Raw genomic sequence first — 144,179 nt, forward strand, 5'->3', positions numbered from 1 at the left:
CCAACAGTCGAAAAGCAAAGTGATATCAGGGTTCATTAGTCGGAAATCTGAGTAGGAGCTTTGAGTATGTGCTACCCCTATATTTGGACAATAAGGCGATGGTTGTAAGTTAATGATTGGTCGAGCGAAATGCAGTGATTTTTTAAGCTAGAAAGGGGTATAAAAAGGGAGTCCGAAAAGACAGAAGGTGTAGAACACTTCAAGGGATACTGGAGGTCAAGCCAAGCGTTCAGGCCAGGGGGTGCTGGCAAGACAGTCGGAGGAGGAGCCAGGAGGTCAAACCAGCGGGTGCATACCATTGTTACCGCGACATTTACCCAAAGCATAAACGAGCTAATATAACTCCCAATTATACCTTGTAACTACTGCTCAGATATTGTAATGTATCAAATCTTGCTTGTGCTGAATGAAGTTTAATCACTGCCATAAATCTGGGTCAAAGCCGAATTATTGATATTAAGATGTATCAACAATAAAAACTAACAGCAAAGCAGGAATGCCTGCAGCGATATCCTGAGGTTGAGAGGCTTGGTCTCTGACATACAAAGCCATCTTCTTTCGTGCTAAGTATGACTCCAGCCAATGGAAAGATTTCCCCCCTGATTTCCATTGACTCCAATTTTACCGGACTCCTTGATGAAACATTCAGTCTTTACGTCACGGGCAGTCATTCTCACCTTACATCTGGCATTCAGCTATTTTGACCAAATTTGGTCAAATGCTGCAACGAGGTCTGAGCCTAATGGTCCAAGCAGAAAAGGGCATCAGTGCGTATTTTATTGCTCAGTAAGTACCACTTGATAGCACTGTCGCTGACAACTTTCATGGTTTTGCTGATGATTGAGAGTGTACTGATGGGGCAGTAATTGGTTGGAATGGGCTAGTCCTGCTTTTTTGTGGACAGCAGACAACTGGTCAATTTTTCACATGGTCAGATAAATGCCAGTATTGTACCTGTACTGGAACAGCTTGGCTACTTCTAGAGCACATGTCTTCAGCGCGGGATTACGTCGAGACCCATAGCCTTTGCTGTATTCACGGTGTGTAGCGGTTTCTTGATTCTGCACAGAATGAAGGAATTGGCTGAAGACGAGCATCTGTGATGGTGAAATCTTAGGATGAAGCCACAAGGATAGATTATCTGCTTGGGGCATTTGGCTGAAGATGATTGTAAACGCTTCAGCCTTGTTCTTTTCAATCACGTGCTGGCCTCAGTCATCATTAAGGGTGGGGATGTTCATGACAGGACTGCAGAGCTTTGATCTCATCCGTTGGTTATTGGATCACTTAGCTCTGTCTACAGCATGCTAATTGCATGGTTTAGCATGCATGTATTCCTGTGTTGCGTCTTCAGTAGGCTGGCTACTTATCTTTAGGTATGCTTGGTTCTACTCCTGGCATGCTGTTCTAAACTCATAATTGAGCCATGATTGTTCCCCTGGCTTGATGACAATCATAGATTGAGGGATATGCTGGGTCATGAGGTTACATATTGTGTTTGAATACAATTCTGTTATTGCTGATGGCCCAAGCACGGATGCCCAGTTTTGACCTGCCAGATCTGTTCGGAGGCTATCCCATTTAGCACGGTGTTAGTGCCACCCAACAAAAATAGAGGGTGTGCAAAGTGTGAAGATGGACGTTTGTCTCCACAAGGACTCCTATCAATACTGTCATTGACAGATGCCTCTGCGACAGGTAGATTGCAGAGGATGAAGTCAGGGAGGTTTCTCCTTTGTATTGGTTATCTCACAACTTGTTGCAGGCCCATTCTGGCAGCTATGCCCTTCAGGACCTGACCAGCTCGGTCAGTAGTGGTGTTACTGAGCCACCCTTGGTGATGGATACTGAAGGCCCCTCGCCACAGTACATTCTGTGCCAGTGTAACCCACAATATTTTTGTCAAAATGTTGCTCGCCGTGGAGGAGTACTGATTCAGCAGAAAAGGAGGATGATAGGTGGTAATCAGAAAGAGCTTGTTCATGTTTGACCAGATGCCATGAGACTTCATGAGGTCCAGAATCAACTTGAAGGCCTCCCAGGGCCACTTCCAACAGACATCAATGTCCAACGCCAAGAGTGGCTCGGTAACCTCAGCAAGTTCTGAAGGACATATCTACCATACCAGGCCGACAGCAGATGGCGAGAGAACAAACAAGAGGGAACAACCATAGATCGTTGAAAGCAGCATCACAGGTACATAAGGTGATTAGGAAGGCATATGGGATACTCGCCTTTATTAACCGAGGCATAGAATATAAGTGCAGGGAGGTTATGATGGAGCTGTATAAAACGCTAGTTAGGCCACAGCTGAAGGACCGTGTACATTTCTAGGCACCACACTATAGGAAGGATGTGATTGCACTGGAGAGTGTGCAGAGGAGATTCACCAGGATGTTGCCTGGGCTGGAGAATTTCAGCTATGAAGAAAGACTGAAAAGGCTAACATTGTTTTCCTTAGAGCAGAGAAGGCTGAGAGGAGATGTGATTGAGGTATGCAAAATTATGAGGGGCATTGATAGGTTAGATAGGAAGAATTTTTTTCCCTTAGCGGAGGGTTCAATAACCAGTGGGCATAGATTTAAGGTAAGAGGCAGGAGGTTTAGAGGGGATTTGAGGGGGAAAAAAATCACCCAAAAGGTGGCTGGAATCTGGAAAGCACTACCTGAAGAGATGGTAGAGCCAGGAACACTCACAACGATAAAGAAGTATTTTTCTTAACAGCACTGTCGACGTACCTACACCACGTGAACTGCAGCGGTTCAAGAAGGTGATGAGCCACCACCTTTTCAAGGGCAATTAGGGATGGGCAATAAATACTGACCTAGCCAGCGACACCCACATGCCATGAAAGAATAAAACAGAAACGCTGAATGCGCTGACACGCAAAGGCTATGGGCCCTGACAACATCCTGACGGTAGTACTGAAGACTTGTACTCCAGAGCACGCCACGTCTCTAGCCAAGCTGTTCCAATACACTTACAAAACTGGCATCTATCCACCAATGCGGAAAATTGCCCAGATATGTCTTGTCCTTAAAAAGCAGGATAAATCCAATCTGACCACTGTTGCCTTATCAATTCATTTTCAATCATCAGCAAAGTTTTGGAAGGTATCATCGATAGTGTTATCAAGTGACACTAACTCAGCAATGACCTGCTTAAAGATGGTCAGTTTGGGTTCCGTAAGGGACATTCGGCTCCAAACCGCTTTACAACCTAAGTCCAAATGAGCTACATTCAAGAAGTGAGGTCAGAGTGACTGCACTTGAAAGGAAGGCAACAATTGACCAAGTGTGGCATCAAGAAGTCTGAGTAAAATTGAAGTCAATGGGAATCAGGGAGAAAACTGTTGACTGGCTGTATTCATACTTAGAACAAAGTAAGATGGTAGTGGCTATTGGGCGCCAATTATTTCAGCCCAGGACATCGCAGCAGGAGTTTCTCAGTGTAGTGTCCAAGGCCCAATGATCTTCAGCTAGTTTATCAATGACCTTCCCTCCATCATTAGGTCAGAAGAGGCAATGTTTCCTGACGATTGCACAATGCTCAGCATTTCATGAGACTCCTCAGATACTGAAGCAGTCTGTGTCCATATGCAGCAAGACACGGTCAACATTTAGGCTTGGGCTGATAAGTAGCAAGTAACATCCATATCACACAAGTGCCAGGCAATGACCATCTCCAAAAAAAGGGAGTCTAACCATATTCCCTTCACGTTTAACAGCATTACTATTGCTGACTCCCCCTCTATCAACATCCTGGGGTTTACCATTAACCAAAAACTTTAATGGAGCAGACATATAAACACTGTGGCTGCCAAAGCAAGTCAGATGCTTGGAATTTGTGATGATTAACTCACCTCCTGTCTCCCCAAAGTCTGTCCATCACCTATATGGCACAAGTCAGGAGTGTGAAGGAATACTCTCTGCCTGCCTGGATGGGGGCAGCTCAAACAGCACTCAAGAAGCTTGACAACTTTCAGGATAAAGCATCCCTCTTGATCGGCACGCCATCTACCACCTTAAAGATTCACTCCCTCCAACACCACTAGACAGTGGATGCAGCGTGTACAGTGGCTGCAGCGTGTACCATCTACAAGCGACACTGCAGCAACTCACCATGGGTCCTTCAACAGCACCTTCCAAGCCACACGACATTCTATCTTGGAACTATATCGTTGTTCATTCACTGTGCTGGGTCACAATTCTCCCTCGCAGCACTGTGGGTATACCTACACCACATAGACTGCAGCAATTCAAGAAAGCAGCTCACTGCCACCTTCTCAAGGACAATTAAGGATGGGCAACAAATGTTGACTTTGTCAGCAATGCTCAAATCCCATGAACGAATACAAAATAAAAATGCATGTAACTATGCCACCACTTCCGGTTGGTCTGTGCTTTTGGTACAGGACATACAGAGAAATTATGGTGGAGGTGGCAGGGATATTGGCAGAAACGTATGTCTCAGTGTGTCTGACTATGTCAGGCTGTGGAACAGCTGTCCACATTTTAGTATAAGTCCCCACATATTGAGGTTTACAAAGTTATGAGAGGTTTACAAAGTTATGAACAGCATGGATAGAGTGGATAGTCAGAAGCTTTTTCCCAGGGTAGAAGTTACTAGGGGACATAGGTACAAGGTGAGAGGGGCAAAGTTTAGAGGGGATGTGCGAGGCAAGTTCTTTACAAAGAGGCTGGTGAGTGCCTAGAACTTGCTGCCGGGTCAGGTGGTGAAGCAGGTACGATAGCAACGTTTAAGAGGCATCTTGACAAATGCATGAATCGGATGGGAATAGAGGGATACGGTCCCCGGAAGTGCAGAAGGTTTTAGTTTAGGCAGGCATTAAGATCGGCGCAGGCTTGGAGGGCCGAATGGCCTGTTCCTGTGCTGTACTGTTCTTTCTTCTTTATTAGTGAGGAGGAATTTTCAGGGTTCAATTGAGTTTGTTTGTCTTTGTCGTCCACTGCCTAGGTTATTAATGTTATTAGGCTTTTTCTTTGCAGTTAGATATAACTGAGTGATTCGCTAATCAAGTTCAGCAGGCAATTAACAGTCAACTACATTATTGTCCGTCTGCAGCCACATCTCTCCCAGACCGAGTAAGGATGGTAGATTTCCTTCGTGTGTTTTTACAATAATGCACAGTCACCATTACTGAGACTAGCTTTTTATTTCAGATTCATTCAATTAACTGATTTTAAATTCGTTGGCCGCCATGTCTCCTGATCATTGGTCCAGGCCACTGGATTATTAATTATGCAACGCAATCACTGTGATACTGCTTCCATTTGTGTTCCGCTAGATAAATTGTGTCCTCTGTTTGAAAAGCTCCATTATCTCACTATTAAAGCTGTGGTTATTAAAAACATTTACTCGAACTGATCAATAGTATTAATACATTTTAGGGGATGCTGGCCAAATCGCAAATACATCAAGAATCCTCAAGTGATTAAAAAGCTTCCCACAATGGGTAATCTAGTCCTCATCGAGAGCATTTGCCTCACCTCTCTTCATCGAGTTTCAAACGCTATCATCCCCATCCCAGTATGAGTCATTAAGCCAATATCTAACGTCAGGCTTTTATCTAACGTCAGGCTTCGGTTACAATTGCCTTGGAAAAAGGAAAAGGTGAAGGCTGCGAGACACAATGCGTTTTCCCTTTTTGAGGGCCTGGAAAAGGATGTGTTCATGTAAGCAAAGGTGCGAAGAATGTTGGAGACCAATTTAAACTCAGGCACTAGCATGCAATGGGTGAAATCAAATTAGCAGATCAATGCATATCGATCAATCAAATGATAGTGAATAAAGGGCCGTCAATTTCTTATTGACAATTTTATACTGTTAGAAATTAAGCATATGCATAGAATTTATAAAGATAATATTTATCTTGGAATAAGGTAGAGGATTGGGTTGGTATTGTAAGTTGCATTTTATTGGTAATCGTTTAAGTTTCATTCCACTAAAAACAGTTGGGATGAACATTTTGATATATAGCAATTGCCCCAGGTTCAAGGGAAACCAATAACCTCAGGAACGGGGAGCTGCCAGATGATGCCTGTGCGACAGTGGAAAAGTAACTGGACAGATGTCTAAACAAGCAACCATATCATAAAGTTGTTGGGTTGCTTTTTAACCTTGTTTAACAAAGCTGTTTACTAAAATTTCTAAGTTAACCAGAATAGGAGGTATGTTTATAAAAATATTGAATCATTCTGTGGCACAATAATTTGATAAGGGAGTAGAAAATTCAGACTGGTTTGTGTGCTGTTCTGAACATAAACAGCTCACAACCGACAGAAACGACAAATGAAATGTTGACTAAGTTTGAAGACTGGTATCTCTCAAGGGACTTGTGAAATTGATCATGGGGAAACAATTCTTCACATGCTGTAAGGCAATAATACATATGGGCTTCTCGCCATGGTTCAAACAAAGAACTCGACATACAATTGGACATCATTTATTAAAGGGGAACCTCGAAATGACAATGAGGCCTTTCCAATAATGAACTTCAGGTCCAGCCCCGAAAAGGGGTATAAAAGAAAGATTTGGAGGAGCTCCAGGGCAGGCGGTGAGCTGGAAAATTAGATTGATATTCTGCAGATGAGAAATATATTCATCAACTAACGATGGGCAAAATCATGGGCAATTTATTATTCATGTTTCAGTTTCATAGCATGATGCAAACGTATAATGAGACAATAATACTTTTGCAGAATTCATATAAATAATTCTGGATGGATTTAGCAGTGTTATTGCTATTACCATTCATACCATGCCGGATAGATAGACAGACAAATAGAAAGTTTGAATTGCATGCCTCTATAATGTGCAAAACGTATAATTTTGCACGTTAGCATGCTAACTGCTTTGACGATCAATATTTTAACAAACCACACACAAACTTGTCTTTATCTACAGATGATCGGGCTTTTCGCTCTCCTTCATTGAAGTACAGTGCAGAATATTGCACATTATCGACTTAATTTGCCTGTTTGAAGAGAAATAAAGTACCTTACTAAATATAATAATTATAGGAAAATAAAAGTTTGGTTGTTTTGCATTAGAGATGTTTATTGTGTATAGACGCATTTTCTGTCCAATTTCCTTTGTCACTCTTTTTGCTCAGACGTTTCTGTCAGCATTTCGCACTGAACTTTAAAATGACATCCTATAGTTAAGCAGTTTCTGGCAACCATGTAGTTGCCAACACTAGCTACTAAGTGAATTAGATTTCTATCATGTTGTCAGGCAAAACCCCATCTGCCAAGACTGAGGCACACATTAATTTTACCACATGAACATTAAATCTCAAATTGCAAGCCGTGACCAGAAAGATATTTCCATGGTAACAGACAACGTTAAAACAATGGGAATCCAGCAGTTGTTTTTCCAATCCACAGAATTGGTCAAGCAAGTTTTGGCTGGAGCTTTTGGGACTTGCAATTCCAACCAAGGATACTGAAGATAAAAACAGGAAGTGCTGAAAAAGCTCAGCAGGTCTGGCAGCATCTGTGGAGAGAGAAGCAGAGTTAATGTTTCAGGTCAGTGATCCTTCTTCAGAACTGGCAGATATAAGAAATGTAAAAGATTTTAAGCAAGTAAAGTGGGGGTGGGACAAGAGATAATAAAAGAGAAGGTATTTATCGAACAAGGTCACAGAAGTGCTGACCAGAAGTTCATGGAGCAAAGGCAAACAATATGTTAATGGTGTGCAGAAAGCCAAAGCGTTAGTACAGATAGGGTGTTAAATGACTGAAACCTGAACAGCCACAATCACAAACATGAAAAGAATCAGTGGGTAGGCACAGTCGAAACAAACTGAATGTTAAACAGACTGTTCCATATAAGGAGCTAGTCACATGACTCACCTGCTGCGCACTCTGGGAGCTTTTTGAATTTTAAACTAGCCAAGAAAGGATTTGCCAGGCAGAAGACCGTGTGCTCATGAACTGAGAAGATGTCCTCTCTGCATCTTGTCTCTTGTCTGCTGCCTGTTCATGTCTCAGGGAACTGAAACAATTGAATGCATGTAAACCTAGAAAGAGTAAAAGGTTTTCGACAGTGAACACGGTTTTTAGAAGATTATTTGGGCCTCAACGAAACATCAGACCATATCGTCAATGAAGGACTACAGTGAACTCGAGAAACCATAACCAGATTGCCTCAAGCTGTTCTACTTATCTTCTGCTCTGTATTTTCCATCCCAATTTTGTATGTTTATATTGTGTGTGCACGCTAGCATGAACGCGTCTTATATCCGTCTGTGGGAACCATATGAGAGAGTAAGTTTAGGGTTTAATAAATTTCCTTTAAACCAAAGTAAACCCGTTTATGCTCATTATTGCACCTTATAATTTGAAACTGTGAACAAAGATTCACAAAAAAGGGGAGCTCAAAACACAGTGTGTTTAAAATTACAGCCTGTTATAACAAGACCAGGTGAAGACTGAAAGGGACCACTCAACACCTCTCTCACCTGGTTGTAACAACGTATATAAAAATATATTCATTAACTAACTGTGTACAAAGTCAAGGCAACATACAAACATTGCTTCAGGTTTTGCAGTCATTGCAAAATGACAATAATACGGTTAGCATTTCATATGAACAATCCTGGATTGATTTATAATCAGAATTATGGTTATTAATAATATTTTACATTTAAGTATTTTCAGATGTTACACGTGCATTACTTGATGCAGTAGTGACTGATATAGCATGAGGGAATTAACTGCTGTTCAAATGCAAAATAATGAAAACAAACATAAATAATCGTTTTCCATTGATGAAATTGCAATTATATGCAACAAGAGAGAAATTATCGATAAGGTAATGAAAAAGGAGAGTTATCACAACGGAAATAGCTTGTTAGTAAGGAAACCAGTTTATTAATTGAAGCTGTTGAGAAAGTCAATTAGACTCAGCTTATACGGTGTTGCGCTTTTGGCAGAATCATAGTGGTCAAAGTGAAGGGATTATATAAAAAGTGACAATTTGTAATGAGCATTGGGATTTGAAAAGTTTTCATATGCCTAAAGAACAAAGCTCGGGAACTGTATCGCATTTATATCATCAGTTGTGATTGCACCTATTTTCTACTCAGTGGATATTTTGGTACTTTTACAAGGACTGTATGCTTCATAAGACTGCACATTTTAATTCAACGTCTCAAGAACTCTTTTGATTTTTAGGAATATATTAAAAGTGTAATTATAAATATCATCAACTGTCATCGAACAGGTATCACTGTGGGTAAGAAAATAAGCACGCACATGTACAGTTTGAAATGCCATATACCTGATTGTCAACTCGGCAGGAAGATCCTTCAACAAATTTCTCTATATAATGGGTCCGAGAGACAATGCAGATGTTAGAAAGATCAGTGACTGGAAATCGCCACTTAGCATTCCCAAGCTCGCCCACCGTTATGATTTGAACTTATCCAGTTTACTATCCAACTGTAGTATCACAAAATATGAAGTCCGTCCATGATATAAAGATTATTGTATTGATGTAAAAATGACAGGGAAAATGCTTGAATTTATTAATAAGGAGGTTATAGCAGGTCATTTAGAAACTCTTAATGCAATCAGGCAGAGTTAACATGGTTTTGTGAAAGGGAAATCGTGTTTGAATAATTAGAGTTCTTTGAGGAAGTAACAAGCAACGTGGATAAAGGGGAACTTGTAGATGTGGTGCACTTGGATTTCCAGAATACATTTGACAAGGTGCCACATCAAAGGTTACAAAAGAAATTAAGAGCCCGTGGTATATGGAGTGACACATTTGAATGGATAGAGGATTAGTTAGCGAACAGGAAACAGCAAGTAGGCATAAATGGGTCGTTTTCAGGTTGGCAAGTTGCAACTAGTGGATGCCACAGGGATCAGTGCTGGAACCTCAACTATTTACAATCTATATCAATGACTTGGATGAAGGGACAGAATGCATGGCTGCTTAATTTGCTGATGACACAAAATATATCGGAGAGTAAATTGTGAAGAGGACATCGTCTTTGGCCTTCTTGTCTCGAGAGACAATGGGTAAGCGCCTAGAGGTGGTCAGTGGTTTGTGAAGCAGATCCTGAAGTGGCTATAAAGGCCAATTCTAGAGTGGCAGACTCTTCCACAGATGCTGCAGATAAAATTGGTTGTCGGGGCTGTTACACATTTGGCTCTGTCCTTGTGCTTCTGTCTTTTTTCCTGCTAACAGCTAAGTCTCTTCGACTCGCCACTCTTTAGCCCTGCCTTTATGGCTGTCCGCCAGCTCTGGCGATCACTGGCAACTGACTGCCACGATTTGTGGTCAATGTCATAGGACTTCATGTCGCATTTGCAGACATCTTTAAAGTGGAGACGTGGACAGCCAGTGGGTCTGATACCAGTGACGAGCTCACTGTACAATGCATCCTTGGGGATCCTGCCTTATTCCATGCAGCTCACATGGCCAAGGCAACTCAAGCACCGCTGGTTCAGTAGGGTGTATATGCTGGCCGCCTCGAGGACTTCTGCATTGGAGATGCGGTCCTGCCACCTGGTGCCAAGGATTCTCCGGAGGCAGCAAAGATGGAATGAATTGAGACATTGCTCTTGGCTGACATACGTTGTCAAGGCCTCGCTGCCATAAAGCAAGGTACTGAGGACACAGGCTTGATACGCTCTGACTTTTGTGTTCCATGTCAGTGTGCCATTTTCCCACACTCTCCTGGCCAGTCTGGACATAGCAGCGGACGCCTTTCCCATGTGCTTGTTGATTTTTGCATCGAGAGACAGGTTAATGGTGATAGTTGAGCCCAGGTAGGTGAACTCTTGAACCACTTACAGAGCGTGGTCGCCGATATTGATGGGTGGAGCATTTCTGACGTCCTGTCCCATGATGTTAAGTCCCATGAGGACATAAGGAGTCTGCAAAGGGATATAGATAGGTTAAGCGAGTGGGCAAAGATTTGGCAAATGGAGCATAATGTTGGAAAGTGTGAACCTGTCTGCTTTGGCCAGAAAAATAGAAAAGCACCATATTTTTTAAATGGAGAAAGACTGCAGAACTCTGAGATGCAGAGGGATCTGGGTGTCCTAGTACACGAAACACAAAATGTTAGTATGCAGGTAAAGCAAGGTATTTGGAAGGAAAATGCAATGTTGCCGTTTATTGCAAGGGGAATGGAATATAAAAGTAGAGAATTTTTGTTATAGTTTGCGATGGCATTGGTGAGACCCAATCTGGAGTATTGTGTACAGTTTTGGTCTCCTTATTTAAGAAAGGATGTAATTGCATTGGAAGCAGTTCAGAGAAGGTTCACTGATTCCTGGTATAAGAGGGTTATCTTATGAGGAAAAGTTGGACAGGTTGGGTCGAGATTCATTGGAGTTTAGAAGAATGAGAGGTGATGATATTAAAACATATACGATCCTGAGGGGATTTGACAGGAAGGAGCTTCAAAGCATGCTTTCCTTGTGGGAGAGACTAAAACTAGGGGGCATATTTTAAAAATAAGGGCTCTCCCATGTAAGGCACAGTGGAAGCGTGTAACTGAAATGCGACAATAGGTTCAGCTAGTTTCCAATTTAAGTGAGTGGAAATAAAGTTCATAATTAGGAAACGTGACCGAAATTTACGACAAAAACGTGAAAACAGAAATCAGATGTTTAAAAAGGAAAAGAGATGCAGAGGTACGATGTTAATATATGATGGATGAAGTCATATTCCCACGTATATAAAACCAACTGCCAACCTAAACCGATAGTCCTGCAATGCTACCGTCCTGTCAATGGTGGCAATGTCGCTCCTCACTTCTAGACCTCCCAGTTCCTCAGCCTGTATTGAAGGAAAATATATATTCCAAAATCCTATGTCTCTCCATTTATCTCGCCTTTCTAACCCCACTGCATCTGAACAGTAAACTGCTCTTAACTAACCGTTCGTTAGTATAACCGGTCAAAGTATATATAATTAAAATTTCGTAGTTATTATTAAACACAATAATGAGTAATTTCTTCTGTGAAATTACAAACGTAGGCACGTTTTTCTTTTCAAAATAAATAAGTAACAGTCAAACTCACAATGAAAAGGTGAAATGTTTTTCTTCTCTTACTACAATTTCCTTTGGAATTGTGGAGAATTCCGGTCTTTGTATAAAAAGTCTTCAGTGATTTCACGTTCCTACCTAAATAAATGGGGAAATTGGACGAATTAAACTTTGTCATCAACGTCAAAATGACAACACACAACAACACAAGGGAACAGATTTTGTTTTTTACAGTTTCACAATTTGTGGTTGTTGAACTTCCACGTCGGAAGAGTAGGAGGTTCAAAAATGTTCGTACATAGTGGAAGCAATGTTTCATGAAAATGCAGTTGATGTGATTAGCATAGTGAAACATTTGAGATTGTATTTCGAAATGATATCGGCCTTTAGCGTTGTTCCGGCAGGAAATGACAGTGGTTATCACTGAAAACAATGCCAGCACAAATATCATTGCTATTACAAACAGCGCTGTCTGGCCATCCACGGAAATACCTGGCTGTTGCGTTTGATTTCTCGTCGTCACTACTAAACGAAAACAAATGTTATTTTCTTCTTTCTTCACGCTCGCCACCTCCCCCACCATAATTAAGTGCTAAAGTAATACTTAAACCCCGAAAGAGTTAGATACAAAAATACTGCACTGGTGGGAGATAATTTGACCCTGACCCATCTGTCTGGAAACTGACATTATCCGGTGAACGCTGGTCTTATAACTCGCCCCATTTTGCTCTCAATTGAATTCAATGGAGAATAATATTGACGCGGTGTAAACCAGAGTTCCACCTAATCCCGTGGTTTCCAGCCCAGCAAGTTATTTTAAATTACACTGGATATTCCTGGATTTAATTTTACTTCAACGCCAAAGTGCTTCCTTTCAGCTACTTTTTAAACAAAATAATAAAACCAACAGCGGGTAACATGTTCACCTGTCACAACAAGTGTTATTCCTTGCCCATAATATTCACCAGGGGCTTGAAATTCCACTTTGCAATAATAAGTTGTCGAATCGCTTACTGTCACGTTTGTTAATTGAATCGATGCGCAATCTTTCCGTCGAATTCGAATTGGTCAAATTACCCGGCCTCGATATTCTGGTGGACTGTTGAATGTTCAGTTCCACCTTTACTGTTCCTGTACCACTAAATCCTTCGTACATACAGTACAGAACCGCTACCTTCCCCTCGGTTGATTCATGGATGCCGTGCTTTGAAAAAGTGTAACGTTCTCAACACTCACTGCTGTAAAAGAGCAAACAATGTTTCACACAGAAGCCAGAAACTTACGCTGTGTTTTGATGTGTTTGAAATTCTGCTCCAAAATTAAGCAGTGGACTACGGACGGAGCAATGCTAATGTGTACTTGTTTCAAGTCTGGCATTCTACTACGGACATTCATGGACTAAAATAAAGTAATTAACTTTTTCAGTATAATAGCGGGCCAGGAAATATCATACACAACTTCAGTTATTTTCAAGCATAAAAATAAAATTTGTGGTTATTTTGATGAAGGTTCTGAAGGACATTGGTGAAAATGAGCTGATTTATATTTGTAAACATTAAACTTTGTAATCGTCAAATTGCAGTAAACGTTAAATAGTCCCTTTAAAAACACATGATATGTTATTTAATCTTTCCATAGTAAATATTCAGAACACAGCGTTACATATTGCATTCCATATAGTTATATATTTGAAGTTATATCCATTAGTATGCAGTGTAAAAGTGCACAGAGGAAGGACAGGCGATATAAAAAATATTTTCAAACTGATATAAAATGCACTGTTGTTTTACATAACCTTCTCATGAGCACAATGTCATGTACATGCCATTAACAGAAACAAAGCCAAGTGCAGGGCTCCAAGATCTTATTGCAGTTCAACTGCTCGATCCCACAGTTAAATAAGTTATTTAAATATATTACAAATTTCGCCCATTGTAGAATCACAGAAGCATAGAAAGTTTAAGGCACATAAAGAGTCCACTTGACCCATCGTGTCTGTCCCGGCTGAGAAACGATCTATCTATTCTAATCCCACATCCCAGCATTTCCTCCGTTGCCCTGCAGATTACAGCACTTGAGGTGCATTTCCAGACTTCATTTGAATGAGTTGAGGGTCTCTATCTCAACTACCCTTTCAGGCAGTGAGTTCCATGCCCCCATCATCCGCTTGGTGAAAAAGATCTCCCCTCTATTTTTTCTACCAATCACTTTAAATCTATACACCTTCATCATTGACCTCTCTGTTCAGGCGAATAGTCCCTTCACCTCTACTCTATCCAGGCCCCTCAAAATTCTGTGCATTTCAATCAGATCTCCCCTCAGCCTCCTCTGTTCCAAGGAGAACAACCCCGGCCTATCCAATCTTTCCTCATAACTGCATTTTTCCAGTCCTGGCAATATCCTCGTAAATCTCCTCTGCACCCTTTCTAGTGCAATTACAACCTTTCAGTAATGAGGTGACCAGAATTGCACACAGCACTCAAGTTGTGGCCTAACCAATGAGTTACGCAGTTCCAGCATAACCTCCCTGCTCTTAGATTCTGTACCTCCGCTAATAAAGGAAAGGATTCCACATGCCTTATTAACCACTTTATCGATCTGTCCTGCTACCTTCAGGGAATGTGGACATTCACTCCAAGGTCCCTCCCTTCCTCTACACTTCTCTGTATTTTCTCATTAATTTGTATTCCTTTGCCTTGTTTGACCTCCCCAAATGCATCACCACACACTTCCCCAGGTTGAATTCCGTTTGCCACTTTTATGCCCATTTGACCAGGACATCAATATTTTCATGCAGCCTACAGCAATCCTCCTCGCTATCTACCTCACGGCCAATTGTTGTGTCGTCTGCAAACTTCTTGATCGTGCCCCCTTCATTTACGTCCAACTCGTTAATACATACCGCAAAAAAGCAGGACACACAGTCCTGAGCCCTGAGGAACGCGAATGGAAACACACCTCTAGTCGCTAAAACACTCGTCAACAATTACCCTTTGTTTCTTGCCACTGAGCCAATTTTATATCCACCTTGCTGCATTCCCTGGATCCCATGGAATTTAATGTTTTTGTATCAAGTGAGCAAAGAGGGTGGGGATGTATCAGCTGGACAAGATGGGAGCCCTATCTCCAACTGGCACATCTGTCACAATGGCTGCTCTGTGGTGGTCTCCCAGCCTCACCTGCAGAAAAGAGACTATTTAATCACTTTAAATAACCAGTTACTAACTAGGGGTGCGATTAGACATGGATAGGGACACAAAACAGGTGCAATGGCATTTACCGCACGTATGATATTTAGTGCCACCGAAGTCAGTGAACTGAATATTGGTCGATGTATATAATGGGCGACCGAAGTGACACATTTTGTCCAACTGCTGTTTAGGATCATAAGAAGATAAGAAGTAAGAGCAGTAGGCCATTCGGCCCATCGAGTATGCTCCGCCATTCAATAAGGTAATAGCTGATCTGATTGTGGCCTTAACTCGACTTTCCAACCTGCCCGCAACAACCTTTGACGCCTTTGTGGATCAAAAATCTCACTATCTCAGCATTGAATATATTAAATGACCCAGCTTCCACTGCTCTCTGGGGAAGAGAATTCTAAACAATAATGACCCTTTGAGAGAAGAAATTCCTCCTCATCTCCATATTTAAATGGGCGACCCCTCATTTTGAAATTGGCGGAAGAACCTCTAGATTAAAAACAGCACACGTTGGAAAGCAATCCTGTTGGTTAGTTACATATCTCAAAAGATGTGCTGACACAAACAAGTCCACTCTGAAAGTCGACCCTTTAGAAAGCTTCCTGAACGGCTGTCTCAGGATGCCCCAACTCCTAGTCATAAAGTAGCAATTTTAATCTATTTGGTTTCTGGACATAAACGCCGAGTTCAGAGTTATTCAGAAGTAGCTGAGTATTCAGGCGGTGGAAGTGCAGTCAGTGCAAATCCCTTGCACCCACACAGCCAACGTGACTATTGGGAAGGAGAGTTATAACTGGTAGGAGTATGCCAGAAATGGAACAAAAGTTTCTAATGGAGAAGCAGCGTACAGAGGGCGGATCTTTCGGTCCAAAGAAAAGGGTTTTTTGAACGTTTCCATTGAAATGAAGGCGGTGAGAGTGAACGATTCTGGGATGTATTACCGCAAACATGATAATGAGAGGACACGACAAGGAATACGGAGCAGGAACATATCTCACTTTGAGAGGTCAGTCATTCTCCTGTCTGCAGTATCATGTGACTGATGGGTGGGAGATCACGCCACGTAACGTGGCTCTGTCTCCGACTGGCGCCTCTGCCGAGAACGGCTGCCATGTGGTAAATTCCGATTGTGGAATAGTGTCTCCGCTGCTAAATACTAATTACTGACCAGAAGGGGATTTGACTTGGCTGGAATGCAAAACAATGGCCTTTGACAACTGTTATACAACTTGCCTGAAATTCAGCTCGACTAAGTCAACGGAACTGAATATCGGGCCGGCCGGAAAATGGGCGGCTGATGGCACTTGACCTGTTTTACATCGCTGCTGAACAGCAATACCACCGTCACCGTGGATGGGAATGAGGATAAATCACATAGCCCCCGAAAGTAGGATCGTGATGCGCGGTTTCCCCAAGCCCACTCAATGTGATGTAGGAAGCATGCCAACTTCCCATTCCCTGCTTATTACCATGCTTATAGCGTGCAGATAGTGCTAACCATGTTATTGAAAGGCTGCACCTGAGCAGTGGGCCCCAAACCGTGAGGAGCTAGCAGGAGTTAAAGCTTGCCTACACCCTTTAAAGGAGAGGAACATTGAGGCTGGCGCAGGAGGTGGAAGTCCTTGTACATCTCACTATGACATGGAAAAAAAACTTAATAATGCCGCAACATGGGAGAAAGTGTACTCCAACTGTTCTCGGATGCTGTGTTGGAGTCCTTGGTGGAGGAGGTGCAAAGGAGGAGAGAAATTATGTATCCACAGCAGGCAAGGAGGCCTCCAGACAGTTTCTCAAATGGCAGAGTACCCATTAGCTATGGCGATGAATGCCAGGAGTCCAGCCCCGAGGACCTGGATGTAATTCTGCAAATAATACAATGACCTCATATGGGTGGTTGAGGTGAATGCACTCATCTTCAAAGGCAATATCCCACTATCTGCACCATTAAGCTCAAGCACTGTCAAAGCATCACAATCACCTACCAACAATCTCTATCAGTCAGGCCTCTAACCTAACATTCATAGATGCACCTCACCCTCAAGGACGGAACACTGCTGCACGCCTAACATACACATCTCACAGTTTGAGAACACTGCCAGCGATTAAACTATGACAGTTCATCACCCAAACAGATTGCATCACATTCATTGACACAATTCCCTCTCTCTTGCAGGACAAGGTTGCACATAACCAGAGGCAGCAGGAGCTAACTGGAGGAGGGCAGACCTGCCGAAATGACCTTATCCCATTGAGGAGATAGTACTTGCCATCTTTGAGTTGTCATTGTTGACATCGAAGCCAGTTGTGGGGTTAAAGCCATAGGCAATGATGATATAATCATACCAAACCCCCTCCTCACATCCCACTTTTCCTTCATCTCACAACCTCTCCCAATTCATAAGCTTCAGATGATGCAAGCATGCAACTGTTGCTTTCCCACAACCTTACCCTTGTGCCTTTCTCCTTTCAGATACCTGAGAACTGTCACCCAGCCAGAGAGCGATGAATGAGCAAAGCAATACCATCACTCAATTTCACACTCGCAGTCCTCAATTCAGATACTGACACTAAACAAACTTTAGAGGATAGCATAGAGGCGGGGACTGGACTTGGTGAGATACCGGGCATGAGTACCCTGCAGTCAGGACAGGGAACACAGGCTGTGCAAGTGCCAACTCGCTGGAGCGTGAAGTTCCACATGAGTTCTGCAAAGGAAACAGGTGAGCTCTTCGATGGGGCAGATGGCAGAAGAATGTTGATGTGCAGGAGCAATAAAATTCTTATTGCTTTGCCAGGTCTACCAGAAAGCCAACATTCAATGCCAAACATTATGGAGGAATCTGGCACAAACTTAGCACAGAGCTTAGAGCCATCCTCTCCAGAATGAACTGGTGGCCAACTCCATTAGCACACCAGTGCACTTAACCATAATGCAGCATCGGATGGCCAATGTCTCAGCTTCAAGAAGAAGCCACCTGGATACTGAAGTGGAAACTCAAACTTCCACCACGCAATCTCAGACTGCTGCGCTCCTGACTGTGGACATGAGTGTTCAAAGGCCTTTCAGGATATCATAGCGGACCAACAATCTGTCCACTAACAGATTACTAGGATTGCTCGAGATCGGGAAGAGTGGGGGCGCGTGGTGGTGGCGGGGATAGCGATGGCATCTTGGAGCATGAACATCATAACACCCAAAACTTGGTGCAATGAGTCCGGAATTTGCACCCGATGTGGACGAAGGAGAGTAAATAGGACTATTCAGGAATGTGAAAGAGGCAGGTTGTATGTTTTGAAGGCCGGTGAGTATTGTCATAAATCAGGATTTCACTTTGAAGGATGGCCCTTCACAACCATTCCTGCACGATGTTTCTTATTTATTCGTGGGCTGTGGGCATCTCTGGCTAGGCCAGCATTTATTGACCATCCCTAATTGCCCTTGACAAGGTGATAGTGAGCTGCCTTCTTGAACCGCTCCAGTCCTTGTCAGGCAGGTACACTCACAGTGCTGTTCGGAGGGCAGTTCCAGGTGTTTGACCCAGTGACAGTGAAGGAACAACGATATAGTTCCAAGTCAAGATGGTGTGTGGCTTGGAGGAGAATTGCAGCTGGTAGTATTCCCCTGCATCTGCTGCTCTTGTCCTTCTAGGTAGTAGAGTTCGCGGGTTTAGAAGGTGCTCTTGAAGGAGCCTTGGTGCATTGCTGCAGCCCATCTTGTAGATGGTACACATTTCTGCCACTATGCATCGCTGGTGGCGTTTGTGAATGTTGAAGGTGGTGATGGGGTGTCATTCAAGCAGGCCGCTTTGTCCTGGATGGTGTCGAGCTTCTGAGTGTTGTTGAAGCTGCACGCATACAGGCAAGTGGAGATTATTCCATTACACTCCTGACTTGTGCCTTGTAGATGGCGGACAGGGATTGGGAAGACAGGAGGTGAGTTACTCGCCACAGAATTCCCAACCTCTGACCTGCTCTTGTGACCACAGCACTTATGCGGCTGGTTCAGTTCAATTCCTGATCAATGGTAACACCCAGGATTTTGATAGTGGGGAATTCAGTGATGGTAATGCCATTGAAAGTCAAGGGGAGATTGTTAGCTTCTCTCTCGTTTGAGATAGCCATTGCCTGACACTTGTATGGCGTGAATATAACTTGCTACTTATCAGCCCAAGCCTGGATGTTGTCCAAGACTGGCTGCGTATGGACATAGGCTGCTTCCATATCTGAGGAATCTTGAATGGTGCTGAACATTGTGAAATCATGAGCGAACATCTCCACTTCTAACCTTATGATGGAGGGAAGGTCCTTGATGAAGCAGCTGAAGAGGGTTGGGCCCAGAACACTACCATGAGGAACTCCTGCAGTGATGTCCTGAGAATGTGATGATTGACCTCCAACAACCACAAACATCTTCCTTTCTGCTACGTATAACTTCAACCAGTGGAGAGTTTCCCCCCAATTCCCATTGACTCCAGTTTTGCTAGGGCTCCTTGATGGCATATTTGGTCAAATGCTACCTTGATGTCAAAGGCAGTCACTCTCACCTCATCTCTGGATTTCAACTTTTTTGTCCATGTTTGGACCAAGGCTGTAATGTGATCAGATGCTGAGTGACCCTGGTGCAAAGCAAACTAAGCATCAGTGAGAAGGTCATTGCTAAGTAAATGCTGCTTGATAGAGCACTGTCGATGACCCCTTCCATCACTTTACTCATGATTGCGAGTAGACTGATAGGGTGCTAATTGGCTGAGTTGGATCTGTCCTGCGTTTTGTGTACAGGACATTCCTGGGCAATTTTTCACATTGCTGGGCAGATGCCAGTGTTGTAACTGTACTGGAACAGCTTGGCAAGGGGCGTAGCAAGTTCTGGAGGACAAGTCTTCAGTACTAGTGCCGGAATGTTATCAGGGTCCATAGGCTTTGCAGTATCCAGTGCCGTCAGACATTTCTTGCTATCACGTGGAGTGAGTCAGATTGGCTGAAGACTGGCATCTTTGCTGCTGTGCATCTCAGGAGGAGGCCATGATGGATCATCAGTTGTTTCATTGTCCACCACCATTCACGACTGGGTGTGGCAGGACTGCAGAACTTAGATCTGATCCAATGGTTGCGGGATCACTTAGCCCTGTGTGTTGCATGCTGCTTCCGCTCTTTGGCATGCAAGTAGTCCTGTGTTGTAGCTTCACCAGACGGACACCTCACTTTTAGGTAAGCCTGGTGCTGCTGTTGTTGGTGACTATCTTTCAAATTTCTAATTTCCAATCAGAGAGCAGTGATGTTTAGGTTTTTATATCTAATGTTGACAATTGGCTTGGATGCTTATGTCATATTGGTACTAGAATTGGTTAGCATAATTGATCTTCAGTAACGTACGCTGGCTGGGACAATAACCTGTAACACCAAGACAATGGGAGACATTCCCCCCATTCACCTCCTCAGCCCAGGGCTACTGTAGTGACAATCATCCCTCTGCATTGGAGGGGGGGGGGGGGGGGTGGTGAATAAACAAGCATTCCTCCATAAGTAAGATGGAAAGGTGGATGGGCAATTGCATTCAGTGATTCCATTGTGACAGCAGGGAAAGATTCGGAGAATATCAGCCATTTGAAGCCTCTCTATTCTGCTGCGACTGACCTAGGGAAAAAGCAGAAATATAGTTAATTTCATTACTTTGCAAGTAAATGTTAATATTCAGAGAGGATAATACTCATTTCATATGTTGGCCAGTGAGCTATATGGTCCATTTGCAGTTAAACCACTGGTTATCACAGTTTATTTGATTTCTCACAAATGTCTGATTCTGTTGTTAACCTGTAAGCTGGTCAGGTTTTCAGGAGGCCGATCCATGCTGTTGTGTAACTGATTGCTGTCATTGTTTAAGATTCTACACAAGCGTTTCCCTTTTATTAAAAAAAAATTCACACCTCCAGGAAAATGCGTTTTGTTTCATTTATTTCTGGGGTGGTTCCTCGGACTTTCTCGATTATTCAAAGTCAAAAGAGGATATGGAGGTACTGGAGAAGGTGCAGAAGAGATTTATGTGATTACACTGGTTGGGAACAACAAGCAGAAACGATTGAATAGTCTGTGACTCTTTTCTCTAGGAAACAGAAGGCTGAGGGCTGGTCTTTAAAATTATGAAGGGGTTTCATAGGCTCGATGTAGAAAAGATGATTCCACTTGTGAGGATGTTCAAGAGGAAATTCAGAAGAAACCTTTTCACCCACAGAGAGATGCGCTTGTGGAACTCGCAACTACATTGATTCGTGAAGACAACTGACATAGGTGCATTTAAGGGGAAGTTAGGTAAATGAACAGAAGAATATGCCGATGAGATAAGATGAAGAGGGGTAGGATACGGCTCTTGTGGACCATTTTTTATTCGTTAAGTGATGTGGGCATTGCTGGCCAGGCCAGCATTTATTGCCCACCCCTAATTGCCCTTGAGAAGGTAGTGGTGAGCCGCCTTCTTGGACCACTGCAGTCCATGTGGGGTAGGTACACCGACAGTGCTGTTAGGAATGGATTTCCAGGATTTTGTCCCAGTGACAATGAAGGAACAGTAATATAGTTCCAAGTCAGGATGGTATGTGGCTAGGAGGGGATCTCTGCTGCCCATGTACTTCAAGGTGATAGAGGTCGCGAGTTTGGAAGGTATGACACTGGCACAGAGCAGTGGGCCCTATGGTCTGTTTCCATGTTGCAAGATTACCCTACTAAATTCGGCATTATAGAGATGGAAAGGCTCGTTGCCAAATGGTTCCATATATATGTCAGGATCGAGTAAAAGGGGCTAGAACTTACGCACAGAGTATAGGAAATCTGGTATTTAGATTCTTACATTTTAAAAAATGTTTAGTTACAAGGGAAACGGTTTTTACCCAAACATAACGTAAAAGGCAGGAGCTACTCTTGGATGTGCAGAACTATATCCGATTGGCTGAACTAGAAATTCGTCACCCATTGAAAAATATTAAAAATGGACAACGTGTAAGAACCTGCTCTTCAGAATTCAATCATATACTTCGGATAACTTTAACTTGACTCACTGGGCGGGAAATCCAGTAGAGCGGATAGAACGCCGGATTTGAACGCCGCCCAATATTGCACTTCATTGCCCTCAATCAGACAGTAAGATCAGCACTGCATTCGATCCTATCAATTCCCAGATGGGTGGATACGGTTAAACGTGCCCCGTGATCTGTATTGCTAATTCATTATCGACCATTTTGTGTTCCTGACCAAGACGAATTTCTACCCCAGAGTCAGGCAACAGCAGAGAGTAAGAATGATGCCGTTACCGAGTTTTGACTTGTTCTCCATAGGTTCTGTGGCTGAACCGAACACGGGAATGAGTGCAAATGCAGTTCTGTACATTGTACGAGGAGTGGTTGTCATCACAATGATCATCAGTATATTAGTCTGGCGAATGGGAGGTAAGATTATTCAATATCATTTCAGTAAATAGTCGACAGTTCTGAATTGAAAATGTTTTCTCTGAATTTTGCCATCATGGAAGCGACAGGTGTTAACACTGGATAGTACAACAATCTCGTTACACAGTCGGATAACAGCGCATGCATATGTTCACATTTGTCTGAAATTTCTTCGCTCCCACTTTAGAGGAGAATTTATCCAATTGAAAATAAATGGCTTAACAGTTCCAGTAAAAAGCAAAGGAAGAATATGGAAGATGAACACCTAACACATTAAGCAGTCCAGGTGTAGTTTTAGTCTGGAATCTCCCCACCTGTAACGGCACTTTCCCCAAACAATGTACACCAGCAGCAACTTGAACGAACACTGTCCATTGTTTCCAGGTGACTTTTCCATTGCCCAAAGACATGGCAAGCTGGCCGAACGTGTCTACCATGAGGCACAGTGTGGCTTTCGAGCAGAGAGATCGACCATTGACATGCTGTTCTCCGTTTGTCAGCTACAGGAGAAATGCCGTGAACAACAGATGCCCCTCAACATTGCTTTCATTGATCTCACCAAAGCCTTTGACCTCGTCAGCAGACGTGGTCTCTTCAGACTACTAGATAAGATTGGATGTCCACCAAAGCTACTAAGTATCATCACCTCATACCATGACAATATGAAAGGCACAATTCAACATGGCGCACCTCATCAGATCCCTTTCCTATCCTGAGTGGCGTGAAACAGGGCTGTGTTCCCGCACCCACACTTTTTGGGATTTTCTTCTCCTTGCTGCTCTCACATGCGTTCAAGTCTTCAGAAGAAGGAATTTTCCTCCACACAAGATCAGGGGGCAGGTTGTTCAACCTTGCCCGTCCAAGAGCGAAGTCCAAAGAACGGAAAGTCCTCATCAGGGAACTCCTCTTTGCTGATGATGCTGCTTTAACATCTCACACTGAAGAGTGTCTGCAGAGTCTCATCGACAGGTTTGCAGCTGCCTGCAACGAATTTGGCCTAACCATCGGCCTCAAGAAAACGAACATCATGGGACAGGACGTCAGAAATGCTCCATCCATCCATATTGGCGACCACGCTCTGGAAGTGGTTCAAGAGTTCACCTACCTAGGCTCAACTATCACCAGTAACCTATCTCTAGATGCAGAAATCAACAAGCGCATGGGAAAGGCTTCCACTGCTATGTCCAGACTGGCCAAGAGAGTGTGGGAAAATGTCGCACTGGCACAGAACACAAAAGTCTGAGTGTATCAAGCCTGTGTCCTCAGTACCTTGCTCTATGGCAGCGAGGCCTGTACAACGTATGTCAGCCAAGAACGATGTCTCAATTCATTCCATCTTTGCTGCCTCCGGAGAATCCATGGCATCAGGTGGCAGGACCGTATCTCCAACACAAAAGTCCTCGAGGCAGCCAACACCCCCAGCTTATACACAGTACTGAGTCAGCGGCGCTTGAGATGGCTTGGCCATGTGAGCCGCATGGAAGATGGCAGGATCCCCAAAGACATATTGTACAGCGAGCTCGCCACTGGTATCAGATCCACCGGCCATCCATGTCTCCGCTTCAAATACGTCTGCAAACGCGACATGAAATCCTGTGACATTGATCACAAGTCGTGGGAGTCAGTTGCCAGCGTTCACCAGAGCTGGCGGGCAGCCATAAAGGCGGGGCTAAAGTGTGGCGAGTCGAAGAGACTTAGCAGTTGGCAGGAAAAACGACAGATGCGCAAGGGGACAGCCAAATGTGTAACAGCCCCAACAAAGACATTTTTCTGCAGCACCTGTGGAAGAGCCTGTCACTCTAGAATTGGCCTTTATAGCCAAACCAGGCGCTGCTCTACACACCACTGACCACCTCCAGGCGCTTACCCTTACTCGAGATAAGGAGGCCAAAGAAGAGTAATCTCTTAGAGGATAGAGGCTGACAGGGAGATTGAATAGAAGTGTTCAAAATCAGGAAGGGCCTTTAATATGGTCCACTGACAGGCGAGTCGATAACAAGAAGACATGGATTTCAAATAACTGGCAAAAACAGCCAGGGGGAGCTGAGAAGAGTTTTCTGTACTCAGAGTTGTTGAGAACTGGAATGCAATGGCTGAAAGCGGGCAGTGGAAACCGATTCAATAGTAACTTCCAAAAATAATTGCATATATACTAGAACATAAAAATATTGCAGGGCTATGAGGAAACAGCAAGGGAATGCGACACAGCTGGCATAGGCACAACGGAATTTGTGCTGTCCAGTTTGACTCCATGAGCAGCAAGTAAGAGATCGTATTATAAAACTGAAAAATACTGCAAAGATAATGATAAACGCAAACAGAGGCAGAATACAAAGGCACTGACTATTTCACAAAGGGTAAATCACTGCTTTTATAACCTGGGTAATTTTAAATTGGTAGAAGGAAATATAAGGACAGATGTCCCTGTTCTCGTGTCTTGGACTACTGGATCGCCTGAACACAGAGAGTAAAGGAAAACTGAGGGTGGAAGAGCACACCTTCGAAGGAGAACATCATTCCACCGGGCCTCATCCGCCAACCCTCGCCCCCTCTACCCCTCCGCCCCTACAACCCCTCCTCACCGCCCCTCGCCACCTCCATATTGCTGATTGCCCGAGTCCAGGTGCTGGGACAGAAAGATTATGACACTGTTTGAACCCCAGCTCCCTGTCTGACCCCAGTCAGAAGCATGATGGTCCAGATAAGGTAAGAGAGAGCTGTCCATAGAATGATATTCCAGCTAGATGGAGACTGAAAGAATACGAGAGGGAAACAAGGTGGGGGGGGGGGGCGTGGGGGGGGGGGGGAGGGGGGTGAATATCAACTGGATGGCAAGACTATAAAAAACATAATAATAATTATGTTGCGTTAATTATATTTGCAGCAATTCGCAGCATCTGCCCTTCATTTGGAGTAATGAAGGTTCGTACACAGCAGTTTTGATATTTTTAATTTGATATTTTTGTTGTGGAATATTAACGTGAAGCAAAGTATCATGGACGTCAGAGAAATGGATTACCATGTGCGTTAGTCATTGATCCGTGCTGGGTGAATAAAATGCTCCAAAAAACAGTATTGTCCTTACAGGTACAGGCCTCACAGCAGGGCCATTTATAATTTGTATTTGTTGAGTAAAGAAGGGGTGGATGTATTAAAAAATAAAACAGTCTCTGTCAGCTACGTCACTGTCAGGTGCAGAGTAGAGCTCCCTCCCTAAGTATCATGACCATAAGGTAGTTATTCGAGTTCAGCTGGGATCAAAGTTACCAATCATGTTCTTTTTGACTGTGACCGAATACGCTATCTCACATATGCTCTTTGGCCAAAGTGAATCACAGCCAGATCGAGGCCATTCTCTTTGGGAACTGGGCCTACCGATCCTGTGTCCCATTCATCGTCAGATCAGGCTACCTGAAGGTGCTGGGGATATAGTTTGGAAGGGCAGGGGCATGTGACAAAAACTGGAAGCAGTGAATAGCCATGGTGAAACAGAAACTGGGCATATGGGATCAAAGCTCCCTCTCCATTGTGGATAAAAACCTGATCACCAGGTGCGAGGTGCACTTGCTGTTGGTGTACATGGCACAGACTGGACTACACCACACTCCTGCACTGTGGTAGTCACCCGAGCTATTTCTGCTTTATCTGGAGATTGAAAATGGACCATGTCCACAGGTAGGCAACGTTCAATCCTGTAAAAGAGGAAAAAACGTACCCAACGTCACCGTCATCCTTACGGCCGCCTTTGTGCGCAGCTGCATCAAGCTGTTAGTAAACCCTCGGTAGGCAAACACCAAGTACCACTACATGCTGAAGATTATCTGTCCCCAGTGTTGCAAAGGATGTGGGTGGCCACAGTGTTGTATAACGCTCCATTCAGTTGGACCGTGCCTTACCACCTGACCCTCATGGATTTTTTTTTACAGAAATCACCTTTGACCACAAGTTCATCTGGCAGTGGTCTGCACATGATGTCTTCGAGGCCCTGTGGGAAAAGGAGATGTTGGATACTGTCAGAAGGTTCCCCAAACAGACATTCAAAGTCATTTGGCAGAATGCTTCGTCGGCAGAACATTCAAACAAGCCCCAATATGTAGCTTGGCTGGTGGTAAAAAGGGTCCTCCCTGTCAGATCCTTCCTGCACTTCCAGAGCCTCACTGCCTCCACATGCTGCCCTTGAGGAGCCATGGTGGGGAAGATATTGTCATCTATCTCCTTCTGGATTGTGAATTTTTAAAGCAAATGTGGATAAAGATGCAGCAGTTTTTGTCAAGGTTCATTCCGAGTAGCTCTGTAAAGCAGGACTCAGTGCTCTACAGGTTGTTCCAAAGAAGCACATCGAGAGAAACATCAGTTGCTCCTGGAGGACAATCAACTCAGTGAAAGACACTCTTTGGTCTCGCCGAAAACTGCTGGTCTTCCGAAAGAGCTGTCAATGACTGAGTGTTGCAGACTGGCACATTCTAAGGTCCATATTGGGGAATGCACTAAAGATTGGGCAGCTGCCACCAAGGCTGAATGGGGATAGGCCACTTCATAAAGTCCGACCAGTATAATAACCAGTAGAGCGTTACGGAGCGGGAACCGGAGTGAGTAGGACTTGAGGTAGAGAGAAAGCAGGAAGCAAAGGTCGACGAGAGGATGGACATGAGGGAGGGTTTATTCCCATTCAGTGACTGCTTCCAATTTGGCCAAATATTTCTGTCCTCTGTTATTTGGTGGATGTGTGTATTAAAACATAATCTGCAACATTAATATGAAAAAGTGACGTGGACCGAAGAAAACTTAGCGATTTGATAGTAATCCCACTTTCGATGCAACTGGGTTCCATTTCCAAGCACCACTGGCTGAAGGAAAAGTGACAGGCGGTTTTATCCAGTATGATTTGTCAAAAGCCAGGGACAATTTTTTTTAAAATCCACTTAAATCTACATAGTGAATGCCTGTTTTATTTCCGTTTCATTCTTCTCCGTACACCCCTTAAACGTGCATTCCTTTAAATGTTAAGCTTTTTGCAGAATTAGGTCATTTCTCATATTAGGTTTTCGTAGTCGTTTGTGGTGGTTAGGCCAATATAAATTTACATTCTATCTTCTCAGCTTTCCACCCAATTCAGTCAGATTTCTGACAGACCAATTGCATTAGAATCAACCGATTGTGCTGATAGCGACACTCATTACACAGTCACCTGCCCTGCTTCATTCCTCCTCAGGCCCAACTTCTGATTATTATCCTTGAACATTCGACATGCCTTGTGGGGGAAAAGTGGAACTGAGTAACCTGGTTCAGGCTGGTCTCCATACACCAGAACACTATTGAGAGACGGCCGTGAACCTGTCTCATTAACTCAAGCTGGAGATACAGATCTGGCGCTGGGAGTTGGAACTCTACCTACTGTGTCCACGAATCCTGCAAACCATCCTTTCAATGGACAAGTTAGTTCTGCTTGAATGGTGCCAAGATGATTGCCAATGCAATGTGCTTGGATGTGGTTTTAGATGGCTTAGAACACAGCAGCACTCTTGCACACACTTGAATAAAATTAAGTATTGATCTTGCCTAGTTGGATTTGGGCAACCAGGATTGAGACAGAATTTCCACTACTCCCTGGGTAAACAAAACCTGCCGGGATGGATTTCTCTAGTTTGGATTGTAGATTATTCAGTTTAATGATTGACAACTGCCTTACCAAAAGTCAGTCCCAAAAACAGAGGACGCCTCTCCCAACCTTGTTTACTTCCTCCAATCTATAGTCTCGTAGAGCCCAAGTTGTGGATAATCTAATGTGACATATTGATTTTTTTTGGGTGGGGGGAGGATCTCAGTTGTTATTTGAACTTTAAAAGGTTCCCCTGTTAAGGTCCTTGACCTTTAGCCTTGGTTGACTTCAATTTGTTTTTAAATAAAGTATATCATTATAACATGATGCTATATTTGGTGATCTTATTCAACAAAATGGGAGGTAAAACCTGTATGTTCGCAGCTTCCTGAATATTTCTCGCAGACAGGAAAAATAAGACCAGCACTGATGGAATATTGCTAGCCGAGTTGTGATGTATTGAAAGGATTGCTTTTAATTCCACGGGGTAACTGTTAGGTTTTAATGACAGCAGGTCCATATTCTCCGACTCCAGTAACCCCAGGAGAACTGTTTACTTCCAGCAACTAGTTCTGGGTATCCTGGGTGAGGAATTCAGAATTGTCTTTCCAGTAACATAATATGAAACATCCATGTGTATTACACGGTCAAGTCCCTCAAAAATATGCTACAGTATATTAACGGCAACTAGTTGCTTAACAAGCTCTGCCATGTTATAGAGACATGTGGGTGGCAGCACTTTTCAATTGCTTTGCGCCAGATGCGAGGCTTTCGCTTCGATTTCTCAAGGAGTTGATGGAAAATAGTGGGCAGTACACCAATCTGTTTCTGCTAAGCTGCTTTCCCCTGCGTCGAAAGCTCGCCACAACCTCACACGCCATGTGTGCACTGCATTGCCCGTGATTACTTCTTCATTATGTGGACGCTATAAGTTACTTATTCTCCTCCGCACTGTTCTATAGCTATGCATGGAAACATTTCTATGAACTAAGTACGAACATGCGAACATACAAATTAGGAGTAGGCCACTCGACCCCTCGAGCCTGCTCCGCCATTCAATAAGTTCATGTCTGAACTGATTACTCCACATTTCCACCTACTCCCGATAACCTTCCAGCCCCTTGCTTATCAAGAATCTTTCTAACTCTGCCTTAAAAATATTCAAAGACTTTGATTCCACTGCCTTTTGAGGAAGGGAATTCCAAAGACTCACGACCCTCTGAGAAAAAACGTTTTTCCTCATCCCTGTCTTCAATGAGCGACCCCTTATTTTTAAACAGTGACCCCTAGTTCGAGATTCTCCCACAAGGGGAAACATCCTTTCCATATCCACCATGTCAAGACCCCTCAGGATCATTCAAGTCGCCTCTTACTCTTCTAAATTCCAGCGCATATAAGCCTAGCCTGTCCAATCTTTCCTCGTAAGAAACCACAACCATTCCAGGTATTAGTCTGGTAAACCTTCTCTGTACTGCCTCCAACGCATTTACATGCTTCCTTAAATAAGGAGACCAGTACTGTACACAATACTCCAGATGTGGTCTCACCAATGCCCTGTATAGCTGAAGCATAACTTCCCTACTTTTGTATTCAATTCGCCTAGCGATAAACGATAACATTCTATTAGCATTCGTAATTACGTGCTATACCTGCATACTACCATTTTGGGATTCGTACATTAGGATAATATGAAAAGGTCACAAACAGCGGGGCATGAGAAATCCTTCAACCACCTGACCTGTTACTGAAACCAAAATTAATGCCCGTTTTAGTTACCCGACTCTGCTTTAACACCCCTTTAAAAGATTGGAATTATATCAGGCTCCTTCCAATTTAAGAGAACAGTTCCCAACTCCAATAACGTTGTAGGTAAGGAGCTCGCCTAGCAGCCGTCCCCGTGTCTTTAAGGAGCACAGGGAGTATTTCATTTAGGCCTGGAAAACAATCTATTTTAAGTCTTATTATTCTGTCTTTGCTTTCCTCATTTATGCTAATAACAACAATTTCACCGTCAACAACCCAACTTCTTGTTGTTAGTTGAGAGTTGTTTTCAAGTGTAAAGACTGATGCAAAGTACTTGTTTAATACCTCTTCCATACTCCTCGAGTCCCCCCTAATCTATCATAAAGATTATTTTAATGGCCTAATTCGGTCTTGGATGACTATTTAAGTAACTTTAAAAAGCCTTGAATGTTATTGCTACAATTACCAATTAGCCTCTTTTTCATTAAAATTGTAGGTGATCTGATAGCACCCTCAGGTTACGTTAATTGTGCATGGTGCAACCATAGATCTGAAAAAATAAATCCGTTTTTTAATTTCCCAACTTACATTGAATAATTTAAAATTCGTCTCCAATCATATTTAGACAGCAGAGGGAGTTTTTCTATATGATCTCTTAGCTTCAGTGATAACAAGTCCTTTGCTTTATTCAGTGATTGCCTTCTAGAAAAGAAACCTTTGTACCTTTTTTTGTGCTAATGTTACTTTTTAATGTATGTTGTTTTTCTGTCGGCACACTGGCCGCTCTCTGCCCAGTTATGTGCAACTGACTGATGTAATATTCTTAAGTACCGGCACGTCAATCAACTGAGGAGAATGCCGACTACTTGCATTTTTATACATCATTTGTTCTGGTCATTTTAACAGATATGTTTCTATGCTTTTAATTCCATCTTACCACATTATGTCAATTTTTTGAAACGTTTCGTCTGCAAATTAGGCTTTAAAATGACGCGTGTGAGCATTGCGAGTTCTGCAGCTCCTCTATGTTGCTATGTAACTGGCTCCTGAATGAGCCATTATGAAGGAGAATGAAACTTGCTATTGTTATTAATAACGCTGTTATTGAAGCAGCACGTTGAATTTCAGATGAAAATGCATAATAAAATGGAGACATATTATACCGTGAACAGATTGCTAAAATGTTTAACACCTAAGTCACCAACTCGAACTAACTTCTGAAGAGATGTACAGATATAAGCAGCTTGGTTCTTTAGGACTTGCTCACAACCGGTACATAATTCCACGGTTTTGTGCATCGAATTCTGGCATATACGGCAGCTAAAGCGAGCGAGTGGCGTAATGGCACCTTCTCAAACTTAAGAGTTTAAGATGGCCGATTCAAATCCAAATTCAGACAGTTTCGCTAAGTAGAGATCTGAATTCTGGGTTGGCAGTGCATGTTTACAGAATAATCCATTTTCCAAATCTACTGAAAATGTGCTAATTTTATTGGCATATTAAAACAGTGTTTTTAATCATCTACTAAACATTTAATTACATATGTACTTGGTTGTACTGGGTGTTGGTTTCAGAGGTCACCATTTCCAGCGTCGCTAAAAAAAAGGTCTAAACTGTTAACGCCGCCTACATTAATTTCCACCAAACGTTGTTAAGCAACAAAACCTCCGTGTGAAGTTTATCCTTTGGAGCATCAATGATTGGGTGGAATCTCCCCAAGCCCAGCACATAACTTCACACTTTCGGAAAATCATATCTCAAAGAAGCTTGATAATTAAAACATTTTGTTAAAAAAAGGCTGGTTCACATATTTAACTATCCGTTAGGTAACACACAACTGTATTTCAAAGTGTGGTATTGGAGCATGAAACCAGGAAGTTCCCAGTTCGGGCCTCCAGTCCAGTTGAGTTAAATGTTCAGGAGTAGCCGTTGAAATGGAAAGTGGATCATCCCTGGCTCTCTACATTTCTAAACTGGTTAAGTTTAAAAACAACCGAGCTGGGCCTCCTGCGAACTTTGCAGCTACATTCACTATCACGTCGACAACAACTGAGGGTGGGGGGGAGGGAACATGACCTCCTCCAGGGATTTCATTCCAGAGTAAGGTCGGGTCTTGAGTCCTGATTTCCACTCCAGTTTTAGTATAATTGGGAAGAGTTTCCGATGTCCTGACCACATTCACCCTGGGCTGCTCCCAGCTCCGGGCTGCAACGATAACTTTATTATACGTTACAAAGTCAGAGGAGACTCGGTACTGACGCTACGGTTGCAACATAAATATGCCTTCCGCTTGTTGTCTCAGTACCCCATGGGACTTTGGTGCCTCTGGATGTATATCAGACAGATGCACCCAGGGTTTCTGTCACTGATTCCTATTCAGTGACGTCTACTAGACCTGTGGAGACATGAGGAGGTGGTGGGGCAGAACTGTGATGATTTACCCCTACGGTGATATTTCATGGACACAACAGTTTGCGGTCTCCTGTGCAGCCAGCCCTGGCTAAACTCAAAAACTTTAGAAGACGATAGGAAAAAACTGGAAGGAGAAATAACATTGTTGAACATCTATTTCAAACGAATGTTTCTCTAACCGAGAATCCTATGTTTTTCATATTTCCAGAATTCAATCTTATCTCTCTTTATTTGTATCAAAATATCCCAAAAATCCTGCATAGCTGTCATGAGTGAAACTGATGATTTACCAATTCACAATTTGTATGTTTCTCCGACCTGTTGCTTATCCTCTCGAAGATGTTTGCGGTCACAGCTTTAGAAACAGCCTTAGAATTAACTAACGGGGTAAATTAACTGAATCATAATTATATATATATATATATATATATATATATATATATATATATATATATATTTGGTTTTACTATTCATATTGATCTTTGATTATTCCTTGAATATGTGTGAGTCAGGTCGCTTCTCGTCTGAACTTCAGCAGGGCTTTGAGTGTTCAATGGTGGAGGCATAACCGGGAGGTTAGTGATACTTCTCTGCCATGGGTAGGACATGTTATGATCGAATTAAGTTATCATACCCAGCTTCTGCAATCTGAAAGACGTTTGTTCTAATGAAATGTCAATCGTAAGGCATTGCCACCTTCACTGTTACCCTTTCGGCTTAAGTTTGAACTTCAAGTTAATGATTTGGATTAGGCAATAGCTTTCAGCTCACTCGCCCATTGGGAATCTGCCGAGAATGGGTCCAATACTAGTTTTACATCCCATCCGATTTTGCTGTCCACTGAAGACATTGGAGAGCAATATTGGGTGGAGTGTAATACTAGTGTTCCACCCAGTGTCGTGGGCTTTCCGCCCAGCAAGTTAGGTTGACATCATCGAGTTGACAGTGGCTTAAGCACGCTTGACAGTTTCAAGAAATTGGAATATCTGGGGCAATGCGTTCCATTCTGCTTTTTAACAAAATCATGGGCCTCACTGGCTGATGCAATCAATTACTATATTCTCCTATCTGCTTTGGGTGATAGGTCAAAAACCCTAGCACAGTCTTATGAAACACCAACAAAGGAAGAGAACTCACGAAAACATTTATATATTACAAATCACACATTGGTCATTGATTTGCACAGCTCACGTTGAGTGGGTGCGCAAGCGGCTGTTAAAATAATAAGAAAGACGTTTTTATTCATCTGGTGCTTCTCACGACCTCGGGGTTTCCCAAAGTGTCCACTTTTCAGCCGCCTCATTGACTGTGGAGTATTTTGGGACGTCCTGAGGTCCTGACAGCAGCTGTACAACCAAAGGGCATTACAAAAATAAACTGGAACTGCACCACATGGGCTGGCATCACACCGGAGTTGCTGTTGCGTTTATACCCGAAAATTGGCTCCGAGACAGATCTTCATTGCCACATTCGCTCAGCAGCCCAGTGCACTGGTAAGAATCTGCTCCATTTCCCTGCGTAAATTATCCTCAACTCGGTTAAACAGTACAGCTTGAATACTGCTAAAAGTGCTGCTGCTTAAAGCCATCGTATAACATTCAAGGTTAGCACAAAGTATCAAGTAGCACATTTTAATTACAAACTTCAACAACAAGTCGATAATTGTTTCTACATTTTAATGATGGTGGCAGAACCTGGTCTGAAGTACACCAGGAGACTCCACACGAATCTGTGTGTATCTCCTTGGAGCTTATTTTATCCATACTCCAGTATACTCTTTATCAGACATCTGGGTGACCACAAAATGCACATTGATAAATTGTTTGCAACTTTAGCCCATGTCCAATTTGGAGGACGTGGTGACAGTCACGGTGGACAGTTGCTGTCTTGCATATTTACATTTAAAAAAATCATTTTGAGCAGATTGCATAAATGTCACAAGGTCACCAGATCGCTTGGGTGAAAAGGTCTCTTTATTCCATCTGATCTCCTCCATGCATAAATATTCACCTCTACAACCTTCCCGTAACAGTATCCAGTTGTTCTCTAATTGAATACACCAGAACCCTTCCTGGTCATATTTTCCAGCTGCTAATTACTGTCAGTGCAGAAATATCTATTGCTAATTAGACATTAATCTTTAACTTGAACGGGTTCATTAGCTTAAATTCCGACTTAGAATTACATAAATGAAGGGTACAGCCATTGCTTTCTTACCTGATTCATTGACATGCTTTGAGACTGAGGGTCACGTCTCACTGTGAAGTGAATGAGAAAGAAGTGTATGTGAAGAGCATAACATTTCAACCCACAAAGACACAAACTGAGAATATATATTTCAAATGCTGATTTATTTAACCTTGCATCTATACAATGTTGCCATTTCAAAACAAAGGAAAACGTGCCAGAAGTTTGGTTCTGCAGTAAAATTGTTCATGGAAGTTTAGCTGCAGGGTTTCGGGGAAAGAGAAGGGGAGTGGCACTTCTTGGATAGATCTTTCAAAGGGCCAGCACAGGCGCAATGGGATGAATGCCCTCCTTCTGTGCTGGATCATTCTATGATAGTAGCAAGATCATGGCAGCACTGCAGCCTCAGCTCCCCCTTCCGAGGATGTATCATTCTCACTTGGGCATATACCCCGGTTCTTTTATATGTGCTGTGTCAAAATCCTGAAATTATCTATCCAGTGCCATTGTGGTAACATTATCACTACAGATGCACAAGATAAAGATTGATGATTACCTTCTTGGAACAACTAGGGTTGGATCAAAATGTGACCCTATTAACCTTACCAAACCAAATTAAAAATCACACAGTGACATTACATAGAATCTGTTGGATTTTTCAGCGGCAATGTTGGCAAAACTGTTAGTGCTCACCGTCATTACTCCACTGAAGCTGACAACAACTTTGGAGACCGCACACGTGCAGAATAACAGAAATGAAGAAGTTGCTGCTAGTATTCTACACTTCTCCAGAGGGTGTGCTGTTGAGGCTTCTCCAGGCGACAATTAACGGGAATTCACTGAAATGACCAGAGATTCCACTCTTACACTTTTACTCTCCACTGTAAAGACCTTAGAAAAGTTGCACCTTGTTGAATGTGATGTAATTGGGTTTTTGACGGGATTCGAACTGCATAGTTACTGCTAAAATCCGTCACTGATTCAGAAAAACTAATTTTCTATTTGTGGAAGGTCAGATTTCTCCATAATGATAAAAACAACTAAAATTATATATTTCGAAGTTCGTTTATCTTTATTTTAGCTGCTTCGTGGACCAATCATTAATAATTCATTTTGCTAGCTGAAACATTGACCTAAAGGTGAAGGGATTCGATGCTTTTAATTTTCTCGTTCGCTGTCTGCGAGAATACTTCAATGCGATTGCTATTTTGCGTCTTGCTATCTACAGGCGCAAGCCTGGAATTCCTTTTGATTAGGCGCAAGATTCAAACTGACAAAGGGGAATTTAATGCCACAGAGATCGCCAGATAAGGACAACTTCATTTGAAGGTAGCAAAATCTGAACCAAGGAATTATATAGTAATGTCACGCAGCACGATCCAACTCAAAGTGAGCTCTTCAAAGTCAGCATTCTCATTTGAGCCTCCAGCTGTTTTATAATCTCTCTGAGTGAGAATGATAACTAGGAGTCAGTTTCTATCAAATTACAAATCGTTTTGTCCTCCTGAGAAGATGGGGTAAAAACTAGTCTGGGGTGGTGGGGCGTGGTTAGAGGGAAGGGGTGGGTGGGGGGAAGGAGATCACAAAATATTGGGTGTGTTGGATCGACCTGTGGTTTTCTCCACTGACTTCAATAAATTTTAACATAAAGCAGGGCGTATAATTGACGGCTGATGAGGCACCGCCTGTTCCACCCAAGATGAAAGTGTGCACTGATAAAAGGTCTTTGTACTTATAGATTTTAGGACAGGCAAATACATAGTCAATTAATAACTGCTTGACTCAAATTCAGGAGGTTACGGGACAAAGCTGATAATAAAGCACATCGTCCACCCCAAAGGATGTTGTTTTTGTATTATTCACCTGTTGTGTTAAGCTCTTCATATCCATAATCTCGCCTGCAAAATTAAGGGGGAAATTTTACATGGTTTGAGAATAAAAGGCACATAATAAAACAGTTCTGATTTGATAGCTTGTTAACTTCCAGAAAGTTGGATATAAAGAAATAACCTTTAGAATCTCAATGTGGGTTTGTTTTTATTTGTTTGGGGCATGTGGGCATTGCTGGCGATGCCAGCATTTATTGTCCATTTCTAATTGCCCTTCTTGAACCGCCGCCATCCTTAGGGTGTAGGAATAACCACAGTGCTGTTAGGAAGGGAGTTCCAAGATTTTGACCAAGTGACCACGAAGAAAGAGCAATATAGTTACAAGTCAGGATGCTGTGTGGCTTGGAGGGGAACTTGCAGGTGGTGGTGTTCCCATACATCTGCTGCCCTTGTACGTTTAGGTGGTAGAGGTCACGAGTTTGGAAGGTGCCGCCGAAGGAACCTTGGTGAGTTGCTGCAGTGCATCTTGTAAATAGTACACATTGCTGCCACTGTGCATCGGTGGTAAAGGGAGTGAATGTTGAAGATGGTGCATGGGGAAACAATCAAGCGGGCTGCTTTGTCCTGGATGGTGTCAAGCTTCTTGAGTATTGTTGGAGCGGCACCCATCCAGGCAAGTGGAGAGTATTCCATCACAATCCTGACTTGTGACCTGTAGATGGTGGACAAGCATTGGGGAGACAGGATGTGAGTTATTCAGCCTCTGAATTCCGAGCCTCTGACCTGATTTTGTAGCCACAGTATTTAGGTGGCTGGTTCAGTTCAGTTTCAGGTCGATGGTGACACCCAAGATGTTCATAGTGGGAGATTCAGCGATGGTAATGCAATTGAACGTCAAGGAGAGATGGTTAGATTCTCTCTTGTCTGAGATGGTTATTGCCTGGTACTTGTATGGTTTGAATATAACTTTCCACTTATCAGCCCAAGCCCAGATTTTGTTCAAGCTGCATATGAACATGGACTGGGAGTCGCGAATGGTGCTGAACATTGTGCAATCGTCAGTGGACATCCCCACTTCTGATTTTATGATGGAGCGGAGGTCATTGATGAAGCAGCTGAAGCTGGTTGGGCCCACCCTGAGGAGTACTGCAGTGATGTCCTGGGACTGAGATCATTGACTTCCACACCCAGAGCCATCTTCCTTTGTGCAACGTATGGCTCCAACCAGCAAAGATCCCCCACCCCCACCCCCAATTTCCATTGACTCCAGTTTTGCTAGGGCTCCTTGATACCATACTGGGTCAAATGCTGTCTTGATGTCAAGGGAAATCACTTTCATCTCACCTCTGGAGTTCAACTCTTTTTGCCGTGCTTGGAACAAGGCTGTAATTCGGTCAGGAGCTGGTGGAACCCAAACTGAGCATCAGTGAGCAGGTTATTGCTGAGCAAGTGCCGCTTAATAGCACTGTCGACGCCACCTTCCATCACTTTGCTGATGATCGAGAGTCAACAGATGGGACAGTAGTTGGCCAGATTCAATTTGTCCTGCTTTTTGTGGACAGAACATACCTGGGCAATTTTCCACTTTGCTGGGTCTATGTTGTAGCTGAAATGGAACGGCTTGGCTAAATGTTCCACAAGCAAACATCTCCACCCCACACGCACCCGGCCCGCACCACTACCCCCCTCCCCCCCCCCCCCCCCCGCACCCCCACCCCACACCCCGTAGTATTTCAACACAACGTGCTTTCCAACATGCCATTATTTACGAATGCTGGTTTCAGATTGGTACCTAGTTATATTGTCTAAATCTGCATTCATCAACAGTGCCGAGCTTATCGGAATCCCAATACAAGATACACTGGCCCATTACTTTGGCTGATAACATACAAATGGTACTTTCAGTGAATTTTGAAATTTTCCTAGTTGTCCTCTTTATAAGAATTTTATTTGCACGGAACCTATAGTTATACTGCAGTGGGTGTGAAACAGAAGAGGTGTGAAATGAACAGCAAAATTCAGGAATGCCAACACGGTCTGATTCCCAGCTCCTCAGTCCTACCACAGCTCAGCGGTAATAATCCCTATCCCACGTGCGATCCAGGAATCCAACCTGCATCTTCCAAGGTATGGATCAGTAACACGCTGATAGTCTGTTTCATCACAATTGGTGAAGAATCTAGCTCATTGTCAACTTCCCGTAATCGAACAGTCTTTTAACAGTTGACAGACTGTCACATAAATTTGCAGGAATAAAAAGCTTGCAGACACACAGGCTTGGGCTAATATCGTGATTACAGGAAACAAGACATTTGGACAGTAAGCCCATATCTAGTACAGTACTTTTTAATGATATATAGAGGAGCAAATCTGCTTAACTTCTTAATTGCGTTATTTAGCATACTCTGGAACTGGGGAAATAAAGAATTCTTTCTGACCTATTCGTCGCTATGGTGTCAAAAGAAAAAAAAAACCGAAACTGAAATTGAACTCAACAAAATCCAATTTAGAGAAATTCTTGACTCACTCTAAATCATCATATTCCGAAATCGCGTTCAGAGGAGGTTGCTGTTGTAAATAATCTATCTGTATCGTTGCGTATTGTATCCAGTCTCTTGCAGTTTTCTGTTTAAATATAAAGGGTAGATTAGACTGGATTGGTCAGATACGTTGTGCCCTACACAAACCCCTATGCTGACACTCTTTATTTGTTGATATTTGTGCAAGTAATTAGTCTTTCCATCTCTTTAAACTGTGGTAGATTTTGAGAAAAAAAATAGGCTAGGTAATCAAACTGCAAAGTATAGATGAGCTCAAACAAGAACTTGATATGTATTTTTTTATAGCGACAGAGTAGGGATGGAGGGATCTGATGAAAATGTTTGAAAAGTATAAGTTCATTAGAGATAGTCAGCACGGTTTTGTGAAGGGTAGGTCGTGCCTCACAAACCTTATTGAGTTTTTTGAGAAGGTGACCAAACAGGTGGATGAGGGTAAAGCCGTGGATGTGGTGTATATGGATTTCAGTAAGGCGTTTGATAAGATTCCCCACGGTAGGCTATTGCAGAAAATACGGCAGTATGGGATTGAAGGTGATTCAGAGCTTTGGATCAGAAATTGCTTGCTGAAAGAAGACAGAGGGTGGTGGTTGATGGCAAATGTTCATCCTGGAGTTTAGTTACTAGTGGTGTCCCGCAAGGATCTGTTTTGGGGCCACTGCTGTTTGTCATTTTTATAAATGACCTGGATGAGGGTGTAGAAGGGTGGGTTAGTAAATTTGCGGATGACACGAAGGTCGGTGGAGTTGTGGATAGTGCTGAAGGATGTTGTCGGTACAGAGGGACACAGATAGGCTGCAGAGCTGGGCTGAGAGATGGAAAATGGAGTTTAATGCGGAAAAGTGTGAGGTGATTCACTTTGGAAGGAGTAACAGGAATGCAGAGTACTGGGCTAATGGGAAGATTGTTGGTAGTTTAGATGAACAGAGAGACCTCGGTGTCCAGGTACATAAATACCTGAAGGTTGCCACCCAGGTTAATAGGGCTGTTAAGAAGGCATATGGTGTGTTAGCTTTTATTAGTAGGGGGATCGAGTTTCGGAGCCACGAGGTCATGCTGCAGCTGTACAAAACTCTGGTGCGGCCGCACCTGGAGTATTGCGTGCAGTTCTGGTCACCGCATTATAGGAAGGATGAGGAAGCTTTGGAAAGGGTGCAGAGGAGATTTACTAGGATGTTGCCTAGTGTGGAGGGAAGGTCTTCCGAGGAAAGGCTGAGGGACTTAAGGTTGTTTTCGTTCGAGAGAAGGAGGAGGAGAGGTGACTTAATAGAGACATATAAGATAATCAGAGGGTTAGATAGGGTGGATAGTGAGAGTCTTTTTCCTCGGATGGTGATGGCAAACACGAGGGGACATAGCTTTAAGTTGAGGGGTGATAGATATCGGACAGATGTTAGAGGTAGTTTCTTTACTCAGAGAGTAGTAGGGGCGTGGAACGCCCTGCCTGCAACAGTAGTAGACTCGCCAACTTTAAGGGCATTTAAGTGGTCATTGGATAGACATATGGATGAAAATGGAATAGTGTAGGTCAGATGGTTTCACAGGTCGGTGCAACATCGAGGGCCGAAGTGCCTGTACTGCGCTGTAATGTTCTATGTTCTATATCTGATAAAGATTTGGACTTTCTGGCCCTCTTACCCCCTTCCGGTTCTTAACAAGATCGCATAGTCGAAGAACTAGATATTTTGAAATATTTAATTTCTAATTTGTATCAACATAGGTAATTGCCAAATATATTACTCGATTTGATACAGTTGACAGATTATGTTCTGTTGTGACGTGCTTTTGCTACTGCAGAAAAGCTTGAGAGGTGATTTGGACAAAGTGCATCTGATCAGTTGCCTACAACCTATGATTTTAAAAGTGTAGTTTGATCAGGAGAAACATGTGTCAAATCACGTGTGTTAACGGTGAGAGTTCCGCCTCGAAATGTATTGAAATTAAAGATTGTGCTTCACACAGTTTGCGATAAACTGTACACTTAATATTGCTGCTTACCTGATTTTGTGACTTGATTGCAGAAATTTCGGCATCTACAAGTACAAAATATAACGTATAAAAATGCCAATGGAGTTTAATAAAAAAAAGGCATAGCACAACATTCAGATTGATAGATTAAAGTTTGAATGGTAATAGATGGATAGGTAGATAGAGAGAGACCATAGATTTATTTGAGGTACAGCTCAGCCATGATCTAAATGAATGGCAAAACAGGCTCGAGGAGTTGAATGACCTATTCCTGTTGCTATGTTTCTATAACGTCTGACCATGACGCTCAGGGTGTCCAGAGCTCTTCTCAGAGTGTTAATCACTGACAGTCTAATAACTATTTTTACGAAAGTAAAGAAACAGCAAGGTTCCAGAAGCAGCAATTAGATAAATGACCAATTCATAATTTTTCTATGTGTTTGCACGTGTGGGTGTGTTTCATTAAAGAGCTTTAGGTAGGATGCTGAAATCATGACTTGTTTTTTTTTCAAAAATCCACAACGTACACCTGAACAAATAGGCAAGGCTTTGGTCTAATCTTCTCCAAAGTATAGAATATCTGGCAATGTAACACACTCTCACTCCTGCACAAAGACACAATTATCTACTAAACTCCTGAAGTAGAATACTGGAGGCAGAATTCATCTGATTTACCACATCAAAATAGATAATTACTATAATGGTTGATCCATTTTGTGTTCATTATAATGAAGGATACGTCCATTTTGTTGCATTCAGTGTTAGGTAAAGCATGGGTTCAATGTAGATCTCAAGAAAGTACCTCCAGTGTAACATTTCATTTCCCACAACAGCCATTTTCTCTGGGGTGGCGGGGCAGAGGGTGGGGGTAATTGTCCATTTAGTAGCAGGTTTTGAGTAATTTTCTGATGTGGACCAGGCACAGTGGAGATGTAATTGAGGCAATCCAGACTCATTTCATATATCACATTGAGACCCAACAGTAGGGAAGGATTTAATCTTATCTGTCTGGACTGTACTCAATTTTTAAACATTCGTTTTTGGGATATGTTAGGCGCTGCCTAGGGCAGCATTTATTGTCTATCCCTAATCGCCCTTGAACTGAGTGGTTTTCTAGGCCATTTCAGAGGGCATTTATAAGTCAGCCACATTGCTGTGGGTCTGGAGTCACAGGTAGGCCAGATCAGATTTCCTTCCCTGAAGGTCATTAGTGAGCAAGATGAGTTTTAGCGACAATCGACAATGGTTTCATGGTCACCATTCGACTAGCTTTTTTAAAATTCCAGATATATTAACTGAATGCAAATTAGCCTAGGCTCTGGATCATTAGTCCAGTGACATTACCACGACGCCGTGGTCTCTCCTAAATCAAGATAGTAGACCTATGGCACTGCATCACAAGCTCCTTTCTGTACTCAGCTGTAACTCAGTGAATGGAAATGTTTCATCTCTGAAACAGAAATTTGTGGATTCAAGCCCCATTGGAGATACTTTCATACGAAATCCAGCTGACACTCTCGTGAGGTGCTGAGGGATTGTTGTACTGTTGGAGGTATTATCTTTCAGTAAAATTTTAAACCAGGGTGGGCGTAAAATTTCCCATGGCACTATTTTGAAGAATGGGAGATTTCTCTTTGGCGCCCAGACCAATATGTTTCCCTCAAAGAAAATCACTAAACCTTATCATTATCACATTGCTGTTCATGGGACCTTGCTGTGCACAAATTGGTATTCCTTACAGTGCATCAATAACGACACTTAAAAGTATTTTGTAGTATGTAAAGCACATTTACATCTCCTGGGATTGTGAAAGGCTCAATATAAATGCAAGTTTCTTATGACACTGGAGCAGAGTCTTATCATATCACTGGTACTTGCGAACCTACAAAGGATACCTATTTCCAACAAATAATATACTTTAGGGAAAGATGAGGAAGACTGAAGAGGCCCGCGTCAGTATGTAGACGTGTATATTTGTGATAATTCGAATGAACACAATCCTTTTTTAGGCATGCCAGACATCTAAATTCATTCTTATTAAGTTACTTGCCCATTACGTTATTTAACGAATCATTGAATTCCTTTACACTGTTTGGGAAAAAAAGGAAAGAATGTCATGCATTATAAACAGAAAAAGTAAAACGATAGTACTCAATTCTACATTAAATTTTGTACAGCTAGCTTAATATTATAGCGAGCAGTCCAAGTCTGGAAATGCACCAGGCAATGTGAACCTTTTCCTGGAGGATTAAGGGTCAATACTTCCAACATCAGAAGGACCATAGAAAAATCTCAGGGAATGTTGGGCAGGCCAAAATTAAAGGAAACCTGCACACTCCAGGTACTACAAGAGTAGTGGCCAATCTCAAAGACATGTCTGGATAAGCAAGGTAGCATGTCTAGCCTTGCCTACCAAACCCATCTTAAATGGCCAACACTGGCAAAAAACGTTAATCTTGAACAAATCATATTACTATACCATTGGTTGTAATATTGACAACAGGTACGTTTGGAGAAATCTTACTTACTGGTGGGAGACCCACGGGATCAGAGGGAATGCCAGTTTTGCGTCCTACCCAATAGTACTCTCCAGGGAATGAAATGACCAGTAAAATTAGGTGGTATGTAAAAGTTGCTTTGGGTAGCTGATGGATAGGTCAATTGCCCCATTGGTTTTACACAGTACTTAAACTTCCTATTGAAAAGTAATCTAGGGCATGATATAAAGCTGGCAATCCATTGATTCCAATGGGAATTAAACCTGGCAGAGTGTAATAATGGGTGGCTGAACATTTAACACCCATTTTAGGACCCCGAGGGTGTTATGTTTTATGCTCAAGTGGCATAAACAGGACAAAGAGATGCACAGTTACGACTGTTGGAATCATGTTGCACCAGAGAAGTAACTGACATGTTAACCAGCTCCTATGAACATCCTGATCTCTCTGATCTAAAATAGTGAACAAACCTACATATGAATGTGTCAACATGTTCAACACCAACAGCACACAACTCGAGTAGAACTCACTGGGATAGAAATTTGCCTTGCTTCATAGTATTCTATGCATGGTAGCACCTCGCCTGCCTGTTAAAAGTCCACTTGATATTAAAGTCGACTGAAGGCTATCGTATGCCTGTAAATTGTTTGCCCAATTTTTTAACAGAGCCATTAGCCAATTTAAAATAAACCAGTTAATGCTTCACAGTGTTCAGATGAAAGAGTTAAAAGTTGTTCTGTCAATTGTGGAAATAATCATTTCTAGGTTATATGTTTTAAGATAAAATAAAAACGTTGAGGTGGCTCAATATATTTTGGATAATGCTGTGTATAAGTAATGCAAAGTCCTGGTCAATGAAACATCATTTTATATCCCTTCCCCATGATGCAGTGTTGCACTCGGAGGTCAGGGTACAGCAGCAGCCGGAGGTGCAGTAAACACAAGAACACACAAGAAATAGGAGAAGCAGTAGGCCATATGGCGGATCGAGCCTTCTCCACCATTCAATACGATCTTAGGCTTCAACTCCATTTGACCGCCCGCTCGCCATATCCCTTGATTTGCTGAGACACCAAAAATCTTTCTATGCCAGCCTTAAATGTATTCAATAATGGAGCATCCACAACCCCCTGAGGTAGAGAATTCCAAAGATTCACAACAATTTGCGTGAAGTAATTTCTCCTCATCTCAATCCTAAATGATTGGCCCCTTATCCTGTGACTGTGCCCCTCTGTTTTAAATTCCACCACCATCTGAAACAATCTCTCAGTGTCTACCCTATCCAGCCCCCTTGGAATCTTATATGTTTCAATGAGATCAGCTCTCATTCTTCTAAACTCCAGTGAATATATCCCAAATTTACTTATATCTATTCTCTTATCATAGGAGAACCCCCTCATCCCAAGGACCAAACTTCGCTGCACTGCCTCCAATGCAAGTATATCCTGTCTCAAACGTGGAGACCAAAACTGTACACAGCATTCCAGATGTGGTCTCACCAAAACCCCGTACAATTGTCGCAGTAAACGTCCCGTCATTGGAATGCAAATAATTGGCTGTTTCCCCTTGGTGGAGAGTCTCAAAATTGAGCTCATAGTCTCAGGTTAAGGACGGGCACATTTTGGACTGAAATGAGGAGAAAGGTCTTCACTCAGAGGGTTGTGAGTCAGGGACGTTCTCTACACCAGAAAGCTGTGAATGCTCTGTCATTGAACATATTCAAGACAGTGGTCGATAGACTGTTGGACACGAGGGAATCAAGGGATATGAGAATAGCATGGGACAGTGAAGTTGAAGTAGAAGATCAGTCACGATCTTATTGAATGGAGGATCAGCCTCGAGGGCCATATGGCCTACTCCTGCTCCTATGTATTAACTTCTTAGTGACCTCAATACCAAGATGGCGATATTATCACCCAGTGAATCAGTGTCAGAATGTCCTGCATTTCTCTAAGCCATCCATGCTGTCTTTGGGACTGTCATTGCCAATTTAATGCCAGCTTTTGCCAGATTATGACCGGATCCCTGCTGTGGACCCTTTCACACTGAGACCTGGCTGAAGGCTACACCAGGTTTGTTTCACTTAGGATGCCTAGAGCTCACAAACACACGCTGGATGGATTCCAACTGACCCAATTGTTGAAAGAATAGGCTATTACAGCACCGTACCCTCTGTCTCCAGAATCAATTAAGTTTTGTTTTATTTGACAACATTGAACAAGGGTGAGGGGTGAAATGAAACATCTGATGCGCACATATGTGCAGAGCTCTTTTCTCTGGTCATGAGCATGCTGACTCAACCTTATGCTCAGCAAATACTGGTCTCAAATCAAAGTCACTTCTATTTTTAGACCACCCTCCCCTTTACGCTTCTTACCTTACATCATTACACAGCCAATATCAGTTCACAGCCACGCAAAACGTTTCGTGCAACTTTCCCAATGCTAGTGCTGTTACTCCAAAAAAATGCCTGAAATTTTAAACTTTGGCTGGAACTAGCAGAGACACACCAAACATTTGCCATCAAATTAGTATATTTATTGCAACAGTACTTCTTTAAACACAGGATTTCTAGCTATTCGTTCACCAATGACTTTAACAGTATCCAAACCTTAGTCTGGAAAAAGCTACATAAAGAAGTCCATATGTAAAAACAGGCCTAGGAATATAAGTACAAAGTTCGTCAAGAGTCTGGTATGTCACTTGTTTATAGTGATAGGTTATGAAAGTCTAAATAGGAACAAATTTCTCCTGAGTGGAAAAGGCAAGTTTACATTTGATAGGCTCAATATTATTTGAGGAATAAATACTCCTTTTCCTTGAAATATGCCTGTCATAATTTCAGCATCTTTCATCAAAGAAAACAAGTTTCTAACTACAATTCGTGTTCCATGACAAAGTACTTGTTTTGCATTCAAGTTTCAGAACATTATAACTGCTCCTTCCTTGAGTCTAAATTTGTGTGGTGACATATGCATTGGAGTTAGGCTGTGTAGAAACTCTGGAGGGTACAGACTGTTATCATCTTCGTTGTCTATAAAATCAACGCTGATGTATTCTTTTAATTCACTTGACAGCTTTTCATTCAAATCTAGATAATCTTCATTTTGTGCACAAAGAATAGCTTTTGAATAATAAGTGGTATCAAATAATTGTCCCCACCATTTTGCCACACTTAAGCAATTCTATAATCTTATCCAGCCCATGCCATCCCTTCCCTCCCATGTCATCCCAGCCCATGCCATTCCATCCTAACCATGCCATTCTTCTCATGCCACCCTATTCCATTCCTTCCATCCTTTCTATACCGTTTCCATTCCCATCCCTCCCTGAAATCCCATTCAATCCCTCACAGAAACAATCGCTCAAACAGGGTAACTTTGTTGTTGCACTTCCCTCAGATTCAATTGTTTTTGCTCTCCATCAAACCCCACTCCCCGTCACCGCCGTTCACAGCCGCATATGCATCATATGCTCCAGTCTTTACCATGCCCATGTGCCTCCATGTGCGCACCCACCTCCCGACAAAGAAACCCACCAACAGATGTGCCTCCTAAACTGACCAATCAAAAATGGAGCAGACAGCAAAAGAACCGAGTATTATTATCATAGGTGTGGCTTTGATTAGGGCCAACTCTGCCTTTGGAACATGTTGAGGTACATTGGACTTCTCAGAACACCTAATAATGTATAAGTGTATGAGAAGGCTGATAAATGGCTTTTGCATGTGTCAGTAGAGCACCTGTCAGCTCCAGGTTTGAATCCAGAGCGTAAAGCCAAGTGATGTGAGATAACCACCTGCGCGCACTCACAAATTGTCGTAATAGATTGGCATTGTGTGCCAAGCTGTGTTTCGTCATGTCCAGTATACCCATTGGAACCCCAGCAAAACTTAATGTCATGAGACAGTGAACGCCACTGCTCTATCCTAAGTCTAAAGGTCTAATGCTAGTGAAACATGGAAGCACATAAACGTCTTTGTCATTAACCTCAATGCCACCCATAACAACAGGATAAATCATTTCTGCTGACTGCACATGGTATTCCATAGGCACTGGTGACAGACTAATAGCTGCAAACTAACTGTAATCATAGTGGAACTTACCTTTCCATAGGAGTGTAGATTGATTGATCATCTTGACTTATATCCTTTGGAACACAAGTTAAGCTCTGTCAGTCATTACAAAGAACAAACAAAGAACAAAAAATAGTACAGTACAGGAAAAGGCGATTCGGCCCTCCAAGCTTGCGCTGATCTTGATGCCTGCCTAAACTAAAGCCTTCTGCACATCCGGGGTCCATATCCCTCTATTCCCATCCTATTCATGTATTTGTCAAGATGCCTCTTAAACGTCTCTATGGTACCTGCTTCCACCACCTACCCCGGCAGCAAGTTCCAGGCACTCACCACCCTCTGTGTAAAGAACTTGCCTCGCACATCCCCTCTAAACTTTGCACCTCTCACCTTAAACCTATGTTCCATAGTAACTGACTCTTCCACCCTGGGAAAAAGCTTCTAACTATCCACTCTGTCCATGCCGCTCATAACTTTGTAAACCTCTATCATGTCACCCCTCCACCTCCATGGTTCCAGTGAAAACAATCCGAGTTTATCCAACCTCTCCTCATAGCTAATGCCCTCCAGACCAGGCAACATCCTGGTAAACCTTTTCTGTACCCTTTCCAAAGCCTCCACGTCCTTCTGGTAGTGTGGCGACCAGAATTGCACGCAATATTCCAAGTGTGGCCGAACTAAAGCTCTGTACATCTTCAGCATGACTTGCCTATTTTTATACACTATGCCCTGACTGATGAAGGCAAGCATGCCGCATGCCTTCTTGACTACCTTATCCACCTGCGTAGCCACTTTCAGTGACCTGTGGACCTGGATACCCAGATCTCTCTGCCTGTCAATACTCCTAAGGGTTCTGCCATTTACTGTATACTTCCCACCTGCAATAGACCTTCCAAAATGCATTACCTCACATTTGTCCGAATTAAACTCCATCTGCCATTTCTCCGCCCAAGTCTCCAACCGATCAAGATCCTGCTGTATCCTTTGACAATCCTCATCACTGTCCACAACTCCACCAACCTTTGTGTCATCTGCAAACTTACTAATCAGACCAGCTACATTTTACTCCAAATCATTTATATATACTATAAACAGCAAAGATCCCAGCACAGATCCCTGTGGAACATCACTAGTCAAATCCCTCCATTCAGAAAAGCACCCTTCCACTGCTACCCTCTGTCTTTTATGACCGAGCCAGTTCTGTATCCATCTTGCCAGCTGCCCTCTGATCCCATGTGACTTCACCTTTAGCATCGGGCTGCCATGAGAGACCTTGTCAAAGGCTTTACTGAAGTCCATATAGATAACATCCGCTGCCCTTCCTTCATCCATCATCTCTGTCACTTCCTCAAAAACTCAATGAAATTGCTTACATAATTTTTTTTATATAGCGACACAAAATGGAACATAATTCCTTACCATGCACAAAGGATCAGGTTCACTTAGATTCCCATCTTGATTCTGTCATAAAATAAAATAATTATCCACTGAAATAGATATTTATGTAGACCAAGGAATCCTAATTTATTACATGAAGAATTCCTCTACTAGTTACCACTAGCGAACTCATAACTGTCTAATTTTAAAGTTAAAAATTTGTTTTTTTCCAATCAGCATTGTACCAAACTATTCGAAGCTTTATTCTGGTTATTAAGATATAACAACATAGACAATAAAGTTAGATTTGTGAATGTTTCAAGCTCAGACAACCCAAAATAAGTTTACTTAAATTAGACGGCAAAGAAAATCTTCTCACTATCTTAAACATGTCACTAGCTCAGAGGGAATAAAGGAAGTGTTCCCACTTTGTTTAACACATAAGAGTCCCCAGTGTTTGCCATATTACCTGAAACATTGGGACCAAAGAAATCTTCCCATGATGTTTACCTCACATGGAGACCAGATGAAACCGTCTTACTGGTATTATGCTGCTGTCAACATATAACAATAAGAGGAAATCTTGCTTCTTTTAGTCACACTCATGCATATATAAATTGTCACATTTAAATAAACTTTCTGCATATAAATGGAAATACCAGAAATATCCAGCATACAAGCCTTGGTGTGTTGGGCGTAATCAATATGCATCAGTGAAATACAGGCTTTCAAGGTGTTCCTCACCACAGATTGAACATTCATTCAGGAAGGACTGGTAATGCCTGTTTGATCTTGGAGGGTTATGGGAATTCTTGGAAATGTACTAAAGAAAGACTAAGCCTTAACCTCCCCACATATTGTCATTGGGGATGTGTTGTGACCTTTCTTTGGAAAGAAATGGAAACATTATGGTTTATCTGTGACAAAGTAAATGTGAAGGACAGGCATGTTTCTTATGCCTATTTGATATCAGTTGAGTAAATACAAAATATAATGGCTTAGATTTTGCAAGTGAAGGAACAGGGCTTGCTGGTCACCTCACTGACAGCTGCCCGGGCGTCTAATACATTGATGTGCCATCTATAGAGGAGGTGGGGGGTGGGGTTCTAAGGCATCCGTGAGCAAAGCAGGAAACAGTGAGACTCTTCTACCAGTAAGACTGAAGAATCCTTACTGAAAAATGGAGGGTTACAAGTTCATCTTGAGCTGTGACACAGAACGGATGCTATCAAATTGGCTGCCAACTCTAATAGTGCATGATATTTAATCCCATTGACTGCAATGGAACCAAATATCAGGTACTGTATATAACCAGTGGTCAATCATATATCACCTGATTTATACCACCACCTGAGATGAATTTCTACCTCAGAGTCTAAACTAGGAAGTATAAAGCAAGGAGCATAAATTAGTTTTAAATCATGCACAGAAAGCAAAGTACAGATTGGAAAATACAGATGGGATAAACAGAAAGGGATTAATAAAGCCAGGGAGAAAAAGTTAACATATAGGTCTACTGGTAAAAGGCAGAGTAATGGGACTGGCGTGGACACAATTGACTGAATGATCTCCTTCTGTGCTGGAACCATTCTATGATTCTATGATATGTTTTATTTAAATCTCAAATGCTAATTATCTTTCAAGGGAATAAGACGTCACATTTGTAAAATAAATTTTTCGAAGTCAGACAGGTTGTTTGGCTGTAATTATCATAACGTTAAAAGGTTACTTACTTCTGACTGTACCAGTTTTAACTATTTTCCACCATTCTTAGTGGGGAACTAATGGGAGAGTATTGCAAGTTCAAGCAGTTGTGTTGCTATCAGCATTTAGCTGTGCATGCGTGGACACTAAAGTTTGCTGTCATATTTACCCCATTGTGACAATCAGCATTGTTAGCCACGTAGTCATTTGTATCGCAAAATCTGGCCTATTATGCATTCCTTTTCTATTATTTATATATGATATTCATTTCCAGCAGCAGGCCAGTTATTTCTACAAAACAATATATAATATATGAGTTGAATACATGTTGTCCAACCCCTACTCTGGGAATAGCAGCAAAATACTGCGGATGCTGGAAATACACAACAGGTCTGGCAGCAGCTGTGGAGAGAGAAACAGAGTTAGGTTTCATGACTGTGACTTTTCATCAGAACAGGCAAAGACTAGAAATGTAATAGGCTTGTAGCAAGCGAAAGTGGGGGCGGTGGAGAATAAGAATAAAAGGGAAGATCTGTGATAGGGCAGAGGGCAGGAGAGATTAAATGATAAAGATGTCATGGAATAAATGGCAAAGCGAGTAGTAATAGACATAATAAAAGACAAAGCATTTATCCAAAGAGAATGTTAATGGCATAATAATTAACAGCTCGGTCCAAAAACAAAAACATGAAAAACAAGTTTAAGACTGATACATGATTTAAAAAAATGGCGGTCGTAGTCTAAAGTTGTTGAACTCAGTATTGAGTACAGAAGACTATAGAGTGCCTAATTGGAATATAAGGTGCTGTTCCTCGAGCTTGTGCTGAGCTTCACTGCAACACTGCAGCAGGCCAAGGACAGAAATGTGGACATGAGAATAGGATAGTGAATTAAAATGGCAAGAAACCAGAAGCTCGGGGTCATGCTTGCAGACTGAGTGGAGGTGTTCCACAAATCAGTCACCCAAACTACAACTGGTCTCCCCACGTAGAGGCGACCACATTCTGAACAGCGAATACAGTATACTAAATTGAAAGAAGTACAAGTAAATCGCTGCTGCACCTGGAAGGAGCATTTGGGGCCTTGAATGGTGAGGATTGAGGAGTTAAATGGTCAGGTATTACACCTCCTGTAATTACATCGGAAAGTGTCATGGGAAGGGGTTGAGATGTCTGGGATGATGGAGGATTGGACTAGGGTATGACAGAGAGAACGGTCCCTTTGGAATACCGACAAGGGAGGGGAGGGAAGATGTGTTTGGCGGTGCCATGTAGGTTTCAATGTGATGTGATTTTTGATGTGATTTGCCTTCTTGTTGGGTTACTTACCAGATCTTGCACTCCTGCCAAAGGAAACGAAGTTAATCTAGCTGCAAAATAAATTATGGGAATATAAATATAAAACATACTAGCAGGTCTCCCCTGGCATTGTTCATGGTGAATAGAACGGTACAGTGCTTAATAATAATGGTAATCTGTCATCAGAAAATGACAGGTAAAATGTCACAAGTATGGGCATTGTTTGCAGGAAGTGTTTGTTATGTGTAAGATATTTGCTATATTGCAAATATATCCATGAGTCATTTAACCATTCCAGCATGGCTTAGTAGGCAACACTAAATAGTGTAAGTTGCTAGATTCAAGCAACATTCCAGAATCTGAGTGCCTAAACTCTCCCTGGCATTTCTGTCCCATACTGAGGGAGTGCTGCAGTGCCAGAGATTCCTCATTCAGTCAGGTGTTAAACAGATACCCTGTCTGCCTGCTCCAGTGGACAAAAGTCACATTGCACATTTCAAAGAAGAATGGGCTGTTCTCCTGGTGGGCTGGTTAATATTCCTCCTATAAGCAACCCCACCACGAACTAATTTAATGGTTATTACTCTCAGTTGCTGTTTGTGGGGCTTTGCAGTGGACAAATTGGCTGTCACTTAATCTATTGGTTCTTGACTGCTTCGGGAGTCTCCAGTAATAGGTGTGGAATAGAGATGCACCTTCTTTCTTATGTGTGGCAAATAAACTGACAAAATCAATAATACAGTTCAACAAAGTCGATGAAAACAATTTTAACCTAATCTTGTAATCGGGAATCGGACAAGATTTGGTGGAACACTGGGTTTTACACCCTCTGCGATATCACACTTCGTTGAAGACAATGGAGAGTGCTATTGGGCAGGGTGGGTAAAAATCGACGTTGCACCTGATCCCATTTGGATTACTTCCCAGATAGAGTTCAATATTGACTTCCATATTAGTGAATAGCAGGTGTGTTATCACCACCCATCCCTACGCGCATCCAAATGCACTCCCAATGTCTCAGAACATCAGGCAATGGAATGTTTCAGTATTCATACACTAATGTCCACAAATAAATTCAATTCATTGAATAAAACAGTGCAGCACAGAAGGCCACGTGGCCCGATGAGTCTGTGCTGGCCCTTTCGCAGAGCAATGCAGTTAATCCCACTTCCTCACTATTTCCCATTTCCCTGAAATTTTCCACATTCTTCAATAATGTATCTATTTCCCCGGAATTGCATATCTGCTTTCCCTGCACAACTTTGAGCTTCCCCCGTCTGCATTGCTATATAGAGACTCTGTGGATAAGAGGCCTTTTGAGGGATGGAATTGTAAATATCTACAGTGATGACATTTTTGTTAACAGGACAGAAGGAAAGCAGTGGTGCCTTATGATAAATTAGAAATCCGAGACTGAGCATATGCATTCTTGTACAAATGTAACAAACTTTTCTAAAGAGATGACTATGAACACTTTTAAAGAATTCAAAATATTGTAATACTGGCAATCTATGATCTTCTACGTTTTTGTTTAAAACAAAGCCATTAAATGAGCTATGACAGCTGTAATGGTACAGCTTGAAAAGCCTATTTTAAGGCATTTCCCTGAATCATAACTGAGGTATCAAATTGTAAACTCTTAAACTAGTTTTACACTTTTGGATAGTATCTTTGGGGTTCTAATATCCCCATGGAAGCTTATATTGTTGGTCCATGGATTGCAAACCAGCTTTTCTTACCCACTGTGGAAGTGACTTCTGGAATATCTATTTCTTGTCTGTCAAGCAAGATAAAACTAGTCAACTGCATGTTCTCCTACCACAACAACAGCTATTTATATTTATATAGCAACTTTAAAATAATAAAATGCCCCAAGCACATCACATGAGCATTATACAACAAAATATGACACTGAGCCACATAACTGAATATTAGGTCAGCTGACCAAATGTTTAGACAAAGTGGTAGGTTTGAAGGAGTGCGTTAAAAGAAGAAAGTGAGGTATAGAGAGACAGAGAGGTGTAGGGACGGTATTCCACATTTTTGTAAGAAAGAAGGATAGAAAAACGCAAGGCACAGAAGGAGGCTGTTCGGCCTATCATGTCTCTGCTGATCGAAAATAAGTTATCCATCCTAATCCGACCTTCTAGCTCTTGGTCCGTAACCCGATAAATTACAGAACTTAAAATGCTTTTTAACCTTGATGTGTTTCTGCCCCTACCACCCTTTCAGGCAATGCATTCCAGTCCTCCACCACCCTCTGGTTGAAAAGATTACTGCTCAACACCACCCTAATCCTTCGACAAATTATTCCATATATTTCTTATCATATGAATGTATATTTACCAACAATTACTTACGTTTGAGTCTGTTGAACATCTAATGAAACAAGAGATACAAAAGACAAGTGCATTAGAAAAAACACTTCTTATTACTTAACTCTTATTTTTTTTATCACCACCAGTTTTGCACATGGAGCAATACTGACTTCAAAATAATTCATTATGTGAAGTAATTCTATGTGTATGAGAGACATGATAAACCATCGTATGAATGGAAGTTTATTCATTTTAATGTATTTTATCTTAAACGACATCTCTAGAAAAGAACAGACAGGGGGATGGCCGAAGAGAGGCATGTCATTCCCATCCATATCCAACTGCACCCCAATGTCTCTTAGAACCTCAGGCAATGGAATATCTCAGATATTCATACAATAATGTCACCAATAAATTAGAATAATTGAATAGAACAGTCCAGCATAAAAGGAGACCATGCAGAACCATCCAGTTAGTCCTCACTTTTACCCTTTTCGCTACAATGTTCCCCATTCTTTACGAATGTATCCAATGCCCGGGAATTTTTAATTTGTTTTGCTGAAATGACTTTGAACTTCTGAACTCTGCATTACTACCTACAGACTCTGTGGATTAGAAGCCTATTGAGGGATGAAATTGGAAACATCTACAGTGATGGTATTTTTGTTAAATGGGGCAGAAGAAAAGCAGTGGTGCCTTACATAAATCAGATTCCAGAGACTGAGGATGTGCATTCTTGCAGAAATGCAACAAACCTTTCTAACGAGGCGAATATGAACACGTTTAAAAAATATAAAATATTTTCATGCTGGCAATTTGTCATCTTGAAAAGTGTTCGTTTAAAACTAAGGCATTAAATGAGCTACAACAGCTGTAATGGCACAGTGTGAAAAGCCTGATATCAGGCATTTCCCTGAACCATAACTTACATATCAAATTGCAAACTTTTGTACCAGAGTTAAACCTTTTGATAGTAATATTTTGGATTATATTATCCCCATGGAAGCTTATATTGTTTTTCTATGGATTAAAAACCAGATTTCCTTACCCGCCATGTAATTGATTTCTAGTATATCTGTTTTTTGTCTGCAAAGCAAGAAGGTGAAGCAATTGAACTGCATGTTCCCATGCCACAACAACGATCACTTATAATATCTAATAGCCACTTTAACATAATAAAACATTGCAAGCCACTTCACAGGTGCATTATAAAAAATGGCAATGAAACACATAAGGAGATATTAGGTCAGCTGATCAAAAGCTTGGACACAAGCTAAGTTTTAGGGAGTCTCTTAAAAGAAGAAAGTGAGGTAGAGAGGCAGGGAGGTGTAGGGACGATATTCCACAATTTTGTAATTTAGAAGCATAGAAGAATGTAAGGCACAGAAGGAGGCTGTTTGGCCTATCATGTCTGTGCTAGTTGAAAAAATGTTATCCAGCCTAATCTGAACTTCCAGCTCTTGGTCCATAGCCCTGTAAATTACAGCACTTCAAGTGGTTTTAAATGTGATATGTTTCTGCCTCTACCACCCTTTCCGACAGTGGGTTTCAGACCCCCACTACCCTCTGGGTGAAAGAAATTACTGCTCAACTCCCCTCTAATCCTTCTACCAATTGCACTCCGTGTATTTCTTATCATATGAATTTATATTTGCTAACAATTACTCACATTTGTATCTGTTGAACATCTAATGAAAAGGAAAATACAAAAGAAAAGTGCATTAGAAAATACATTTCTTATTACTTAACTTTTATTTCTTATTGTTGCCAGTTTTGCTAATGAAGCAAAATAATTCATTCTGGGAAGTGATTCAATATATATGAGAGACATGATAAAGCCACCGTATGTATGGAAGTTGTTTCATTTCTTTTTAAATCCATTTTATCTTAAAATACATTTTATGAAAAGAACAGATGAAGGGGGCACCTAAGAGAGGTCTCTAAAGTTCTGAGACGTTTTCATGGGGTAGACATAAAGAAAATGTTTCTGCTTGTGGGGGAGTTCAAAATCATAAATATAAATTAGTCACCAATAAATACAGTAAGGAATTATGTAGGACTTCTTTACCAACAACATGGCTAGAATGTGACACTTGCTACCACATGGAGCAGCTGAGGCAAATATCTGATCCAAAGATTTATAGAGTCATAGAGTCATTTACGGCACATAAGGACGACAACTGGCCCATCATGTCCATGCCAGCACTCGGTGGAGCAATCCAGCCAGTCCAATTCCCCTGCTCCTTCACTGTAGTTTATTTCCTTCAAGTGCCCAACCAATTTCCTTTTGAAATCATTGACTGTCCCTTCTTCGACAACCCTCGTAGGCAGTGAGTCTGAGGTCCTTGCCATTCACTGCGTTGAAAAAGTTCTTCCTCACATCCTCCCTGCATCTCTTGCCCAAAAGCTAAAATCCGTGTCCCCTAGTCCTTGTATCATCAACTAATAGGTACAGTTTTGCTTTGCCTATCCTATCCAAACCTGTCATAATCTTGTACACTTCTATCACATCTCCCCTCAATCTCCTTTGCTGCAAGGAGAATGAAGTGGGACCAGAAGGGTAACATTAATAGAATTAATATTAGAACGCATTAATAAGGTTAGAAGAACCACTGTAGTTGTAAGGGATCATGGAATGATGGGATACTTGACCACTATGCTGGAACTGTACAAATCTGTACTTAATTGCCTTCACAGTCTGTGTAAACATGCTGTCCTTGCTTCAATAATCAAAGAGATAGGGAAAAAGATGGAATCAAGACAGTGAACTGGGAGCTGGCAGCTTCAAGGTTTTGGAGGAGATCGCAGATGAATGTTTGTGGGCAAGACAATCCAGGTTATTGATCAAGCTGCAGACCTGGGAAGTGTCAGGGTAGTATGAATAATGAGTGATGGTTATTGTATCCCATAAACATGTGCCACAGACTCTGTTTCATTGAGAAGCTATTGGATGAACAGAGGGCTGCCCCCTTGCATATGCTTGATGAAAAGTCTTTATTTGTTGAATCCCATGGATTCAAGAGTTGTTATTTTCCCCACAGCAGTTTAGCATATTTGTCAGGATCCTTGAGGCTCGGTCCCTGGTGCCTGGTCCAAAGTTGGCATCAGGGAGCACTTGAGTACATTTACTTTACCAACCAATAGATGGTGAGGTTGATGTTCGGGACGGGAAGCTGGCGGGCAAATTTGAGGATGCGAAACGAAGAACGGGTCCACAGGTGGAATAACTAAAGATGGTGCAGCGCCAGGATCATGGTTCCTTGCGTAAAAGAAGAGGTTATATCATTCTCGGGGTTAACCAGGCAAAGTAGTGAACGTTTGTAGAGGAAGCGACAAGTCTGTTTCCACAGAGAGGACGTAAGAATGATCGGAGAGGACATGAGAGTTCCGTTTCCCATAAAGGAATGATCGTAGGGTCGCGAGAGATCCGTACCCACACAAATAGTGACAATAGTAAGGCTATAAAACATCAGCTATGGCAAATAGGATCCGAAGTGGGGACCCAAAGGGTCACTCACCAAACATTTGGCAGTCAAAAACAGGAAGACTTTAGATAAAGTCATCAAGAAGGTTGGGATCCCTCATGGACACATTAAGAATGGTGGAATGAACATAAAAATTGAATAATTATATTATGCAAGTGTTATCTTACCATGTGTCAGTTTAGAAAGTCTGAATTAGCTAGGCTAACTCAGGAAAATAGATAGGTTACAAGTGTTAGAAGACTGAGAGCCAGAGTGGGAAAGTGAGAGATATCAGGCTGAGGTCAGAGGGACAATTTAAACAAGATGCTTTAGTGAAATTTAAAGTGAGTAAAAGCAAGTTACTGTGTCTTTGTTCGAGTCTGTATGAATGTTGGAAGCTTCCATGACTTTATGTCCTTGTCTGTGTAGCTTGTGTGCTGTAGAGCTATCAGTCGCTAACCCTTTGTTGTCTGGCTTTAATGTTGAAAATATGAGTCTGTTACTTGTTCTATTCTTGTACATGAATATTTCTTTGGGAACCTTGAGTCATGTTTTGAGTATGAACTAGTTGAACCTGTGTGTGCTCCTTGGGCTTGGGACTGGGAATTTAATACTGATTTTTAGTACTTTGAATGCATAACTCATTACAGGAATCAACATTTCTAAGTTGTTTGGAATTAAGAAAGTGTGAATGTGATAGCTGAGTGTGTTCATTTAGTCTAAGATTGTGCACCCAGAAATGGGATATAAAAACTGGTTTACATTTTCAATTAAAAATGCTGGTGTAGTGTTTTATATTTATTTTAAAGGTTTGTTTTGAAACTGTGGAAAGGCAATGCACAATTTTGTAAGTGATAAGCTTCAGCCTTGAAGGCTTGGAAATGCCTGGCAGAAATCCAATTTGAAGTTTTCAAAAAAGCTTTGCTTCAATTGGACCAAAGTTTAAAATCAGCTATTGCTTTTGTTTGCAGTTTAAATTAAAGACATGTCTTACTGATTGTTAAAGGATGAATAATGGAAATACTGGAAGGCTTTTAAAGTTAGTTTAAGAGGCTGGTGTTAAATCTTCGTTATAATAATATTAAATAACCTTTTCTTTAGTTTTTGGTTTATTACAATCAACTGAAAATGCGCCAGAAGAAAGAACATGAAAAGTGATGTAATTTACCTTTTCTTTTTAAAAAGTATGTGCTATTCTGTTCTGTGTGTAGTTCATATGCATTGGTTTGAATTAAATTCAAATTTTAAGGTTAACTGACCTGTTAAATTGAGAAAATTGGAATTTCATTAGTGATCACAATGAACTTTGAAGTTATCATTTCATGGTATAACGGAGTATTTAATTCCTAATATAAGGCTTGCTCGTATATAACATTGGCTCTTTTGACTTGTAAATGTTTATTGCTGTGAATTTGAATTGGGAATCATCCTTGTTGTGTCAAAAAAATTATTGGATTAGGAACCTCTAACAAAATGTTAAAAGTTTGGAAACAATTGGGGTTCAATAGAAAATGCTGCCTTCCCTAATGGAGATGTTTTGAAGTTTAAAGGAAGATCAAAATCTTTAAAAAAGCAGTTTAAGTGGTTTCTATGAATACAGTGGATATGGGAAGAAATCAATGGAACATTAACAGAACCCTGTCATCCCAGCAACACTGTTACTTGAATTTTGAATAATTTTGAGCTGCACAAAGTCCAGTGCAATTCAGCAAGTTACGTTTAAAAAACTAAAATGTCATCTAAGATCAAGAACAAACAAATAAACGAAGGATAAAACATAAAATGTAATTGTCACGCTGTGTCATGAGCGCATAAGAGAGTGGGTGCGTGGTGCACAGCAGTCATGAGGAAAGATAAAGGATCTTAGAAAGTTGGCAGTAAATAATTTGGGGTGGTTTTACCATTTTAGGGTATTGTCCTGAACAGACTTAGACAGGAGTCAGGAAGAAAACACATGTGTTCATAAGCTTTGCTTTGGTGTATTAAATCAGTGTCCTGTTATTTCCTTGTCTGTGTTAGCTCCGACTGTGTCACCAGGCTAATGGCTTACTAACCCTCAGTGGTCCTGGTCCTGCATGATGGTCGAAAGTTTTGATAGCTGCATAAACTGCATGAGAAGTTGTTAAAGCACACGTTTTGTTTTGGCAAGGGAAAAGAGAGAAGGGTTGCTTTAAGGGGGACGATAGGTAATGATACTCAGCATTGTCAATTCGATTGTTCCAGTTGGTGAAAAACTCAAGGGTCACATTTCCGTGACGCCCCACGCTTGTGAGAGGCTGCTGTTTGAAGTTTCACAGATTTAAACAAAGGACCAAGACCACTGATGCATTTTATTTCCTTTGTTTTGTTTTTTTTCATCTTAAGTTGTTAAGTTGAATGAGTGTTGCAGAAATTGTGTGGATAATGTATGTGTGTAACGTTTAATGTGCTTTCTTCCCTAAAGGGTGGTCGCACAAAAGATTTGTCAGCGCATTAAAAATAAGAAGGTATTTCACAATGAGGAATATGAATTGGATCAAAAGGAAGGTGTAAACAAGCTAAATGTTTAAGTTATAAGAGATTCGAGTTGCGACTTCTGGTCGACAGTCACAACCCGACTGTATTTTGATGAACGTGGGAATTTTAATCTAAAAACGTTCGCTGCACCCCCTTTTAGACGAGCAGAAAGTTAACCCTTTCCACTAGCAGTTGAAGCTGGCCATACAACTTTCAAAATTTATCGCAACAAGATTGCTCAGAGGTTCAGGAATTTGATCAGACATCTACAATGAATTGAAGCTGATGAATTAAACGAAATTACTTTGTGTTGGTATTCTCACCTGAAATTTAAAGAGATTCAAGTTAAACAATAAAACCACACACACGGACCTGGTGGTTTCTGCTTGGACAACAGTAAATATTGGACTAAATATGCAAACACCATCACTGTCTGTTAGCTCAGAGCTTTAGTGAAGGTATCTATCCTGGATAGATAGATTGAAAAGGGAAAAATCTAAAAGTCAAGAGATTCATACTTTACCTTCCAGGAATGCCACATGGGGTGACGCCACTCCTGATGGTCTCAAGTCAAATGACATGACTCACATTCTGTTTCTGCCAACAGGAGGGCCAGTAACAGATCGCTTAGTTATTTTGTTTCAGCTGAACCACTAGAGCAATGGCAACCTGGTGGGTAGCAGTAACGGTGATCACTCTCCTGGTAACCAGAGCAGCAAGGGAGCCGCCCACTGCAAGTCTAAACAGAGCCACATGCCTCTATCCAAGACAGTACGTGCAACTATCTAAAGGAGGGAGCACCTCAAGGGCGTCTAACACCAGAGTGAACATCATGGTGGGATGTACCAATCAGTCTCAAGTTGTTTGAGAACTCAAAGGGAACGGTCTGTGACATGTTGGATCAGGATTTGGTAGATAAGGTTGTTTCAGATACTGAAGATATAAGATTTGGTATGGCCGCCCGACATATACATCAGGCTGTGAAAAGTTTAAATCTGATTAATTTGGACGAGGAAAGACAGGAACTCGTAGTTACACAACCTATAATGGGCGGAGTGGAGAGTAAAATCAAATCCCTGATGATTGTGCTTCAAGAACAAGCAAATAGTACCTATACAGGGGATATAAATTCGTATCCCTGGGGGTGCTGAGGGATGAGTTGGTGTGTATGTAGGACCCCGGGGATATATTGCTCCCTGTTTAAATAGTACTCTTCGATGAGAACATGAGCATGTTGGACTGAGTTGCAGCATTACATCATCTGCTCTTGTAATACTCGGATACTGACTCTGCCATAGTGGTATCCATTAGCCCTCTTGATGAAGCGTTGAAGACAGTGAAAACATCCACTTCCCAAATGGTGCTTTTTGACGGACGAGACAAGGTTCTTATACTGAGGATTGGATTGTAATACTAATCACACCACTGATTCCTTTTCAGTAAAACTACATGACTCACAGTGGGGGATTTCCATCTTGCGGGCAAGGTCCTCATTCGTATGTGTTCCCAGAAAGAATAGCCTGGAAGTGATGCAAAGGGCCTCAGCCAACACTAGGAGATGTAGGAGCAAATCCGTCAAACAATCGCAAGGGGCAAGGTGCAGGTGAACCTAGCCAAAGGACTGGCTAGAGTATTGGAGGACTTGGCCAGAAATCAAGCCAAGATGGCAGGAATGGGAATAACTGATGGGAAGTGGGAAAGATCGCTACAGCAATTGTGACCATTGCAGCCCTGGTAGTTGGAGCCTGCATTTGTTGCTGGCAGAGGCTGATGTTATCCCAAGCGGTGCAGATGATGATATTGGCCAACAAAGGGTGCACCCTAGTATCCACCGCAGTTGAAGCCCCTCTCCCAGGGAATATTAAACTCTGGAATATTTATGAGGATTTTGCTATCTAAGGGCTAATAGTTCCGGGCCCTGCCTAGGTCAATAGGACTTCAGTGAAGCCGTATGAGAACGGTCGACCATGAGATCTGAAACCCACTGAACTCCAGTAGGATACCTGGAGCAATTGGTGAGTGAGGGATGTTGGGAATGACCCGACTGGGTCTGGTGCTGCGTCTGACCAGAGGTCCAAAAGGAAGGACTGAAGTGGAAGCAGAAGGGTAATATTAATAGAATTAGTATTAGAATGTATTAACGTTTAGAAGAATTACTGTAGTTGTAAGGGACCATGGAATGATGGGATGCTGGAGCACTCTGCTGGAACTGTGCAACTCTGTACTTAATTGCCTTCGCAGTCTGTGTAAACATGCTTTTCTTGTTTCACTGATCAAAGAGATAAGGGGAAAGGCTGGAGACGAGACAAGCAGCAAATTATGGGAGCTGGCAGATTCAAGGTTTGGGAGGAGATAGCAGGAGAATGTTTGTGGGGCAATACAATCCAGGTTATTGATCAAGCTGCAGACCTATAATGTATCAGGGTAGTAACAATAAGTAATGGTTATTGTGTCCTATAAATGCGTGCTCCACTCTCTCTTTCACTCAGAAGCTGTTTGGGTGACCAGAGGGCTTCTCCCTTAAAGTTGTTTGATTGAAAGCCTTTATTTGCTTGAATCCCGTGGTCTCGAGAGTGGTTATGTTCTCCATAACAAGAACAACCCTAGCTTCTCCGACTTCACCTTGTAACTACAATCCTCCATCACTGGAACCATTCTGGGAAATCGCCTCTCCACTCTCTCCAGGACCCTCACATTCTTCCGGAGGTGTTGTGACCAGAACTTGATGCAGTCCTCCAGTTGGAGCCTAACTAGAGCTTTATAAAAGTTCAGCATAACTTCCATGATTTAGTACTCAATGCCTCTATTTATGAATCCCAAGATCCCATATGCTTTACTAACTGGTCTCTCAATATGTCATGCTATCTTCAAAGACCCCCAGGTCCTTTTGTCCCTGCAAATTGTTTAGAACAGTACCATTAAGTATATATTGTCTTACCCTATACCTTCTGCCAAAAAGCATGATCTCACACTTGGTTGTATTAAATTCCACTGGCCACTTTTCTGATTTAAGTGGATGCTGGATCAGTACATGAGAAAGAAAGCAATAGAGGTTATGCTGACAGAGTTAGATGAAGGAGGATGGGAAGAGGCTCAGGTGGAGCAGAAAAACTGGCATAGACAAAGTGGGTTAAAAGGTTTGTTTCTGTGCTATATTTTCTCTGCAATTGTACATACAATAAATCAAAATTAAATTCTTGGGACTTGTCGCTTTGTGAAGATCAGTGTACCAATAGGTTCTAACTAAATTGCTATTTTAAGGGATAAATTTACCTGTTTATTAGACACACTAGCCTGTGTGTTCTAGCAATTGAGAAAAACAACTTTACACAATCCCATTAAACCTCTATGCATCTGTTTCCCACACATAATGTGAAAGCGTAAGACATGTAGCATGAACACCTCGAGCAGAGGGTGTCCTAGCTTTTGTCTTCCTGGGCCACACAGCCTTGGGAAAGGACTCATACGTGAAGTCTACTCCAAATCTTATTGATTTGCAGTTGGCTCAAGTTGCTCTTCGGAACAGATTTGTGTTTTAATTCAGGATTTATCCTGAAACCAGGCACCATTGACGGGAGAACATAGCTCTTTGCAACCTTCCATGAAACCACCAAAGTGAGAAATGTTGTAGAAATAATCTTGGTCAGTAGCACACAATGGGAAATATTGCACCTGCTAAATGTTCAGCCTGATAATCCAATCCTTTCCAGTCAATGGGTGTAGTTGCATAGTATTTATGTTACAGAACCAAATTGCAGAGGCCTGTACTAATGATCCAGAGGCATGAGGACACAAACCCATCCCATCAGCTGGAGAAATTAAATGCAGTAAATTAACTAAATTTGGAATTTAAATATTAAATTAAATAAATAGGGAATGAACAGGTTGTCTTATGAGGGAATGTTGGACAGGCTAGGCTTGTAGCCGCTGGAGTTTAGAAGAGGAAGAGGCGACTTGATTGAAACATCTAAGGTCCTGAGGGGTAGATGTAGTAAGCTGTTTTTCCCATGTGGGAGTATCTGGAACTAGGGGTCACTATTTAGAAATACAGAGTCACCTATTTAAGACATAAGTTAGATATTTTTTTCTCAGATGGTCGTGAGTCCTTGGAATGCTCTTCCACAAAAGTCGGTGCAAGCAGTCTTTGAATATGTTTAAGGCAGAGGCAGATAGATTCTTGCTAAGCAAGGCGGTGAAAGGTTATTGGGGTTAGGCGGGATGTGGAGTTGAGGTTACAATCAGATCAGTCATGATGTTATCGAATGGCGGATCAGGCTCAAGGGCCAAGTGGCCTACTTCTCTTCCTAATTTGTATGTTCATATGTTCGTACTACATCACTGTACCCATTAGCCAATGTACCCCTAGAGCTGCCAATTGGATACCTCGCACTTAATTATTCAAAGTAAATCTTCCCACCACAATATTGCACAACCTTAGCGCTTGTCAAACAGCAAAGAATAGACATCCTTACCTTTCTTTCTGCATAACCGCACACAGCGGAGTGCAACAATTAGAAGGACGCCTCCTGTCACTGGTGCACTGATGAACAGGATTAGTAACAGACCGTTGATAGATCCTGTTTTTTCTATGGAAAAGAGAGAAAGTCAGATAGAGGCGTTGGGACATGTGAGCAGCAAGAGGCCATTCAACCCCTCGCATCTGTTCCATCATTCAATTAGTTCATGATCGATATGAATCTGACTTATCTGCCACCTTCGTTTTATATCCCTTATCACCATTGCCTAAAGAAATCGATAAATTTCAATTTGAACTTTTCAATTTACCTCATCGTCCGTTTTATGGAGGACAGCTCCATATTTCCACCAACTTTTGTGCGAGGAAATGCCTTCTGAATTCGCTGTTGAATCGCCTAGCTCTAATTTTAAGGTTATGCCCCCTAATTCTTGACCGCCCTCACCAGAAGAAATAATTTATCTCCATGTGAATACCAAATCCTTTAATCATCTTAAACACCACACCCTAGCATTATTCTGGTGTGTCATGATCCTCTAAGGTCAACATATCCTTCCTGTGGTGCCGAGAATTGAATGCAATACACCAGATGCAGATCAAATGGAGCTTTAAGTGAATGTACAATAACTTTCCCACTTTTGTATTCAAACCTACCGATGGGATAAAAACTAACATTCCATTTGCTTTTTTGTTTAGTTTTTGTACTTGCCCTCTTGCTGTTAGAATAATCATCTCAGTTGACTTCCAAAGTGACTACCAGACTCTTTTGTAAGTTCCAGGAGCACGATTTGCTTATGATAAGCTCTTACTAACTGAAACATCAGACACTCGGGATGGTGGTGGAATGGTGGTGGAAGCACTGACGGTAAAAGCTACACAGCTATTTTAACATTGCAACTATCCCACTTACAACAGGCAGAACAAATTAAAATCCACTCCGCCCAATCCCAGACGGGGAAAGGACAGTGTCTGATCGACTGCCCCACCTATTCGCAGAGGAGGAAGGGACAGTGTCTGACCCACTGCAACATCCAGTCCTCAAGTATACGGATAATTGTAATTGCAGTTTGATGATATTGCAGACAGGAGAATGACAGACCTCTCACAGTGACAAATGTTCCTGCTCCATACTTCTTGTCGAGTCCTTTCATTTTCACGCTGCAGTAATCAATCCCGGAATCGTTCACTCTCACCGCCTTTATTTTAATGGAAGCGTTTTAAAAATGCTCCGCTTTGGGCCAAAAGATCCGTCCTCTGTATCCTGCTTCTCCATTAGAAACATTTGTTCCATTTCTGGCATTCTTGTACCAGTTATAACAATCCTTCCCAATAGACACATTGGCTGTGTGGATACAGGGGATGAGCACTGACTCCCCTCCACCGCCTGAATACTCGGTAACTTCTGAATAACTCTGAACTCGGCGTTAATGCCTAGAAACCAAATAAATTTAAAATTGCTGCTTTATGATTGGAAGTTGGAGCTTCCTGAGACAGCCGTGCAGGAGCGGATATGAAGGGCCGACTTTCAAAGTGGATTTATTTGTGTCAGCCCATCCCCTTTTTACTTATGCAAACAACCAACTAATAACGTGTGCTGTTTTTAATATGGAAGATCCTCCGTTATTTAAACACAAATTGGACAAAAGGTTGCCCCCTCGGTCGCCCGTTATATACATCGCCCCATATTCAGTTCCACAGACTTCAGTCGCACTGAATATCACATGTGTGGTATAAAGGGTGGTAAAAGCTATCGCGTGCCTGTTCTGTGTCCCTGTCTGTGTCAACATTCACCCCCAGTCAGTAACCGGTTGATTAACATGGTTAAATAGTCTCTCTGCAGCTCAGGCTGAGTCCGTCTTGGAGTCCACCACCACGCAGCCATTGTGACAGATGCTCCAGTTGGAGATAGGGCCCCCATATTGTGCAACTGATCCCCAAACCGCTCCCCCTCCTCCCCCCACCCACCCCACCGCCCCCTCCCCCCCCCCCCCCCCCCCACACCTCCTCCCCCGCCCACATCCATTGCTTATTTAATATTGCAGGCAGGAGAATGACTGACCTCTCACCGTGAGATTTGTTCCCGCTCCATATTCCTCGCCCAGTTGCATCATTCGCACTTTGCAGTAATACACCCCGGCATCGTTCAGTCTCACGTCCTTTATTTGGATGGAAGCATCTGCAGTATGAATGAAATCCTCTTTGTGGCTGTAGATCCGTCCGCTGTACTCTGCTGTCTCATTGGAAACTTCTATGCCTTTCCTGCCATTCTTGTACCAGCTATAAGTCCCTATCAGCTTGGAGACGTTGGCTGTATAGGTACAGGGGAGGGAGACTGTTTGTCCTTCATCTGCCTGAATCCTGGGCACATTTTGAATAACTGTGAGCTTCTCGGTGTTAATTCCTGAAAATCAATAAAAGAAAGACTCTATCAGATTAAAAGTTGTAAGTTTGAGAGACGACATTAAGGCAAACAGCCAAAAGCTTGGTCAAAAAGGTAGGTTTTTAAGGATTGTCTTGAAAGGAGGAAAGCGATCAGGGGAGGTGTATGGAGGAAATTCCAGAGTTTGGGGCCTAGGCAGGGCCACCAGTGGTGGAGCAATTAAAATCGGGATGCTCAAGACGGCGGAATTCCAGGAGCATAGATATATCGGAGGGTTTGTGGGACTGCAGAAGATTACAGAGATTGGGAGGGGTGAGGCAATACAGGGGTTGAAAACAAGGATGAGAATTTTAAAATCGAGGCATTGCTTAACTGGGAGCTAATGTAGGTCAGCGAACACAGGGGTGGTAGGGGAACGGGACTTGATGCGAGTAAGAATACAGGCAGCAGGTTATTGGATGACCTCATGTTTAGGGAGGGTAGAATGTGGAAGGCCAGCCAGGAATGCATTGGAATAGTCAAGTCTAGAGGTGACAAAGGAATGCATGAGGGTTTCAGCAGCAGATGAGCTGACATGGCGCAGAGTTGGGCGATATAAAAGAGGTGAAAATAAGTGATCTTATTAGTACCTGTAAGATATGCAGTCCGAAGCTCATTGCAGGGTCAGATGTGACACCAAGATTATGAGCAATCGGGTTCTGCCTCAAACACTTGCCAGGGAGACGGATGGAGTTGGTAGCTAGGGAACAGAATTTGTAGTGGGGACTGAAGCCAATGGCTTCAACCTTCACAATCTTTAACGAGAGGAAAGTTCAGCTCACCCATTATTGAATGTCAGACTAACAGTCTGATATTTTAGCAACAGTGGAGGAGTCGAGACAGGTGATTTTGAGGTTGAATAAATGACAGCTTGGGCAATACAACAGAAACTCATTGAGCAGTGCCTGTGCAATGTGTCCGCTTTGTTTTTGTATTGCACATTCAGTATTGCCCATTGTTGCACAGTCACCCAAGACAAACCTATACCCCTTAAGAAACAATGGAATGTCCGCTTACCTATGAGGGCAGCCAATATCCATAGGATGGGGCTTGGGCTCATTTTCCTGCAGTGGAACGACGGATAAATCAGACAAAACATAAAGTTAACAGTCGAAGTTCGGAAATGAAAACACCTCATTGCAATTGGGATGGTGAGGACCACTGCAGATAAGAACGCGGAATGGTGGAGAGTGTGGGGGAGTTGTGTTTCCTCCTTGAGTACAACCCCCAGAAATTGCACCCCGATTTGCGCCCAATTATGTACCCATTCTTCAGTTGTTCAAGTTACGCCCAAGTATCCACTCAATCTCATTACAATATGCCCGAATTGATAATGGTTATAAATCAACATAAACCTTTGGTACTAAGGAAGCTCCAGAACCCAAAGCAGGATATATCATCTTTGTGTCTTAAAATTGCAGTTTCAACTTACTGAACCACCATTCATTCACATCAAGCACACACTTTTATTAAGGACCAGCTGATCGGGGAAGCTTTTCAGTGTTTAATGTGACATTTACTTCGCCATAAAAATGTATTAAAAGAAAGGCAAACTACAATGCCAATCTAACTGAGGACACTTTTTTTAAAAAAAAGACTTAAATGCAATAAAAAAAAAAGTAAAACAAAATGATTGCTTTCTGAACTGCCTCAAAATCTGGGCCAGCCAATTCAGTTGGAGGATGTTTGGTCAGATTTGACATTTTGGATGTAACCAGTTTTGCGGGGAGAATCTGTTTGGAAGGGAAGGATTGCAGGAATATCAAGGATAGAGTAGAATTGTGCGTGTTGTAGCTATAGTCGGAACTCGCTTATGCCCAAACTTCCACGATGGTTTGAACCACACAATTGGCGTGTGTCCAGAATACGTGGGCATCTGGGCGCAAATATGGCGGAAATTCTTCCTCTGTGTCCAGACATTTGCTGTCTTTGCTGTGGTTTAGTCATCTGAGCAGACGTGCTGAATGGGACGGATTGAAAAATGATGTTGGGTGCGATGGATAGATCCTAGGGTTCTACTGTTGAATGAAATATTTGTTCACTCGTATCGTCACTGGATGATGAGCTCCCTGTTTCACCAGCTTCTCTATTATAGCTCACTCAGGACCTGCTGTACTCACCCATTTTTGGGACCAGACACAGAGATAAATAAGAAGAGGGTAATTTTAACTTTAATGTTGATTGGAAATAAACCGTGCAGATTTTAAAATAGAAAATGCGGTCAAATTAAAATTTGCAATATGTCAGACACGCAAAATACACAAGAAATTAAGCCACTTTTTAAGTTCTTTCCAACCACTTAATTTTGAACAACACACAAATTATTGTTTGTGACGTTGTTCACCTGATATGTAACGGTGAAACTTTCCTCTTAATTTTAGCAGAAATATCAACTGGATTAGATTAAAGTGGCTGCATTAGGTTTAGGGATAACCGGACAGTTTTCTTCGCTAGATTAAAGACAGAAATAGAAAATAAAATTGAGGCCCAAAAAAAAGATTACCTGTATAACGTAACTTTTAAAATGACTGCCAGCTCTTCTGCCAACACCGGTTGACTTCATGAAAATAAGCACAGGGAATATCTGAAATTAAAACAGAAACTGCTCAAAGTGCCCAGTAGCCCAGTCACTCGAGCTCCTTACCCCGGCTAAAGATAAAATCCATCAGCGTTATGAATATTTCTCTAACCCCAAGTCCTTTGCAATCATCCAGTTCCGCTCATCCCCAAACCAGCTTCCTTCCCTCACAATCGGTTCTATCTTCCCAGTATATCCTGGGGTAAAGACAGTTATTTCTGAACTCTACTTCTGCTGAAGGCTGTTTGATTTTTGCGCACAAATCGTACAATTGTTACCTGAAAACTTTATCCGCAGACTGTCTTCCGGGAAAGTTTCACCGTTACATATCAGGTAAGCTTGCTCGCAGGAGCCCCCGCCTCTCCTGGACGCTGATCAGCGCAGCTCGCTTGCAGGCGTTTAATTTCACACACTTTGCAATGAGCTCGGCTTCTGGACCCGATACTTTACATTCCTGCAACGTCAAGCAGCCCCGTTTCTATGCCTATTTTCGCCGTGTTCACAAATAAACGCGCCTGTTCTGCTTGGAACGCGGTTTGAATGGCTGAGGACAGGCGAATCAATTGTTCTATTTTAATCCATCAAGCATCCGGCTTGACGCAACCACAGAACCCATATCTCCTTCACCATTTTCAGAGACCGGCTCTGTCTCTCGATCATTTTAGCAAAATCTAATTTCCTGAACACAAGTAAAGCGCAGTAAGAAAACCGCCGAGAGCTCGCAATTTGAATGACGAGGATGGAGGAGTCATCAATAGTACAGCATATTCAGAGACACAATCATAGATCGACCGATATTCACTCGCGCACACACACACACACATACAATGTCGCAGATATTCACTCAAATGCCACACACGCACTGTGACAGAGATATTCATTCAGATAGACAAACACTGTGACAGAGATATTGACTCAGATAGACACACACTGTGACAGAAATATTCACACAGATAGACACACACTGTGGGAGAGATTCACACAGAATGACACACACATACTGTGACAGAGATATTTACTCAGATAGACACACACTGTGACAGAAATATTCACACAGATAGACACACACTGTGGGAGAGATTCACACAGAATGACACACACATACTGTGACAGAGATATTTACTCAGATAGGCAAACACAGACTGTGGGAGAGATATTCACACAGATAGACACACATTGTGACAGAGATACTCACTGAGATAGACACACACACTGTGGCAGAATTTCACTCAGATAGACACACACTGTGTCAGAGATAGTCACACAGATAGACACATTCACACTGTGAGTGAGATATTCACACAGATAGACACACACACTGACAGAGATACGCACTGAGATGGGCACACATACACTGAGCCAGAGATATACACACAGACAGACACACACAGACAGTGTGGCAGAGATATACACACATATGGACGTGCACATACTGTGGCAGAGATATTCACACAGATGGACACACACACACACTGTGCCAGAGATATTCACACAGGGAAGACACACACAAACTGTGGCAGAATGTTCACTCAGATGGACACACACGGTGACAGAGATATTTACACAGATAACACGCTCCCACTGTGACAGAGATATTCAGAGAGATAGTCACACACACTGTGACAGAGATATTCCCATATAGACAAACATACACTGTGACAGAATATTCACTCAGATAGACACACATACTGTGACAGAGATATTCCCATATAGACAAACATACACTGTGACAGAATATTCACTCAGATAGACACACACACGGTGACAGAGATATTCACTCAGATGGACACACACACGAAGGGAGAGATATTCATTCAGATAGACACATTCACACTGTGCCAGAGATATTCACACAGATAGACACACACACACACTATAACAGAGATATTCACACTGATAGACACACGCATACCATGGCAGAGATATTCACGCAGATAGACAACTCATACTGTGCCAGAGATATTCACACAGATAGAAACACACGCACACTGTGGCAGAGATATTCACTCAGATATAAATGTATGAATATAGAAAAATTCATATTGGCACAAATAAATATTGTTATACTGATAAAAGGGAAATTCATACACACGGATACACAGCCAAGCACTCAGAGATATGCAAAAACACATTCATAGACAAATGTAACACCTATATTCATGAAGGAGATAGAAAACAGGAAATTATAGGCCAGTTAGTCTAACATCTACGATAGCGTAATTGTTACAATCCATTATGAAGGAGGTAATAGCAGGACATTTAGAAAATCATTATACAATCAGGCCGAGTCAATACGGTTTTGTGAAAGGGAAATTAAGTTGACCAACACATACAACAATTTTTCATTCGTATCTGGTGCAAAAATTGAACTGGAAAGGTGGCTCAACCGTGGCTTACAAAAGAAATTAGGGATAGTATTAGATCCAAAGAAGAGGCATATAAAATTGCCAGAAAAAGCAGCAAGTCTGAGGATTGGGAGCAATTTAGAACTCAGCAAAGGAGGACAAAGCGGATGATTAAGCGTGTGAACATAGAATATGAGAGTAAACTTGCAGGGAACATAAAAACTGACTGTAAAAGCTTCTATAAATCTGTGAAGAAAAAAGATTACTGAAGACAAATATACGTCCCTTACAGTCAGAAACGGGGGAAATTATAATAGGGAAAAAATAAATGGCAGAACAATTCAACACATACTTTAATTAAAGCAAAATACTGCGGATGCTGAAAATCTGAAATAAAAACAAGAAATGCTGGAAATACTCAGCAGGTCTGGCAGCATCTGTGGACAGAGAAGCAGAGTTAACGTTTCGGATCAGTGACCCTTCTTCCGAACTCGAAGAAGCAGTTGCAGATGGTTGCATAGTGGCAATGTCACTGCACTAGTAATCCAGAGGCCCAGGCCAATGCCCTGAGGACATGGGTTCAAATCTCACCATGGCAGCTGATGGAATTTAAATTTAATTAATAAGTTAAATTAATTAATTAAAAACCATCGGGAATTTAAAGCTAGTTCTACAATACTGAGAAGTGTACAGGGAGTAGAGGGACATTGGAGTGAATGTCCACAGATCCCTGAAGGTAGCAGCACAGGTCGATAAGGTGGTTAAGAAGGTATATGGAATCCTTTCTTTTATTAGAATATAAAAAGAGGAAGGTTATGCCGAGGTTAGAAACAGGAGAGGAGAGGTCACCCTGTTGGGAGTTTTCTATAGACCTCCGAATAGTTCCAGAGATGTAGAGGAAAGGATAGCGAAGATGATTCTCGACAGGAGCGAGAGTAACAGGGTAGTGGTTATGGGGGACTTTAACTTTCCAAATATTGACTGGAAATACTATAGTTCGAGTACTTTAGATGGGTCTGTTTTTGTCCAGTGTGTGCAGGAGGGTTTTCGGACACAGTATGTGGACAGGCCAACCAGGGGCGATGCCACATTGGATTTGGTACTGGGTAATGAACCCGGCCAGGTGTTCGATTTAGATGTTGGTGAGCACTTTGGCGATAGTGATCACAATTCGGTTAGGTTTACCTTAGCGATGGGCAGGGACAGGTATATACCACAGGGCAAGAATTATAGCTGGGGGAAAGGAAATTATGACGCGATTAGGCAAGATTTAGGATGTGTAGGATGGGGAAGGAAACTGCAGGGGATGGGCACAAACGAAATGTGGAGCTTATTCAAGGAGCAGCTAATGCGTGTCCTTGATAAGTATGTACCTGTCAGGCAGGGAGGAAGTTGTCGAGCAAGGGAGCCGTGGTTTACTCAAGAAGTTGAAGCGCTTGTCAAGAGGAAGAGGGCGGCTTATGTTAGGATGAGACGTGAAGGCTCAGTTAGGGCGCTTGAGAGTTACAAGCTAGCCAGGAAGGATCTAAAGGGAGGGCTAAGAAGAGCAAGGAGAGGACACGAGAAGTCATTGGCGGATAGGATCAAAGAAAACCCTAAGGCTTTCTATAGGTATATCAGGAATAAACAAATGATAAGAGTTAGAACAGGGCCAATCAAGGATAGTAGTGGGAAGTTGTGTGCGGAATCAGAGGAGATAGGGGAAGCGTTAAATGAATATTTTTCGTCAGTATTTACAGTAGAGAAAGAAAATGTTGCCGAGGAGATTACTGAGATACAGCCTACTAGGCTAGATGGGATTGAGATTCACAAGGAGGAGGTGTTAGCAATTTTGGAAAGAGTGAAAATAGATAAGTCCCCTGGGCCAGATGGGATTTATCCTAGGATTCTCTGGGAAGCCAGGGAGGAGATTGCAGAGCCGTTGTTGTTGATCTTCAAGTCGTCATTGTCGACAGGAGTAGTGCCGGAGGACTGGAGGATAGCAAATGTTGTCCCCTTGTTCAAGAAGGGGAGTAGAGACAGCCCTGGTAATTATAGACCTGTGAGCCTTACTTCGGTTGTGGGTAAAATGTTGGAAAAGGTTATAAGAGACAGGATTTATAATCATCTTGAAAAGAATAAGTTCATTTGCGATAGTCAGCACGGTTTTGTGAAAGGTAGGTCGTGCCTCACAAACCTTATTGAGTTTTTCGAGAAGGTGACCAAACAGGTGGATGAGGGTAAAGCCGTGGATGTGGTGTATATGGATTTCAGTAAGGCGTTTGATAAGGTTCCCCACGGTAGGCTATTGCAGAAAATACGCAAGTATGGGGTTGAAGGTGATTTAGAGCTTTGGATCAGAAATTGGCTAGCTGAAAGAAGACAGAGGGTGGTGGTTGATGGCAAATGTTCATCCTGGAGTTTAGTTACTAGTGGTGTACCGCAAGGTTCTGTTTTGGGGCCACTGCTGTTTGTCATTTTTATAAACGACCTGGATGAGGGTGTAGAAGGGTGGGTGAGTAAATTTGCGGATGACACGAAGGTCGGTGGAGTTGTGGATAGTGTCGAAGGGTGTTGTAGGGTACAGAGGGACATAGATAGGCTGCAGAGCTGGGCTGAGAGATGGCAAATGGAGTTTAATGCGGAGAAGTGTGAGGTGATTCACTTTGGAAGGAGTAACAGCAATGCAGAGTACTGGGCTAATGGGAAGATTCTTGGTAGTGTAGATGAGCAGAGAGATCTTGGTATCCAGGTACATAAATCCCTGAAAGTTGCTACCCAGGTTAATAGGGCTGTTAAGAAGGCATATGGTGTGTTAGCCTTTATTAGTAGGGGGATCGAGTTTCAGAGCCACGGGGTCATGATGCAGCTGTACAAAACTCTGGTGAGGCCGCACCTGGAGTATTGCGTGCAGTTCTGGTCACCGCATTATAGGAAGGATGTCGAAGCTTTGGAAAGGGTGCAGAGGAGATTTACTAGGATGTTGCCTGGTATGGAAGGAAGGTCTTACGAGGAAAGGCTGAGGGACTTGGGGTTGTTTTCGTTAGAGAGAAGGAGGAGGAGAGGTGACTTAATAGAGACATACAAGATAATCAGAGGGTTAGATAGGGTGGATAGTGAGAGTCTTTTTCCTCGGATGAGGATGGCAAACACGAGGGGACATAGCTTTAAGTTGAGGGGTGAAAGATATAGGACAGATGTCAGAGGTAGTTTCTTTACGCAGAGAGTAGTAGGGGCGTGGAACGCCCTGCCTGCAACAGTAGTAGACTCGCCAACTTTAAGGGCATTTAAGTGGTCATTGGATAGACATATGGATGTAAATGGAATAGTGTAGGTCAGATGATCGGCGCAACATCGAGGGCCGAAGGGCCTGTACTGCGCTGTAATATTCTAATAATTCTAATTCTAATAACTGGTTAGATCACAACTTGCGTACTGTGTGCAATTTTGGTCACCTCATTACAGAAAGGATGTAAATGCGCCAGAGAGGGTACAGAGGAGGTTTACAAGGATGTTGACAGGACTGAAAAATGCAGCTATGAGGAAAGATTGGATAGACTGAGGTTGTTCTCCTTGGAACAGGGAAATTTTATTGAATTGTACAAAATTTTGAAGGACATGGATAGAGTGGAGGTGAAGGGTCTATTCACCTTAGCATAGAGATCAGTGACAAGGGGGTGCATTGATTTAAAGTGATTGATGGAAAGGTTAGAAGGGAGATGAGGATTCATTTCACCCAGAGGGTGGTGGGGGTCTGGAACTCACTGCCTGAAAGGATAGTTGAGGCAGAAACCCCCGCTTCATTGTAAAGAAGTCTGGATATGCACCTCAAGTGCCATAATTTGCAGGGCTACGGATTAGAATGGGTGGATCGTTTTCCGTCCCACACAGACATGATGGGCCATGTGGCCTCTTTCTGTGCCTTAAGATTACTATGATTGGAATTATCCCATCCCAATGCTGTAGGCCTAAAACGTTTACTCTGTTTCTCTCTCCACAGATGCTGTCTGGCCTGCCGAGTATTTCCAGCACTTTCTGTTTTTGTTTCAGATTTCTAGCACTTGCAGTATTTTCTTTAATATTAACATGAAGAGATTCTTTTTAACCCAGTGAGTTGCGGTGATCTGGAATAGATTGTTAGAAAGGGTGGTGGAAGCAGGCTTAATGGTAACTTTCAAAGTGATTGGATAAATACCTGAAAAGGGAAAATTTGAAAGTTTCTGGGGAAATAGCAGATACGTGGAACTAATTGGAATGTTTTTACAAAGATCCGACAAAGACATGATGGGTTGAATGGCCTCCTTTTGTGCTACATGTTTTAAAATAACCTACTTTAAACAGATGTATGAACAACCTGTTAAAATACCGTGCGAAGTCATTTCATCATCACCTGAAGAGAGAAAAATAAATTGCAGGAGTGCAGGGAAAAGGCAGGGAGGTGGTGCGAGGTGAGTTGCTCTTGCAGAGAGCCGGCGCGGACATGACGGGCCGAAAGGCCTCCTCCTGCGCGCGAACCACTCGATGATTCTATAGCATTGGGAAGGGATAAATTCAAAGCTCAACTCTTTAAAATAATGGCAACATTATTGAAATGAAAATAGAAATTTCTGCAAATGCATAGCAGGTTTTTCAAGTGGAAAATCTAACCAGACTTTTTTCTATTTCAAATTAGCACCATTCAATGTTTTTTTCCTTCTTTGCATCTCCTGATAATCTGCATCAATTATTAAAGGATAAACGTTTCAGTGCCACCATGTGAAACACAAACGTGCGAACACGTCCCCCGTTTATTGTTAACAGAATATTATACAATGCAGCCAGTTGACTCACCCAACACCGCTCCCACGCCGTACCACCGCCCACCCAGATGGAGATGCTGAGTGAGGCGACTGAGTGCAGTGAGACACGGACACCAGTAGATGGAGATAGAGAGTGGGGTGACTGAGTGCAGTGATACAGAGACACCAGCAGATGGAGATGGTAAACGGGGTGACTGGGTGCAGTGATACAGGGCCACCAGCAGATGGAGATGGCGAGAGGTGGGGTATCTCAAGACAGTGAGACAGGGACAACAGCAGATTGAGATGGTGAGCTGAGTGACTGAATGCAGTGCGACAGGATACCAGCAGATGGAGATGGTGAGAAGCGTAACTCAGTGCAATGAGACAGGGACACCAGCAAATGGAGATGGTGAGAGGGGGTAACTGTGTGCATTGAGACAGGGACACCAGAAAATGGAGATGGTGAGAGGGGGTAACCGAGTACAGCGAGACAGGGACATCAGCAGATGATGATGGAAAGAGGAAGTGACTGCAGTGAGACACGGACACCAGCAAATAGAGATGGTGAGATGGGGTGACTGAGTGCAATGAGGGCGGCACAGTGGCGCAGTGGTTAGCACCGCAGCCTCACAGCTCCAGGGACCCGGGTTCGATTCTGGGTACTGCCTGTGTGGAGTTTGCAAGTTCTTCCTGTGTCTGCGTGGGTTTCCTCTGGGTGCTCCGGTTTCCTCCCACATGCCAAAGACTTGCAGGTTGATAGGTTAATTGGCCATTATAAATTGCCCCTAGTATAGGTAGGTGGTAGGGAAATATATAGGGACAGGTGGGGATGTGATAGGAATATGGGATTAGTGTAGGATTAGTATAAATGGGTGGTTGATGGTCGGCACAGACTCGGTGGGCCGAAGGGCCTGTTTCAGTGCTGTATCTCTAAACTAAACTAAACTAAAGAGACAGGGACACCATCTGATGGAGCTAGACAACGGGGTGACTGAGTGCAGGGAGACAGAGACACCAGCAGATGGAGATGGTGAGAGGGGTAACTGTGTGTATTGAGACAGGGACACCAGAAAATGGAGATGGTGAGAGGGTACCTGAGTACAGTGAGACAGGGACACCAGCAGATGGCGATGGTGAGAGGGGATAAATGAGGCTGTGCAGCCCTGCAAGGTGTACGAGATGCAGAAAAAGAGGGGGTGATTGAGTGCAGTGAGAAACGATAATTTGGGACAAAATTAACCGTCGCTTGGACAAATGTGAATTAACTAAGGAAAGCCAGCATGGATTTTTAAGGGTATCTCTTATTCTTAGGCAGTCCCTCGGCAACGAGGATGACTTTCTTCCACTCGAGGGTTGTGGATCCTTAGGTGACTGAATGGACCAATTCTGGATCCACACACTCTGCCACTGGTGGGGCAGGTGGTGTTTGGTGAGGCGAGTAAATAGGGTGCCCGAATTTCGGAACGCTTCTTCGGTTGTTTGCACCTGATCGCTGCCTGGGCATGTCGACATTGTTTGAACTGGCTGGCACATTCACGGATGCTTATTCTCTATTTTGGGCTGTCTTGGACAAGAGATTCCCATGAATCACTGGAGATGTCCTAATTTTTTCAGCAAGGCATTAAGGACATCCTCGAAAGATATAAATCATGTTTAATTAACCTGCTTGTGTTTCTGATGAGGTAACAGAAAGGATTGATTCGGGTCATGCAGTTGATGTGGTGTACATGGATTTCCAAAAGGCATTTGATAAAGTGCCACATAACAGACTTGTCAGCAAAGTATAAGCCCATGCAATAAAAGAGACAGTGGCGGCATGGATATGAAATTGGCTGAGTGAAACAGACAGTAGTGGTGAATAGTTGTTTTACGGATTGGATGAAGATTATATAGTGATGTTCACTGAGGTTCGATGTTAGGAGTATTGTTGGTTTTCTTGATATTTTTAATGACCCAGACTTTGGCGTACATGACACAGTTTCAAAATTTTCAGGTGGCATAAATCTTGTAAGTGTTGTAAACTGTTAGGAGAATAGTGATAGACTTCAAGAGGACATAGAGAGGTTGGTGGAATGGGCAGACAAGTGGCAGATGAAATTTAATGCAGAGAAGTGTCAAGTGGTTCATTTTCGTAGCAAGAACGAGGAGAGGTTCTCCCACTATAGTATATCGAGGGGCTGGAAATTGTGTAAAACCCCTCGGGCTGCATGCACCTGAGAATGTTTATGGTATGTAATGTAAATGTACATGTACTGGAAGTGGTTAGCAAATTCTGCTACCATGGGTCAACGGTGACAGACAATCTGTCCCTTGATGCAGAGCTTGATACACGGATACGGAAAGCAGCCACCATCTTTGGCCAACTTGTGAAACGTGCATGGGATAACACCAAGCTGACCCTTAAAACCAAACTGGTAGTTTATAAGGCCTGTGTTCTCAGTACTTCGCTGTATGTCTGAGAAACATGGGTGACTTACATTTACCAGGAAAAGAAACCCAATGATTTCCATCTTTCCTGTCTGCAATGCATTATGGGTATATCCTGGCAGGACAAAATCATAAATGTGGCAGTCCGCTCAAAGCAGAGCTCCCAAGTGTGTTGGTACCAATCAAACAGAGGTGGTTTCAATGGATTGGACATGTCCACAAGGTCGAAGATGGTTGCATTCCCAAAGACTTTCTGTATGGTGAGGTATCTGGGGCCAGACGACCAGTGGGACGCACAACGTTCTGCTTCAAGGATGCTTCAAACGTGACATGAAGGCCCTAAATGTCGACTGTCGCACCTGGAAGTCACTAGCTGGTGAAAAAGGGAAATGGCAACACATCCTGCGGGCTGCAGTGCGCTACCATGATGATCCGTTGCTACAGCAGTTTGGCAACAGGGGCCAACAACAAAAACAATAACTCATGGTGTTACTTGGCAGTTTCACGTGCAACACTTGTGGCAGAACCTGCCTCTCCAGGATTGGCATTCACAACAATCAGCAAAGATTCACCAGGAGAAGACACCTCACCTAAATGGATCGTTTGCTGTGTGTCCATCATCTTTCATAGATGGACAGATGCCAACAATTGTAAATATAAACTGAAATGGCAAATGTATGAAGACACCTCATGCACCATTGAAAGAAACTAATCTCTTTGCACTTAATGTAATATCAAATTTGAATTATATAACGTATTTTTAATAAATTTTGTGAATTTTGTTTTTGGAAAAAAAAGTTTGCAGACTCCTTGAGCATCTGACATATTTGATTGTCTCAGAATCTGATCCCTAGTTGGCCTGTCCACTGCTATGTTAATCCCAGGACAGGAATGCTTTCAGCCATTTCTTGGTCAATTTTAAATCTTTACCTCTTGCTCTTTTTGGGAATGTCACTGCAGTTTGAAGACATCAAAGACTGATCCAACACACACCCCCAAAACACTCACACTAAACAGCCAACACGGATCTCGCCAGAGAATGGGGATTGTACTGAGGTTCTGTTTGTGCATTTTTACTGATGTTAGTATGAATTGTACAGTTGTGTGTGTGCGTGTGTGTGTGTGTGTGTGTGTGTATATCTGAGTGTCACTGGTGCAATAACGTAACCCCAGAGTCCCCTCACACCCTGTCTCCCCTTTGACCTGCTTCTAAAGTGACTTAGGGTCTCCTGCACTTCCCGGTGAAGACATTTATTGAACGAGATAAGCATAACCTCATTTTGTCCCCTGCTCCATTTTAAACATAGAGAAGGATGACAAGTCCTCTCTCTTCAGATGTTGTCCTTGTCTTCTGTAAATCTGTAGTCATCACCCCTCTCAAAAAACACCTTTGATTCCACCGACATTTCAAATTACCATTCCATCTCCAACCTCCCTTTCCCCTGCAAAGCTCTTGAACATGTTGTTGCCTCCAAAATCCGTGTCCATCATACGTGTAATTTTATGTTGAATTCCTCCAAATTTCCACCTCTACCCCAAAGTCACAAATGACATATTATATGACTGTGACAAAGGTAAACTTTCCCTCCTCGTCCTTCTCGACCTGTCTGCAGCCTTTGACACGGTTGACCACACCATCCTCCTCCAACGCCTCTGCACTGTCGTCCAGCTGGCTGGGACTGCTCTCACCTGGTTTCATGCTTATCTATCTAAGCGTAGTCAGAGAATCACTTGCCATGGCTTCTCTTCCTGCTCCCACAACGTTACCTCTGGTGTCCCCCAATGATCTATCCTTACCCCCCTCCTACTTCTTATCTACAGGCTGCCTCTCAGCCACATCATCTGTAAACAGCCTGTTAATTTTCACATGTACACTGACAACATCCAGCTCTACCTCACCACCACCTATCTCGACTCCTCCACTGTTGATAAGTTATTAAACTGCTTATCTGACATCCAGCACTGGGAGGGCACAAATTTCCTCCATTTAAATATTGGGAACACTGAAGCCATTGTTTTCGGTCCCTGCTCCAAACTCCATCTTTCTCCCTCTAAAGTGTCTGAAACGCAACCTTGGTGTCACATTTGTTGCTGAGATGAGCTTCCGACCATATATTTGTGCCATCAATTACATCAAGGATTTTCCCACATCCACAACATCGCCCAGACAACAGAAAAGGGAGCCATGGGAATGGAGAAAGAGGTAGAGAGCTAGTCTTACAGAAATGTCTCTTGATTTCTGTCTCCCCCCTCTCATTTCCACATTTCTCTCTTTATCACCATTTTTCCCCAGGGTGGAGTGGATTTTGGGATTGAGACTGGGATCTACGTCGCCAGATACATCCTGAGTGCGCTGATTGCAAACTCCATCACGTAACCAAAGTCCTATACATATGCAGCAAGACTTCCTTACGCATGTTCCAATCCCCTTGCTATATAAGCCAACATACCATTTGCCTTCCTAATTGCTGGCTGCCCCGACATGTTAAGTTTTGGTGATTTGTGTACAAGGACACCCAAATCCCTTTGAACACCAACATTTAATATAAAAGAAAAATACTGCTGATGCTGGAAATCTGAAATAAAAACAGAAAATAGTGGAGAGACTCAACAGATAAGGCAGCAACTGTCGACAGTTAACGTTTTAAGTCTGTTACCTTTCATCAGAACCAAGTTTCCGTTTCTCTCTCCACAGATGTGCCTGACCTATGAAGTATCAACATTTAATAGTTTCACACTACTTAAAAATATTCTTTTTTTTTTCATTCTTCCTGTCAAAGTGAGTAACCTCTCATTTATACACGCTAAGTTCCCAGCTATCACTTTCTTTCCCATTCACTTAAACCGTCCATATCCCTTTCCAGCCTTTCTGTGTCCTCCTCACTTTTCCCACCTAACTTTGTATCATCCCCAAACTTGGATACATGACACTCAATCCTTCATCTGAGTCATTGATATAGATTGTAAATAGTTGCAGCTTTAATACTGATCCATGTAGCAGCAACTAGGACCAGCCTGCCAACTTGAAAATGATTCATGTATTCATACTCTCTATTGTCTATCCTTTCGCCAATGTTCCATTCAAGCTAATATATTAGCTCTGAGCCCAGGAGCCATTATCTTCTTCCATAATATTTCATGAGGCACCTTATTGAATCCCATTCAAAAATCCAAATATCCTTCTGTAACTCGCTGGCCCTCGGTCACCTTCTCGATTATGATCAGATGCTGCAAATATTGTTACAGTCAGTACACGTGGTAGCTTAATGTTACAATAAGATATCATAATCTCTATTCAGATAACTGTCATCCCACAGGGGCAAAATTTCACTCTGTTAACATTCTCACCAAACACTAAAGCATTCCGCAATGCAAGGTTCACAAATGCAACACAAGTTTCCTTTTAACGGTCTCCGTGGTCTGTTTTGATTCTTTGATAGATTATGCAAGGTTCACAAATGCAACACAAGTTTCCTTTTAACGGTCTCCGTGGTCTGTTTTGATTCTTTGATAGATTATTGGTTCTTATCCTCCACCTGAGCAGTCGTCCTAATCTCGTGTGCCTGTCTGGTCCCATACACGGCATCAGGTTACAATAAGACAAGTAACACAGGAGCGTCTCAGTGACTGAGGCAGGTGAGTCTTGAGCTTGACGTCTGAGTGAACCGAGTTAATCCAACACGCCCAAGTGCCGTTTCTAGCCCGAGGTTTCCTTGTCCTACCCAGTGAATTTCCAATGCTCCCAAACCAATAGTGAGAAATGTGAGGGTGAATCCATTTTGCCTGGGAAATGGGGTAGTTCTGTAAGTTTTTTTTCCAAAAATATACTTTATTCATAAAAATGTATTCATGAAAATACACTACATAACAGTTCAAATTTGACATTACAGAAAGTACAATACAGATCAGTTTCTTTCAATGCAGTACATGAGGTGGCTTATTGCACTTTGCCATTACAAGTTATATTTACAATGTGCATTTACTTGATATGTCATACATTCTTTGGTGCATACAGCCGTGGGGTTTTGCACAAGTTCCAACCCCTCAGTTCACTATGGCGGGAGGACCTTACAAAGTGGCCTTTCCCCATTGAGCCTTTGTGGCGGCTACCCCAAGCTTTAGTGTGTCCCTCAGCACGTAGTCCTGGACCTTGCAATGTCCCGGTCTGCAAGTGGGTGGGGTTAAGCAGCTGCAAAGCACCCTTCCTATCCACATTTTAAATTGCAGCCCTGGTAAAGGTAGCAGGAGACATACTACACATTAAACTAGTTTTTTTAAAATTATTTACTTAACCGATTTTGACTGCAAGATTAACAAGTAAGCAACTTAACTGGCACCAAGGTTCCTACATCTATCCGAGCTAATTTCACAGATTATCCAATTCGGAAGATAAGCCTCCTGCTAAGAGCCCTTCTCCCCCTTCACCTACTTTCACTTTCATAATATCGCCTGACTTCATCACTTTCTCAGTTCATCCAGGCAGTTGTTACCTCAAGACTCCACTATTCCAATGCTCTCCTGACCGGCTTCCCACATTCCACCTTCCACAAACCTGAGGTCATAACCTCTGCTGCTTCGACCTTTGCTCACACCAAGTCCCACCTGCTAAGTGGCAAGTAACATTTGCACCACACAAGTGCCAGGCAATGAATATCTCTAACAAGAGAGAATCTAACCATCTCCCCTTGGTATTCAACGGCATTAGCATTGCTCAATCTCCCACTTTCAGCACCCTGGGGTTACCATTGACCAGAAACTGAACTAGAGTAGCCATATAAATACTGTGGCTACAAGAGCAGGTCAGAGGCTAGGAATCCTGCGGCGCGTAGCCCACCTCCTGACCTCCCCAAAGATTCTCCAACATCTACAAGGCATAAATCAGGAGTGTGGGAATACTCTCCACTTGCCTGGATGGGTGCAGCTCCAACAATACTCAAGAAGCTCGACACCATCCTGGACAAAGCAGGTCGCTTGGTTGGCATGCCATGCACAACATTCACTCCCTCCACCACTGACGCACAGTGACAGCAGTGTGTAGCATATACAAGATGCACTGCAGCAACTCACCAAGGCTCCTTCGACAGCACCTTCTAAACCCTCAACCTCTACCACGTAGATGAACAAGGGCAGCAGATGCATGGGAACACCACCACCTGCAAATTCTTTTCCAGGCCACACATGATCATATGACCATAAGAAATAGGAACAGGGTAGGCCATTCCACCCCTCGAGCCTGCTCCGCCATTTAACAAGATCATGGCTGATCTGATTGTGGCCTTAACTCCACTTTCCCACTTACCCGCCCCCGCCCCGGCGCCCTCCCCATAACCTTTGACTCCCTTGCAGATCAAAAATTTGTCTAACTCAGCTTTTAATATGTTCAATGACCCAGCCTCCACTGCTGTCTGGGAAAGAGATGTCTTATTACACTGGGTTTATCAAAGGTAATTTAAAGTGATAGTTCATCTTCCGTTGATCTGGATAACGCCCGGTTAAACTGGATTCATTCAACTTGATTGAAAGAGCCACCACCTCTTCTGGTGACCTAGATTGAATACCATGAAAAAAGTAAAATACTGCAAATACTGGAAATCTGAAATAAAAACAAAAAATGCTGGAAATGCTCAGCAGGTTTGGCAGCTTCAGTGGAGATAGGAGCAGAGTTAATGTTTCAGGTTCATGACCTTTGATAAGAATTTTTTTTTTATTTATATTATGCAACCCACAATATACAGCAACAGTGAAATTACCGGTACAGTCAAACACATGATATTCATTCAGGGAGAGTATAATTCTCATCTTGCCAGTCAAAGCTAGACCAGGTCCGCTGCCACTAAGCATTTTTCTGCTGTATCTTTTATAGTCTTAATAATATTATGTTAATTGTAGAGGATGTTGCAACTAGACACTTAGAAAATAATATGATTGGGCTGAGTCAACATGGATTTGTGAAAGGGAAATCATGTTTGACAAGTCTTTTGGAGTTTTTGAGGATGTTACTTGTAGCATTGATAAAGGAGAACCAGTGGATGTGGTGGATTGGGATTTTCAGAAGTATTTTGACAAGGTCCCACACAGAAGGTTAAGAAACAAAATTAGAGCACATGGGATTTGGGGGAATATAAAGAAATGGATCGAGACTTGGTTAACAGACAGAAAGCAAAGAGTAGGAAAAAACGGGTCATTCTCCGGATGGCAGGCTGTTCCACTAGGGGTACCACAAGGATCAGTGCTTGGGCCACAGCTGTTTACAATCTTTATAAATGATTTGGGTGTGGGGATCAAATTTAATTTCCAAATTTTTTGGTGACACAAACTAGGTGTGAATGTAAGTTATGAGGAGGTTGCAAGGTGGCTTCAAGGGGAATTGGACACCTTGCAGGACAATGCATCCCTCTTGATCGGCACCCATCCACCACCTTAAACATTCATTCCTTCCACCACCAACATACAGTGGCAGCAATGTGTACCATCTACAAGAAACACTGCAGCAACTCACCAAGGGTCCTTCAACAGCATCTTCCAAGCCACACACCATCCTGTCTTGGAACTATATCGTTGTTCCTTCACTGTGTTGGGTCAAAATTCTCCCTCGCAGCACTGTGCTTGTACCGACACCACATGGACTGCACCAGTTTAAGAAGGAAGCTCACTACCACCTTTTCAAGGGCAATTCAGGATGAGCAATAAATGCTGGCCTTGTCAGCAATGCTCACATCCCATGAACGAATACAAAATAAGAATGTATATAACTATGCTACCAGTTCCAGTAGGCATATCCTGTTGGCGGGACAGGGCATACACTGGTATGATGGTGGAGGTGTCAGGGAAATTGGCTGAAACGTATGACTCAGTGAGTGTGACTATGCCAGGCTGTGGGACAGCCATATGAGTTCCTATGAGTAGATCAATTCCCTTTACTGGTAAACTGTGGACAACACCTACAGTTACTATCCCAGATTTTTAAGTCACTTTAGTGGTGTACTTTATACAAAGGTACAGGTATACATACCTCGCCAATTCCATTAACTAAAACTTTAGAGCTCAAGTCGCTCTCTGGTGAAAACCTCATATCTTTCCCCAGCAAGAGAGTTTGGGTTGCTCCTGTGTCCCTGAGTATAATGATCGGTTTTCTTGCCTCACTTACAGGATACGGAGTTACTCTCCCCTTTGACAAAAATTCATTATAACTCTCAGGTATTTTATTCTTAACCTCTACACTACTGTTATTTATGGTATCTGGTTTTGCATTTGCAGCTGTCATTAATGTTATAGCCTGGCCTGCTATACTCTCAGTCAGAGTCTTTTCCTCTGCACTAACTTTGCATACCCTAACAAGTCCTATGGGTTTACTTTGCAGTTTACAGCACTCTGAACGAAGATGACCCGCTTTGTTGCAATGATAACACATTGGCTTGTGAACCTTACTTCTACCCTGAGCACCTTCTTTTCCGATCTGTGTAGGTAATCCTGGGGCATTCCCAGCAGCTCCTTCTTGCCCCTGGCTACTTGCCTTCCTTTCAATCTCCCCCCTTCTATCCTTCTCGGGTTTATAGGGGTGATGGACAAAATAGGTTGGCTCATTCACACACTCAAAATCATCAGCAATCTCTGCTGCATGCCTAGCTGTTAAAACTTTCAGGTTATCTATATGAGTTCTTACTACTGAAGGAATGGAGTTTTTAAACTCTTCTAAGAGAAATAATTTTCAAAGGTTCTCATATGTGGTTTCTATCTTTAATGCCCGTATCCAACAGTCAAAATTCATTTGCCTCACCCTCTCAAATTCTAAATATGTCTGCCCAGCCAATTTCCATAAGTTCCTAAACTTCTGTCGGTAAGCTTCAGGGACTAACTCATATGCAGTGAGAATAGCCTTTTTTGCCATCTCATAATCTGCAGAAGCCTCTTCAGAAAGCATGGCATAAGCTTCATGAGCCCTGCCTACCAACCTGCCCTGCATGAGTAATGTCCAGCCATTTCATCTGTTTGGCTATTGTTTCAAAAGATATGAAAAATGCGTTTACATCCCTTTCCTTAAACATAGGAAGACCCTTTATAAATTGAAACAACTTCTCACTGGGTCCTGATCTAAACTCAGATTCTTCCTGACCCGATGTTTTTCTGGATTCAAGACGACCCTTTTGTCTTAGTTCCATCTCATTTAACATAAATTCCCTCTCTTCTCTTTCACTTTCTCGCCGAAATGCTCTCTCTTTCTCCTTTTCCCCTTTTTCCAATTCAAGTTTTCTTAATTCTTCATCTACCACAATTTTGTTCGCTTCCATCTGAAACCTAGAGAATACCATTACATCACTTTCGGACCAGCTACCTTCATGTCTCTGGTATTCCCTTTCTTGTTTCTCATATTGCCCTTCATCTGTATTATCATCATCATCTTCTACTAATTCCAGATGTTCGGTTATTATGTCAATTATCTCTGCTTTTTTGGCACCTTATTTCAACTCCAATCCCAATTTCGCTGCCATGTCTTTTAATTTGTTCTTAGTTAAAGTTATCAAGTCACTCATGGAAATATTCTGCTTTCCCAAAAACTCTGCTATAGCTAAGAATGCCATTACAATTGTTTAAACTGTACCTTATTATACAAGAGACCTGGTTCTTTTAATTTCTTTGTAATAGTTGTCAGATATAGATCACAACAATCAAGTTTCCAATTTATAAGATCCCAGACTCGAGAGCAATTAATTTGATGCCAAACGCAGGACCCCAATTTAGATATGTTATCCCAGAGACGAGTAATTACTATGATTCCAAATGCGAGCCCTCCAGATTAGTCTGATTCTGATCCCAGATGCGGGCCACCAAATTAAATATGATTTAACTGCAAGTGAGACCCCAATTAAGATATGATTCAAATCCAGAAACCCAAATATATGTGATTCAAATCTTGAGTAAGCCCCCAATTACTATGCTTTTCCAATCCCAGACGAGAAACCCAATAAATATATCACGACTGACCGCTCCAGTCAAAGCCCCCAATCAAAACATACAATTCTGATTGTGGTGGGAGGAACGCACTGTTAATTCAATCCCATTGCTCCAAAGATCGCCTGAAATATCATTTATAACTTTCAAAATTAGAGGAAGACCAGCCAAATTGTACCATCTATTAACCCCCGAATGAGACTAACCATACCAGGTGTCTTTAAATCAACAAATTGACTGTTTAATTAGAAAAACTAAATTCTTAAGCACTATGAAGATGTAAACAATATTTAAAATACAAAAAAATAGAGTCCTTGCAAATTTACAGTCCAATGTTGTTTGAAGTCCTCAAAGACATCCTGCAGAACCAGTAAAACACATACAGTAAAAACACATATACCAAAAACACGTAAGAACTTAATTAAAACAATGGGGCCAGTCACACAACAAAGAACAGTGCATTGAAGCGAGATGAGTAGAAAGGGGCACAGCACACAGATGAATTGCAGATATGATTATAGAAAAGGTATTGAGGAGGATTCCAGAAACTGTCCTTGGACTTAGCAGATATAGGGAGTCGTTATGGACACCAGATATGATTAAACTCTGAATAGACAATGGGAAACTGTGAAGTTTTGAACAGGTTCTCACTGAGCCAAATAAGGAATTATCATTATGTCATTAGACCCGACCTTTCTGAGTAGGTAAGAGGGGCGGGTCTTAGAAACAAGATTTAACCCCTGACTGAAACTGAAGAAGGTACGAGAACCCAGGGGAAGAACACTCGAGAAGATACCCTGAGCCAGGGGCTCAGAGAACAGAAGAGCAGCCGCAAGTCCAAGACTGATCACCTCGTGTCTTGACGGGTAGTATACTGTACAGCTAGTGGGAGATTGTACTTTGATGAGTTTTGACACTGTACAACAAGTGAGAGCTTGTACTTTGATGAGTTTCGATACTGTACAAGTACTGAGAGTTTGTACTTGATGAATTAGTGTGTGAATAAAATATTGATGTACCTTTCACCAATCGGATTCCATGGATTCTTTAAGAGTAAGTGTATATTAGGCACAACAGTTCGATGTGGAAAAAAAGTTCTTCCACAGTAGAACAGTCCGTCGTCTAACTCCAGCAGTAAGTGATTCTTCCTTCTTCTATGATGGATTTCAATAATTAACATCTTGAGAACACTTTCAATAGAATCAATCTGAATTTAGATTTTTTGCGGGATAAAAGATTGTCACTGTCTAACTTCCCTTTCTTCAGTTCAAATTATCAGAGATTTTCCTTAGGCTTGTTTTTTTTTTAGAATTTGTGAGATAATAATAATTAAACAGACCAAAATTCTCTTCCTTCAGTTTAAATGCCTGAGTACTATTTTTCAGGTCCTAACACGACAGCTGTCTGTTTGTTTGTGTTCCCTGTTAGAACAAACTGTCTTCAACTACAAAGCCAGTCCACAATTGAATTGCAACAAATGTATCACTTGATACTCACTCCAAGTGGCCATGTCCATGGTAATGAGAGTGCACCCTTTGAATCGCAGTTTCCAAATGGTTGTATCCAACGGCAACTGAAAATGCATTTTCTCTAACTCCGGAAGCCTGCTGGTTCTTAAAGCAGTACTGATCCTTTGCAAGCCTTAAAGGTACACCACATATTCCCGGGGAAAAAAACTACAGGACCATGACAATATGCATCAAGCTGTTCCACCTACCTCTCTCCAACTCAACGCTTTCATTCTGATGTCTGTAGTCCCAATTATAACACACTGTTGTTTAGGGTAATTAAGGCATAGAATATACCATTATGGTTAGTTACAAATAATCTCTAAATGCAAATAATATGTGACCTAATTTATATACATGCCTCTTTTGACTGCTGCACAGGAACTGCGAACTACATTGTCGGGTATATTGGCAGACTTTAGGCCTAAGATTGTAGAGCTTAATATAAAATGAAATTTGATTATAAATTAAAGTACAAGATGGATTCTCTTACTCTTGATATTGAAGTCGAACACTACTGAGATTGAACTACTCAGTATGACATTTTGCTTTCTGAATTATTTGCGTTAAAGTGGAGCCTGGATTGTCAACGCCTGCTGAAGCTGATTTGGGTATTGAAGTAATATATTACATGTTAGAGTTAGATGAATATCTTGGGAAATGTTTCGATAAAATATAGACATATTGTGCCTGAACACATTGGCAGAAGATGTTTATTAAATAACAGATGACAAGTACAACTAACTTCAGAACAGATGTCTATGCAAGGTAATCAATTATTAGCAACTTTCCGATAAACTTATCAGTTCTGTTTATATGCATCAGCTTAGACTACTTGTGATAGATTATGCTGGTTTTCTTACAAGAGACAGCTGAAGTGTGCATTTATTTTTGCATGATACTGAAAATGATTCATATGTGATGTTAGTTATTGCATATCCAGCTTATGCAGAGTTCAAATAATTTACTGTCCTGTCCAAACATTGCAACACATTATTTGGCCAATTATACAAACTGGGAGAGGATTATACCTTCTGGGCACTATGTAGCGACATCTTAAACGTGTGCGAACATTTCCTTAGATTACAGTTTCCAGGGAAATTGTAGAAATTGCTAGCAAAGAAACATTAAATTCTTCCTCATATGTTTCGAATGACTTTATTATACAACAACCAAAGCGAATGTAAGTAGTCTCAAATAGCTACATACAAGAGAATTTGTTTCACTTAATCACAACAGCACTGGAAACCTTGCAGAGAGGTAAGAATCCCTTTGGGTTCTATGAGAAAATTTCGTTGAAGTAGAAAGCAAGCTATTTTAGAAAAATATGGATAGATAGATAGATAGATAGATAGATAGATGGATGGATGCATTGAGTTACATGTCTTCTAAATGTGCAAAAATGTATAATACTGGAGGCCAGCATGCTAAATGGCTTCAAGATCAAAGCTGTAATTCCGCAAAACCACACTCAATCTTATCTTTATCTATGGATGATCGGGGTTTTCGCTCTCTTTCATTGAAGTTCAGTGCAGAATATTGCACATAATCGACTTCATTTGCCTGTTTGAAGAGAAATAAAGTACCTTACTAAATATAATAATTATAGGCCAATAAACGTTTGCTTCTTTTGTTTTAATCGAACACATAAATATTAATTCATACATTAGAAATGTTTGTTGTGTTTCGACGCATTTCCTGTCCAATTTCCTTTGTCACTCTTTTCCCTCGGCTTTTCTGTCAACATTTAGCACTGAAACTTTAAAATGGCATCCGACAGTTAAGCAGTTGCAGGAAACCATGTAGTTGCCAACACTAGCTACTCAGTGAATTCGATTTCTATCATGTATATAAAAATATATTCATGAACTTACAGTCCGCAAAGTCACTTTTTCTTTCTTTCTTGCATTCATTATCAAACGCCAATAATATGGTTAGAATTTCATCCAAATAATCCTGGATTGATTTATTATCAGAATTATTGTTATTTATAATATTTTACAATTAAGCATTTTCAGATGTTACAAGTGCATTACTTGATGCAGTAGTGAATGATAGAAAATAAAAGGGTCCTGGGCTGATTCTTTTAACTGAGCTGTTGGGCTAGCTGAACGAGCGCTACAAATTACTAAATTACCCCTCGGCTATAGTGGTAAAATTAAGCAGTAAAGCTTTTATTGTTACTGAAGGCCTGTTGGAAAGTGCAATTACAAAGGGCTTCGCTCTGATGTTTATTATAGCTCGAGAAGCCGACGACGCTCTCTCAAGAGGCTCACAGCTAATGGTTTAACGCTCCTGTGCGCTTCAGGACAACAGGCAACACTGGAACCATAACTCAATATCAAAGCAGAGATGAAGACAAATATTCAACAATATCGATTGTTCAGAATTTTGATTGGAACCTCGATTGTAATCAAATTAAGCTGCACTGATTAACACCAGGATGAAATTGATACAACCAGTTTGAAATTGGAAACAATTTCAGGGCAAATTAATGCAGAAATGTTACAAGTGTGGAAAAGATTCATCAGACTGACTTTTAGTCTGCTCGAGTAAGAGTGCTGTTAATTTTCTTTATATTGTAGCAATATTATCTTCTAACTTTTTTGTTAAGCAGAGAAGAAGAAAAAGCAAGTTTTAAAGTAGTAACCATTAAACGTTTGAACTGAGACTGACCAGAAAGCATTGGTTGCATTTAACATAAATTAACTATCGTCATAATGAGGAATCTTAATTATACAGTGGCTCATAATTTTCAAGAAGCTGTAAGTAATAATATGGGGGCAAGGGCAACAGTTCGCACGCCCCCACCCCCCGCCCCGAAAAAAAAAACTGGGCAAATATCATCTTCTCAATTCGGGGTTGTAGAGCGTGAAGGAATTAATTGCTGTTCAAATGCGAAAGAATGAACATAAACATAATTAATCATTTTCCCTTGATGAAATTGCAATTGTATGTAACAAGAGAGACATGAGCGATAAGATAATGATCTAGGAAAATTATCACAATGGAAATATCTTGTTAATAAGGAAACCAGTTGATTAATTGAAGCTGTTTTGAAGGTCAATTAGACTCGCCTTGTATGGAGTTGCATTTTGGGGAGAATCATAGTGGTCAAAGTAAGGGAATTACATGAAAAGTGAACATTTTTAATGAGCATTTTGATTTGAAAGGTTTTCAGAAGCCTAAGGAACAAAGCTCGGTAACTGTATTGCACTTAATCATCAGTTGTGATTGTATTTATTATCTTCTGAGTGGATATTTTGGCACTTTTGCAAGGACTGTATGCTGAATAAGACGACACGTTTTAGTTCAACGGCTCAAGAACCTTTTTGATTTTTAGGATATATATTAAAAAGTCTAATTATAAATATCATCAACCGTCATGGAATAGGTATCACTGTGGTTAAGAAGATAAGCATGGATGAGCTCATTTTGAGGTGCTATATGTACCTGATTGCCAACCCAGCAGGAAGATCCTTCAACAAGTTTCTCTATATAATGTGTCTGAAAGAAAATGTAGAATGTCAGAAAGATCAGATTCCAGAAATCACCACTCAGCATTCCCAAGCGCGCCCACTGTTATGCTTCTAACTCGTCCAGTTTACTATCCAACTGTAGCACCACAAAATATGAAGCACGTCCATAATTACGAGATTATTGTATTGATATAAAAAGGGATAGGGAAAATGGTGGAATCCATCATTAAGGAGGTTATTGCACGTCATTTAGAAAATCTTAATGCAATCAGGCAGAGTTAACATGGTTGTGCGAAAGGGAAATCATGTTCGAATAATTTATTAGAGTTCTTTGAGGAAGTAACAAGCAACGTGGATAAAAAGGGAACCTGTGGAGGTGGTGTACTTGGATCTCCAGAAGACATTTGACAAGGTGCCACATCAAAGATTGCAAAAGAAAATAAGAGCCCATTGTATCGGGGTGACATATTAGAACGGAGAGAGGATTGGTTAACGAACAGGAAACAGCCAGTGGGCATAAATGGGTGGTTTTCAAGTTGGCAAGCTGCAACTAGTGGATTCCACAGGGATCAGTGCTGGAACCACAACTATTTACAATCTATATCAATGGCTTGGATGAAGGGACAGAATGTATGGTTGCTAAATTTGCTGATGACACAAAGATAGGTCGAGAGTAAGTTGTGAAGAGGACATAAGGTGGCTGCAAGGGATATACATAGGTTAAGTGAATGGGCAAAGATTTGGCAGATGGAGTACAAAGTTGGAAAGTGTGAACCTGTCCACTCTGGCCAGAAAAATAGAAAAGCACCATATTCTTTAAATTGAGAGAGATTGCAGAACTCTGAGGTGCAGAGAGATCTGGGTGTCCTAGTCCACGAAACACAAAAAGTTCATATGCAGGTACAGCACGTAATTAGGAAGGAAAGTGCAATGTTGTCGTTTATTGCAAGGGGAATGTAATATTCAAGTAGAGATGTTTTGCTATAGCTTACCAGGGCATTGGTGGGACCACATCAAAAGTATTGTGTAAAAGTATTTTGGTCTTCTTACATCAGAAATGATATAATTGGGGGATGGCCTAAGAGAGGCATGTCATTCCCACCCATATCCAATTGCACCCCAATGTCTCTTAGAACCTCAGGCAATGGAATATCTCAGATATTCATGCAATAATGTCACCAATAAATTAGAATAATTGAATAGAACAGTATAGCATAAAAGGAGACCATGCAGAACAATCCAGTTAGTCCTCACTTTTACCCTTTTCGCTGCAATGTTCCCCATTCTTTACCAATGTATCCAATGCCCTGGAATTTTTAATTTGTTTTCCCGAAATAACTTTGAACTTCTGAACTCTGCATTACTACCTACAGACTCTGTGGATTAGAAGCCTATTGAGGGATGACATTGTAAATATCGACCGTGACGGTATTTTTGTTAAATGGGGCAGAAGAAAAGCAGTGTTGCCTTACATAAATCAGATTCCAGAGACTGAGGATGTGCATTCTTGTAGAAATGTAACAAACCTTTATCAGGAGGCGAATATGAACACGTTTAAAAAATATAAAATATTTTCAGGCTGGCAATTTGTCATCTTGATAAGTTTTTGTTTAAAACTAAGGCATTAAATGAGCTACAACAGCTGTAATGGCACAGTTTGAAAAGCCTGATATCAGGCATTTCCCTGAACCATAACTTACATATCAAATTGTAAATTTTATACCAGAGTTAAACCTTTTGATAGTAATATTTTGGATTATATTATCCCCATGGAAGCTAATATTGTTTGTCTATGGATTAAACACCAGATTTCCTTACCCGCCATGTAATTGATTTCTGGTATATCTGTTTCTTGTCTGCAAAGCAAGAAGGTGAAGCAATTGAACTGCATGTTCCCATGCCACAACAACGATAACTTAGAATATCTAATAGCCACTTTAACATAATAAAACATCGCAAGCCACTTCACAGGTGCATTATAAAAAATGGCAATGAAACACATAAGGAGATATTAGGTCAGATGATCAAAAGCTTGGACACAAGCTAAGTTTTAGGGAGTCTCTTAAAAGAGGAAAGTGAGGTAGAGAGGCAGGAAGGTGTAGGGACGATATTCCACAATTTTGTAATTGAGAAGCATAGAACAACGTAAGGCACAGAAGGAGGCTGTTTGGCCTATCATGTCTGTGCTAGTTGAAAAAATGTTATCCAGCCTAATCTGAACTTCCAGCTCTTGGTCCGTAGCCCTGTAAATTACAGCACATCAAGTGGTTTTAAATGTGATATGTTTCTGCCTCTACCACCCTTTCAGAGAGTGGGTTTCAGACCCCCACTACCCTCTGGGTGAAAGAAATTACTGCTCTACTCCCCTCTAATCCTTCTACCAATTACACTCCGTGTATTTCTTATCATATGAATGTATATTTGCTAACAATTACTCACATTTGTATCTGTTGAACATCTAATGAAAAGGAAAATACAAAAGAAAAGTGCATTAGAAAATACATTTCTTATTCCTTAAATTTTATTTCTTATTGTTGCCAGTTTTGCTAATGAAGCAAAATAATTCATTCTGAGAAGTGATTCAATATATTTGAGATACATGATAAAGCCACCGTATGTATGGAAGTTGTTTCATTTCTTTTTAAATACATTTTATCTTAAAATACATTTTATGAAAAGAACAGACGAAGGGGGCGCCTAAGAGAGGTCTCTAAAGTTCTGAGACATTTTCATGGGGGAGACATAAAGAAAATGTTTCTGCTTGTGGGGGAGTTCAAAATCATAAATATAAATTAGTCACCAATAAATACAGTAAGGAATTATGTAGGACTTCTTTACCAACAACATGGCTAGAATGTGACACTTGCTACCACATGGAGCAGCTGAGGCAAATATCTGATCCAAAGAGTTTTAGAGTCATAGAGTCATTTACAGCACATAAGGAGGACAACTGGCCCATCATGTCCATGCCAGCTCTCGGTGGAGCAATCCAGCCAGTCCAATTCCCCCGCTCCTTCACTGTAGTTTATTTCCTTCAAGTGCCCAACCAATTTCCTTTTGAAATCATTGACTGTCCCTTCTTCGACAACCCTCGTAGGCAGTGAGTCTGAGGTCATTGCCGTTCACTGCATTGAAAAAGTTCTTCCTCACATCCTCCCTGCATCTCTTGCCCAAAAGCTAAATTCTGTGTCCCCTAGTCCTTGTATCATCAACTAATAGGTACAGTTTTTATTTGCCTATCCTATCTAAACCTGTCATAATCTTGTACACTTCTATCACTTCTCCCCTCAATCTCCTTTGCTGCAAGGAGAATGAAGTGGGACCAGAAGGGTAACATTAATAGAATTAATATTAGAACGCATTAATAAGGTTAGAAGAATCACTGTAGTTGTAAGGGATCATGGAATGATGGGATACTTGACCACGATGCTGGAACTGTACAGATCTGTACTTAATTGCCTTCACAGTCTGTGTAAACATGCTGTCCTTGCTTCACTAATCAAAGAGATAGGGGAAAGGCTGGAATCAAGACAAACAGTGAACTGGGAGCTGGCAGCTTCAAGGTTTTGGAGGAGATCGCAGATGAATGTTTGTGGGCAGTGCAATCCAGGTTGTTGATCAAGCTGCAGACCTGGGAAGTGTCAGGGTAGTATGAACAATGAGTGATGGTTATTGTATCCCATAAACATGTGCCGCAGACTCTGTTTCATTGAGAAGCTGTTGGATGACCAGAGGGCTGCTCCCTTGCATATGCTTGATGAAAAGTCTTTATTTGCTTAATCCCATGGATTCAAGAGTTGTTATTTTCCCCACAGCAGTTTAGCTGTCAGGATCCTTGAGGCTCCGTCGCCGGTGCCAGGTCCAAAGTTGGCATCAGGGAGCAGTTGAGTACATTTACTTTACCAACCAATAGATGGGGAGGTTGATGCTCGGGACGGGAAGCTGACTTGCAAATATGAGGATGCGAAACAAAGAAGAGGTCCACAGGTGGAATAACTAAAGATGTTTCAGTGCCAGGATCATGGGTCCTTGAGTAAAAGAAGAGGTAATATCATTCTCGAGGTTAACCAGGCGAAGCAGTGAACTTCTGTAGAGGAAACGACAAGTCTGCTTCCACAGAGAGGAGGTAAGAATGATCGGAGAGGACATGAGAGTTCCGTTTCCCATAAAGGAATGATCGTAGGGTCGTGAGAGATCCGTACCCACACAAATAGTGACAATAGTAAGGCTATAAAACATCAGCCATGGCAAATAGGATCCGGAGTGGGGACCCAAAGGGTCACTCACCAAATTTTTGGCAGCCAAAAACAGGAAGACTTTAGATAAAGTGATCAAGAAGGTTGGGATCCCTCATGGACCCAGATAAGCATTAAGAATGGTGGAATGAACATAAAAATTGAATAATTATATTATGCAAGTGTTATCTTACCATGTGTCAGTTTAGAAAGTCTGAATTAGCTAGGCGAACTCAGGAAAAGAGATAGGTTACAAGTGTTAGAAGACTGAGAGCCAGAGTGGGAAAGTGAGAGATATCAGGCTGAGGTCAGAGGGACAATTTAAACAAGATGCTTTAGTGAAATTTAAAGTGAGTAAAAGCAAGTTACTGTGTCTTTGTTCGAGTCTGTATGAATGTTGGAAGCTTCCATGACTTTCTGTCCTTGTCTGTGTAGCTTGTGTGCTGTAGACCTAACAGTCGCTAACCCTTTGTTGTCTGGCTTTAATGTTGAAAATATGAGTCTGTTACTTGTTCTATTCTTGTTCATGAATATTTCTATGGGAACCTTGAGTCATGTTTTGAGTATGAACTAGTTGAACTTGCGTGTGCTCCTTGGGCTTGGGACTCGGAATTTAATACTGATTTTTAGTACTTTGAATTCATAACCCATTACAGGAATCAACATTTCTAAGTTGTTTGGAATTAAGAAAGTGTGAATGTGAGAGCTGAGTGTGTTCATTTAGTCTAAGATTGTGCACCCAGAAATGGGATATAAAAACTGGTTTACATTTTAAATTAAAAATGCTGGTGTAGTGTTTTATATTTATTTTAAAAGTTTGTTTTGAAACTGTGGAAAGGCAATGCACAATTTTGTAAGTGATAAGCTTCAGCCTTGAAGGCTTGGAAATGCCTGGCAGAAATCCAATTTGAAGTTTTTTTAAAAGCTTTGCTTTAATTGGACCAAAGTTTACAATCGGCTATTGTTCTTTTTTTGCAGTTTAAATTAAAGACATGTCTTACTGATTGTTAAAGGATGAATAATGGAAATATTGGAAGTCTTTTAAAGTTAGTTTAAGAGGCTGGTGTTAAATCTTCGTTATAATAATATTAAATAACCTTTTCTTTAGTTTTTGGTTTATTACAGTCAACTGAAAATGCGCCGGAAGAAAGAACATGAAAAGTGATGCAATTTTCCTTTTCTTTTTAAAAAGTATTTGCTTTTCTGTTCTGTGTGTAGTTCATATGCATTGGTTTGAATTAAATTCAAATTTTAAGGTTAACTGACCTGTTAAATTGAGAAAATTGGAATTTCATTAGTGATCACAATGAACTTTGAAGTTATCATTTCATGGTATAAGGGAGTATTTAATTCCTAATATAAGGCTTGCTCGTATATAACATTGGCACTTTTGACTTGTAAATGTTTATTGCTGTGAATTTGAATTGGGAATCATCCTTGTTGTGTCAAAAAAATTCTTGGATTAGGCACCTCTTACAAAATGTTAAAAGTTTGGAAACAATAGGAGTTCAATCGAAAATGCTGCCTTCCCTCATGGAGATGTTTTGAAGTTTAAAGGAAGATCAAAATCTTAAAAAAAGCAGTTTAAGTGGTTTCTATGAATACAGAGGATATGGGAAGAAATCAATGGAACATTAACAGAACCCTGTCATCCCAGCAACACTGTTACTTGAATTTGGAATAATTTTGAGCTGCACAAAGTCCAGTGCAATTCAGCAAGTTACGTTTAAAAAACTAAAATGTCATCTAAGATAAAGAACAAACAAATAAACGAAGGATAAAACATAAAAGGTAATTGTCGCGCTGTGTCATGAGCGCATAAGAGAGTGGGTGCGTGGTGCACAGCAGTCATGAGGAAAGATAAAGGATCTTAGAAGGTTGGCAGTAAATAATTTGGGGTGGTTTTACCATTTTAGGGTATTGTCCTGAACAGACTGAGACAGGAGTCAGGAAGAAAACACATGTGTTCATAAGCTTCGCTTTGTGTATTAAATCAGTGTCCTGTTATTTCCTTGTCTGTGTTAGCTCCGACTGTGTCACCAGGCTAATGGCTTACTAACCCTCAGTGGTCCTGGTCCTGCATGATGGTCGAAAGTTTTGATAGCTGCATAAAATGGATGAGAAGTTGTTAAAGCACACGTTTTGTTTTGGCAAGGGAAAAGAGAGAAGGGTTCCTTTAAGGGGGACGATAGGTAATGATACTCAGCATTGTCATTTCGATTGTTCAAGTGGGTGAAAAACTCTAAGGTCACCTTTCCTTCACCCCACACTTGTGAGAGGCTGCTGTTTGAAGTTTCACAGATTTAAACAAAGGACAAAGACCACTGATGCATTTTATTTCCTTTGTTTTGTTTTTTTCATCTTATGTTGTTAAGTTGAATGAGCGTTGCAGAAATTGTGTGGATAATGCATGTGTGTAAAGTTTAATGTGCTTTCTTCCCTAAAGGGTGGTCGCACATAAGATTTGTCAGCGCATTAAAAATAAGAAGGTATTTCACAATGAGGAATATGAATTGGATCAAAAGGATGGTGTAAACAAACTAAATGTTTAAGTTATAAGAGATTCGAGTTGCGACTTCTGGTCGACATTCACAACCCGACTGTATTTTGATGAACGTGGGAATTTTAATCCAGATCTGAGTTCGTGCATGTTAGAACACGGCAAATTTTTAATGTTAGATACTGCTAATTGGAATGTGGGAAATAGCTTGGGCCTGAAACAGTCTGTGTGTTTTATGTTTAAATTGTTAAAAGGAAAAGAATTTGACAAAGGGATCTAAAAAGTTTGGAATTTTTAAACATTGCGGGAGGAATGTGTTCTGAAACATAAATTTCCTGTTTCTTTGAAAAGTATTTGTTTAAACTATACATAGCTCGTGGTTTGTTCTGGCTCAGTCGGAAAGGAGTGGTGACATCATCACTAGTCCATCTGAAAACGTTCGCCCCACCCCCTTTCAGACGAGCGGAAAGTTAACCCTTTCCGCTTGCAGTTTAAAGCTGGCCATACAACTTTCAAAATTTATCGCAACAAGATTGCTCAGAGGTTCAGGAATTTGATCAGACATCTACAATGAATTGAAGCTGATGAATTAAACGAAATTACTTTGTGTTGGTATTCTAACCTGAAATTTAAAGAGATTCAAGTTAAACAATAAAACCAGACACACGGACCTGGTGGTTTCTGCTTGGACAACAGTAAATATTGGACTAAATATGCAAACAACATCACTGTGTGTTAGCTCAGAGCTTTAGTGAAGGTATCTATCCTGGATAGATAGATTGAAAAGGGAAAAATCTAAAAGTCAAGGGATTCGTACTTTACCTTCCAGGAATGCCACATGGGGTGACGCCACTCCTGATGGTCTCAAGTCAAATGACATGACTCACATTCTGTTTCTGCCAACAGGAGGGCCAGTAACAGATCGCTTAGTTATTTTGTTTCAGCTGAACCACTAGAGCAATGGCAACCTGGTGGGTAGCAGTAACGGTGATCACTCTCCTGGTAACCAGAGCAGCAAGGAAGCCGCCCACTGCAAGTCTCAACAGAACCACATGCCTATATCCAAGACAGTACGTGCAACTATCTAAAGGAGGGAGCACCTCAAGGGCGTCTAACACCAGAGTGAACATCGCGGTGGGAGGGACCAATCTGTCTCTAGTTGTTTGAGAACTCAAAGGGAAGGGTCTGTGACATGTTGGATCAGGATTTGGTAGATAAGGTTGTTTCAGATACTGAAGATATAAGATTTGGTATGGCCGCCCGACATATACATCAGGCTGTGAAAAGTTTAAATCTGATTAATTTGGACGAGGAAGGACAGGAACTGGTAGTTACACAACCTATAATGGGCGGAGTGGAGAGTAAAATCAAATCCCTGATGATTGTGCTTCAAGAACATGCAAATAGCACCTATACAGGGGGATATAAATTCGTATCCCTGGGGGTGCTGAGGGATGAGTTGGTGTGTATGGAGGACCCTGGGGATATATGGCTCCCTGTTTAAATGGTACTCTTCGATGAGAGTGGGGGATTCAATTACTAGAGGACACGAGTTCAAAGTGAAAGGGGAAAAGTTTAGGGGGGATATGCGTGGAAAGTTCTTTACGCAGAGGGTGGTGGGTGCCTGGAACGCGTTGCCAGCGGAGGTGGTAGATGCGGGCACGATGGCGTCTTTTAAGATGTATCTAGACAGATACATGAATGGGCAGGAAGAAAAGAGATACAGACCCTTAGAAAATAGGCGACATGTTTAGATAGAGGATCTGGATCGGCGCAGGCTTGGAGGGCCGAAGGGCCTGTTCCTGTGCTGTAATTTTCTTTGTTCTTTGTTCTTTGAGAACATGAGAATGTTGGACTGAGTTGCAGCATTACATCATCTGCTCTTGTAATACTCGGATACCCATCAGCAATGACTCTGCCATAGTGGTATCCATTAGCACTCTTGAAGAAGCCTTGAAGACAGTGAAAACCTCCACTTCCCAAATTGTGCTTTTTGACGGACAAGAAAAGGTTCTTATACGGAGGATTGGAGTGTAATACTAATCACACCTTCTGCCTACAATTCACTGATTCCTTTACAGTCAAACTACATGACTCACAGTGGGGGATTTCCATCTTGAGGACAGGGTCCTCATGCTTATGTGTTCAGCCCATGGTGGGATGGTCACTAAACATTGACAATGTCCCAGAAAGAATAGCCTAGAAGTGGTGCAAAGGGCCTCAGCCACCACTAGGAGATTTATGGAGCAAAGCCGTCAAACAATCGCAAGGGGCAAGGTGCCAGTGAACCTAGCCAAAGGACTGGCTAGAGTATTGGAGGACTTGGCCAGAAATCAAGCCAAGATGGCAGGAATGGGAATAACTGATGGGAAGTGGGAAAGATCGCTGCCGCCATTGTGACAATTGCAGCCCTGTTAGTTGGTGCCTGCATTTGTTGCTGGCAGAGGCTGAAGTTATCCCAAGCGGTGCAGATGATGATATTGGCCAACAAACGGTACACCCCAGTATCTACCGCAGTTGAAGCCCCTCTCCAAGGGAATATTAAACTCTGGAATATTTAAGAGGATTTTGCTATCTAAAGGGATAATAGTTTCGGGCCCAGCCTAGGTCAATAGGACTTCAGTGAAGCCGTAAGAGAATGGTCGACCATGATATCTGAAACCCACTGAACTCCAGTAGGATCCCTAGAGCAATTGGTGAGTGGAGGATGTCGGGAATGACCCGACTGGGTCAGTTGCTGCGTCTGACTAGAGGTCCAAAAGGAAGGACTGAAGTGGGACCAAAAGGGTAATATTAATGGAATTAGTATTACAATGTATTAACGTTTAGAAGAATTACAGTAGTTGTAAGGGACCATGGAATGATGGGATGCTGGACCACTATGCTGGAACTGTGCAACTCTGTACTTAATTGCCTTCGTGGTCTGTGTAAACATGCTTTTCTTGTTTCACTGATCAAAGAGATAAGGGGAAAGGCTGGAGACGAGACAATCAGCAAATTATGGGAGCTGGTAGATTCAAGGTTTGGGAGGAGATAGCAGGAGAATGTTTGTGGGGCAATACAATCCAGGTTATTGATCAAGCTGCAGACCTATAATGTATCAGTGTAGTGTGAACAATGAGTAATGGTTATTGTATTCTATAAATGTGTGCTCCAGTCTCTCTTTCACTCAGAAGCTGTTTGGGTGACCAAGGCTTCTCCCTTGCCGTTGCTTGATTGAAAGCCTTTATTTGCTTTAATCCCGTGGTCTCGAGAGTGGTTATGTTCTCCATAACAAGAACAACCCTAGCTTCTCCGACTTCACCTTGTAACTACAATCCTCCATCCCTGGAACCATTCTGGGAAATCGCCTCTCCACTCTCTCAAGGATCCTCACATTCTTCCTGAGGTGTTGTGACCAGAACTTGATGCAGTCCTCCAGTTGGAGCCTAACTAGAGCTTTATAAAAGTTCAGCATAACTTCCATGATTTTGCACTCAATGCCTCTATTTATGAATCCCTAGATCCCATATGCTTTACTAACCGGTCTCTCAACATGTCATGCCACCTTCAAAGACCCCCATGTCCTTTTGTCCCTGCAAATTCTTTAGAACTGTACCATTACGTATATATTGTCTCACCCTATACCTTCTGCCAAAAAGCATGATCTCACACTTGGTTGTATTAAATTCCACTGGCCACTTTTCTGATTTAAGTGGATGCTGGATCAGTACATGAGAAAGAAAGCAAAGCAATAGAGGTTATGCTGACAGAGTTAGATGAAGGAGGATGGGAAGAGGCTCAGGTGGAGCATAAAAACTGGCATAGACCAAGTGGGTTAAAAGGTTTGTTTCTGTGCTATATTTTCTATGGAATTGTACATACCTTAAATCAAAATTAAATTCTTGGGCCTTGTCGCTTTGTGAAGATCAGTGTACCAATAGGTTCTAACTAAATTGCTATTTTAAGGGATAGATTTACCTGTTTATTAGACACACTAGCCTGTGTGTTATAGCAATTGAGAAAACCAACTTTATACAATCCCATTAAACCTCTATGCATCTGTTTCCCACACATAATGTGAAAGCGTAAGACATGTAGCATGAACACCTCGAGCAGAGGGTGTCCAAGCTTTTGTCTTCCTGGGCCACACAGCCTTGGGAAAGGACTCATACGACAAGTCTACTCCAAATCCTATTGATTTGCAATTGGCTCAAGTTGCTCTTCGGAACAGATTTGTGTTTGAATTCAGGATTTATCCAGCAACCGGGCACCAGTGACGGGAGAACATAGCTCTTTGCAACCTTCCATGAAACCACCAAAGTGAGAAATGTTGTAGAAATAATCTTGGTCAATAGCACACAACGGGAAATATTGCATCGGGCACCTGCTAAATGTTCAGCCTGATAATCCAATCCTTTCCAGTCAATGGGTATAGTTGCATAGTATTTATGCTACTGAACCAAATTGCAGAGGCCTGTACTAATGATCCAGAGGCATGAGTACACAAACCCATCCCATCAACTGGAGAAATTAAATTCAGTTAATTAAATAAATTTGGAATTTAAAAAGAAACTAGCACCTGTAGTAGTGACCATAAAACGACTGGGTTTGTCGCAAAAACCATCTGGTTCACTCATGTCCTTTCGAGAAGGAAACTTGCCGTCCTTACCTGTCAGGGCTTATATGTAAATCCAGACCAACACCAATGTGGTTGACTCTTAACTGCCCTCTGAAATTGCCTAGCAAATCATTCGGTTGTCTCAAGGTCAAACTGGAGGTGGGCAATAAAGGCTGGCCCTGCCAGTAGTGTCCACATTCCCATGAATGAGTAAATAAGAGAAATGAATATTGGACGGGCAGGCAGGTGATTGCTTTATTCATTCCTGTAGTGTGAGCATCATTGGTAAGGCCAGCATTTATTGTCCATCCCTAATTTCCCTTGAGAAGGTGGTGGTGAACTGCCTTCTTGTACTGCTGCAGTCCATGTGGTGTAGGTGCACCCACAATGCTTTTTTTCCCCTGTAGCGGTTTGATACAACTGAGTGGTTTGGTGGGCAATTTCAGAGGGGAGTTAAGAGTGAACCAAATTGATGTGGATCTGGAGTCATGTGCAAGCCAGACCGGGCAAGGACAGCATATTTCCTGCCGTGAAAGACATTAGTAAACTAGCCAGGTGTTTACGATAATCTGGTAGTTTAATGATTGTTATTAATGAGAGCAGCATTTTCCTCCAGGTTTTATTAATCAATTGAATTTAAGTTCCCCCCCCCCCCCCCCCCAATCTGGAGTGGTGATTTGAACTTATGTCTCCAGAACATCAGTTCAAGCCTCTGGATTACTAGCCTAGTAATATTACCACTATACTACCGCTACCATTTCCTCTTATAATGTCCCCCATTTTGCATTAACACTCATATTAAATTCCTACCCCACCACACAAAAATAACATCCCTTTTTTATAGGTTCTGCAAGATGGGATTAGAATGGGCAGCTAGTTTTTTTCAGCTGGCGCCGACATGATGGACTGAATGGCCTCTTTCTGTGCCGTACGTTTTCTGTGTCACCCAGATTGCGAAGGACGCATGACTGGGTCTTAGGATGCACATCCTTCTTTATTTTTTCATACAGATAACCTTGCTAACCAATTCTTAATGTCCCTGAAAATGTGTTGGCAGTTTTTTTTTTCTTGAAGCAGCTGCTGTTATAACTAAGTATCTCGGACTTGAGAGAGCATCATGTGTCAACCGAAGTTACTTGCAGGTCAAAGCATGATGATATATTCCCAGCCGATTTTTTCCAAAATTCTGCAACTTTCAAAGCCATTCCCCATTGTCAAATTACCATATTCATTAAATGTAACTTCACCACTAACTAAAGTATCGTTTTAACTGACAAGAACACTGTGGCTGGTCTGGTACCATCTCTACAGTATTGGTCTGATTATTTAAGGAAGGATGTAAATGCGTTGGAAGCAGTTCAGAGAAGGTTAACTAGACTAATATGGAATGAGCGGGTTGTCTTATGAGGGAATGTTGGACAGGCTAGGCTTGCAGCCGCTGGAGTTTAGAAGAGGATGAGGCGACTTGATTGAAACATATCAGGTCCTGAGGGGTAGATGTAGAAAGGTGTTTTTCCCATGTGGGAGTATCTGGAACTAGGGGGTCACTATTTAGAAAAAAAGAGTTACCTATTTAAGACATAAGTTAGATTTTTTTTCTCAGATGGTCGTGAGCCCTTGGAACTCTCTTCCACAAAAGGCGGTGGAAGCAGTCTTTGAATATGTTTAAGGCAGAGGCAGATAGATTCTTGCTAAGCAAGGCGGTGAAAGGTTATTGGGGTTAGGCGGGATGTGGAGTTGAGGTTACAATCAGATCAGTCATGATGTTATCGAATGGCGGATCAGGCTCAAGGGCCAAGTGGCCTACTTCTCTTCCTAATTCGCATGTTCATATGTTCGTACTACATCACTGTACCCATTAGCCAATGTACCCCTAGAGCTGCCAATTGGATACCTCGCACTTAATTATTCAATGTAAATCTTCCCACCACAATATTGCACAACCTTAACGCTTATCAAACAGCAAAAAAATCGACATCATTACCTTTTTTTCTGCGTAACTGCACACAGCGGAGTGCAACAATTAGAAGGACGCCTCCTGTCACTGGTGCACTGATGACCAGGGTTAGTAACAGACCGTTGATAGATTCTGTTTTCTCTATGGAGAAGAGAGAAAGTCAGATAGAGGCGTTGGGACATGTGAGCAGCAAGAGGCCATTCAACCCCTCGCGTCTGTTCCATCATTCAATTAGTTCATGATCGATATGAATCTTACTTATCTGCCATATTCGTTTTATATCCCTTATCACCATTACCTAAAGAAATCTATAAATTTCAATTTTGAACATTTCAATTTTCCTCATCTCCAACAGTTTTCTGGAGGACAGCTCCATATTTCCACCACATTTTGTGCGAGGAACTGCCTTCTGAATTCGCTGTTGAATCGCCTAGCTCTAATTTTAAGGTTATGCCCCCTTGTTCTTGACCGCCCTCACCAGAAGAAATGATTTATCTCCTTGCGAATACCAAATCCTTTAATCATCTTAAACACCACACCCTAGCATTATTCTGGTGTGTCATGATCCTCTAAGGTCAACATATCCTTCCTGTGGTGCCGAGAATTGAATGCAATACACCAGATGCAGATCAAATGGAGCTTTAAGTGAATGTACAATAACTTTCCCACTTTTGTATTCCAACCTACCGATGGGATAAAAACTAACATTCCATTTTCTTTTTTGTTTAGTTTTTGGACTTGTCCTCTTGCTGTTAGAATAATCATCTCAGTTGACTTCCAAAGTGACTACCAGACTCTTTTGTAAGTTCCAGGAGCACGATTTGCTTATGATAAGCTCTTATTACTGAAACAATAGACACTCGGGATGGTGGTGGAATGGTGGTGGAAGCACTGACGGTAAAAGCTACACAGCTATTTTAACATTGCAACTATCCCACTTACAACAGGCAGAACAAATTAAAATCCACTCCGCCCAATCCCAGACGGGGAAAGGACAGTGTCTGATCGACTGCCCCACCTATTCGCAGAGGAGGAAGGGACAGTGTCTGACCCACTGCAACATCCAGTCCTCAGGTATACGGATAATTGTAATTGCAGTTTGATGATATTGCAGACAGGAGAATGACAGACCTCTCACAGTGAGAAATGTTCCTGCTCCATACTTCTTGTCGAGTCCTTTCATTTTCACGCTGCAGTAATCAATCCCGGAATCGTTCACTCTCACCGCCTTTATTTTAATGGAAGCGTTTTAAAAATCCTCCGCTTTGGGCCAAAAGATCCGTCCTCTGTATCCTGCTTCTCCATTAGAAACATTTGTTCCATTTCTGGCATTCTTGTACCAGTTATAACATTCCTTCCCAATAGACACATTGGCTGTGTGGATACAGGGGATGAGCACTGACTCCCCTTCCACCGCCTGAATACTCGGCAACTTCTGAATAACTCTGAACTCGGCGTTAATGCCTAGAAACCAAATAAATTTAAAATTGCTGCTTTATCATTGGAAGTTGGAGCTTCCTGAGACAGCCGTGCAGGAGCGGATATGAAGGGCCGACTTTCAAAGTGGATTTATTTGTGTCAGCCCATCCCCTTTTTACATATGCAAACAACCAACTAATAACGTGTGCTGTTTTTAATATGGAAGATCCTCCGTTATTTAAACACAAATTGGACAAAAGGTTGCCCCCTCGGTCGCCCGTTATATACATCGCCCCATATTCAGTTCCACAGACTTCAGTCGCACTGAATATCACATGTGTGGTATAAAGGGTGGTAAAAGCTATCGCGTGCCTGTTCTGTGTCCCTGTCTGTGTCAACATTCACCCCCAGTCAGTAACCGGTTGATTAACATGGTTAAATAGTCTCTCTGCAGCTAAGGCTGAGTCCGTCTTGGAGTCCACCACAACGCAGCCATTGTGACAGATGCTCCAGTTGGAGATAGGGCCCCCATATTGTGCAGCTGATCCCCAAACCCCTCCCCCTCCTCCCCCACCCACCCCACCGCCCCCCCCCCCCCCCCCCCCCACCCACCTCCTCCCCCGCCCACATCCATTGCTTATTTAATATTGCAGGCAGGAGAATGACTGACCTCTCACCGTGAGATTTGTTCCCGCTCCATATTCCTCGCCCAGTTGCATCATTCGCACTTTGCAGTAATACACCCCGGCATCGTTCAGTCTCACGTCCTTTATTTGGATGGAAGCATCTGCAGTATGAATGAAATCCTCTTTGTGGCTGTAGATCCGTCCTCTGTACTCTGCTGTCTCATTGGAAACTTCTATGCCTTTCCTGCCATTCTTGTACCAGCTATAAGTCCCTATCAGCTTGGAGACGTTGGCTGTATAGGTACAGGGGAGGGAGACTGTTTGTCCTTCATCTGCCTGAATCCTGGGCACATTTTGAATAACTGTGAGCTTCTCGGTGTTAATTCCTGAAAATCAGATTAAAAGTTGTAAGTTTGAGAGACGACATTAAGGCAAACAGCCAAAAGCTTGGTCAAAAAGGTAGGTTTTTAAGGATTGTCTTGAAAGGAGGAAAGCGATCAGGGAAGGTGTATGGAGGAAATTCCAGAGTTTGGGGCCTAGGCAGGGCCACCAGTGGTGGAGCAATTAAAATCGGGATGCTCAAGACGGCGGAATTCCAGGAGCATAGATATATCGGAGGGTTTGTGGGACTGCAGAAGATTACAGAGATTGGGAGGGGTGAGGCAATACAGGGGTTGAAAACAAGGATGAGAATTTTAAAATCGAGGCATTGCTTAACTGGGAGCTAATGTAGGTCAGCGAACACAGGGGTGGTAGGGGAACGGGACTTGATGCGAGTAAGAATACAGGCAGCAGGTTATTGGATGACCTCATGTTTAGGGAGGGTAGAATGTGGAAGGCCAGCCAGGAATGCATTGGAATAGTCAAGTCTAGAGGTGACAAAGGAATGCATGAGGGTTTCAGCAGCAGATGAGCTGACATGGCGCAGAGTTGGGCGATATAACAGAGGTGAAAATAAGTGATCTTATTAGTACCTGTAAGATATGCAGTCCGAAGCTCATTGCAGGGTCAGATGTGACACCAAGATTATGAGCAATCGGGTTCTGCCTCAAACACTTGCCAGGAAGACGGATGGAGTTGGTAGCTAGGGAACAGAATTTGTAGTTGGGACTGAAGCCAATGGCTTCAACCTTCACAATCTTTAACGAGAGGAAAGTTCAGCTCACCCATTATTGAATGTCAGACTAACAGTCTGATATTTTAGCAACAGTGGAGGAGTCGAGACAGGTGATTTTGAGGTTGAATAAATGACAGCTTGGGCAATACAACAGAAACTCATTGAGCAGTGCCTGTGCAATGTGTCCGCTTTGCTTTTGTATTGCACATTCAGTATTGCCCATTTTTGCACAGTCACCCAAGACAAACCTATACCCCTTAAGAAACAATGGAATGTCCGCTTACCTATGAGGGCAGCCAATATCCATAGGATGGGGCTTGGGCTCATTTTCCTGCAGTGGAACGACGGATAAATCAGACAAAACATAAAGTTAACAGTCGAAGTTCGGAAATGAAAACACCTCATTGCAATTGGGATGGTGAGGACCACTGCAGATAAGAACGCGGAATGGTGGAGAGTGTGGGGGAGTTGTGTTTCCTCCTTGAGTACAACCCCCAGAAATTGCACCCGGATTTGCGCCCAATTATGTACCCATTCTTCAGTTGTTCAAGTTACGCCCAAGTATCCACTCAATCTCATTACAATATGCCCGAATTGATAATGGTTATAAATCAACATAAACCTTTGGTACTAAGGAAGCTCCAGAACCCAAAGCAGGATATATCATCTTTGTGTCTTAAAATTACAGTTTCAACTTACTGAACCACCATTCATTCACATCAAGCACACAATTTTATTAAGGACCAGCTGATCGGGGAAGCTTTTCAGTGTTTAATGTGACATTTACTTCGCCATAAAAATGTATTAAAAGAAAGGCAAACTACAATGCCAATCTAACTGAGGACACTTTTAAAAAAAAAAGACTTAAATGCAATAAAAAAAAGTAAAACAAAATGATTGCTTTCTGAACTGCCTCAAAATCTGGGCCAGCCAATTCAGTTGGAGGATGTTTGGTCAGATTTGACATTTTGGATGCAACCAGTTTTGCGGGGAGAATCTGTTTGGAAGGGAAGGATTGCAGGAATATCAAGGATAGAGTAGAATTGTGCGTGTTGTAGCTATAGTCGGAACTCGCTTATGCCCAAACTTCCACGATGGTTTGAACCACACAATTGGCGTGTGTCCAGAATACGTGGGCATCTGGGCGCAAATATGGCGGAAATTCTTCCTCTGTGTCCAGACATTTGCTGTCTTTGCTGTGGTTTAGTCATCTGAGCAGACGTGCTGAATGGGACGGATTGAAAAATGATGTTGGGTGCGATGGATAGATCCTAGGGTTCTACTGTTGAATGAAATATTTGTTCACTCGTATCGTCACTGGATGATGAGCTCCCTGTTTCACCAGCTTCTCTATTATAGCTCACTCAGGACCTGCTGTACTCACCCATTTTTGGGACCAGACACAGAGATAAATAAGAAGAGGGTAATTTTAACTTTAATGTTGATTGGAAATAAACCGTGCAGATTTTAAAATAGAAAATGCGGTCAAATTAAAATTTGCAATATGTCAGACACGCAAAATACACAAGAAATTAAGCCACTTTTTAAGTTCTTTCCAACCACTTAATTTTGAACAACACACAAATTATTGTTTGTGACGTTGTTCACCTGATATGTAACGGTGAAACTTTCCTCTTAATTTTAGCAGAAATATCAACTGGATTAGATTAAAGTGGCTGCATTAGGTTTAGGGATAACCGGACAGTTTTCTTCGCTAGATTAAAGACAGAAATAGAAAATAAAATTGAGGCCCAAAAAAAAGATTACCTGTATAACGTAACTTTTAAAATGACTGCCAGCTCTTCTGCCAACACCGGTTGACTTCATGAAAATAAGCACAGGGAATATCTGAAATTAAAACAGAAACTGCTCAAAGTGCCCAGTAGCCCAGTCACTCGAGCTCCTTACCCCGGCTAAAGATAAAATCCATCAGCGTTATGAATATTTCTCTAACCCCAAGTCCTTTGCAATCATCCAGTTCCGCTCATCCCCAAACCAGCTTCCTTCCCTCACAATCGGTTCTATCTTCCCAGTATATCCTGGGGTAAAGACAGTTATTTCTGAACTCTACTTCTGCTGAAGGCTGTTTGATTTTTGCGCACAAATCGTACAATTGTTACCTGAAAACTTTATCCGCAGACTGTCTTCCGGGAAAGTTTCACCGTTACATATCAGGTAAGCTTGCTCGCAGGAGCCCCCGCCTCTCCTGGACGCTGATCAGCGCAGCTCGCTTGCAGGCGTTTAATTTCACACACTTTGCAATGAGCTCGGCTTCTGGACCCGATACTTTACATTCCTGCAACGTCAAGCAGCCCCGTTTCTATGCCTATTTTCGCCGTGTTCACAAATAAACGCGCCTGTTCTGCTTGGAACGCGGTTTGAATGGCTGAGGACAGGCGAATCAATTGTTCTATTTTAATCCATCAAGCATCCGGATTGACGCAACCACAGAACCCATATCTCCTTCACCATTTTCAGAGACCGGCTCTGTCTCTCGATCATTTTAGCAAAATCTAATTTCCTGAACACAAGTAAAGCGCAGTAAGAAAACCGCCGAGAGCTCGCAATTTGAATGACGAGGATGGAGGAGTCATCAATAGTACAGCATATTCAGAGACACAATCATAGATCGACCGATATTCACTCGCGCGCACACACACATACAATGTCGCAGATATTCACTCAAATGCCACACACGCACTGTGACAGAGATATTCATTCAGATAGACAAACACTGTGACAGAGATATTGACTCAGATAGACACACACTGTGACAGAAATATTCACACAGATAGACACACACTGTGGGAGAGATTCACACAGAATGACACACACACACTGTGACAGAGATATTCACTCAGATAGACACACACTGTGACAGAAATATTCACACAGATAGACACACACTGTGGGAGAGATTCACACAGAATGACACACACATACTGTGACAGAGATATTTACTCAGATAGGCAAACACAGACTGTGGGAGAGATATTCACACAGATAGACACACATTGTGACAGAGATACTCACTGAGATAGACACACACACTGTGGCAGAATTTCACTCAGATAGACACACACTGTGTCAGAGATAGTCACACAGATAGACACATTCACACTGTGAGTGAGATATTCACACAGATAGACACACACACTGACAGAGATACGCACTGAGATGGGCACACATACACTGAGCCAGAGATATACACACAGACAGACACACACAGACAGTGTGGCAGAGATATACACACATATGGACGTGCACATACTGTGGCAGAGATATTCACACAGATGGACACACACACACACTGTGCCAGAGATATTCACACAGGGAAGACACACACAAACTGTGGCAGAATGTTCACTCAGATGGACACACACGGTGACAGAGATATTTACACAGATAACACGCTCCCACTGTGACAGAGATATTCAGAGAGATAGTCACACACACTGTGACAGAGATATTCCCATATAGACAAACATACACTGTGACAGAATATTCACTCAGATAGACACACATACTGTGACAGAGATATTCCCATATAGACAAACATACACTGTGACAGAATATTCACTCAGATAGACACACACACGGTGACAGAGATATTCACTCAGATGGACACACACACGAAGGGAGAGATATTCATTCAGATAGACACATTCACACTGTGCCAGAGATATTCACACAGATAGACACACACACACACTATAACAGAGATATTCACACTGATAGACACACGCATACCATGGCAGAGATATTCACACAGATAGACACGAAGTCTGTGGCAGAGATATTCACGCAGATAGACAACTCATACTGTGCCAGAGATATTCACACAGATAGAAACACACGCACACTGTGGCAGAGATATTCACTCAGATATAAATGTATGAATATAGAAAAATTCATATTGGCACAAATAAATATTGTTATACTGATAAAAGGGAAATTCATACACACGGATACACAGCCAAGCACTCAGAGATATGCAAAAACACATTCATAGACAAATGTAACACCTATATTCATGAAGGAGATAGAAAACAGGAAATTATAGGCCAGTTAGTCTAACATCTACGATAGCGTAATTGTTATAATCCATTATGAAGGAGGTAATAGCAGGACATTTAGAAAATCATTATACAATCAGGCCGAGTCAATACGGTTTTGTGAAAGGGAAATTAAGTTGACCAACACATACAACAATTTTTCATTCGTATCTGGTGCAAAAATTGAACTGGAAAGGTGGCTCAACCGTGGCTTACAAAAGAAATTAGGGATAGTATTAGATCCAAAGAAGAGGCATATAAAATTGCCAGAAAAAGCAGCAAGTCTGAGGATTGGGAGCAATTTAGAACTCAGCAAAGGAGGACAAAGCGGATGATTAAGCGTGTGAACATAGAATATGAGAGTAAACTTGCAGGGAACATAAAAACTGACTGTAAAAGCTTCTATAAATCTGTGAAGAAAAAAGATTACTGAAGACAAATATAGGTCCCTTACAGTCAGAAACGGGGGAAATTATAATAGGGAAAAAAGAAATGGCAGAACAATTCAACACATACTTTAATTAAAGCAAAATACTGCGGATGCTGAAAATCTGAAATAAAAACAAGAAATGCTGGAAATACTCAGCAGGTCTGGCAGCATCTGTGGACAGAGAAGCAGAGTTAACGTTTCGGATCAGTGACCCTTCTTCCGAACTCGAAGAAGCAGTTGCAGATGGTTGCATAGTGGCAATGTCACTGCACTAGTAATCCAGAGGCCCAGGCCAATGCCCTGAGGACATGGGTTCAAATCTCACCATGGCAGCTGATGGAATTTAAATTTAATTAATAAGTTAAATTAATTAATTAAAAACCATCGGGAATTTAAAGCTAGTTCTACAATACTGAGAAGTGTACAGGGAGTAGAGGGACATTGGAGTGAATGTCCACAGATCCCTGAAGGTAGCAGCACAGGTCGATAAGGTGGTTAAGAAGGTATATGGAATCCTTTCTTTTATTAGAATATAAAAAGAGGAAGGTTATGCTGTATAACTGGTTAGATCACAACTTGCGTACTGTGTGCAATTTTGGTCACCTCATTACAGAAAGGATGTAAATGCGCCAGAGAGGGTACAGAGGAGGTTTACAAGGATGTTGACAGGACTGAAAAATGCAGCTATGAGGAAAGATTGGATAGACTGAGGTTGTTCTCCTTGGAACAGGGAAATTTTATTGAATTGTACAAAATTTTGAAGGACATGGATAGAGTGGAGGTGAAGGGTCTATTCACCTTAGCATAGAGATCAGTGACAAGGGGGTGCATTGATTTAAAGTGATTGATGGAAAGGTTAGAAGGGAGATGAGGATTCATTTCACCCAGAGGGTGGTGGGGGTCTGGAACTCACTGCCTGAAAGGATAGTTGAGGCAGAAACCCCCGCTTCATTGTAAAGAAGTCTGGATATGCACCTCAAGTGCCATAATTTGCAGGGCTACGGATTAGAATGGGTGGATCGTTTTCCGTCCCACACAGACATGATGGGCCATGTGGCCTCTTTCTGTGCCTTAAGATTACTATGATTGGAATTATCCCATCCCAATGCTGTAGGCCTAAAACGTTTACTCTGTTTCTCTCTCCACAGATGCTGTCTGGCCTGCCGAGTATTTCCAGCACTTTCTGTTTTTGTTTCAGATTTCTAGCACTTGCAGTATTTTCTTTAATATTAACATGAAGAGATTCTTTTTAACCCAGTGAGTTGCGGTGATCTGGAATAGATTGTTAGAAAGGGTGGTGGAAGCAGGCTTAATGGTAACTTTCAAAGTGATTGGATAAATACCTGAAAAGGGAAAATTTGAAAGTTTCTGGGGAAATAGCAGATACGTGGAACTAATTGGAATGTTTTTACAAAGATCCGACAAAGACATGATGGGTTGAATGGCCTCCTTTTGTGCTACATGTTTTAAAATAACCTACTTTAAACAGATGTATGAACAACCTGTTAAAATACCGTGCGAAGTCATTTCATCATCACCTGAAGAGAGAAAAATAAATTGCAGGAGTGCAGGGAAAAGGCAGGGAGGTGGGGCGAGGTGAGTTGCTCTTGCAGAGAGCCGGCGCGGACATGACGGGCCGAAAGGCCTCCTCCTGCGCTCGAACCACTCGATGATTCTATAGCATTGGGAAGGGATAAATTCAAAGCTCAACTCTTTAAAATAATGGCAACATTATTGAAATGAAAATAGAAATTTCTGCAAATGCATAGCAGGTTTTTCAAGTGGAAAATCTAACCAGACTTTTTTCTATTTCAAATTAGCACCATTCAATGTTTTTTTCCTTCTTTGCATCTCCTGATAATCTGCATCAATTATTAAAGGATAAACGTTTCAGTGCCACCATGTGAAACACAAACGTGCGAACACGTCCCCCGTTTATTGTTAACAGAATATTATACAATGCAGCCAATTGACTCACCCAACACCGCTCCCACGCCGTACCACCGCCCACCCAGATGGAGATGCTGAGTGAGGCGACTGAGTGCAGTGAGACACGGACACCAGTAGATGGAGATAGAGAGTGGGGTGACTGAGTGCAGTGATACAGAGACACCAGCAGATGGAGATGGTAAACGGGGTGACTGGGTGCAGTGATACAGGGCCACCAGCAGATGGAGATGGCGAGAGGTGGGGTATCTCAAGACAGTGAGACAGGGACAACAGCAGATTGAGATGGTGAGCTGAGTGACTGAATGCAGTGCGACAGGATACCAGCAGATGGAGATGGTGAGAAGCGTAACTCAGTGCAATGAGACAGGGACACCAGCAAATGGAGATGGTGAGAGGGGGTAACTGTGTGCATTGAGACAGGGACACCAGAAAATGGAGATGGTGAGAGGGGGTAACCGAGTACAGCGAGACAGGGACATCAGCAGATGATGATGGAAAGAGGAAGTGACTGCAGTGAGACACGGACACCAGCAAATAGAGATGGTGAGATGGGGTGACTGAGTGCAATGAGGGCGGCACAGTGGCGCAGTGGTTAGCACCGCAGCCTCACAGCTCCAGGGACCCGGGTTCGATTCTGGGTACTGCCTGTGTGGAGTTTGCAAGTTCTTCCTGTGTCTGCGTGGGTTTCCTCTGGGTGCTCCGGTTTCCTCCCACATGCCAAAGACTTGCAGGTTGATAGGTTAATTGGCCATTATAAATTGCCCCTAGTATAGGTAGGTGGTAGGGAAATATATAGGGACAGGTGGGGATGTGATAGGAATATGGGATTAGTGTAGGATTAGTATAAATGGGTGGTTGATGGTCGGCACAGACTCGGTGGGCCGAAGGGCCTGTTTCAGTGCTGTATCTCTAAACTAAACTAAACTAAAGAGACAGGGACACCATCTGATGGAGCTGGACAACGGGGTGACTGAGTGCAGGGAGACAGAGACACCAGCAGATGGAGATGGTGAGAGGGGTAACTGTGTGCATTGAGACAGGGACACCAGAAAATGGAGATGGTGAGAGGGTACCTGAGTACAGTGAGACAGGGACACCAGCAGATGGCGATGGTGAGAGGGGATAAATGAGGCTGTGCAGCCCTGCAAGGTGTACGAGATGCAGAAAAAGAGGGGGTGATTGAGTGCAGTGAGAAACGATAATTTGGGACAAAATTAACCGTCGCTTGGACAAATGTGAATTAACTAAGGAAAGCCAGCATGGATTTTTAAGGGTATCTCTTATTCTTAGGCAGTCCCTCGGCAACGAGGATGACTTTCTTCCACTCGAGGGTTGTGGATCCTTAGGTGACTGAATGGACCAATTCTGGATCCACACACTCTGCCACTGGTGGGGCAGGTGGTGTTTGGTGAGGCGAGTAAATAGGGTGCCCGAATTTCGGAACGCTTCTTCGGTTGTTTGCACCTGATCGCTGCCTGGGCATGTCGACATTGTTTGAACTGGCTGGCACATTCACGGATGCTTATTCTCTATTTTGGGCTGTCTTGGACAAGAGATTCCCATGAATCACTGGAGATGTCCTAATTTTTTCAGCAAGGCATTAAGGACATCCTCGAAAGATATAAATCATGTTTAATTAACCTGCTTGTGTTTCTGATGAGGTAACAGAAAGGATTGATTCGGGTCATGCAGTTGATGTGGTGTACATGGATTTCCAAAAGTCATTTGATAAAGTGCCACATAACAGACTTGTCAGCAAAGTATAAGCCCATGCAAAAAAAGAGACAGTGGCGGCATGGATATGAAATTGGCTGAGTGAAACAGACAGTAGTGGTGAATAGTTGTTTTACGGATTGGATGAAGATTATATAGTGATGTTCACTGAGGTTCGATGTTAGGAGTATTGTTGGTTTTCTTGATATTTTTAATGACCCAGACTTTGGCGTACATGACACAGTTTCAAAATTTTCAGGTGGCATAAATCTTGTAAGTGTTGTAAACTGTTAGGAGAATAGTGATAGACTTCAAGAGGACATAGAGAGGTTGGTGGAATGGGCAGACAAGTGGCAGATGAAATTTAATGCAGAGAAGTGTCAAGTGGTTCATTTTCGTAGCAAGAACGAGGAGATGTTCTCCCACTATAGTATATCGAGGGGCTGGAAATTGTGTAAAACCCCTCGGGCTGCATGCACCAGAGAATGTTTATGGTATGTAATGTAAATGTACATGTACTGGAAGTGGTTAGCAAATTCTGCTACCATGGGTCAACGGTGACAGACAATCTGTCCCTTGATGCAGAGCTTGATACACGGATACGGAAAGCAGCCACCATCTTTGGCCAACTTGTGAAACGTGCATGGGATAACACCAAGCTGACCCTTAAAACCAAACTGGTAGTTTATAAGGCCTGTGTTCTCAGTACTTCGCTGTATGTCTGTGAAACATGGGTGACTTACATTTACCAGGAAAAGAAACCCAATAATTTCCATCTTTCCTGTCTGCAATGCATTATGTGTATATCCTGGCAGGACAAAATCATAAATGTGGCAGTCCGCTCAAAGCAGAGCTCCCAAGTGTGTTGGTACCAATCAAACAGAGGTGGTTTCAATGGATTGGACATGTCCACAAGGTCGAAGATGGTTGCATTCCCAAAGACTTTCTGTATGGTGAGGTATCTGGGGCCAGACGACCAGTGGGACGCACAACGTTCTGCTTCAAGGATGCTTCAAACGTGACATGAAGGCCCTAAATGTCGACTGTCGCACCTGGAAGTCACTAGCTGGTGACAAAGGGAAATGGCAACAAATCCTGTGGACTGCAGTGCGCTACCATGATGATCCGTTGCTACAGCAGTTTGGCAACAGGGGCCAACAACAAAAACAATAACTCATGCTGTTACTTGGCAGTTTCACGTGCAACACTTGTGGCAGAACCTGCCTCTCAAAGATTGGCATTCACAACAATCAGCAAAGATTCACCAGGAGAAGACACCTCACCTAAATGGATCGTTTGCTGTGTGTCCATCATCTTTCATAGATGGACAGATGCCAACAATTGTAAATATAAACTGAAATGGCAAATGTATGAAGACACCTCATGCACCATTGAAAGAAACTAATCTCTTTGCTCTTAATGTAATATCAAATTTGAATTATATAACGTATTTTTTATAAATTTTGTGAATTTTGTTTTTGGAAAAAAAAGTTTGCAGACTCCTTGAGCATCTGACATATTTGATTGTCTCAGAATCTGATCCCTAGTTGGCCTGTCCACTGCTATGTTAATCCCAGGACAGGAATGCTTTCAGCCATTTCTTGGTCAATTTTAAATCTTTACCTCTTGCTCTTTTTGGGAATGTCACTGCAGTTTGAAGACATCAAAGACTGATCCAACACACACCCCCAAAACACTCACACTAAACAGCCAACACGGATCTCGCCAGAGAATGGGGATTGTACTGAGGTTCTGTTTGTGGATTTTTACTGATGTTAGTATGAATTGTACAGTTGTGTGTGTGTGTGTGTGTGTGTGTGTGTGTGTGTGTGTGTGTGTGTGTGTGTGTATCTGAGTGTCACTGGTGCAATAACGTAACCCCAGAGTCCCCTCACACCCTGTCTCCCCTTTGACCTGCTTCTAAAGTGACTTAGGGTCTCCTGCACTTCCCGGTGAAGACATTTATTGAACGAGATAAGCATAACCTCATTTTGTCCCCTGCTCCATTTTAAACATATAGAAGGATGACAAGTCCTCTCTCTTCAGATGTTGTCCTTGTCTTCTGTAAATCTGTAGTCATCACCCCTCTCAAAAAACACCTTTGATTCCACCGACATTTCAAATTACCGTTCCATCTCCAACCTCCCTTTCCCCTCCAAAGCTCTTGAACATGTTGTTGCCTCCAAAATCCGTGTCCATCATACGTGTAATTTTATGTTGAATTCCTCCAAATTTCCACCTCTACCACAAAGTCACAAATGACATATTATATGACTGTGACAAAGGTAAACTTTCCCTCCTCGTCCTTCTCGACCTGTCTGCAGCCTTTGACACGGTTGACCACACCATCCTCCTCCAACGCCTCTGCACTGTCGTCCAGCTGGCTGGGACTGCTCTCACCTGGTTTCATGCTTATCTATCTAAGCGTAGTCAGAGAATCACTTGCAATGGCTTCTCTTCCTGCTCTCACAACGTTACCTCTGGTGTCCCCCAATGATCTATCCTTACCCCCTTCTTATCTACAGGCTGCCTCTCAGCCACATCATCTGAAAACAGCCTGTTAATTTTCACATGTACACTGACAACATCCAGCTCTACCTCACCACCACCTATCTCGACTCCTCCACTGTTGATAAGTTATTAAACTGCTTATCTGACATCCAGCACTGGGAGGGCACAAATTTCCTCCATTTAAATATTGGGAACACTGAAGCCATTGTTTTCGGTCCCTGCTCCAAACTCCATCTTTCTCCCTGTAAAGTGTCTGAAACGCAACCTTGGTGTCACATTTGTTGCTGAGATGAGCTTCCGACCATATATTTGTGCCATCAATTACATCAAGGATTTCCCCACATCCACAACATCACCCAGACAACAGAAAAGGGAGCCATGGGAATGGAGAAAGAGGTAGAGAGCTAGTCTTACAGAAATTTCTCTTGATTTCTGTCTCCCCCCTCTCATTTCCACATTTCTCTCTTTATCACCATTTTTCCCCAGGGTGGAGTGGATTTTGGGATTGAGACTGGGATCTACGTCGCCAGATACATCCTGAGTGCGCTGATTGCAAACTCCATCACGTAACCAAAGTCCTATACATATGCAGCAAGACTTCCTTACGCATGTTCCAATCCCCTTGCTATATAAGCCAACATACCATTTGCCTTCCTAATTGCTGGCTGCCCCTACATGTTAAGTTTTGGTGATTTGTGTACAAGGACACCCAAATCCCTTTGAACACCAACATTTAATATAAAAGAAAAATACTGCTGATGCTGGAAATCTGAAATAAAAACAGAAAATAGTGGAGAGACTCAACAGATAAGGCAGCATCTGTCGACAGTTAACGTTTTAAGTCTGTTACCTTTCATCAGAACCAAGTTTCCGTTTCTCTCTCCACAGATGTGCCTGACCTATGAAGTATCAACATTTAATAGTTTCACACTACTTAAAAATATTCTTTTTTTTCATTCTTCCTGTCAAAGTGAGTAACCTCTCATTTATACACGCTAAGTTCCCAGCTATCACTTTCTTTCCCATTCACTTAAACCGTCCATATCCCTTTCCAGCCTTTCTGTGTCCTCCTCACTTTTCCCACCTAACTTTGTATCATCCCCAAACTTGGATACATGACACTCAATCCTTCATCTGAGTCATTGATATAGATTGTAAATAGTTGCAGCTTTAATACTGATCCATGTAGCAGCAACTAGGACCAGCCTGCCAACTTGAAAATGATTCATGTATTCATACTCTCTATTTTCTATCCTTTCGCCAATGTTCCATTCAAGCTAATATATTAGCTCTGAGCCCAGGAGCCATTATCTTCTTCCATAATGTTTCAAGAGGCACCTTATTGAATCCCATTCAAAAATCCAAATATCCTTCTGTAACTCGCTGGCCCTCGGTCACCTTCTGGATTATGATCAGATGCTGCAAATATTGTTACAGTCAGTACACGTGGTAGCTTAATGTTACAATAAGATATTATAATCTCTATTCAGATAACTGTCATCCCACAGGGGCAAAATTTCACTCTGTTAACATTCTCACCAAACACTAAAGCATTCCGCAATGCAAGGTTCACAAATGCAACACAAGTTTCCTTTTAACGGTCTCCGTGGTCTGTTTTGATTCTTTGATAGATTATTGGTTCTTATCCTCCACCTGAGCAGTCGTCCTAATCTCGTGTGCCTGTCTGGTCCCATACACGGCATCAGGTTACAATAAGACAAGTAACACAGGAGCGTCTCAGTGACTGAGGCAGGTGAGTCTTGAGCTTGACGTCTGAGTGAACCGAGTTAATCCAACACGCCCAAGTGCCGTTTCTAGCCCGAGGTTTCCTTGTCCTACCCAGTGAATTTCCAATGCTCCCAAACCAATAGTGAGAAATGTGAGGGTGAATCCATTTTGCCTGGGAAATGGGGTAGTTCTGTAAGTTTTTTTTCCAAAAATATACTTTATTCATAAAAATGTATTCATGAAAATACACTACATAACAGTTCAAATTTGACTTTACAGAAAGCACAATACAGATCAGTTTCTTTCAATGCAGTACATGAGGTGGCTTATTGCACTTTGCCATTACAAGTTATATTTACAATGTGCATTTACTTGATATGTCATACATTCTTTGGTGCATACAGCCGTGGGGTTTTGCACAAGTTCCAACCCCTCAGTTCACTATGGCGGGAGGACCTTACAAAGTGGCCTTTCCCCATTGAGCCTTTGTGGCGGCTACCCCAAGCTTTAGTGTGTCCCTCAGCACGTAGTCCTGGACCTTGCAATGTCCCGGTCTGCAAGTGGGTGGGGTTAAGCAGCTGCAAAGCACCCTTCCTATCCACATTTTAAATTGCAGCCCTGGTAAAGGTAGCAGGAGACATACCACACATTAAACTAGTTTTTTAAAATTATTTACTTAACCGATTTTGACTGCAAGATTAACAAGTAAGCAACTTAACTGGCACCAAGGTTCCTACATCTATCCGAGCTAATTTCACAGATTATCCAATTCGGAAGATAAGCCTCCTGCTAAGAGCCCTTCTCCCCCTTCACCTACTTTCACTTTCATAATATCGCCTGACTTCATCACTTTCTCAGTTCATCCAGGCAGTTGTTACCTCAAGACTCCACTATTCCAATGCTCTCCTGACCGGCTTCCCACATTCCACCTTCCACAAACCTGAGGTCATAACCTCTGCTGCTTCGACCTTTGCTCACACCAAGTCCCACCTGCTAAGTGGCAAGTAACATTTGCACCACACAAGTGCCAGGCAATGAATATCTCTAACAAGAGAGAATCTAACCATCTCCCCTTGGTATTCAACGGCATTAGCATTGCTCAATCTCCCACTTTCAGCACCCTGGGGTTACCATTGACCAGAAACTGAACTAGAGTAGCCATATAAATACTGTGGCTACAAGAGCAGGTCAGAGGCTAGGAATTCTGCGGCGCGTAGCCCACCTCCTGACCTCCCCAAAGATTCTCCAACATCTCCAAGGCATAAATCAGGAGTGTGGGAATACTCTCCACTTGCCTGGATGGGTGTAGCTCCAACAACACTCAAGAAGCTCGACACCATCCTGGACAAAGCAGGTCGCTTGGTTGGCATGCCATGCACAACATTCACTCCCTCCAACACTGACGCACAGTGACAGCAGTGTGCAGCATATACAAGATGCACTGCAGCAACTCACCAAGGCTCCTTCGACAGCACCTTCTAAACCCTCAACCTCTACCACGTAGATGAACAAGGGCAGCAGATGCATGGGAACACCACCAACTGGAAATTCTTTTCCAGGCCACACATGATCATATGACCATAAGAAATAGGAACAGGATAGGCCATTCCACCCCTCGAGCCTGCTCGGCCATTTAACAAGATCATGGCTGATCTGATTGTGGCCTTAACTCCACTTCCCCGCTTACCCGCCCCCGCCCCGGCGCCCTCCCCATAACCTTTGACTCCCTTGCAGATCAAAAATTTGTCGAACTCAGCTTTTAATATGTTCAATGACCCAGCTTCCACTGCTGTCTGGGAAAGAGATGTCTTATTACACTGGGTTTATCAAAGGTAATTTAAAGTGATAGTTCATCTTCCGTTGATCTGGATAACGCCCGGTTAAACTGGATTCATTCAACTTGATTGAAAGAGCCACCACCTCTTCTGGTGACCTAGATTGAATACCATGAAAAAAGTAAAATACTGCAAATACTGGAAATCTGAAATAAAAACAAAAAATGCTGGAAATGCTCAGCAGGTTTGGCAGCTTCAGTGGAGATAGGAGCAGAGTTAATGTTTCAGGTTCATGACCTTTGATTAGAATTTTTTTTAATTTTTATTATGTAACCCACAATATACAGCAACCGTGAAATTACCGGTCCAGTCAAACACATGATATTCATTCAGGGAGAGTATAATTCTCATCTTGCCAGTCAAAGCTAGACCAGGTCCGCTGCCACTAAGCTTTTTTGTGCTGTATCTTTTATAGTCTTAATAATATTATGTTAATTGTAGAGGATGTTGCAACTAGACACTTAGAAAATAATATGATTGGGCTGAGTCAACATGGATTTGTGAAAGGGAAATCATGTTTGACAAGTCTTTTGGAGTTTTTGAGGATGTTACTTGTAGCATTGATAAAGGAGAACCAGTGGATGTGGTGCATTGGGATTTTCAGAAGTATTTTGACAAGGTCCCACACAGAAGGTTAAGAAACAAAATTAGAGCACATGGGATTTGGGGGAATATAAAGAAATGGATCGAGACTTGGTTAACAGACAGAAAGCAAAGAGTAGGAATAAACGGGTCATTCTCTGGATGGCAGGCTGTTCCACTAGGGGTACCACAAGGATCAGTGCTTGGGCCACAGCTGTTTACAATCTTTATAAATGATTTGGGTGTGGGGATCAAATTTAATTTCCAAATTTTTTGGTGACACAAACTAGGTGTGAATGTAAGTTATGAGGAGGTTGCAAGGTGGCTTCAAGGGGAATTGGACACCTTGCAGGACAATGCATCCCTCTTGATCGGCACCCATCCACCACCTTAAACATTCATTCCTTCCACCACCAACATACAGTGGCAGCAATGTGTACCATCTACAAGAAACACTGCAGCAACTCACCAAGGGTCCTTCAACAGCATCTTCCAAGCCACACACCATCCTGTCTTGGAACTATATCCTTGTTCCTTCACTGTGTTGGGTCAAAATTCTCCCTCGCAGCACTGTGCTTGTACCGACACCACATGGACTGCACCAGTTCAAGAAGGAAGCTCACTACCACCTTTTCAAGGGCAATTCAGGATGAGCAATAAATGCTGGCCTTGTCAGCAATGCTCACATCCCATGAACGAATACAAAATAAGAATGTATATAACTATGCTACCAGTTCCAGTAGGCATTTCCTGTTGGCGGGACAGGGCATACACTGGTATGATGGTGGAGGTGTCAGGGAAATTGGCTGAAACGTATGACTCAGTGAGTGTGACTATGCCAGGCTGTGGGACAGCCATATGAGTTCCTATGAGTAGATCAATTCCCTTTACTGGTAAACTGTGGACAACACCTACAGTTACTATCCCAGATTTTTAAGTCACTTTAGTGGTGTACTTTATACAAAGGTACAGGTATACATACCTCGCCAATTCCATTAACTAAAACTTTAGAGCTCAAGTCGCTCTCTGGTGGAAACCTCATATCTTTCCCCAGCTAGAGAGTTTGGGTTGCTCCTGTGTCCCTGAGTATAATGATAGGTTTTCCTGCCTCACTTACAGGATACGGAGTTACTCTCCCCTTTGACAAAAATTCATTATAACTCTCAGGTATTTTATTCTTAACCTTTACACTACTGTTAGTTATGGTATCTGGTTTTGCATTTGCAGCTGTCATTAATGTTATAGCCTGGCCTGCTATACTCTCAGTCAGAGTCTTTTCCTCTGCACTAACTTTGCATACCCTAACAAGTCCTATGGGTTTACTTTGCAGTTTACAGCACTCTGAACGAAGATGACCCGCTTTGTTGCAATGATAACACATTGGCTTGTGAACCTTACTTCTACCCTGAGCACCTTCTTTTCCGATCTGAGGAGGTAATCCTGGGGCATTCCCAGCAGCTCCTTCTTGCCCCTGGCTACTTGCCTTCCTTTCAATCTCCCCCTTTCTATCCTTCTCGGGTTTATAGGGGTGATGGACAAAATAGGTTGGCTTATTCACACACTCAAAATCATCAGCAATCTCTGCTGCGTGCCTCGCTGTTAAATCTTTCAGGTTATCTATATGAGTTCTTACTACTGAAGGAATGGAGTTTTTAAACTCTTCTAAGAGAAATAATTTTCAAAGGTTCTCATATGTGGTTTCTATCTTTAATGCCCGTATCCAACAGTCAAAATTCATTTGCCTCACCCTCTCAAATTCTAAATATGTCTGCCCAGCCAATTTCCATAAGTTCCTAAACTTCTGTCGGTAAGCTTCAGGGACTAACTCATATGCAGTGAGAATAGCCTTTTTTGCCATCTCATAATCTGCAGAAGCCTCTTCAGAAAGCATGGCATAAGCTTCATGAGCCCTGCCTACCAACCTGCCCTGCATGAGTAATGTCCAGCCATTTCATCTGTTTGGCTATTGTTTCAAAAGATATGAAAAATGCGTTTACATCCCTTTCCTTAAACATAGAAAGACCCTTTATAAATTGAAACAACTTCTCACTGGGTCCTGATCTAAACTCAGATTCTTCCTGACCCGATGTTTTTCTGGATTCAAGACTACCCTTTTGTCTTAGTTCCATCTCATTTAACATAAATTCCCTCTCTTCTCTTTCACTTTCTCGCCGAAATGCTCTCTCTTTCTCCTTTTCCCCTTTTTCCAATTCAAGTTTTCTTAATTCTTCATCTACCACAATTTTGTTCGCTTCCATCTGAAACCTAGAGAATACCATTACATCTCTTTCGGACCAGCTACCTTCATGTCTCTGGTATTCCCTTTCTTGTTTCTCATATTGCCCTTCATCTGTATTATCATCATCATCTTCTACTAATTCCAGATGTTCGGCTATTATGTCAATTATCTCTGCTTTTTTGGCACCTTATTTCAACTCCAATCCCAATTTCGCTGCCATGTCTTTTAATTTGTTCTTAGTTAAAGTTATCAAGTCACTCATGGAAACATTCTGCTTTCCCAAAAACTCTGCTATAGCTAAGAATGCCATTACAATTGTTTAGACTGTACCTTATTATACAAGAGACCTGGTTCTTTTAATTTCTTTGCAATAGTTGTCAGATTTTGATCACAACAATCAAGTTTCCAATTTATAAGATCCCAGACTCGAGAGCAATTAATTTGATGCCAAACGCAGGACCCCAATTTAGATATGTTATCCCAGAGACGAGTAATTACTATGATTCCAAATGCGAGCCCTCCAGATTAGTCTGATTCTGATCCCAGATGCGGGCCACCAAATTAAATATGATTTAACTGCAAGTGAGACCCCAATTAAGATATGATTCAAATCCAGAAACCCGAATATATGTGATTCAAATCTTGAGTAAGCCCCCAATTACTATGCTTTTCCAATCCCAGACGAGAAACCCAATAAATATATCACGACTGACCGCTCCAGTCAAAGCCCCCAATCAAAACATACAATTCTGATTGTGGTGGGAGGAACGCACTGTTAATTCAATCCCATTGCTCCAAAGATCGCCTGAAATATCATTTATAACTTTCAAAATTAGAGGAAGACCAGCCAAATTGTACCATCTATTAACCCCCGAATGAGACTAACCATACCAGGTGTCTTTAAATCAACAAATTGACTGTTTAATTAGAAAAACTAAATTCTTAAGCACTATGAAGATGTAAACAATATTTAAAATACAAAAAAATAGAGTCCTTGCAAATTTACAGTCCAATGTTGTTTGAAGTCCTCAAAGACATCCTGCAGAACCAGTAAAACACATACAGTAAAAACACATATACCAAAAACACGTAAGAACTTAATTAAAACAATGGGGCCAGTCACACAACAAAGAACAGTGCATTGAAGCGAGATGAGTAGAAAGGGGCACAGCACACAGATGAATTGCAGATATGATTATAGAAAAGGTATTGAGGAGGATTCCAGAAACTGTCCTTGGACTTAGCAGATAGAGGGAGTCGTTATGGACACCAGATATGATTAAACTCTGAATAGACAATGGGAAACTGTGAAGTTTTGAACAGGTTCTCACTGAGCCAAATAAGGAATTATCATTATGTCATTATACCCGACCTTTATGAGTAGGTAAGAGGGGCGGGTCTTAGAAACAAGATTTAACCCCTGACTGAAACTGAAGAAGGTACGAGAACCCAGGGGAGGAACACTCAAGAAGATACCCTCAGACAGGGGCTCAGAGAACAGAAGAGCAGCCGCAAGTCCAAGACTGATCACCTCGTGTCTTGACGGGTAGTATACTGTACAGCTAGTGGGAGATTGTACTTTGATGAGTTTTGAGACTGTACAACAAGTGAGAGCTTGTACTTTGATGAGTTTCGATACTGTACAAGTAGTGAGAGTTTGTACTTGATGAATTAGTGTGTGAATAAAATATTGATGTACCTATCACCAATTGGATTCCATGGATTCTTTAAGAGTAAGTGTATATTAGGCACAACAGTTTGATGTGGAAAAAAAGTTCTTCCACAGTAGAACAGTCCGTCGTCTAACTCCAGCAGTTCTTCTATGATGGATTTCAATAATTAACATCTTGAGAACACTTTCAATAGAATCAATCTGAATTTAGATTTTTTGCGGGATAAAAGATTGTCACTGTCTAACTTCCCTTTCTTCAGTTCAAATTATCAGAGATTTTCCTTAGGCTTGTTTTTTTTTTAGAATTTGTGAGATAATAATAATTAAACAGACCAAAATTCTCTTCCTTCAGTTTAAATGCCTGAGTACTATTTTTCTGGTCCTAACCAGGGTTCGATTTCAGGGTTCGATTCTGGGTACTGCCTGTGTGGAGTTTGCAAGTTCTCCCTGTGTCTGCGTGGGTTTTCTCCGGGTGCTCCGGTTTCCTCCCACAAGCCAAAAAGACTTGCAGGTTGATAGGTAAATTGGCCATTATAAATTGTCACTAGTATAGGTAGGTGGTAGGGAAATATAGAGACAGGTGGGGATGTGGTAGGAATATGGGATTAGTGGAGGATTAGTATAAATGGGTGGTTGATGGTCGGCACAGAGTCGGTGGGCCGAAGGGCCTATTTCAGTGCTGTATCTCTAATCTAACACGACAGCTGTCTGTTTGTTTGTGTTCCCTGTTCGAACAAACTGTCTTCAACTACAAAGCCAGTCCACAATTGAATTGCAACAAATGTATCACTTGATACTCACTCCAAGTGGCCATGTCCATGGTCATGACAGTGCACCCTTTGAATCGCAGTTTCCAAATGGTTGTATCCAACGGCAACTGAAAATGCATTTTCTCTAACTCCGGAAGCCTGCTGGTTCTTAAAGCAGTACTGATCCTTTGCAAGCCTTAAAGGTACACCACATATTCCCGGGGAAAAAAACTACAGGACCATGACAATATGCATCAAGATGTTCCACCTACCTCTCTGCAACTCAACGCTTTCATTCTGATGCCTGTAGTCCCAACTATAACACACTGTTGTTTAGGGTAATTAAGGCATAGAATATACCATTATGGTTAGTTACAAATAATCTCTAAATGCAAATAATATGTGACCTGATTTATATACATGCCTCTTTTGACTGCTGCACAGGAACTGCGAACTACATTGTCTGGTATATTGGCAGACTTTAGGCCTAAGATTGTCGAGCTTAATATAAAATGAAATTTGATTATAAATTAAAGTACAAGATGGATTCTCTTACTCTTGATATTGAAGTCGAACACTACAGAGATTGAACTACTCAGTATGACATTTTGCTTTCTGAATTATTTGCGTTAGAGTGGAGCCTGGATTGTCAATGCCTGCTGAAGCTGATTTGGGTATTGAAGTAATATATTACATGTTAGAGCTAGATGAATATCTTGGGAAATGTTTCGATAAAATATAGACATATTGTGCCTGAACACATTGTAGAAGATGTTTATTAAATAACAGATGACAAGTACAACTAACTTCAGAACAGATGTATATGCAAGGTAATCAATTATTAGCAACTTTCCGATAAACTTATCAGTTCTGTTTATTTGCATCAGCTTAGACTACTTGTGATAGATTATGCTGGTTTTCTTACAAGAGACAGCTGAAATGTGCATCTATTTTTGCATGATACTGAAAATGATTCATATGTGATGTTAGTTATTGCATATCCAGCTTATGCAGAGTTCAAATAATTTACTTTCCTGTCCAAACATTGCAACACATTATTTGGCCAATGCTACAAACTGGGAGAGGATTATACCTTCTGGGCACTATGTAGCGACATCATAAACGTGTGTGAACATTTCCTCAGATTACAGTTTCTCGGGAAATTGTAGAAATTGCTAGGAAAGAAACATTGAATTCTTCCTCATATGTTTCGAATGACTTTATTATACAACAACCAAAGCGAATGTATGTAGTCTCAAATAGCTACATACAAGAGAATTTGTTTCACTTAATCACAACAGCACTGGAAACCTTGCAGAAAGGTAAGAATCCCTTTGGTTTCTATGAGAAAATTTCGTTTCAGTAGAAAGCAAGCTATTTTAGAAAAATATGGATAGATAGATAGATAGATAGATAGATAGATAGATAGATAGATAGATAGATAGATAGATAGATAGATAGATAGATAGATAGATAGATAGATGGATGGATGGATGGATGGATAGATAGATGCGTTGAGTTACATGTCTTCTAAATGTGGAAAAATGTATAGTACTGGAGGCCAGCATACTAAATGGCTTCAAGATCAAAGCTGTAATTCCGCCAAACCACACTCAACCTTATCTTTATCTATGGATGATCGCGGTTTTCATTCTCTTTCATTGAAGTTCAGTGCAGAATATTGCACATAATCGACTTCATTTGCCTGTTTGAAGAGAAATAAAGTACCTTACTAAATATAATAATTATAGGCTAATAAACGTTTGCTTCTTTTGTTTTAATCGAACAACACATAAATATTAATTCATACATTAGAAATGTTTGTTGTGCATTTCCTGTCCAATTTCCTTTGTCACTCTTTTCCCTCGGCTTTTCTGTCAACATTTAACACTGAACTTTAAAATGGCATCCGACAGTTAAGCAGTTGCAGGAAACCATGTAGTTGCCAACACTAGCTACTCAGTGAATTCGATTTCTATCATGTATATAAAAATATATTCATTAACTTACAGTCCGCAAAGTCACAGGCAACTTACTAACCTTGTTTCACTTTTTCTTTCTTCCTTGCATTCATTATAAAATGACAATAATATGGTTAGAATTTCATCTGAATAATCCTGGATTGATTTATTATCAAAATTATTGTTATTGTGCAGCACCTGTGGAAGAGCCTGTCACTCCAGAATTGGCGTTTATAGCCACTCCAGACGCTGCTTCACAAACCACTGACCACCTCTAGGCGCGTATCCATTGTATCTCGAGATAAGGAGGCCCAAAAGAAAAGAAGAAAGAAGAATTGTTATTTATAATATTTTACAATTAAACATTTTCAGATGTTACAAGTGCATTCCTTGATGCAGTAGTAAATGATAGAAAATAAAAGGGTCCTGGGCTGATTCTTTTAACTGAGCTGTTGGGCTAGCTGAACGAGCGCTACAAATTACTCAATTACCCTTCGGCTATAGTGGTAAAAATAAGCAGTAGAGCTTTCATTGTTACTGAAGGCCTGCTTGAAAGTGCAATTACAAAGGGCTTCGCTCTGATGTTCATTATCGCTCGAGAACCCGACGACGCTCTCTCAAGAGGCTCACAGCTAATGGTTTAACGCTACTGTGCGCTTCAGGACAACAGGCAACACTGGACCCATAACTCAATATCAAAGCAGAGATGAAGAAAAATATTGAACAATATCGATTGTTCAGAATTTTTATTGGAACCTCGATTGTAATCAAATTAAGCTGGACTGATTAACACTAGGATGAAATTGATACAACTCGTTTGAAATTGGAAAACATGTAGGCAAATTATTACAGAATTGTTACAAGTGTGGAAAAGGTTAATCAGACTGACTTTTAATCTGCTAGAGTAAGAGTGCTGTTGATTTTCTTTATATTGTAGCAATATTATCTTCTAACTTTTTTGTGAAGGAGAGAAGAAAAAGCAAGTTTTAAATTAAACGTTTGAACTGAGACTGACCAGAAGGCATTGGTTGCATTTAACATAAAGTAACCATTGTCATAATGAGGAATCTTAATTTCAGTGGCTCATAAGTTTCAAGAAGCTGTAATTAATAATATGGGTGCAAGGACAACAGTTCACACACCTCCCACCCCCCCCCCCTCCCCCCCCAACCACCCCTAAAAAAAAGAACAGGGCAAATATCATCTTCTCAATTCGGGTTTGTAGAGCGTGAGGGAATTAATTGCTGTTCAAATGCGAAAGAATGAACATAAACATAATTAATCATTTTCCCTTGATGAAATTGCAATTGTATGTAACAAGAGAGACATGAGCGATAAGATAATGAACTAGGAAAGTTATCACAATGGAAATAGCTTGTTAATAAGGAAACCAGTGTATTAATTGAAGCAAAAACAAGAAATGCTGGATTCACTCAGCAGGTCTGGCAGCATCTGTGGAAAGAGAAGCAGAGTTAACGTTTCGGGTCAGTGACCCTTCTTCGGAACTGACAAATATTAGAAAAGTCACAGATTATAAACAAGTGAGGTGGGGGTTGGGCAAGAGATAACAAAGGAGAAGGTGCAGATTGGACCAGGCCACATAGCTGACCAAAAGGTCACAGAGCAAAGGCAAACAATATGTTAATGGTGTTTTGAAAGACAAAGCATTAGTACAGATTAGGTGTGAATATACTGAATATAGAACATCAGCAAGTGCAAACCTGAAGAAAAACAACCTGAAAAAAACAGTGGGTAAGCAAACTGAACAAACTAAGATGAAATGAAATAAATGCAAAAAATGTAAAAAGGAATGCAAAAAAAAAAGGAAGAAAAAATAACTAAAAATGACTAAAAATGAAAGTAAAGTGGGGGGCTGTCATGCTCTGAAATTATTGAACTCAATGTTCAGTCCGGCAGGCTGTAGTGTGCCTAATCGGTAGATGAGATGCTGTTCCTCGAGCTTGCGTTGATGTTCACTGGAACACTACAGCAATCCCAGGACAGAGATGTGAGCATGAGAGCAGGGGGGAGTGTTGAAATGGCAAGCAACCGGAAGCTCAGGGTCCTGCTTGCGGACTGAGCGGAGATGTTCCGCAAAGCGGTCACCCAGTCTGCGCTTGGTCTCCCCAATGTAGAGGAGACCACACTGTGAGCAGCGAATACAGTATACTACATTGAAAGAAGTATAAGTAAATCGCTGCTTCACCTGAAAGGAGTGTTTGGGGCCTGGGATAGTGAGGAGAGAGGAGGTAAATGGGCAGGTATTACACCTCCTGCGATTGCAAGGGAAGGTGCCCTGGGACGGGGACGAGGTGGTGGGGGTAATGGAGGAGTGGACCAGGGTGTCGCGGAGGGAACGATCCCTTCGGAATGCTGACAGGGGAAGGGAGGGGAAGATGCGACTGGTAGTGGCATCACGCTGGAGGTGGCGAAAATGGCGGAGGATGATCCTTTGGATATGGAGGCTGGTGGGATGAAAAGTGAGGACAAGGGGAACCCTGTCACGGTTCTGGGAGGGAGGGGAAGGGGTGAGGGTAGAGGTGCGGGGAATGGGTCGGACATGGTTGAGGGCCCTGTCAACCACAGTGGGGGGAAATCCTCGGTTGAGGAAAAAGGAGGTCATATCAGAAGCACCGTCATGGAAGGTAGCATCATCAGAGCAGATGCGTCGGAGAAACTGGGAGAATGGAATGGAGTCCTTACAGGAGGTAGGGTGTGAAGAAGTGTAGTCGAGGTAGCTGTGGGAGTCAGTGGGCTTATAATGGATATTGGTAGACAACCTATCCCCAGAGATGGAGACAGAGAAGTCGAGGAAGGGAAGGGAAGTGTCAGAGATGGACCATGTAAAGGTGAGAGAAGGGTGGAAATTGGAAGCAAAGTTGATAAAGTTTTCCAGTTCGGGGCGGGAGCAGGAAACGGCACCGATACAGTCATCAATGTACCGGAAAAAGAGTTGGGGGAGGGGGCCTGAGTAGGACTGGAACAAAGAATGCTCGACATATCCCACAAAAAGACAGGCATAACTAGGACCCATGCGGGTACCCATAGCGACACCTTTTACTTGAAGGAAGTGCGTGGAGTTGAAGGAGAAGTTGTTCAATGTGAGAACAAGTTCAGCCAGGCGGAGGAGGGTGGTGGTGGATGGGGACTGGTTGGGCCTCTGTTCCAGGAAGAAGCGGAGAGCCCTCAAACCATCCTGGTGGGGGATGGAGGTGTAGAGCGATTGGACGTCCATAGTGAAGAGGAGGCGGTTGGGACCAGGAAACTGGAAATTGTCAAAATGACGTAGGGCGTCAGAAGAGTCACGGATGTAGGTGGGAAGAGACTGCACCAGCGGAGAAAAGGTAGAGTCTAGATAGGAAGAAATAAGTTCAGTTGGGCAGGAGCAGGCTGACACAATGGGTCTCCCGGGACAGTCCCGTTTATGGATTTTGGGAAGGAGATAGAAGCGGGCTGTCCGGGGTTGCGGGACTATGAGGTTGGAAGCTGTAGAGGGAAGATCTCCAGAGGAGATGAGGTCAGTGACAGGATTCATTGAGGTGGGGGCGGAAGGGGATAAAACTGAGTCCTTTGCTGAGTACAGAACGCTCAGCATCAGAGAGGGGGAGGTCAGAGGGTATAGTGAATACACGGCAAGGGGTCAGATCAGAAGGGGTGGGGTCAGAGGGAAGTGAAGCGGAAGGAGGATCTGGAGGGGCATTAGTCCCCATCAGCTGTTGGAGCTTGCGTTCCTTAACACCTGAAAGGAAGAAAAAAAGTTTTTTGTTAATGCGTCGGATGAGACGTAAGATGAGATGAAACTGCGGAGTAGAACAGATTTGAGATAAGGTGAGACGGTGCTGCTGGAGAGAGAGGTCCAGTGTGTGCATATGGCGGCGCATAGCACTGAGTGTAGATCTCAGGATGCGGCGAGAGTAGCAGTCCGATTGAAGCTGTTGTGAAGGTCAATTAGACTCGCCTTGTATGGAGTTGCATTTTGGGGAGAATCATAGTGGTCAAAGTAAGGGAATTATATAAAAAGTGAAAATTTGTAATGAGCATTTTGATTTGAAAGGTTTTCAGAAGCCTAAGGAACAAAGATCGGGAACTGTATTGCACTTAATCATCAGTTGTGATTGTACCTATTTTCTGTTCAGTGGATATTTTGGTACTTTTGCAAGGGCTGTATGCTTAATAAGACTACACGTTTTATTCAACGGCTCAAGAACCTTTTTGATTTTTAGGATATATATTGAAAGGTATAATTATAAATATCATCAACTGTCGTGGAATATCACTGTGGTTAAGAAGATAAGCATGGACGAGCTCATTTTGAGGTGCTATGTACCTGATTGCCAACCCAGCAGGAAGATCTTTCAACAAGTTTCTCTATATAATGTGTCTGAAAGAAAATGTAGAATGTCAGAAAGATCAGGGTCCAGAAATCGCCACTCAGCATTCCCAAGCGCGCCCACTGTTATGATTCTAACTCGTCCAGTTTACTATCCAACTGTAGCACCACAAAATATGAAGCACGTCCATAATTACGAGATTATTGTATTGATATAAAAAGGGATAGGAAAAATGGTGGAATCCATCATTAAGGAGGTTATTGCAGGTCATTTAGAAAACCTTAATGCAATCAGGCAGAGTTAACATGGTTGTGCGAAAGGGAAATTGTGTTCGAATAATTTATTAGAGTTCTTTGAGGATGTACCAAGCAACGTGGATAAAAAGGGGAATCTGTGGATGTGGTGTACTTGGATCTCCAGAAGACATTTGACAAGGTGCCACATCAAAGATTGTAAAAGAAAATAAGAGCCTATTGCATAGGGGGTGACATATTAGAATGGATAGAGGATTGGTTAGCGAACAGGAAACAGCCAGTAGGCATAAATGGGTCGTTTTCAAGTTGGCAAGCTGCAACTAGTGGATGCCACAGGGATCAGTGCTGGAACCGTGACTATTTACAATCTATATCAATGGCTTGGATGAAGGGACAGAATGTATGGTTGCTAAATTTGCTGATGACACAAAGATAGGTCGGAGAGTAAGTTGTGAAGAGGACATAAGGTGGCTGCAAGGGATATACATAGGTTAAGTGAATGGGCAAATATTTGGCAGATGGAGCATAATGTTGGAAAGTCCACTGTCCAGTTTGGCCAGAAAAATAGAAAAGCACCATATTCTTCAAATGGAAAGAGATTGCAGAACTCTGAGATGCAGAGGGATCTGGATGTCCTCGTCCACGAAACACAAAAAGTTCATATGTAGGTACAGCAAGTAATTAGGAAGGAAAGTGCAATGTTGTCGTTTATTGCAAGGGGAATGTAATATACAAGTAGAGATGATTTGCTATAGTTTGCCAGGGCATTGCTGAGACCACATCTAGAGTATTGTGTACAGTTTTGGTCTTCTTACATCAGAAATGATATAATTGGAAGCAGTTCAGAGAAGGTTCCCTCGACTGATTCCTGGGATAAGAGGAAAGGCTGGACAGGTTGTGTCTTAATTCATTGGAGTTCAGATGAATGAGGGGTGATCTTATTTAAACATATACGATCCTGAGGGGACTTGACAGGTTGGATGTTGAAAGGATGTTCCCCCTGTGGGAGAGACTAAAACTCGGGGGAACATTTTAAAAATAAGTGCTCTCCCATTTAAGACAGAGATTAGGAGAGTTGTTTTTCTCTCAGAGGGTCGTGAGTCTGTGGAACTCTCTTCCCTGGAGAACAGTGGAATGACCATTGAATGTTTTTAAGGCAGAGGCAGCCAGATTCTTGACAAAGAAGGGAGTCAAAGGGTATCGGGGGCAGGCAGGAAAGTGGAGTTGAATCCAAAGCACATCAGCCATGATCTTATAGAATGGCGGAGTAGGTTCGAGGGGCTGAATAACCTGTTCCTACTCCTACTTCGCATGTTCGTATGTAGGGTTTAGCAGTAAGTGTGTAAGCAGATGATTATGTATACCCATATATACTTCGATTTTATTTTAGTGGGGATCGATAAATAGTAAAACTTATGCCAATTTGGGACGCTGAGGGGAGATGATTGGAGCACAGCAATATAAAATATTGGCGAGGCATTGTGTGATGCAAAACTGATATGTGACTAATTCACCGCGACAAGTAGGTTAAACTAGTTTCCATTTAAATGAATGCAAAAAGAAGTGCATAATCAGAAAACTTGACCCAAATTTGTGACAGAAATGTGAAAACAGAAATTCAGATGTTTCAAAAGGAAAAGGCACGCGGAGGTATGAAGATAATATATGGAGGATGAAGTCATATGACCACGTATATAAAACAACTGTCAACCTAAACCTATAGTCCTGCAATGCTACTGCCCTATCAAGGGTGGCACTGTAGCTCCTCACTTCTGGACCTCCCAGTTCCTCAGACTGTATTGCAGGAAAAAATATTTTTCAAAATCTTATATCTGTCTATTTATCTCGCCTTTCTAACTCCAATGCATCTGAAGAGTAAGCTTGTTCTTAACTAGCCGTTTGTTGATATTTATTATTAAGCAAGATAATGGACAATTTCTTCTGATTGTAGTGAAATTACAAAGATAGGCACGTTTCTCTTATCAGAATAAATAGGGAACAGTCAAACCCACAATGATAGGGTGAAATGCAATTTTTTTCTTCTCTTACTAGAAATACCTTTGGAATCGTGGACACTTCCGGTCTTTGTATAAAAATGTCTTCAGTGATTTCACGTTCCTATCTAAATAAATGGGGAAATTGGGAGGATTAAACGTTATCGTCAATTTCAAAATGAAAACATACACCAACACAAGGGAACGGATTTGTATAATTTCACAATTTGTGATTGTTGAACTTCCATGTTGGGAGAGTGGGGGGTTCAAAAATGTTCGCATAAAGTTGGAGTACTATTTTATAAAAATACAGTTGATACGATTACCACAGTGAAAGGTTTGGGATTGTATATAGAAACGATAAATACCTTTGGCTTTGTTTCTGCAGGAAATGACAGTCGTTATTGCTGAGAACAGCGCCAGCACAAATGAAGTTCCTATTATAAACAGGGCTGTCTGTACACCCATGGAACTGCCCGGCTGTTGCCCTGAATTTCTCGTCCTCACTGCGATAAGAAGACAGATGTTATTTTCTCCTTCTTTCTTCACGCTCGCCTCCCCCCGCCCCCCTCCCCAACCACAACTACGTGGACCAAGTAACACTTCAACCCTGCAAGAGTTAAATATAAAAATGCTGCTTATGGGAGATAATTTGAACCTAACCCCTCTCTCTGGGAACTGTCATGATCCGCTGAACGTATTATAATTCGCCCCATTTTACTCTCTATTAAATTCAATGGAGTATAATATTGACGCGGTGCAAACCGGAGTTCCACCTTATCCTGTTCATTTCCAGCCCCGCAAGTAATTTCAAATTACATCCGATATTCGCAAATTTATTTTTACTTCAACGCTGAAGTGCTTCATTTAATCTTTTTAAACAAAAACATAAAACCAACAGCAGGTAAAATGCTCATCTGTCACAACAAGTGTTGTTCCTTGCTTATAACATTCACCAGAGGCTATAAATCCCACTTTGCAATAATACGTCGCGAATCGCGCACTGTCACGTTTGTTAATTGAATCGAAGCGCCAGTCTTTCCGTCGAATTGCTCCCTATTTGGCCCAATTACCTGGCCTTTGTATTCTGGTGTACTGTTGGAAAGTTCAGTTCCACCTCTACTGTTCTTGTATCACCTAGTGCCCTAAGTCCTTTGTACACACAGTAGAGAACGGCTATCTTTCCCTCAGTTATATGAATGAATGCTGGGCTTTGAACAATTGTAACGCTCTCAACATTCACTGCTGTAAAAGAGCAAAAAACGTTTCACACTGAATACAGAAACTTACACTGTATTTAGACATGTTTGAGATTCCGCTCCTAAATTAAGCAGTGGACTGCTGACGGAGCAATGCTAATGTGCGCTGTCTCAAGACCGGTCTTCGCTATTACTGACATTAATCGACTAAAATAAAGTGATTAACTCTATCACTATACTAGCGCACCAGGAAATATCATACACAACTTCAGTTTTATTTTCAAATATAAGAATAAAATTTGTGTTTTTTTGCTGAGGGAGAAAAATAACAAACACTTTTCGGGAGGACAATCATGAAAATGAGCTGATTTATATTTATAAATGTTAAATTTTGTAATCATCAAATTGCAGTAAACTTTAAGTAGTGCCTTTAAAAGATAAATAATATGCGATTTATTCCTTCCATAGTAATGTTGAGCACACGACGTTGCTATGGCATTCCAGTTATATATTTGCAAGTATAGCCATAAATGTGCAGTTTAAAGGCGCAAAGAGGAAGTACAGGCGATATAAAAATATCTTCAAGCTGATACAAAATGCATCACGGTTCTACACAACGTTCTCATGAGCACAATGCCAAGTGCCTGCCATTAACAGAAACGAAGCAATGTGCAGGACTCCAAGATATAAATGCAGTCTAACTGCTCAATCCCACCGCGAAGGAAGTTCTTTAAATGCATTACAACTATCGCTCATCCATTTAATTGTTATTTTGCATTTGCAAAGCGATTCTAGAGTTTACTTCTAGCTTTATCTATGCTGGGGATAATTTTAACTTTTCGCCAAGTGTAAAACCGGCGATATCGGATGGGTCGCCCGTTTTCCACCTCCCCCTTTTTCCTGGTTGAAATTAATGAAAGAAAAATTGGGCGGTATGTATAACGGGTGACCCATCCGATATCGCCAGTTACATTATCATCAACAGTTACTTCGTTCTCACGAAGTTCAATGTGTTAACAGCGCAAGTAGAGATGAATAGGTATGATTTAGTGGCAATTATTGAGACGTGGTTGGAGGGAAACCAGGTTTGGGAATTGAATAACGAAGGGTACTCAGTATTTCGGATTGATAGGCAGGAAGGAAAATGAAGTGGTGTAGCTTTGTTAGTAAAGAAAGAGATCAATGCCGTAGTGAGAAATGATATAGGCACTGGAGATCAAGATGTAGAATCAGTCTGGGTAGAAATAAGAAATAACAAGGGAAAGAAGACTCTGGTGGGAGTAATCGATAGGTTCCTAAACAGTAGTTCCGCATTGGGGCACAATATAAACCAGGAAATACTGGGGACTTGTAAGAAAGGTACGGCAATAATCATGGGCGATTTTAATATGCATATAGGCTGGATTATTTATCTTTGCAAGGGTAGCCTCGAGGGAGAGCTCATTGAATGTATTAGAGATTGCTTTTTGGAGCAATATGTTATGGAATCAACTAGGAAGCAGGCTATTCTAGATTTGGCATTGTGTAATGAGGTGGGGTTAATTAATGATCTCATAGTTAAGGATCCTCTGGGGAAGAGTGATCATAGCATGCTAGAATTTCAAATTCAGTTTGAGGGCGAGAAACTGGAGTCCCACACTAGCGTTCTGGAGTTAAACAAAGGTATATAGACATAGACATGAGGTCAGATTTGGCCCTAGTGGACTGGGCAGGAATACTATCAATATCAGGCAGTGTAGGCACTCAGGTCAAAGCCTCTCTATACATGAACAATATTGGATCTGCTGCTTAGATCTGCTGTCAGTTCGCAGACCGTTGAGTAGTTTGAACTAACCTTGGGAGCCAAGATAAACTGCAGCAAGAGTGAGGCCATGTTCTTTGGGAACTGGGCCGACCAATCCTTTGTCCCCTTTATCGTCAGGTCAAACTGTCTGAAGGTTCTACGGATATGGTTTAGAGGGACTGGGCTGTGTGCCAAAAACTGGAAGGAGTGATCAGCTATGGTAAACGGAAATTGGGCATGTGGGAGTGGTGCTCCCTTTCCGTTCCGGCTAACAATCTGATCATTAGACGTTGCTGTACGTGATGTAGGTCTGGCTCTTACCCTACTCTAGTGCTGTGCCAGTCACCTAAGCCAAATTCCACTTTATTTGAAGATCAACATTTCGTTGTGTCCACAGGTAAACGATCTTCAAACCTCTAGATGAAGGAGGAACAAATGTACTAACGTCACCCTACTGCTGATGGTCACCATTGTGTGCAGTTGGATCAAGCTGTGCGTACGTCCCCAGTATGCAAAACACAAATGTGATGAGACTCTAACTGCTTCCGGTGTTGTGAAGGATGGCCACGTTGCCCTGGAATGCTGCATTCAGTTGGACTGTCCCATACCATCGTTCCTCATGGAAAATTTTGTGTAGAAACCACCTTTGACCACGAATCCACAAGGCAGTGATCTGCACATAGCGTCCTCAAGGCCGTGTGGGAAATGGAGATGGAAGATTCTGTCAGATAGTTTCCTGAGCAGACTGTCAAACTCATTTGGCAGAATGCCTCATTGCCAGAACATTCAAATAAGCACCAAGATATTGTTTGGTTGGCAGTGAGAAAGGCTCTCCCTGTCAGATCCTTCCTGCATGCCCAGAGTCTCACCACCTCGGCACACTGCCCTTGAGATGGCTGTGGTGGGGAAAAGATCATCATCCACCTCCTTCTGGAATGTGCCTTCACAAAGCAGGCCTGGAAAGGGAGGCATTATTTTTTGTTGAGGTTCATCCGTGGCAACTGTGTAATGCCAGGGGCACACACCGAAATAACATCAACTGCTGCTGGTGGACCATCAACTCAATGAGAGACGCCCATTGGTCTGCCTGAAACTTGCTGATCTTCCAATGCAAAGAGCTGACCACCAGTACATTCCAAGGTCCAGGGCTAAGTGTTGAGGGATGCACTAAAGCTTGGGGCAGCCACCGCAAAGTCTCACTGGGGAAAGGTCACTCTGTAAGGTTTTCCCACAATCGTATACCAAGGGGCTGGAAACCATATAAATCCCCTGGGACTGTATGAACCAGAGAATGGTTTAGGTACGTAATTCAAATGTGCATTACAAACATACCTGTAATGGCAAGGGTAACGAGGTATCAAAAAAAAACTGATATTTATTAACTTTATGAAATGTCAAATTTGAATTGTTTTGTGATGTATTTTTACCAAATGTTATGAATAATGTATATTTTTTGGGGGGGGGAGGGGAATAAAACTACGCAACAGACCAAATATTCACGCCATGATCACGATGGTTCTGAAACTATACCACGGGGAATATTTCCCATTTATATTTTAATAAATGTACAAAGTAAGTGTTTGCACAATATGGTTTTTTCCCCTGAAAATAGTGATTGTTGGTACGTTGCATTTTTCACATGATGTCACTAAGCCATTATAGAGTACTTTTCCAACTTGCCATCGAGGCGTAAAACTGACATTGCGCATTAATTGCCTGTTAGAGACACAATTTACGTTTCAGTTGAAGTGTTATTTTTGATCCAATGCTGCACTGAAAAATTAACTTGCCCATTTTCACCTCGGATGCTGATTAGTCAACTCAATGTTTCGAGTGTTTCTGTTTTGCTTTCAGCTTTCTGGCACTTGCCAAGTGTTTGTATTTTTCCCTGTGTTACATACAGCCAATTTTGGAAACAAATTGAAGTTACAACCACATGCTCGCAATCTTAGTTTTTTTCTGGCAGTAAAACCGCATTAAACGTCAAACTAAGCGAAGTAGTTAAAAGCTACGTGCAACATTTCAAGATTTCAATAGCACTGACCCAGCTACCGATCTTCAGGAAATCTGATATCTGACACATACTGCAAAAATAAATTTGAAAGCTTAAAAAGACAAAAAATAGATGTTCTTTGCTAATGAAGATTATCTGCGATAATTATATTCTGACTTGTATTTAATTGGATTATTGAACGATGTAACCGAAGTAATTTACAAGGTGAATAATTAATAGTTAATTCAATATTTGATAACCGACAGCGAGAAGATTAGAGTTTTCTACTGGTTAAAAGCAATGATGGAATATTTTTGGAGACTTGCAGTGGCGGGAGATATACATCTATATGTATATATAGCTTTAATTTTTGTCTACTTGTAATTTATCTATCTGGAGAAATGTTTCCTATTGTACTCATTTTTCAATGCGCATTTATATTTATCATCACGATTTTAAGAAAGTAATTTAAATGGACTGATCATTAACGATGAATGAGCTTCTGGGTGAGTTACTAGAAGCCCATCTCCTGGAAGCATTAATAATTGAATATTTTGGTTCAAAACAAAGCCGCAGAGTCTTTTTGAATTAGTGAGACTGCATGGACTTTCCTCGCTGGTATCTCTCTTGGGTTGGAGCGAATCGTTTTCACATTCTGCTCACAAGAGGTGTAATTCATAATTATACGTCACACACTAACTTCCGTTATCAAGTAACATTGACAACATATAGTTTCATTCCTAACTTAATCTAATATGAACCTTGGTTCTGCTTTAGATGCGTAAGGTGAAAAGTGCCCCTTTGCCATTTGGGACAGTTAACCCTGTGGCCGTTTAATAGTTTGGATGAAGAAGCCCATTCGTCTAAATAATGCCACTCTCTCAGCACCAGACAATCAACAGTGGTTAAATTTCTTGTTCAGGAATGCCTTTGAACTTCAAACTGTTACTTCAAACATTGCACCTATGTATATGCATGCGAGCGCCGAGCAATGGAATATGCAAAGGCTTCACAGAATATACCTACGCATGTAAATTTCTGGTATGAACGTTAGTGGGATATATGTGACTCTGCAAGTTTACCCGCAGCACAAAAAAGGACAGGTCTATACCAGGAGTCAACCCGAACCTGCTCCGTTCTGGGACGCGTTAGTTTATAACCTGAGCGTTTTATACCTGCACAAGAACAACAGAGGCTGCTTTTAAAATGAATGTGTTAACTAGGTAACATTGTCAGGACACCGTGGAGTAAGTTTCAACTTTCGGTGGGGGCGGAAAGCTGTCGGTATCTGTTCCTTTTGCATCGCGGCCGATTTCTTTTCTTTTATCCCTTACCCACTAACCGCCAGCAATACGCACCCACCACCACCACCCACCACCACCAACACCCCCCCCCCTCCCCCGCCCCCCACCACCCCCCCCCCCCCCCACCCGCCCAAGCACCCCGCAACGTCCAAACTCCCACCCTCGCATAGTTCCTCCTCTACTTTTTGTTATGATCCAGATCAAATTGTCTGAATGACAACATGTAACGGAATATGCAGCGCAAAATTTAATCGTTGCAGCACAAAACACTTAACTGAAGAAAAATGTATTATATTACCATGAG

The 144,179-nt window shown here is 41.9% G+C and overlaps 2 protein-coding genes across 10 annotated transcripts; both read right to left on the bottom strand.

Moving 5' to 3' along the window:
* Nucleotides 1–31,501: 31,501 nt before the first annotated feature.
* LOC137345993 (uncharacterized) lies at nucleotides 31,502–70,115 on the bottom strand. 5 transcript variants are annotated; one of them, XM_068009283.1, is made up of 18 exons: nucleotides 69,949–70,115; nucleotides 69,596–69,676; nucleotides 68,110–68,156; nucleotides 66,733–67,074; nucleotides 64,672–64,785; nucleotides 55,909–55,927; nucleotides 55,288–55,325; nucleotides 54,282–54,300; nucleotides 53,661–53,698; nucleotides 51,952–51,992; nucleotides 48,962–49,003; nucleotides 47,573–47,616; nucleotides 43,020–43,057; nucleotides 41,000–41,034; nucleotides 38,971–39,068; nucleotides 36,478–36,512; nucleotides 34,645–34,685; nucleotides 31,502–33,941 (listed from the first exon to the last, which is right to left on the bottom strand). In XM_068009283.1, exons 3-18 carry the CDS (start codon nucleotides 68,150–68,152, stop codon nucleotides 33,831–33,833), a joined length of 1,098 nt encoding a protein of 365 aa, XP_067865384.1. In that variant the 5' UTR covers nucleotides 68,153–68,156; nucleotides 69,596–69,676; nucleotides 69,949–70,115; the 3' UTR covers nucleotides 31,502–33,830. The 5 variants fall into 5 exon arrangements, with proteins under 5 accessions (XP_067865384.1, XP_067865385.1, XP_067865386.1 ...); XM_068009284.1 differs by lacking the exon at nucleotides 69,949–70,115 and adding an exon at nucleotides 69,783–69,903; XM_068009285.1 differs by lacking the exon at nucleotides 69,596–69,676.
* Nucleotides 70,116–90,375: 20,260 nt separating this feature from the next.
* Nucleotides 90,376–111,879, bottom strand: LOC137345994 (uncharacterized). Of its 5 annotated transcripts, none has more exons than XM_068009288.1 (10): nucleotides 111,713–111,879; nucleotides 111,360–111,440; nucleotides 109,877–109,923; nucleotides 108,520–108,861; nucleotides 106,458–106,571; nucleotides 99,434–99,477; nucleotides 95,578–95,596; nucleotides 94,957–94,994; nucleotides 93,113–93,166; nucleotides 90,376–91,222 (listed from the first exon to the last, which is right to left on the bottom strand). In XM_068009288.1, exons 3-10 carry the CDS (start codon nucleotides 109,917–109,919, stop codon nucleotides 91,103–91,105), a joined length of 774 nt encoding a protein of 257 aa, XP_067865389.1. In that variant the 5' UTR covers nucleotides 109,920–109,923; nucleotides 111,360–111,440; nucleotides 111,713–111,879; the 3' UTR covers nucleotides 90,376–91,102. The 5 variants fall into 5 exon arrangements, 4 of the variants coding, with proteins under 4 accessions (XP_067865389.1, XP_067865390.1, XP_067865391.1 ...); XM_068009289.1 differs by lacking the exon at nucleotides 111,713–111,879 and adding an exon at nucleotides 111,547–111,667; XR_010968627.1 differs by lacking the exon at nucleotides 111,713–111,879 and adding an exon at nucleotides 91,325–91,418 and having other exon boundaries at nucleotides 91,149–91,222; nucleotides 111,360–111,667.
* Nucleotides 111,880–144,179: the final 32,300 nt, after the last annotated feature.

The sequence above is a fragment of the Heterodontus francisci genome, chromosome 29 (assembly GCF_036365525.1).
Source record: "Heterodontus francisci isolate sHetFra1 chromosome 29, sHetFra1.hap1, whole genome shotgun sequence".
NCBI classification, from domain to species: Eukaryota; Metazoa; Chordata; class Chondrichthyes; order Heterodontiformes; family Heterodontidae; genus Heterodontus; species Heterodontus francisci.

What these genes read in the sequence shown, in the direction of transcription:
- LOC137345993 (XM_068009285.1), bottom strand. Translation starts at nt 68,152, where the DNA reads ATGAGCCCAAGCCCCATCCTATGGATATTGGCTGCCCTCATAG. An exon ending in AACCTGATCCTTTGTGCATG is followed by an intron (nt 47,617 to 48,961) that starts GTAAGGAATTAT and finishes TGTGTTCCAAAG; the next exon opens with GATATAAGTCAAGATGATCA. An exon ending in AAAGCATGTCAATGAATCAG is followed by an intron (nt 33,942 to 34,644) that starts GTAAGAAAGCAA and finishes TAATTTACGCAG; the next exon opens with GGAAATGGAGCAGATTCTTA.
- LOC137345994 (XM_068009290.1), bottom strand. Translation starts at nt 109,919, where the DNA reads ATGAGCCCAAGCCCCATCCTATGGATATTGGCTGCCCTCATAG. An exon ending in GATATTGGCTGCCCTCATAG is followed by an intron (nt 108,862 to 109,876) that starts GTAAGCGGACAT and finishes TCTGATTTTCAG; the next exon opens with GAATTAACACCGAGAAGCTC. An exon ending in GCAGTTACGCAGAAAAAAAG is followed by an intron (nt 99,478 to 106,457) that starts GTAATGATGTCG and finishes CATTTTATGCAG; the next exon opens with CTATCAAAACTTTCGACCAT.